The following is a 134,016-nucleotide window of genomic DNA, read 5'->3' on the forward strand; positions in this document are numbered from 1 at the left end:
TGGGGTGGGCTGCGCTGCGCTGGCGGATCACCTCCGTGCGGTGGCTTGGCCGTCGAAGTTCTGCCCGCACCTACCGGAGAAGTACGACGGTACCACTAACCCGTCGGAATTCCTGCAGGTGTACGTTACCGCCATCACAGCGGCTGGTGGTAACGACGCCGTCATGGCGAGCTACTTTCATGTAGCCTTGACTGGGCCAGCCCGGACTTGGCTCATGAACCTCACTCCTGGGACAATTCAGTCCTGGGAGGAGCTCTGTGCAAGGTTCACGGCGAACTTCGCCAGTGCGTACCAGCAGCATGGTGTGGAGGCTCACCTCCACGCCGTGAGGCAGAAACCCGGAGAGATGCTCTGAGCATTCATCTCGCTCTTCACCAAGGTATGGGGTACCATTCCTCGTATCTCTGACGCATCTATTATCACTGCTTTCCGCCAGGGGGTACGTGATGAGAAGATGTTCGAGAAACTGGCGACGCACGAGGTGGAAAGCGTTACCATGCTTTTTTCCCTGGCTGACAAGTGTGCCAGGGCTGCTGAGGGCCGCGCATGGCACTCAGCCCCCCAAGACAAAGACGCCAAGGCTGGTGCCTCCGGGGCTACCGCCCAGGGCGGTGGCAAGGAAAAGAAGAACAAGAACCGGAGTCGCGGGGAGCCACATCCCGGCGGTCCAGTCGCACAGCAGCGGCACCAGCTGCAGCGGCAGCGGCTGGGGGCCAGAATGCGCATGGCAAACGCCCGCGCCAGCAAGGTGGCAGCGGAGGTTCATGCCCAGTGCATCCCACCGCTCGCCACAGTGCCGCTGACTACCGCGACCTCCAGAAACTCGCGAAGCGGGTCAGTGGGCGGCGTGAGCAGGCCTCCAAGTATGGCTCACCCCCTCCTCGCCAGCGGTCTGGCAAGGAGAAAGCCTCCGATAGTGAGACCGCTGCCGGGGAGAAGGAGCTGGGGTACCAATCCCCCGCTAGGGAGCTGAAGGGCGTTTACCGGCACGACAACTCCGACTCCGACAACGAGGAGCGCCGCAAGAAGCTGTATGTAATGTACGGCGGAAGCTGGGAGCTTGTCTCCCGGCAGGGCGTGAAGACCCTTCACCGAGAGGTCCTTTCGGTGAAGCCGGGGGTCCCGAAGGCGGCGCCGCACCACAGGTGGATGAACACCACCATCTCTTTCGGGCCATCTGACTGCTTGGAGAACATGGCCGGGGTTGGTGTACTACCTCTAGTCACCGCCCCTGTCATAGCCAACATCAGGCTCTATCACGTGCTGATAGACGGTGGGACCGGCCTCAACGTCATCAGCTATGCAGCATTCAAGCAGCTGCAGATCCCGGAGTCCAAGCTGACTCCCTCTCGCCATTCTCCGGAATGGGCCTACATCCGGTGTTCCCTCTGGGGAGCATCACTCTGTCAGTCACGTTCGGGACCGAGGAGAACTTCCGCACAGAGAGCGTCCAGTTCGATGTTGCGGAGGTGAACCTCCCGTTCAATGCCATCATTGGCAGGCCGGCTCTCTACCGCTTCATGGCCATTGCCCATTACGGGTATTTGGTCCTGAAGATGCCTTCCCCTGCCGGTGTCCTCACCGTGCGGGGTGACCGCACTGCTGCCGTCGCTGCAGTTGAGAAACTGCATGCTCTGGCGGCAGAGGTGTAGGATCAAAAACACCGACTAGAGGGGGGGTGAATAGGCGGTTTAAAATCTAAAGCCAACAACACTAGAGAAATATAATTAGTAACAAAGAAAAGCCCTATGTCAAGCTATTTCTATCTCTAGATGGGTTTGCAACCTAGGGTGACAAGAAGCAAAACAAGCTCTAGTAAAGTAAATTGCTCAAAGTAAAACAAGAATTAAAGTGAGCAAGAGAAGTAACCAAGCTTGACACAAGAGTTTATCCCGTGGTGTCGATGACTTGCCGGTCACCCCTAATCCACGTTGAGGTGGATTCCAAGAATCAACCACTCCTCTATCAAGAACCTCTTGATCTTGAGCCGGCTTGAATCAAGGAACCACTCCACACCTCGATTCCACTAGAGTTGCTCTTCACCACTCCGGTGAGGTGAGCACAAGACCTCTCACAACCGAAACCGGGGCTCCTCAACAATCTCCTTGGAGGAGCTCCACGAAATCCACTTCTCCAAGCCGTCTAGGGAGCGGCAACTCCCAAGAGTAACTAGTTGATGACACTTGCTTGAAGTATCCCTAATGCCACAAAGCTCAAACTCTTGATGCAATGCACTAGGAAGCTCTCACACTCTCAAGAATGCAATCTCTAAGCAAGTGTGTGTGAGAGGGATGCCTTAGCTCTAAGATGTCAAGAATGCTGTCCAAATGGCCAAGAGACCCACCCAATGGCCGGGCATTGGGTATATATAGACACCCCTTCAAAAATTAGCCGTTACACTCTTTTCTGCGAAATCGCGGATCGTCCGCGGTTCAAAAACCGGACTGTCCGCCGTTATAAACAAGTGAGTCAGAGTGCATTTAATGCGTGTCAGAACTAGCCGTTAAGCCCTGGCGGACCGTCCGCGCCCCAGGGGCGGACCGTCCGCAGTTAAGAGTTCCACACCACCAGAGACTAACATCATCTCTGGAACAACTTTGAGATTAGCCTGCGGACCGTCCGCGCCTCAGGAGCGGACCGTCCGCGCCTCAGGAGCGGACCGTCCGCAGTTCACTTTTCAGCCCAAACCAGAGAAACAACCTCTCTGGTACAAAACTGAGATTAGCTGGCGGACCGTCCGCGCCCCATGGCCGGACTGTCCGCCGTTCAACTTTGGAGCCCAAACCAGAGAAACAACCTCTCTGGTACAAGTTTGAAATATAGTGGCGGACCGTCCGCCCACCTGGGCCGGACTGTCCGCGAGCCCACCAGAGACTTTGCAAGCTCTCTGGAACGATAGCGGACTGTCCGCCCATCGGGTGCGGACTGTCCGCCGTTACTCAGTCAGCTCTCAACCTTAGTCTTTTTCAAATCTTTTCAAAACGCCGTTAGCCCTCATGCATGCAACTAGATATTTTGAGCAAAATGGCATTAAAGTCCCATCAAGCATGAGTATACAACCCCTCTTAATAGTACGGCTATCTATCCAACAAATCCGGTCACTTTTCATCCACTAAATGTCTTGTGACCGGTAAAATGCAAAAGCCCTATTTTATACCTTTGCCTTGAGCCCGAGCTTTGCTCATCATCTCCAAAACTCCATACGTTCACAACCAAATCTCTTTCATCCGTGGATTAACCTATACTCATCATCTTAAATGAAATCATTAATCCACAAACCGTCGTCATTAATTACCAAAACTCGAATTAGGGGCCTAGATGCTTTCAATCTCCCCCTTTTTGGTAATTGATGACAACACTTAATTTTGGAGTGATAAAAGTTTTCAAGTCAACTTTATACCCTAGGCATAAGGTGGACTTGGAATTGAACTTTGGACGAACTTACTCATTTTCATGAAAATTTCAGAATATGGTATGAATAAATTCACCAAGTTCGATGAGTAGAGAGAACTCCCCCTTGATATGTGCATATGAATTTTCATGAATACCAAGAGCACATATATATATTTGAGAATTTTGACAGAGTTTTCCCTACAAGTGGAAATCGAGGCATATAAGATACAATATATATATGATATGAAATTTTGCTTGGTTAGCACAACCTCACAACCACAAGATGAACATAAAAAAATAAGAGTAGCACAAACTAACATAGTTCATCACACATTACAAACCAAATGTTCAAATCCAAACACAAGTCTCAAACCGATCAAACATAAATATGTAAAGCAATAGTTCAACACAAATAAGCATGAGTGGCAAGCGGAAGCCGAAAGCGAATGATCTCCATGAGAAATCCATGAGCTCCCCCTAGATCCAAGCACTCCAAAGCTCCTTCTCCCCCTTTGGCATCAATTGCCAAGAAAGTCAATCCATCGGCGGTGGAGGAGGTGGCAGTGGGTAGAACAGCTGGTGCGGGTAGAACTCTGCAGGCGGCACTGGAGCCGAAAATACCGAGTAGAAGTGGTCTGAGAATCCTGTGAAGGCTGTGCTGAAAGAATCAAATCTCTGCTCTAGCTGCTCCTGCCTCTGCTCAAGCTGCTCAAACTGCTCAGAAGAGGGCAAATCCTCAAAACGTGAGTCAAGAGCTGCTATATCTGAATGTAAACTCTCCTGAAACCCCTGCATCTGAGCCATCATGGGCTGGAGCATCTGCTGCTGCATGTTCTAAAAGTTGAGGTTCATCTGATTCTGCATCTGATTAGCCAACCCCGAAATCTGAGAGGACATGCTCTCCTGCATGGATGCAAAGTATGGGTCAAAATAGCCAGCTGGAGGAGCCCACAGCTGCTGTGCTGGAGGGTGCGGTGGTGGCATGGCATGCTGAGCTGCAGCTGCTCCCATGTGAGCATCATCATCACTATCATCATTCCCCTGTGCATCAGCATCCATATCATCTCCAGGGAAAGGAGTCAGAGGCCTCAAAAGAAAAGCATTGTCATTCTTAAATGGCCTGAAAGGTGTGTGCTTGCATTCACATAACCCTCTGAAGCTAGTCTTAACCTTGATGATGGACATAATGTATGGAGCAAAATATAGGTTCATCTCCATGTTAAGCCTCAAATCTGCAAGCTGATCCATGATAAGAGCAATGATATTTATTCTATTTCCGTTCATGATATGAGATATCACATTCCAATAGTGCCCTCTAATCTTGTCCTTGTTGCCACTCTTAGGCATGAATGTGACTCTGACAATCTTATTGATTACTGCAGGATGATGCCTCAGACCCTGAGTGCCCCCAAAGGTTCTAGCAATTCCAAGATGTGCAGGCTCATAAAACATGGGGTAGTCATTCTCATCTAGAGGGTTTTCTAACACAATATTCATACTTTGCTCACTAGTGATGAAATTATAATCCAATTGATTTGCCTCAGCAAACTGTGCAAATGTAGCACCATAGGTTCTTTTGCCAGTTGTCCACCTAAATGTTTACTCAACCATGTTGATCTCTAGAGTGGCATAGAACTGGCGTATCACAGTTTCATTCCAATCACACCTATGCTGCAAAAAGTTTGCTAATCCCATTTGCTGAAATCTATCTACTAGATCAGTCATGACTTGTTGTTGTCTCATATAACCTAGGTCAATGGTCTAATGTTGGAATACATTTTTCTTAACTGGATGACCAAAGTAAACAACTTTTTGTACCTCGGTTTTGAAGAAGAGAATATTGGTGTCACGAGGCAAGCTGAACTGATCCACTGCTCTTGCATTTGCATAGCTTTCTGCAGTCCACTGTCGGCTAGGTAGATCTAGCCCCATCAAATCTGTAACATCATTATCAACCCCCTCAGTATCTTCCTCTGAAGACTCATCACCTGCATCTCCTACTGAAGAAGCTGCAGCCATCGCACTGACATTTGGAGCATAGTCCACATCATCGGAGTCATCACTGTCTCTTTGTCTTTTGGAAGTCAGTGCCTTCTTGATTTTAGAAGCAGTGACCTTGATGATCTTTCGGGGTGGCCTGAGATCAAGATTTAACCATAAGAACAATTACTAGAGCAATAGGATCAAACCATAATGATTTAATTCAATTCAGCATTTATCTGAAAAACTGACACTGGCGGACCGTCCGCTCTTCTGAACGCGGACTGTCCGCGGGTTCCTGAACTACCACTGCGGACCGTCCGCGTCCAGCAGGCGGACTGTCCGCGACCCATCTGTTCTGCGCAGGAACACAAAATCGCCCTCATCTTTGATTCACCCATATTTTGTGTTTCAATTCAAATCCACCAACCAAATTTTAACCATAGCATCTCCTCATCACTAGGAACAAGATCCCCCAAGTATTTTCAAGAATCCATGGTCCAAAAACAGATCGGAGCATCTAACCCTAACTCTTTCCAATAAAGAAATCCAAGAACAAGAGTTAGGGATTCGTCAAAATACCGAGAGGACATGATGCACAATCTTGAGAAGAGTCTGGGGATGTGCTCGGACCGTCCGGGAACCACGCCAAAAAGCCTTGACCTTGTCGTCTCCCCCACGTTCTTGAGAGAGAAAGAGAGAGAGGCTTTTGGTGATGTGTGCGGTTTGGTGGGGATTGTGATAGGGACATCCAATATAAGTCAAGTCTGGCCGACCCCACCTTTCTGTCCAGTCGCGGACTGTCCGCGGTATCCTGGCGGACCGTCCGCCAGTGAATCTTTACACTGACACCCGACTGAAAACTGCCTGTGGCGAATTCTGCCCAACACAGGCAGACCGTCCGCGGTAAAAATTTGCGGTTAAGAACTTCTCTGCAAAGTCTCTGGTGAACAAGTCACAAGAACGGCGGACTGTCCGCCTATTGCCCGCGGACCGTCCGCGCTACCAAAAATCTGACAACTCTGAATTCTGCCAATTTTCTCAATTCCAACTCCAATTTGGGATCATTGCTCATATAAAAATCCAAAAATCTCAAATCTTGCATGAAAACCTTCAAAAGACTCATAAGAGCAAGTTTCAACAAGAATTCAAAAATAAATCGAGTAGAATCATGAAAATTCATAAATGGCTCAAAAATACCTCAAAAATTCAGAAAATTGAAATAAAGAGTGCATGAAAGAACCATATGCCACATGTGTTAGTTTTCAAGCCACATTTGAGATGTCAATGATGTTTAACTCATTTCTTAGCTTGCAAAACCGAGATTCATCCAAAGGCTTGGTAAAAATATCGGCTAATTGATCATCCGTGCCAATACCATCAATCTTGATATCACCCTTGTTCACATGATCTCTAAGAAAATGATGGCGGATATCAATATGCTTGGTTCTTGAATGTTGAACCGGATTAGAGGCAATCTTCACGGCACTTTCATTATCACACAACAAGAGAATTTCATCAAATTTCACACCATAGTCAAGAAGAGTTTGCTTCATCCATAACAATTGTGCACAACAACTTCCGGCTGAGATATATTCCGCTTTGGCGGTTGAAAGAGCTACGGAATTTTGCTTCTTTGATGACCAAGAAACAAGAGATCTTCCAAGAAATTGGCAACCACCGGAGGTGCTTTTCCTATCAACCTTGCACCCCGCATAATCCGAGTCCGAGAATCCAACCAAATCAAAATGAGCACCCTTGGGATACCATAAGCCAATATTAGGAGAATATTTCAAGTATCTCAAGATCCTTTTGACGGTGGTCAAATGACATTCTCTAGGTGCGGCTTGAAATCGTGCACACATGCAAACACTAAACATGATGTCGGGCCTAGATGCGGTCAAATAAAGCAAACTACCAATCATAGAACGATAAAGCTTTTGGTCAACCGGGTTACCTCCCTCATCTAGGTCGAGATGCCCATTGGTGGCCATAGGAGTCTTGATTGGTTTTGCATCTTCCATACCAATTTCTTCAAGATATCCTTCACATATTTTGATTGACACACAAAGGTACCTTCCTTGAGTTGCTTGATTTGAAGTCCAAGAAAGAAACTCAATTCACCAATCATGGACATCTCAAATTCCCTAGACATCATTTCACCAAATTCCTCACAAAAACTTGGGTTAGTTGAACCAAAAATAATATCATCAACATAAATTTGACAAACAAACAAATCTTGACCAATATCTTTAGTGAACAAAGTAGTATCAACCTTACCAATTTTGAAGCCCTTAGAGATAAGAAAGTCCCTCAATCTTTCATACCAAGCTCGTGGAGCTTGCTTAAGACCATAAAGAGCTTTAGAGAGCTTGTATACATGATTTGGCTTCTTTGGATCTTCAAAACCGGGAGGTTGCTCAACAAAAACAAGTTCACTAATCTTGCCATTCAAGAAAGCACTTTTCACATCCATTTGAAAAAGTTTTATATTATGAGAGCAAGCATAAGCTAACAAAATTCTAATAGCTTCTAATCTAGCAACGGGAGCGAAAGTTTCACCGAAATCCAAACCTTCGACTTGAGTGAAGCCTTGAGCTACCAATCTTGCCTTGTTTCTCACAACCATTCCATCTTCATTTTGCTTGTTTCTAAAGACCCATTTAGTGCCAATAACATTATAATTCTTGGGCCTCTCAACTAGATCCCAAACTTGATTCCGGGTGAAATTATTTAATTCTTCATGCATAGCATTCACCCAATCCGGATCTCTCAATGCTTCATCTACACGGTTAGGTTCAAGAAAAGATACAAAAGAATAATGTTCACAAAATAAAGCAATGCGAGATCGAGTTTGGACACCCTTACTAATATCACCCATGATTTGATCCACCGGATGATCCTTTGCAAGAACATGATGAATCCTTTGAGGAATAATGGGTTCTTGAGTTGATGAAGAAGGCGCACTAGATGAACCAACTTGATCTTGTACTTGAGAATCATTATTACTTGAATCTTGTACAATTTGTTGTGCTTGATCATTTGAGATAGAAGTTGAAGGATTAACTCTAATAGAGATAGAAGGACCATCTTCATCTTCATCTTCTTCTCTTGGTCTAACATCACCAATTGACATATTTTTCATTGCATTTCTCAAACCATCACTTCTCACATCATCAAGATTTTCTTGTTCATTATGAGACCCATTGGTTTCATCAAACTCAACATCATATGCTTCTTCAACAATGCCATGTGTTTTGTTGTAGACCCGATAAGCCTTGCTACAAGATGAATATCCAAGAAGAAAACCCTCATCATATTTTCTTTGAAACTTTGATAACCGAGTTCCCTTCTTGAGAATATAGCATTTGCAACCAAATACTCTAAAATATGATATATTTGGCTTCCTTCCAATGAGCAACTCATATGGGGTCTTGTTGTGAAATCTATTGCAATACAATCTATTAGAGGCATGACAAGCCGTGTTGATTGCTTCGGCCCAAAAGCTATCCGAAACATTGTACTCGGAGAGCATTGATCTTGCCATATCAATCAAGGTTCTATTTTTCCTCTCAACAAGACCATTTTGTTCTGGAGTGTACTTGGTCGAGAATTCATTCTTGATTCCTTTCTCATAACACCATTCCTCAACTCTTGTGTTTCTAAACACACTTTCATTGTCACTCCTCACTTTCTTCACCTTGAGCTCAAATTCATTTTCGGCCCTTGTCAAGAATTTCTTGAATGTGTCATATGTATTGGCCTTGTCATGAAGAAAGAAAACCCATGTATATCTTGAGTAATCATCCACTACCACAAGACAATAGCAATTTCCACCAATACTTCTATATGTTGTAGGACCAAATAAATCCATATGCAATAATTCCAATGGTCTCTCGGTTGACATGACACTCTTAGTGGGATGAGTATTTGCATCTTGCTTTCCGGCTTGACATGCACTACATAACTTATCTTTTTCAAACTTCACATTCTTCAAGCCAACTACTAAATCATGCTTCAAAAGTCGGTTGAGTTGCTTCATGCCAACATGACCAAGCCTTCTATGCCATAACCAAACCAAAGATGATTGAGTGAACAAGCAAGTAGACAAGTTTGCCTCTTTAGTAGCAAAACCACAAGATATACATCCTCATGTCTAAATCCCGTAAAGATGTGATCTTTTCCATTCAAGCTAGTCACTACCACATCATCTTTAATGAAACTACACTTATATCCAAAATCACAAAGTTGAGTGACCGCTAAGAGATTAAACTTGAGAGAATCAACCAACAATACTTTTGAAAGAGAATGATCACTTGAGATAGGAATTGTACCAACTCCTTTGACTTTGCCCCTGCTATTGTCACCAAAGATGATGTCACTATAGTCACCCACATTCTCATCTAGAGAGGAAAACATCATTGGATCTCCGGTCATGTGTTGAGTGCATCCACTATCAAGCACCCAATGTCTTCCTCCGGACTTGTAATTCACCTACAAAAAGGAAGTAACTCTCTTAGGTACCCAAACTTTCTAGGGTCCTTGAACGTTAGTGACCACGTTAGTGACCAAGACTTTTGGCACCCAAATGGCATTCTTTTTAGCACCATTTATAGGTATCCCAACAAATTTTGCACTAACATTGCCATTTGAATTTTTCATAAGAATGTAACTTGAATCAAAGGATATGACTTTCTTGTTGGTGCAATTCTTCTCAACATGACCAACCTTCTTGCATTTTTCACAATATGTCTTACCACTACTCTTCACAAAAGTAGTATTGGTTTGCACAAAAGCCTTCTTCCCTTTCTTAGGAATGTATCCAAACCCTTGCTTGTTCAAGGTGAACTTTTGGCTTGCACAACAATGATTAAACTTGGCTCTACTATCATAGCACTTTCTCAAATCATTAGTCAAACAAGTAATCTCTTTTTTTAACAAATCATTTTCCATAATGAGAGATTCATTGCAAGATGGGTTATCAATTTTGGTGCAAAAAAAACTAGTAGAGCTAGAGCCACAAGATTTATCATCAATTAAATCACAACTAACACCAATGCTCAATGTTGCTTTTCTTTCATGATTAAGCAAGGTGTTGTGAGCTTCCTCAAGCTTCTCATGAGTTTCCTTGAGATTCTCATGAGAAGTCTTTAGCTCCTCATAGGAATCTTGAAGAGAAGTAAACTTCAACTTCAAGTCCTTTAACTTAGCATTTTCCTTTGTCATGAATTCATCGGCATCATTGAGCATTTCAACAAGATCATCATATGAAAGTTTATCAAGTTCACCATCTTGTTGTACCTTTGCACCACCCTTTGCCATAAGACAATGTGGTGTAGAGAAGAGTGATGGAGCCTCCTTGATGGCGATCCCGGCAACTCCCTTGGATGGCTTGTTATCATCATCATCATCATCATCATCATCATCGGAGCTTGCATCGGAATCTCATTCAACAAAATAAGCTTGGCCATTCTTCTTCTTCTTGATGAACTTCTTCTTCTTCTTTTCATCATTTTTCTTGTCCTTTTTCTTGTTTGGACAATTGACAATGATATGACCTACTTCACCACAATTGAAGCAAGTCTTGTCCACAAAAGGATTCTTTCTTGATGATTGACCTCTCTTGCCAAAGTTCTTCTTGCTCATCATTCTATTGAATCTTTTGACAAAGAGGGCCATCTCCTCATCCGATTCTTCTTCTTGGCATCCACTTTCTTCTTCATTTTTGCTATCTTGAACTTTGAATGCCACACTTTTCTTTTTCATATCAATTTCTCCACCATGAGCTTCATCTTGAGATTTCTTGAACATGTCATGGGTGAGAATTTCTCCCAATATTTGTGTGGGAGTTGCGGTCTTCACATTTGACCTTACAAGTAAGGTCACAATTGTGTCATATCTTTCCGGAAGATATCTAAGAAACTTGTGGTTGAAATCCCCATCCGGTACCTCAAATCCAAGTCCCTTGAGGTCATTCACAATGTCATTTAGCCGGTTGAACATCTCGGCTATAGTCTCATCCTTCTTCATGGTGAATTCACTAAAATTCCCTTTAAGCAAATATAACTTGGCCTCCTTCACAGTTGATGTGCCCTCATGAATTTCCATGAGCTTCTTCCATATGTCATTTGCATTTGTGAGGCTCTTGACTCTATTAAATTCATTCACATCAAGAGCACTAAAGAGCACACTAACCCCTTGATCATTTAGTGTCTCATTTTCCTCATCTAGGGGTGTCAAACTCTTTGGGTCCAAAATGACATATCCATCATTTACTACTCTCCATAGCTTTCTACTCATGGCATTGAGATGAGCCGACATCCTAGTCTTCCAATAATCATAATTGTTTCCATCAAAGAACGGTGGCTTCCCAACATGAATTCCATGATCACTAGTCATTGTTCTACTCCAAGATGGTTAAATCCGCAATTAATGGAGTACTTAGCTCTGGTACCAATTGTAGGATCAAGAACACCGACTAGAGGGGGGGTGAATAGGCGGTTTAAAATCTAAAGCCAACAACACTAGAGAAATATAATTAGTAACAAAGGAAAGCCCTATGTCAAGCTATTTCTATCTCTAGATGGGCTTGCAACCTAGGGTGACAAGAAGCAAAACAAGCTCTAGTAAAGTAAATTGCTCAAAGTAAAACAAGAATTAAAGTGAGCAAGAGAAGTAACCAAGCTTGACACAAGAGTTTATCCCGTGGTGTCGATGACTTGCCGGTCACCCCTAATCCACGTTGAGCTGGATTCCAAGAATCAACCACTCCTCTATCAAGAACCTCTTGATCTTGAGCCGGCTTGAATCAAGGAACCACTCCACACCTCGATTCCACTAGAGTTGCTCTTCACCACTCCGGTGAGGTGAGCACAAGACCTCTCACAACCGAAATCGGGGCTCCTCAACAATCTCCTTGGAGGAGCTCCACGAAATCCACTTCTCCAAGCCGTCTAGGGAGCGGCAACTCCCAAGAGTAACAAGTTGATGACGCTTGCTTGAAGTATCCCTAATGCCACAAAGCTCAAACTCTTGATGCAATGCACTAGGAAGCTCTCACACTCTCAAGAATGCAATCTCTAAGTAAGTGTGTGTGAGAGAGGGATGCCTTAGCTCTAAGATGTCAAGAATGCTGTCCAAATGGCCAAGAGACCCACCCAATGGCCGGGCATTGGGTATATATAGACACCCCTTCAAAAACTAGCCGTTACACTCTTTTCTGCGAAATCGCGGACCGTCTGCGGTTCAAAAACCGGACTGTCCGCCGTTATAAACAAGTGAGTCAGAGTGCATTTAATGCGTGTCAGAACTAGCCGTTAAGCCCTGGCGGACCGTCCGTGCCCCAGGGGCGGACCATCCGCAGTTAAGAGTTACACACCACCAGAGACTAACATCGTCTATGGAACAACTTTGAGATTAGCCTGCGGACCGTCCGCGCCTCAGGAGCGGACCGTCCGCAGTTCACTTTTCAGCCCAAACCAGAGAAACAACCTCTCTGGTACAAAACTGAGATTAGCCGGCGGACTGTCCGCGCCCCATGGCCGGACTGTCCGCCGTTCAACTTTGAAGCCCAAACCAGAGAAACAACCTCTCTGGTACAAGTTTGAAATATAGTGGCGGACCATCCGCCCACCTGGGCCGGACTGTCCGCGAGCCCACCAGAGACTTTGCAAGCTCTCTGGAACGATAGCGGACTGTCCGCCCATCGGGTGCGGACTGTCCGCTGTTACTCAGTCAGCTCTCAACCTTAGTCTTTTTCAAATCTTTTCAAAACGCCGTTAGCCCTCATGCATGCAACTAGATATTTTGAGCAAAATGGCATTAAAGTCCCGTCAAGCATGAGTATACAACCCCTCTTAATAGTACGGCTATCTATCCAACAAATCCGGTCACTTTTCATCCACTAAACGCCTTGTGACCGGTAAAATGCAAAAGCCCTATTTTATACCTTTGCCTTGAGCCCGAGCTTTTCTCACCATCTCCAAAACTCCATACGTTCACAACCAAATCTCTTTCATCCGTGGATTAACCTATACTCATCATCTTAAATGAAATCGTTAATCCACAAACCGTTGTCATTAATTACCAAAACTCGAATTAGGGGCCTAGATGCTTTCAAGAGGCTGCACGTTCCGAGGAGGACCCATCCACCTCACGAGCCAGGGCGCCTGCAAAGGTACCTAAGGTTCAGCCATCTGATCCGGACGATGTTCCCGTGAAGACGGTTCAGATCGGAGCGGACTCCTCCAGGACCACCCGCATCCCGGGAAACCTGGAAGAGAAATAGGAAGATGCGCTCATCACTTTCCTCCGGGCAAATGTGGATGTGTTCGCCTGGGAACCGTCACAGATGCCCGGGATCTCCAGGGAAGTGATCGAGCACCATCTGAGGATCTACCCCGAAGCCACACCGGTGCGCTAGAAGCCTCGGAAGCAGTCCGTGGAGCGGCAGAACTTCATCCGTGAAGAAGTCCACAAGCTGCTACACGCTGGTTTTATCGAGGAGGTCTACCACCCCGAGTGGTTAGCCAACTCGCGGCATACCTTATCCACGTGAGGAAGCTCGAGAAGGACTTCGATGCCTTGGAACTGCAATGTGTTCCCCGCGAACTCAACTCAGCAGCAGATGATCTCTCCGCGAGAGCATATACCTGGGCATCCGTGCCCGAGGGCGTATTCGAAAGAAGGCTGCTGAGACCTACTGCCCAGCCTACCGAACTGGGAGAAGGGGATCAAGCTAGCACCTCGAAGCTAGCGGTCCCGGCGGCATTCCACCTGTGGTTCCCGCCCTGGGTTGTGTGCTTTGTTGAGGATCCTGGAGACCTCGTAGAGCCACTCCCACCTGTCCAGGGAGCTCCCGATGCATGGATCTCCGAGGTCCGGCACTATCTGAAAGACAATATCCTTCCTGATGACGATGCGTCCGCTGAGCGCATAGTACGATTGGCTAAACGCTACGCGGCGGTAGAGGGGGATCTCTACCGCCGTGGCGCCAATGGTATCCTCATGTGGTGCATTTCCCAGGGAGAGGGCCCCGAGTTGCTCACGGAGATCCATGGAGGCGAGTGTGGAAGTCATTCCTCATCTCGCACGCTTGTTGGTAAGGCCTTTCGACATGGCTTCTACTGGCCGACAGCACTCCAGGATGCAGCTGAGCTGGTAAAGTCCTGCAAAGCATGCCAGTTCCATGCAAAGCAAATACACACACACACCGGCTTAAACTCTGCAAATGATCCCGCCCTCATGACCCTTCGCCGTATGGGGCGTGGATATCCTGGGGCCGTTCCCCCGGGCCGTCGGCGGGTACCGGTTCCTCTACGTCGCCATTGACAAATTCACAAAATGGCCGGAGGTTACCCCTGTGGTGAACATCACCAAAAAATTAGCAGTCGCATTCCTCAAGTCCATTGTGTGCAGATTTGGCGTCCCAAACCACATCATCGCGGACAACGGGACCCAATTCAAAAGCAGACTCTTCCAAGAGTACTGCGAGGACATCGGCATCCAGCTATGCTTCGCGTCCGTGGCACATCCCCGCAGTAATGGATAGGTCAAGAGCCACACCTACAACTGCTTGAAGAAGCATGGTGCCAAATGGGTTGATGAGCTTCCGTGCGTACTATGGGGCAACCGGACCACACCCAGCCGAGCCACCGGGGAGCCCCCGTTCTTCCTGGTCTACGGGGCTGAAGCATGCCTTCCCCCCGGTAATTCACCTGGGCTCCCCACGGGTCCAGGCTTTTGATGAATCCATGTAGGAATAATTGCGCGTGGCGATGTGGACTTCGTTGACGAACGAAGGTGGCAAGCAGCAATCTGAAATGCACGCTACAACCAGGCGCTCAGGCGCTATCATCAACGGTCCGTGCATAGTTGGGTGCTCCGGGCTGGCGACCTCGTCCTGAGGCGGATCCTGAGCCGAGCAGGGCTCCACAAACTCTCCCCCAGCTGGGAGGGGCCCTTCAAGGTTACAGAAGTATGCCGGCCCGGATGCATTCGCCTTGCCACAGAAGAAGGGGTGCCGCTTCCCAACCCATGAAATATAGAACATCTGCGTAAGTTTTACACTTAGACAGAGCAGGAAAATGAATTTTTCCTTTGTAATAAGATAGAATTAGCGTGTGGCCCAGAGCGGTGGGGGTCCGTCCTCGTAAACCCGGCCTCTGGCATCCATCGTACCATCAGCTAGCATTAACGCGTGGCCCAGAGCGGTAGAGGTCCGCCCTCAATAAACCCGGCCTCTGGCATCCATCGCGCAAGCCATGTACATCAAGTTGCAAAGGAAAGATTTGCCCCCGGTTCTGTCTTTGTGTCAAAATTTTATTTCGTATTTTGATTCTTGAGTTTTTACCTTTCTAACCCCCATGCGGACTTCCACTCTGGTCGCTACAGCTAAGATTTGTATTGAGTTGCTGCGCTGCCGTACAGGTCCGGACCCCCTTGCTGCTGGAGAGGGGTCCGGACCCCTAGGGACCTGCTCTAGAGAGGGGGTGCTTGTTTCCTGGGGTGGTCCGGAGTCCTGTGTAGCCACTTAGCCGGTTCCGTACCCAAAGCCTACACACTCCACCACCCTGTAACGAGTGCTCTAGTACTCGGAGCTGGGTAATTAGGGGCCCGGACCTCGTTCTCGCTCAAGGATTGGCTTCCTAAGTCCTACACGGCAGGTCCAGCTCCATATCTCAAAGGATCGAGTACGACAGAATGACCTCACCCACTGCTAGGAGGGGTCTGGAACGTCGAAGCCAGGTCCGGTAAAGTCGTGTTTGTTTCCTGGAGTGGTCCGGTGCCCTGTGTGGCGCCTTAGCCTGGTTCCGCACCCTAAGCCTACACACTCCACCACTCTGTAACAAGCATTGAACTGCCTGGACCTGCGTATCCGGAGCTCCGGACCTCGTACTAGCCTAGGCGCTGGTCCAGAATAAGTCCCGCGGACCTGCTACTAAGCTTTGACTTTGAGTGGTATGCAGGTTAGGCCTTAACTAGTGGTAACTAGCCTCAAATCATTAAGCCTACCTACCAGGGGGTCCTGGCATCCGCTTTAAGGCTTCATGCAGATCGAGGCCCAGTCTGTGTGGTAGACAGACTCAAAACAACTGAGCCTGTCTCCCAGATATCACGGATCGATTCTGCATGCGTCAAACAGCTAAGTTGCAGTATCATTACTACTATACAAGCGAGTTTGATTTTCCGCTCTGTAGTTTTTTCTACTATACAGGGAATAAGTCGCTCGTTCGACTTGCAATCTATGCTACACCTATGCCCAAGGATGCTTGCTCAACCTCATACGGGGGTCCAGAGTGTCTTCTTCGGCTCTGATGGCAGATAGGTCCTAACAACTGAACCTATCTACCAGGGGGCCAGGGCGCCGGGGTGCTGCATACCGCAAACCAGAACAACTGATAAATATGTAAGTTGAAATTTTCTTCTATTAAGTTTCAACAAGTACAATGTTTTTTACATAACACAAAAAACAAAAGATCGCCTGCTGTGATGGTCCAGCTCAGGGATCTGCAGGCTCCCGCTTGAAGTAAGCAGCGACGAAGTCGACGACGTCCTGCACGCTTTCTCGAGCAGAGGCCTCCGTCTCCACCACCGGACCATCGACCACGGGGGCTAGCGAGATGGTTGGGTCGTGGCTCTGGAGGCAGATTAGAATGTACTCCGCCACCATCCGGCACAGCTCGCGGCCCTCGGCTTCAAGATGACCGGCAAGGAACGGCTCCAGGCGCCGAGTATATCAGAAGCAGAGTTCAGCACTGGGAGGGCGTCAGCAATCGAAGCTGGCGTCTCCGCCACTTGGATTGGACTCATTCCAAGTGGCACCACCGCTGAGCTCGCTTCGCTCGCCCAGTCGACGATCCGCTGGGCCCCCCTGAGCTGGTCCTCCTGCAGCTTCCGGACCGCCTCCTGGACCGCCTTCTGCACCCGGGCGTCCAGTGCTGCCCGGGCCGCCTCCACCTGGCGGGTCCTCTCCTGGAGCTTGGCCTCCTTCTTCACCGCCGACTCCTTCAGGGACTTGAGGGCCTCGCGCGGGCGCGCAACCTGGAGCTCCATGTTGGTGGCGTGGGATTCCTACTTTGCAAGGGACTTCCTATCCTCCTCGAGCTCCATCTCGGCAACAGCCTGCTTGTTGGCGGTCGCCTGCAGCTCCTGGCGCCATTGGTGCAGGGACTCGGAGAGCTTGTCGAGCTCCAGCTTGCAGACCTTGAGTCCCTGGCTGTGAGACTCGAACTCGGACCACTGAGCCGCGAGGCTGGCCTCCTCCTTGGTAATAGCCTCCTCCCGCAGTGCCATGGCTTTTTCTCGTGTCGCCCACCGCAAACTCCCGGTCGAACACCTTCCGGATCCCCTTCCTGTAGGACTCCAGGTCGGCCTCAAGCTCGAACCGGGCGGCGGCAGCATGGGAGGCTTCGGCCTTCGTGCGCTCCTCCAGGCGGATATGCCAATCGCCGAGGCGCAGACGCTCGCTCTCTAGAGCAGCCCACTCCCGCCGGAAGGCCGCCTCGGCGGTAGAGGTCGCCTCCTCTATCGTCTGCCGGACCCGGACCAGCACCGGGAGAGGGGAACCGCGTCCTCCTCTGGGGACCCTGCAGGAGCCACCTACCAGGGACCACCTCCAACTCTTCCTCTGCTGCAGGTTCGGAGCTGGGGGTGGGGACGTCCGGCACAGACGTCGGGACCTCGGGTACCGAGGTGCTCGCCGAGGCTGTGCCCACGGTCGCTGTGCTCGCTGTCGCCAAGCCCGGTGTCAGCGCGACTGCCACCGTAGCCGGGGCCTCGGGGGCCACCGCGTCGGGTGTGGCTGCGCCTGGCGCTGGCGCATCCGCCGCCGCCGCGTCGGACGTTGCTGCGCCTGGCGCTGGCGCATCCGCCACGGCCACGTCGGGCGTTATTGCGCCTGGTGCTGGCACATCCGCCGCCGCCGCGTTGGGCGCCATCGGGTTAGCGGAAGCCGCCGCACCCTAGCTCCCCGTACCCACCGTTGCTCCCGCCGTTGCTGCCGAGGCCCCAGTCGCCTGGACCCCCGCTGTCGAGCCAGCGACAATGGAAGAGCTGCCTGGGCGAGAGGCCCTGGCAAACAAAGAGAAGAAACCTTCAGCAAAAAGCAAAGCACCGAGAATAAGGGGAGTGAACGGTAAGTTCTTCCCCCGGAGCGCCGGGTCTCCAGCGTCCACGGAGGCTCGGCGACTGCTTCTTCTACTACTGCTCACGAGGTGGCGGCGGAGCCGCACCTTGTGGCTGTTGCTGCTGCTCCCGAGGCGGCGGCGGAGCCGCACCTTGTGGCTACTGCTGTTGCTGCTCCCGTGGCGGCGGCGGAGGTGCAACCCGTGGCTGCTGCTGCTGCTGTTGCTGCCGGGGGGAGGCATTTCCCGGCGGTGGTAGTGGCGGCGCGGTTACTCCGGGGATCCCGCGAGGGCCGGGGGCCCGGGAACTACCCTGGCCCGCGTCCTCGGCGGTCCTCTAACGCTTTGCGGCGGGCTCCATAACTGGGGTCCCGTCGCCGCGGTGCAACCTGCGCCGGCCTGCTTCCCATGACAATGCGCCGGAGCTGCTCCGGGGCTGGCTGGGACCGCTCGTGGTGGCGCTACCAGCCACGGCCTACTTGCACTTGGCAGAAGGGCCGGACCCCGCGGCGCTCGGCACGGCCTGTTCCCCGGACGCACCAGGGATCCGGACCCCACGGTCACCGTCGCCTCCAGTCTGGCGCGCTACCAGCCCACCATCGTCGAGGGTCGGCAGGGTGGCCAGCACCGCAGTCCTCAGGCGTGAGTCCTCGCAGAGGGGGACGGCACCCTGAGGAAGGATCAGGTGCTCCGGGATGAAGATCTCCCCCGTCACCGCCCGCACCAAGACCTCCAGGGCTTCCTGGGTCAGATCGCTATCCTCCCCGTGGTGGGTCCTGGTGCAGTCTTGGGCCCGGTGAAGCTCCAGGCAGGACGCGGCCGCTTCTTCAGAGGGGCGATCCGGCGCTTTAGGAAGTCCCCGAGCACATGCAGCGAGGTGAGGCCGCCCACCGCCAGCGCCCTGATCTTGCTCAGCACGGAGTCGAACTCCGACGGCAGGGACGGCTTGGCCCTCCAGGACTGGCGGTCGGAGGCGGGTCCCCCGGTCGGCATTACGAGGCACTCGTTGGCTTCGGTGGTGGCGATCACCCACTCCTTGCGCCAATCCTCCCACTTCCCGCCGGTGAGCCCGGGGATGTAGGGCGTCCGCAAGTCGCTCCTCGTCTGGAAGTAGTACGCCCCCACTTCGTCTTTGCCCTTCCCGGACTTCACCAGGACGAAGAAGTGGCGGAAGATGATGACGTAGGGCCGCACCCCCACGAACATCTCGCACAAGTGGATGAAGATGGCCGTCAGGAGGATGGAGTGGGGCGTGAGATGTTGGAGCTGGAGGCCGAAATCTTCCAGCAGCAGCAGAAAGAATGAGGAGATCGACAGTCCCAAGCCGGTGGAAATGTGCGAGATGAACAACACAAATTCCCCGACGCGCAGATCGCCGAGGGGAACCGAGCCTGCTCGAATCCCCCAGGCAGTCTCCTGTGGACTCCATCCAAGCAGGCGGCGCACCGTGTTCAGCTCCTCCTCAGTCTGGAAACGGCGGGGACGAACAAGGGACGCCATCTTGCTATGGAGGCAAGGAGCAATTTACGCAGAAGAGCAAGGGGCGAGGAGGCTCGAAGGCAAAGGGGCGCAAAGGTTTGGAAGGAAGAAGGCGAATGCGGAAAAGTAACCGCGGTATGCGGTTCGTCCCTTTATGAAGCCTGACCCGACCGGCACGCCGCGGAACTGTCGCTGGAACCTAAGCGACGCTCACGCCTGGTGTTAACCGCCCAGTCCATGACAAGGGGGCCCAGGCCTGCCTGTCAGGGAGGACGGGTAACAAATAAAGGTGTGAAAAGGCGGGATCTGAACCGTCGCCCGCACGCGAAGTGAAGCAGAAGCTGAGCTGACGTGCGCGCATAAAGCGCTGGCATGACCAGGCTTTTTGGGAACTGCGCTGGTGGTAAATATCCCGTTTACTCTGGCAGCAACAATACCGAGCGTCGCTCGCGTGACTAGGTGTACCACAGTATGTGGGGACCACGAGTCAGTAAGCCGTTGCGATGTGATGAGGCAGCGAAAAACCCGATGGATGGTCAAAGCCGGTCAAGACTCCTGCAGTATGCATAGTCTAACGCTAGAGGCTTCAAGTTATGCAGAGCCAAATCATAGTAGTGGCCCAACCTGCGGGTTCGTCACATCTCCCGAGATGGGCCCGGGGGCCACTGTCGGTACCCTGTAGCAGGGATACCCACTCCTACTGCAGCAAGGCAGGATTCGCGTAGTCATCCGTAACTACGCCATAAGGGGCGGAGCAGCCGGGCCCCACGGGTCAGGCTCTTTCCTCACCAGGCCAGCGGCCCCGGACCCGCTCTCCGCTCTGGGATGGGTCCGATGACGCCACGTGTCCCTGAGGAGGGAAAGCTCAGAGCCAACAGCCGAGGGTTCGGACCCCCCCCCCCCCCGTGGGGGTCCGGGACCTCCCAGCGTCCGTCCGGACCTCCCACGCTCGTAGAACCAGCATACCGCCGGGGGGGGTCCGGGGGCACCACTTGTCCCGCGGGCGCGGGCACGAGTCTTCCGCTGGAAGACTCGCCCACCCACCGCATTCAATGCGGGTGGTTGAGGCGTGCTCTGCTGCCGCGGCACGCGGGACAGTCTTTGTCAGGCCTCGCTGTAGACCGCATATTACCGAGTTACACAGTGCAGCCGCCTGCGCCGCATCCGCGCAGAGCCCGTCTGCTGCATTGAATGGAAACAACGGCACTGCACTTTTCCATCATACCTCCTACGCCGCAAGCTACACGACCCGTTCAGCTACGCTGCAGGCAACGCCGCAAGCTATACCCTGGCGCCGTTTCGACAAGACAGGGCATGGATATGCTGGACGGAGGATTCCCGCGGGCAGAGCAAGGAAATCCAGGAATGAGATCTCTTTCGCCTGCAACGCCATAATGTATGAACAATACGTTATTTTATACTACATCGATTGGGCCCACCTGTCGGGGACCCAACAGCCATGTACGTGCCTCCCTTGAGATATAAAAGGGAGGCGCTCGCTACAGATTCTCAGACTCATGCTGGACTCAGCACTAGATCTCTCAGACTCTCTTGAGGCTAAGTAAACACAAGCAATACAACACACAGTGGACGTAGGGTATTATGCTCCAGCGGCCCGAACCACTCTAAACCTGCTGTGTTCATCGTGTTCTTCCAGCGAGATAGAACTAGTCCTAGCTGACCCGCGAGTACTCACCCTCTGGGCTTAGGCGGGTGCATTACGCCACCCGGCTGTGGGTTCACACACCACGACAAAGAGGCAATTTGTTGGGCACTACCGAAGAGCATTAAGTCTCTTAGAAACAGCCTCCACCATATATACATATACATTTGCCTATGCCGGCGGCACCATGGAGCTCCAACTTCGACCCCATCTCCATCCCGTGGTGCGCGTGTAGCTTCCGCTGTCGAACCCCATGTTGTAGGCGGCGAACGTGACGCAACCATCGGCTAGGAACTGACGGAGGATCTTGGGCACCACGCCACCGGCCTATGCGAGCTGGAAGATGAGGTCCATGTTGCTGGTGGACGCTTTTTTTTCCTTAGTGCAAGATTTACTTTGACTTTGCTAATCTGAGTCCCACAAATTTTCTTATCTTTCCCCTCAAAAAGAAATTTTCTTATCTTTCAGCCCTACCGTAAATTCCTGGGAAGGAACAAAGATCACGCTAATTTGTAGGTGGATTACCATACCAGCATCATATGTGAGTTCATCTTAGAGACGATGATACTCTCGACCAACAGCCTGTAAGATGAACAAAAGGTGTAAAAATTATTCTCTTTTGCCTCTGCGACGCTGAAAATAAAATGGTCCAAAATACAGAATGATATGCGTGAGCGTTTCACCAACTTTCGGAGAGAGGCTTCAAGTCAATAGTGACAAGTTTTTGTTATACGAAATCCACCATTTCATATTTTCCAACAACTGGGGAATCACCTAGTTCTCACTATAGAAGCGGTAGAATCATTTTGCACCTCCGTTAGACTCCGTTAAGTCTCCATCCGTCAAAAGTTGCACACATATTAAAAGAAATTCGCGCGATGTCACAGACGACGTTCCACTCAACTTGTTCCACTCAACTTTTCAGTAGCATACACGGTGCGACAAACTTTCTTAATGACATACATATCAAAGACTCTGACTGATTAGTGCCTTTGCTTCAGGCGAAATCCATCAGACGTCGAACCCTCGGCGTCAGGACATGCATGTCCTGGGCAGCTGGCGCTTTGCCGTGGTCGTGCGGGCGCTCTGCGCACAAGTGTCAGGCCTTTGGCAAAGCAGGTAGAAGCACATCGTCATCGCATCAAGAATTCCAGAGGGTAGATAGCAATGCAGCAGGTAATTCGAAGCTTTCGGTGGTCAGGTACGTACCGGCTGATCACCCCAAAAATGGGCCCAAACGAGGAGGATCAATCCAACGGAGCCCAACCAAACTTTTTTCACAGCCAAGTGGTTGGAGTTGGATTGGATCCAATGCTGAATGGCGAGTGCGTGCTCTGCCCTGCAACCGTATGCAGCCCCACATGCACATGGACAGCAATAGCACACTGCTGCAGGTACAGGGATGCTTTTTTCACCACCGCGTATGCAGCTGGCTGACATGTGGGCCCTACCGAAGCGCCGGCGGGTCACGGCGTGATGATTTTCGTGAAAGAAAGTGCTGAGCAAAAGGGAGGATTAAAAACTTGGCTATTCAGCATGAGATGTGTTTTGTGTTGTGTTGTGCAAGATTCTGGTGATCATGTGCGCCTTTCTCACCCTAGCCAGCTGCAAGGAGTGCTCCGTACTTTGGCTCGGCTGCACACGCCACACCTGTGAATTGTGACATCTTGTGCGAACCTTATCATGCCAGTTTACCACCGGTCGGTTCACCGGTGCGAGCGAATCATCTTGCTCGCCGAAATGCAGACAAGATTGGGATTCACATAAAAAAAGTTGAAGTCTCATGCTAGCTTTGGAGTTTGAACTTAAAACTGCTTGTTTACTCTTCCTCTAGGAGCTCTGCATTATACAAATCAAAAGATGCTAACAAAGAGAAAAAAGGAAAAAGGTTAAGAAACTAGTAGTAACTCCCTAGAATTATTATCTAAGACTCGAAAAGCCGAGAAATGGAGAGAAACAAAAATAAGCAGGGTTCCAGAAATGGCTGGCAGATAATTAAAACTGGAGAAAAAACCCTCCTAAAAAGGATCAGTTCTTGGTTTTGCTGCATTATTCATGGTCTATTGGATCAACTCTAGAGCAAAACAAAGGCGGCGACGTCCCTAGATGAGCTGACGGAAGTCCGGCCCTACGCGGTTGTGGATCAAGAAGTCGTCGCCGATGAGCGGCCCCGCCGGCCCGTCGAACATCAGCGGGCCTGGCGCGTGCATTAGCCCGCCGGAGGCCCCGGCGCCAACGTGCCCCAGCGCCTGCGGCTGCGGCTGGTACTGGTGCTGCGGGTGCAGGTGTGCCTCCTTCTGGCGGCGCAGCTCGAGCACCTTGCGGTGGGAGTTGGAGTGCTTCGACACCACGAAGGTCGGGCTCGCCGCCGGACGGTACTCCGGCACGAGGCGCCCGGACTTGTAACGCACGCCGCACGCGTTGCACAGCGTCTTGGGGCCCAGTGGCCCCGTCCTCCACTGCGGCGTCTTGTCGGTCTCGCAATGCAGACACCTCCTCCCCTCCCCGGCCGACGCCGCGGCCGCGGCCGCGGCGTTCGGCGCCGGGGTCGTCGGCGCTTCCTTCTTCTTGGTGGGCTTCGACGTTTTCTTGGCCGGGAACGCCGGTGCCGCGGTGCCGGACTCGGACGGCGAGATGGCCGCGGACGCTGGGGATGGCGGCGAGGTTGGAGTGGGCGGTAGCACGAGCAGGCGGGAGGCCCAGCTGCATGGCGCGACGCGGGAGCGCTTGCTGCGCGCCTTGCCGGGCACGGACGCCTCCGGAGGCAACACGCCGCCGCCGGGCTGCGCAGCTGCGGCCGCGGGAGCGGGGGCAGGAGCCGATGCCGTGGCGGCGGAGGCGGAGGCCGGCGGGATGCCGGTGATGAGCTGCAGCTTCTTGAGGTCCTCCGTCGGGAAGTTGTCCTCGCCCATGTAGTTGGACAGCCATTCCAACTCCGCCAATTGGTCGTACTGCGCGGAGATTCAGAGCAAGAAACGAGTCAGCAATGGCGCCGCTAAACTCATTGAATCATCGGTGGCAAACTATTTTCGGCGCCTGCAGACTGCAGCAGATAGAGTGTGGGCTGTGGGGGAGCGTTTAGGATGCTGCTATTTTTGGCTGCAGGCTCCATCAGTTACTATTCACGGGACGACGTTTCCTCCATTCAAGGAGAACTTTAATGGGTGCCGGTGATAGTTGGACGGATTATCGGAACCGTTAATTCTTCAAAGAAATCGCCGAGAAATTCGAGTGATTCGCCGGAATTCATGCAAAAATACGCGGCAATCAGGACGAGAGGCGAGGAAATTACCGGCTCGCACAGCCCGCCGGAGAAGTCCCCGTCGGCGAGGCCGGAGAGGGAGTTGCTGCAGCTGTCCAGCGCAGTCACCGTAGACGAATCGTTCGAGGCGTTCCCGGCGCCACCGTCCTCGCCGCCGCCGGCGGCGCCACAATCCTCCGCCTTACTACCCTCGCCCTCCCCCTCCACCACCGCCCCCTGCACCTCCTCCTCCTCGTCGTCGCACGGCAGGTCCAGTAGGTCGTCGACGAGGAAGAGGTCCGCCTCCTTCTTGACCCTCCCGCCGCCTGCGCACTCGGCCGGCACCTCCATTCACCGCAGAGAATTCTGTCTGATTTTGTTTCCTTGTTCCTCTCCCTTCCCCTCCGCTTATTCTGTCTGATTTTTTCTGCGAGAGGCAGGCGGAAATAACGAGAGAGAGAGAGAGAGAGAGAGAGAGAGAGAGAGAGGAGTAGGGTTTAATTGGGACGGGTCGTGGCGTTGGAGAGCGGAGTGGAGGAGGACGACGAGGGAGGTCAGCAGAGATGAACGATTCTTGAGGAGTATATAAAGCCTCAGCCGCCCACAGCCACTCCCTCTCCCCTGGCTGGAAACTACTATGGGCAGCTTTAATGGCCGGTTAAAAATGAGAATCTCTCTTTTTATAGCAGTAAAAAATCTATAAATTAATGGTGGAATCAAACAGGGCACAAGAAAATAAATGAATATTTGGAGGCTTCTCAGTCAGTTGGACGATGACAAATGTAGTGGTACACTGGTACTACTCGAGAGAAGAAAAAACAAGGAGAAATTGATGGCAGATGGAAGCAAAGTGTCTTCTCAATTTCTTGTGTTCACCACATGGCCAATACGGCTACAATTTGGTGACGTACAAATACCATTTTGTACCTCAAAGCTTGCATTCGTTCTCTCACAAATATCACAAATACAAATCTATAAAATCATGGATATATTTTCTATATATATTATGAAACTGATTTTCATGATAAGTCAAACAAAGTAAATCTTGTGCTGTCAATATGTATAGAATGCTAGGTATTGAGTGTCAAAGACAATAAAGTTTGATTTATGACAAACTAGATTGCTACCCTATAGCATAATGTCAGTGTTGTCAATCTGCATACACTCCCTCTATTTTTATTTACGTGTCGTAGTAGATTTGTCCTAAATTAAATTTATTCAACTTTGATCATTTTTATAGAAAAATAATAACATTTACAATACTAAATTTATTTCATTAAATTTACCACAAAAAATGTTAATCATGCATAGGTTGGTTAATATTGTTGTTGCTCTATTTTTCTAAACATTTAGTTAAAGTTAGCCAAGTTTGACTTATGATAAACCTAATACGAAATCTAAATAAAAATGGAGGGAGTACTTTTTTGAAAACAAGAGGGAGTGCTCATATAACTAATTTATGACGTTGTTTGTTATGTTTAAACACACTCTCTTCGTTCCATAAAGAATGCAATTATAAGAAATTTAGTACAAATTAGTAGAGGGGAAAATGATTTAGGTACCCTACTTATCGGCGGTTAATATTTCTGAGCTACGTGCCATAAATGTAGAAAAAAATTAGGGATTTTTATTCTTCTGCAAATGTTTGGAAGTTAGATGCATAATCAACGAGAGGTATGTTTGGTACTATTTCCACTTTATGTTAAATCAGGAATTTGGATTTCCATTGAGATGTGGGGATGGCACACACATTTGAGGATATCAAAGCACTGTGTGTTGTGCACTTGGGAAGGGAGCACCATCATACAAAAGTAACATCACATGATGCGCCATCATATCATTGTACATATTGTCAAATTATCAAGGACTTTATCTACACAAAAATGCAACTACAATGATAATCAAACCTAACATCGTGTGCTACTGTGTATGCTACATTGACCAATCAATCTTTTTTATTGCAAAAGTGAAAAATAACTCTCTCCTAAAATACATCTATGTACTCCACACAATTTACGGTGAATTAGACTAATCTTAATGGAAGTTTCATACAAATGTCATGAGCATTAGCAAATTTGCTGGCATACCATGACACTCTTCTACCTCGATTATCAAATTTTCAATTTTAGTAATTATATGATGACAAAGTGCACGACTGGCATCACGAGCATATCGGCACTTGTGCAGTTGTATAGCTTCACCCCGCAAAAAAATGGTGTTCATGTTCTCACATAGGACCATCATCATCAGAGAGAGGCGGAGCGAGACTAACCGACGTCGGTGATCGCGCCACGTCGAGCACGTCGGGGTCACCGGGAAGGTGAGCGCGTCACTGGCCCCCCTCGTGCTACCACGTAACCACCACGTGGGCGAGCCCACCGCTTTTCGCTCTCGGGCCGTCGGATGACGCATTGTAGGACACGTGTGGAACATCGAGGTCGGGTTTGTGTTTTGGTGATGATAAAATAACGCGGGCTGCGTGACTGCGTCAGATAAGGTCCGGCCCGCAAGGTCTCCGATCCCGAGGTGGATTTTTGGCCTCGAAAGGCGTGACGGTGCTGGGGCCGTTTTCTAGTTTAATTATCTCTGCATCGGGAATCACGAGGCATCACTAGTTGAGCACCCACGCAACTTCAAACTTTAATCTTTTTTTTTTGTGAAATCACGCCACTTCAAACTTCATCTAATGATTCGATAAAACATCTGCAAGTACTGCCACTGCCGGTGACAAATAACCATCATATCGTAAGAACTCTGCTATCTGTTGCGGAGAACAAGGTAGGCTAAGCGCATGGCACTGCTACAAGAAAATTTTACTAGCACTCTAGCAGCCTAGCACTAACATGCAAGCGGCATGGTCTTGCTTGTCTACAGCCACTGCCAGTAAATTGGAGGATTTTATCTAAAAGCTTGGAGGGGGCAAAATCGAACGTGAGATAGCAATATGTTTTTCTTACAGTATCTTTTTGGAAGACATGATATGAAGAACGTCGCCGGATCAGGACTGCACCATATAAATAAGTTTTCCTTGATGATAACATGTCTATACTTCAATAAGTTCTATTATGTCTGCATAACAAGCATTGTTAGTGAATACTATTCAATTCAATGTGATCAAAGGTTTATTGTAGATTAGAAAAGAAAATATAGAATATTCAGTTAAATAGCGATAAAAGGGAGGTTTCCTTACTCATAGCCGTCTTTTCCCTTTCATTCAACCATCAATATTAGGGAAGAGGTTTCTTCTATGTTGGGAAGGTGTCCTCGAGCTTAGAGATGCCTGGAAAGGTTTTTGCATTGATAATATGAGAAAGTGTTGACAGTTGGATTAGCATCACATCCAATGGATGGGATTGGCCTGTTGGTAAATAGAGTATAAAGGTGGACTGTTTCTGGTGGTACAGAGTTATGGAGTGAATCTAGTGACAGGATGCCGATGGCCATCGGAGGAGCATGATGGGGTGACTTAAATGTGATACAAATATCAGTCCCAGGACGCTGATACACATTTATTACATCAGATGGTACATCACCATACAAACCTCCGAGGAGGCGGACACTCGATATAAACGATAATCAGTAATAAAACAGCTACGGTGATACACCAATGCACAACCCACATGGGATCCAGCTCGGGCTCAGAGTAACGCGCTAGCAGAAGCATCTTGCAGAGGGCCAACACCACAAGCAAAGTTGGGGTTCGGACGCAACCTCTACTCGACGTCTTCAACAACGAAGTCCGGATCCTCCTCTGAAGAAAACCACAAATATATATCGGGTGAGTACAAAAGTACTCAACAAGTCCAACCCCATCCACGGAGGGGGTAACACAGATATGCACATGATAAACCAAGGATAAGGCTGAAGTTTATTTGCAGTAAAGCTAGATTTTACACATGCAAGGGTTTATTTTTGAAAAGAGTTTTTCCCAAAGCAATTCTTTAGTAATCGAGTAATCAGTGGGGTTGATCCTACACAAAGGATCCAAATTTTAAATGCTACTGGACTCCTCATCCGCAGTAGCTCACGGCACATCTGCCAGACACCTTCCAAAGACAACTCACACCATGGAACCATCCATCCCAGAAGCTAGTTATGTGACCAAACCGTAACTCGCCCAGTACCATGGGCACGGCTATTCGTATAGGTTTTAACTCTGCAGAGGTGCACAACTTTACCCACAAGTGGGGTACCACAACACGATCATCTTAGTGTCGGTGCAGATCCCAACAAAGTCATTACCCACCTTAGCTAGACCTGACTAGCCAACTCGGACTCCACCAAGGTGCCATTGACCTATGACTAAGGTTTAACCGGGACATAAGTCACTATGACCTTATCCCTTCTCCTTGATGACCCGTTGCTCTCAGCTCTCCTGATGGCTATCAGACTAACTAGTGGGGTTTATACTAAGTCGTTGCCACACACAACGGTCGAGTGGTTTGCACGATAGTTGAGTTAGGCAAGATGACACATCAACTCGGTCCTTAACTGTGACAAAATGGATATCTCCCAACCTTCTTGCTCAACCACATCGGTACGAGCCTCCAACACATGACAATCCACACCGGGAATGCCATTCATCCATTCCATCTTAATATTTTATTCTTTATAACCCAATTTCCCTTTTCTCAATACTCACGCATTTTTCCTTTTATAAAGCATGATGTAACCATTTTTTAGTGTAATAAAATGAGTACCGGGTCCTAAGCGGCGCTTTAGCAGCGATTAACATCCATAAAGAATAAATCATATATAGACGTTAATCTAGGTGGTCAAGGAATGGTTATAACAAATTAAGGGGTGGCTATCCAATCATGTTTCAGCAGTAAAAATGTATGCAATTTTATAAAATAGGCCAATAGGTTGTGTTTATAAAACTGGGTCGAAATATGCAATCAAAGGATGAGATTGAACTTGCCGTTCACAAAGCCTTCCGGGAAGTCCTGATCAAAGTACTGTCCTTCGGGTTCGGGCTCGCGGTGCTGGTCCTTGCACACCTGCTCGCGGTACTGCTCGTCGACGGGTTCTGCCTCGGTCACTCCGTGATCTACGGCGCATACAAACAAACACACAATAAATAAAAAAAATAAACATTTTGTCGTTGAGCTCGAATCAGGAATAACTTAAGAAACGATGGTAGAAAGAATATTTTTGGGAGATTTCTTAATGGCATGGCCAGAATTATGTTAGAACGACGTGGTAAAGTTTTGGGGCAAACAGAGGATTTTTGGCGCATGAAATAATGAGTTGAAGGAGTGGTTAGGGGTTAAACGGGGGTTCAAGGGCTTCTTTGTAATTATTTTTGAGAGTGGAAGGACTTGATTATAATTTTTGAAAGTATTTGTGTTACTCCAGAAAGGGGCAGGGACCTATTTGAAATTATGTTTATATAGTGGAGGGGTTATTTCTTAAATAGGGGAAACATGGCGGGTTTATTTGGAAAAGAACATAAGAGGGGGGTTCTTAAAGGAATAGAAGGGAAGGGAGGGGTTTTTTTTTTTGCAAAAATGCCATCTTCTTCCTCCTCACGCAGGGGAACAGAGGAGGGGGGAGGGGGGCAAGCCCGCCGGCGCCCATGGCACCGGGGTTCCCGGGCACGGCAGCGGGCGTGGGGAGGGGTAAAAGGGAGAGGGGAACGAGGGGGGGCTATTCCCCACCTCGGCTTGGGCTGGGGCACAGCGAGGAGGGGGCTCCACGGCGGCGGGCGGCGGCGGCTATGGCAGCGGCGCTGCGCAGCTCGGGAGGGGGGCGTGCGGTGGTGGGGCGAGCTCGTGGAGGTGGAGAGCTGCGCGGAGGCCTATTTATAGGCCAAGCGAGGCAGGGGGGCGGGGAGCGATGGCCGGCGGCCGGCAGCTCTACACAGCCATTAATGGCGTGGGGGCGGCTTCGGCATCGCGGAGCGGCGCGGACGCGACGGCGAGGTGACGGTGAGGAGATGGGGCGTGCAGGGAAGGACAACAAGTGGGGAGGGGGCAGAAAAAGATTTAGAACGATTTGAACTCAACGATGGAAAAGATTTTTTTAAAAAATATTTTTAGCGAGTAATTTATTTCGGTGAATTTTCTGGGATGTCACAAACCTACCCCACTTAAAATGAATCTCGTCCTCGAGATTCGACTGAGTTCTGAACATATGGGGATATTCTTTCTTTAACGCATCTTCACTTTCCCACGTAGCTTCTCCTACTCCGTGTCTGCTCCATTGCACTCTGCAAATTCGTACTTCTGAGTTCCTTGTTCTTTTTGTGACAGTGTCCAGAATTTTGACAAGCACTTCTTGATACCGAAGATCCTTTTGCAGGTCAATTGTTTCCACTGGTACTACTTCTTCTTCAGGTACCCTCAAGCATTTTCTGAGCTGAGACACATGAAATACCGGATGTATATCTGACATTTCCTCGGGCAGTTGAATACGGTAGGCTACCGCTCCAACTCTTTTAACTACTCGGTAAGGTCCAATATACCGAGGGGCTAATTTTCCTTGGACTTGAAACCTTCGAGTTCCTCGAATCGGAGAGACTTTAAGGTATACAAGATCTCCAACCTCAAAATATAATTTTCTTCTTCGCTTGTCTGCATAACTCTTCTGCCGTGATTGGGCTGCTTTTAGCTTCTCTCTAATCTCAGCCACACATTCTTCTGCCTCTTTTATGAGAGCTGGTCCGGTTAGCGTACGTTCTCCTACTTCCGACCACATCAAAGGGGTTCTACACTTTCTTCCATAAAGGGCCTCAAAAGGTGACATGCCTAAGCTTGCTTGATAACTGTTGTTATATGAGAACTCTGCATAGGGTAAACTTTGTTCCTAATCCTTGCCATAGGTAAGGGCGCAAGCTCTTAACACATCTTCCATAATCTGATTTACTCTTTCCGTCTGACCATCGGTCTGGGGGTGATAAGCCGAACTAAAATCCAGCTTCGTACCCATGGCTTTATGCAAGCTTCTCCAAAACTTAGAGGTAAATTGGGTTCCTCTATCCGAAACAATTTTGCTTGGCACTCCATGTAATTTCACTATGTGGTCTATATAGAGTCAGGCCAATTTTTCTCCACCATAATTGGTCCGTACGGGTAAGCAGTGTGCAACCTTGGTAAGTCGATCCACTATCACCCATATAGAGTCATTTTCTTTTTGGGTCCTGGGTAAACCAACCACAAAATTCATGCCAATCTCATCCCATTTCCAAACCGGAATGGGTAATGGTTGCAATAACCCAGCCGGCTTCTAATGCTCGGCTTTGACACTTTGGCAAATATCACAATGTGCGACAAACTGGGCGATGTCCGCTTTCATTCCATTCCACCAATATTTTTGCCTCAAATCCATATAGATCTTGGTAGCTCCGGGGTGGATGGAATATGCTGAGTTATGGGCTTCGTCCATGATAATATTCTGGAATTTTTATTCCTTAGGCACACAAATCCTATTCTTATACCATAAGGTTCCTTTGTCATCCACTCTAAAGTCTGGGGCCTTATTTTCTCCGGTGTGCTTACAGATTTTCATCAAGTCTTGGTCCGAACTTTGGGCCTTCCTAATTTCTTCTTCTAAGGTAGGCTGAATACTCAACTTGCGGTGAGATCCTTGAGGAACGATGTGCACATTTAATCGTGCAATCTCTTCTTGTAAATGGGCATTCTTGGGCCTAAGTTGCTTGTGAGGTTTCCGGCTTAAGGCATCGGCTACCACATTTGCTTTGCCGGGGTGGTAATGGATTTCTAGGTTATAATCCTTAACCAATTCCACCCACCTTCTCTGCCTTAAATTCAAATCTGGTTGGGTAAAAATGTACTTCAGACTCTTATGGTCAGTGTAGATCTCACACTTATTCCTGATCACATAATGTCTCCAGATTTTGAGGACATGCACTACGGCTGCAAATTCCAAATCATGTGTTGGGTAATTGTGCTCATGAGGCCTGAGTTGGCGGGAAGCATATGCAACTACTTTTCCATCTTGCATAAGGACACACCCTAAACCTTGTCGGGATGCATCACAATAGACGATGAAGTCCCGATGGATATCCGGTAGGGTTAGCACTGGGGCGGTCGTCAACCTTTTCTTCAATTCTTGGAAGCTCCTTTCACAGGACTCTGTCCAAACAAACTTCTTTTCCTTCTTAAGCAGCTCCGTCATGGGCCGGGCGATTTTGGAGAATCCTTCAATAAATCTCCGATAATACACAGCTAAACCAAGGAAGCTTCTGATTTCACTAACATTGGTCGGCTGCTGCCAATTGGAAACTACCTCAACCTTCTCGGGGTCGACTGCTACTCCTTCTACAGTCAGAATATGACCAAGAAAGGCTACTTTCTCCAGCCAAAATTCACACTTGCTGAACTTGGCATATAGCTTATGTGCTCTTAGCTTTTCCAGGACCACTCTAAGGTGTTGCTCATGCTCTTCAGCACTTTTGGAGTAGATGAGTAGGTCGTCAATAAAGACTACGACAAACTTATCCAACTCGTCCATAAATACCTTGTTCATGAGGTTCATGAAATAAGCAGGTGCATTAGTGAGTCCAAATGACATCACAGTAAACTCAAACTGCCCATAACGGGTGACAAAAGCTGTTTTTGAGATGTCACTTTCCTTAATCTTGAGCTGGTGATATCCTAATCTCAGAACAATCTTGGAGAAGTACTTGGCTCCTTTTAGCTGATCGAAGAGATCATCGATTCTGGGGAGGGGGTACTTATTTTTTATGGTAACCTCATTCAGTGTACGGTAGTCCACACACAACCTCATACTCCCATCCTTCTTCTTGACAAATAGGACTGGGGCTCCCCACGGGGATGAACTAGGCCTGATAAAACCACTTCGTTGTAACTCTTCTAGTTGTTTCTTCAGCTCTGCTAGTTCAGAGGCTGCCATCCTATAGGGTCTCTTGGCAATGGGAGAGGTTTCGGGGATCAGTTCTATGACAAACTCTATATCTCTGTCTGGTGGCATTCCGGGGAGTTCTTCTGGAAAAACATCAGGGTACTCGTTCACAACTGGAACTCCTTCTAGAGATTTCACTTCCATACTGAAAACCATTGGGTCTGGTCCACTTCCCCGAGTATGACAGGTTACTTGTATCCCATCTAAGTTTGTTAGGAGTACTACCTTGTCAGCACAACCTATGAGACCATTGTGTAGGCTCAACCAGTCCATTCCAAGGATCACATCTATTCCTTTAGACTTAAGTACTACTAGATCGGCTAGAAATTCTACCCCACTTAAATTGATCCTCACCCGTAAACAACCCAGTTGGCATTTGATGTCACCTCCGGGCGTCCGGGTTAATAGGGGTGTTTTTAGTAGTACTGTAGGTATTTCGTGTTTATCCACAAAGCTTGATGATATAAATGAGTGTGATGCTCCAGAATCAAATAATATTATTGCCAGAGTTGAGCTGACTCAAAACTCACCAAGTACCACTCCTTGTGCACCCTGAGCCTCCTGCGCGTTGATGTGGTTGACGCGGGCTCGTCCATAAGGCTGTTGGCTATTGTTGTCCACCTCGTCCATAAGGCGCGGCCATTAATGGTGTCTGGCGGCGTCGCGACGCGGTGGCGTAATTCGCGGCGGCCAAGGCGATGCGACGGCTCGGGCAGGCACGCGGGCACGTGGGGGGGCGCTCAGCGTGGTGTCGTGTTGCGCAGCTCGAGCGGCGAGACGGCGGCGCGAGCGGCAAGGCGCCGCAGTGACGAGCGGCGCGGCGGGCGGTCCGGCCACGCGGTGCGCGTGGTCGCGAGCGCGTGGGGCGCGTGGGGTGGCCGGGTGCGCGTGCGCTGCTCGGCGTGAGCGCAGCGAGCGGCTCACCCGGCGTGAGCAGAGGGCGCAGCAGCGGAGCGAGTCGTGCGCGTGCGTGCAGCAGTGCTCGCGCAGTGGGCAGAGGAGGCGTGGGCGCGTGGAGATCGGCCGGAGCGGGGGCGCGCACGTGCACGGGCGGGGCGGCGCACTGAGCGGGCTGCGTGGAGCGGCCGAGGGTGTGCGCAGGAGCGAGGGGGGGCGGGCCGAGCGCGTGCGGCAGAGAGGAGAAAGGGGTGAGGAGGAAGGAGAGAGAAAAGAAGAAAAGAGAAAGGGAAAAGGAAAATGGAAAAAGAAAAAGGAAAAAGGAAAAAGAAGAGGAGAGAGAGAGAGAGAGAAAAAGAGAGAGAGGGAGAGATTCGCGCCAGCGCTGATCGCGGCGTCGACCGCGGCTGGTCGGCCGCACGCGCGTTGTCGGGCAACACGCAGCGCGTCGCGCAGAGTGGGAAAAAGAAGATGGGACATCGGGTGTTCAGGAGGATCTTGAGCTCAACGATGAAAAATAATTTTGAAAATAACTTAGTGCGTGATTTATTTTGTGGATTTTTGGGATGTTACACCATTGTTCCTCCATTTCTTGGGTTGCCTTTTCTGCCCTGCGGATTTGGTGCTTCAGTTGTTCCGCCTGTTTGCGGTAGAGCTCATCCAGGCCGGTGAGGTAGATGGATAGGTGGGAGACCGTATCTTCTAGGTCTTCTTCTTCTCCCCCAAGTCCTCTCATCCGGGCAATCCATGAGCGTCCTCTTCCTCCGGTAGGCGGGAAAAATCCCATAGCAGTCCGCTGAAGATGATGCTTGTAGACCACATGCAGGCGTCGCAGGGTTTTTCGGACGGCCTTTCGGTAGGTATCTGGGAAGCGAAAGCCAGTGGTGGAGATGAACCAGGGGTCCACGTCAGGGTAGCGGGTGTTTTTTTCCACGAAGATCATCAGGTCGCACCGAAGAGTGCCCTTGGAGTCGTACTCCCGGTAGATGTACTCCGATGTGTCCACAACTCCAACGCGTTCCAGGCTGAGTAGCAATAACTTAGGGAGGCCAGGCTCTGCGAAGCAGATTCTGTTACTCCATCCGTTGTCAGCCATCTGGAATAGACAAGAGTCAGTGGTGAGTGTTTGTGTGGAAAAAGGCTTAAGCAAGGAAAGTTCTAATGTGGAAAGGCTCAGAAAAAAGGGTTTCGATCCTAGGGTCATGTTCTACGGCCAACATACGGCTCTGATACCACCTGAAGCGTCCCCTCATAAGAGGTGACTTAAATGTGATACAAATATCAGTCCTAGGAGGTTGATACACATTTATTACATCAGATGGTACATCACCGTACAAACCTCCGAGGAGGCGGACACTCGATACAAACGATAATCAGTAATAAAACAGCTACGGTGATACACCAAAGCACAACCCACATGGGATTCAGCTCGGCCTCAGAGTAACGCGCTAGCAGAAGCATCTTGCAGAGGGCCAACACCACAGGCAAAGTTGGTGTTTGGACGCAACTTCTACTCGACGTCTTCAACAACGCAGTCCGGATCTTCCTTTGAAGAAAACCACAAATATATATCGGGTGAGTACAAAAGTACTCAACAAGTCCAACCCCATCCACGGAGGGGGTAACACAGATATGCACAGGATAAACCAAGGATAAGGCTGAGGTTTATTTGCAGTAAAGCTAGATTTTACACATGCAAGGGTTTATTTTTGAAAAGAGCTTTTCCCAAAGCAATTCTTTAGTAACCGAGTAATCAGTGGGGTTGATCCTACACAAAGGATCCAAATTTTAAATGCTACCAGACTCCTCATCCGCAGTAGCTCACGGCACATCTGCCAGACACCTTCCAAAAAACAACTCACACCATGGAACCATCCATCCCAGAAGCTAGTTATGTGACCAAACCGTAACTCGTCCAGTACCGTGGGCACGACTATTCGAATAGGTTTTAACTCTACAGAGGTGTACAACTTTACCAACAAGTGGGGTACCATAGCACGATCACCTTAGTGTCGGTGCAGATCCCAACAAAGCCATTACCCACCTTAGCTAGACCTGACTAGCCAACTCGGACTCCACCAAGGGGCCATTGACCTATTACTGAGGTTTAACCGGGGCATAAGTCACTATGACCTTATCCCTTCACCTTGATCACCCGTTGCTCTCAGCTCTCCTGATGGCTATCAGACTAACTAGTGGGGTTTATGCTAAGCCGTTGCCACACACAACGGTCGAGTGGTTTGCACGATAGTTGAGTTAGGCAAGATGACACATCAACTCGGTCCTTAACTGCGACAAGATGGATATCTCCCAACCTTCTTGCTCAACCACATCGGTACGAGCCTCCAACATATGACAATCCACACCGGGAAGGCCATTCATCCATCCCATCTTAATATTTTATTCTTTATAACCCAATTTCCCTTTTCTCAATACTCACGCATTTCCCCTTTTTATAAAGCATGTTGTAACAATTTTTGAGTGTAATAAAATGAGTACCGGGTCCTAAGCGGTGCTTTAGCAGCGATTAACATCCATAAAGAATAAATCATATATAGACGTTAATCTAGGTGGTCAAGGAATGGTTATAACAAATCAAGGGGTGGCTATCCAACCATGTTTCAGCAGTGAAAATATATGCAATTTTATAAAACAGGCCAATAGGTTGTGTTTATAAAACTGGGTCGAAATATGCAATCAAAGGATGAGATTGAACTGGCCGTTCACAAAGCCTTCCGGGAAGTCCATATCGAAGTACTGTTCTTCGGGTTCGGGCTCGCGGTGCTGGTCCTTGCACACCTGCTCGCGGTACTGCTCGTCGACGTGTTCTGCCTCGGTCACTCCGTGATCTACGGCGCATACAAACAAACACACAATAAATAAAAAGAAATAAATGTTTTGTCGATGAGCTCGAATCAGGAATAACTTAAGAAACAATGGTAGAAAGAATATTTTTGGGAGATTTCTTAATGGCATGGCCAGAATTATGTTAGAATGGCGTGGTAAAGTTTCGGGGCAAACGGAGGATTTTTGGCGCATGAAATAATGAGTTGAAGGAGTGGTTAGGGGTTAAACGGGGGTTCAAGGGCTTCTTTGTAATTATTTTTGAGAGTGGAAGGACTTGATTATAATTTTTGAAAGTATTTGTGTTACTCCAGAAAGGGGCAGGGACCTATTTGAAATTATGTTTATATAGTGGAGGGGTTATTTCTTAAATAGGCGAAACATGGCGGGTTTATTTGGAAAAGAACATAAGAGGTGGGGGTTCTTAAAGGAATAGAAGGGAAGGGAGGGGGTTTTTGGCAAAAATGCCATCTTCTTCCTCCTCACGCAGGGGAACAGAGGAGGGGGGGCAGCTCGCCAGCGCCCTGGCGCCGGGGTTCTCGGGCACGGCGGCGTGCGTGGGGAGGGGGAAAAGGGAGAGGGGAACGAGGGGGACCTATTCCCCACCTCGGCTTGGGCTGGGGCACAGCGAGGAGGGGGCTCCACGGCGGCGGGCGGAGGCGGGCGGCGGTGGCTGTGGCGGCGGCGCTGCGCGGCTCGGGAGGGGGCGTGCGGTGGTGGGGCGAGCTCGTAGAGGTGGAGAGCTGCGCGGAGGCCTATTTATAGGCCAAGTGAGGCAGGGGGCGGGGAGCGGTGGCCGGCAGCCGGCAGCTCTATGCAGCCATTAATGGCGTGGGACGGCTTCGGCATCGCAGAGCGGCGCGGACACGACGGCGAGGCGACGGTGAGGCGATGGGGTGTGCAGGGAAGGACAGCAAGTGGGGAGGGGGCGGCGCAAGTGGAGGGGCTGCGGCCAACGGCGAGGCGCCGCGCGCCAGCGTGCTGCACGAGAGCTCGGCTCCGTGCGAGCTCCGCTGCTGCTGCTTGGGCGTGCGCGCGTCGAGGCGGGCAAGGGGGCACGGCTGCAAGGGAGGGTAGGCAGGAGGGGGCCGCTGGTGGGGGCGACGGCCGGCACCGAGCTGCTCTGCTCGTGCCGTGCGAGGGGGAGAAAGGAGGAGGAGGGAGAAGGAAGAAAGGGAAGGAGGAGAAAAAGGAAAAATGAAAAAAAAGAAGAGAGAGAGAGAGCTGCCGGCGCGATTCGCGGCGGCGGTCGGCCACGCGCGCGCTGCGCGGCTTCGGCGGGAAGCGACGCGCACGTAAAACGGAGAAAGGAAACAGAGAGATGGGATGGGGATTGGTACGGGTGTCGGAACGGCGGATCGCCGGGAAAGATTTCGGGACATCGGGAGTTTGGACAGAAAAAGATTTAGAACGATTTGAACTCAATGATGGAAAAGATTTTTAGAAAAATATTTTTTGCGAGTAATTTATTTCGGTGAATTTTCTGGGATGTCACAGTAGGGAAGCAAAGCCTAGGTGCTGTCTATCACAAGGAAGGAGGAACACAACCATACCGGTTTAGATCTTAATTTTATGATCAATGTCCACCAACCAAGAGGAGTTAACTAATTACATGTAGCATAATCTATATAATATTTAGAGCCTGGGAAATTATAATGGTTGTTTTGCGCAATACAATAAAGACGAAGATATTCACATATACGAACACATACTCATCCTCGTGAACGTATACATAGCTCATATTAGCACGTCCAAAGGACTAGACCAACGTATCTTATGACTGACGTAGTCAGTACAGACATCCCACTATTAGTGTGCATGTCACTTTGAGCACCCGTTGTAAGTTTAGGACTCAGACCTGGTAGATAAGTTCAGCTATTGCTGTATATAATTTGAAACATAAATCCTTCTGTGCTTTGTTTAGAAACACAGTACTTATCCCTGTTGGCAAATTTAATTTTCCTGTAGATTTTGGTTGTCAGGGAAACAAGGGCCCGGGTCTGGTGGTTTGGAATGTCCCTGGCGGAAGTGCACCGATATGGAAATTGAGCAAACCGTCGGGGATTAAAAAACCAACAAGCAAATTGCTATTTCTCTATCATTTTATCCCTATCAGTTAGGGGGGAAATATTTTAAATTTTCATGTAAGTAAATTGTATTACCCTGTCGGTGGGTTCACCTTAGGGAAAATCCATTTTCGAGAAGTGACATGTATGCACAATTCGATTAATAACATACTTACGTGAACAAGTTAAGAAACTAATGACAACGACAACGGTAAAACGTCACAAAATACAAAGTTTGGAGTTTTGCCCCTATCTCAGCCTTGCCCTTTTCTCCGGTAACAGCCGCACGAGCCGCACACTGAAACACTCCAAACCGCAGCTGCGCCTGCAACCCCCTCTCACCACGGCCTGGCTTATAAAAGCGAGGCGACGACGGACGGCGGCTCCCGCCGGGCACCGGCCACGTGAGCGCGAGCTGGCGGCGGTGTCAGGCGTCATGAGCGCGGGGTCGCCCGGACGTGACCCCCGCCTTGCCGCCTCCTCCGCCTTGCCGCCTCCTCCGCGTTGTCACAGCCCACGGGCTGATGGGCGGCGCGGGTACTGTACCAATGCTATTTTAGTGCCGCGGTACAGAACCTTTAATCCCAATCTAGAAATGACGAGCGAGTTGAACCAGGTTAAATAGCTGGTATCTAGAAAGCTAGTAACTCCGGTTCGAATCTTTTACGCGAAGCGAGAACGAAAGCGCAAGAGAGTTATTTAGCAGATGTGTTTTACTCAACGTGTAAAGTAGATCTTAGCCGTTATCCCGGGCCGGGTCGTTACAGGGGCCACATACAGACAGAAGTTGTTCCGTATGAGTAAGCTGGTTCGACGGGGACGTCGAATCCTAACGGGAGGATATTGTCACAGCCCGTGGGCTGATGGGCCGCGCTGGTTAATGTAGCAATGCTACTGTAGCACCACGGCACAGAACTTTTAGTTCCAAACTAGAAACGGTGAGGGAATTGAACCAATTTAAATAGCCAATTTAACAGGTGTGTTTTACTTAACATATAACATATAGAGTAGATCTAAGTCGTTATATCGGACCACGGACCAGGTCCTTACACGCGTCCCCGTCCCGTCCGGCCGGCCGCCCGCGGTGGTGGTGCCGGTGGTGGGCACTGGGTAGGCAGGCAGGCAGGCCGCGCTGCCTGGGCGGTCAATGCGCGAGCTAGCGTGGCGCGCCGCCCGTCCTCGCGCCTGGCTCCACGCCCGCGCCGCGAGCCCATGCCGGGGCGCTCATCGCCGCGCCGCGCCAGCTAAGTGCTACCTGTTCCGCCACGCCGCGCACAGCTAGAGCAGCAGCGTGCGCGAGCGCGATGCCTGCTGGATTATTAATCCTCCGTGCAATGATTGGGAACGAGGACGGACTATGTGCAGGTCGGGTAGCACGTAGCAGCGATGACGAGCGCTCGAGAGGATGGAGAGGGGGAGCAAGCAGGAAAGATGATTAGCTAGGGCAGCCCTGTTAGTTTGTTTCAATTTTCTTTTCGCTTTGTGTTTTGTTTGGCCACGTCGCCTTAACCTCTTGTTAGTACAGAGCGGGTAATGCGCTTGGGTATCTTTCACGGAGGGGATGCTCTGTTTCGCCTAGCCTAGCTCGTCACGTACAGGGCCGTGGAGGGTGACACCGACATGCACAACACACATTTTGGCAGCAAAAGGCGAGAGAGAGAAAAAAAGGGAGGGCTTCGGTTTGGTCACCGGGCACCAAATTTCGCTTGATGATCGAACACATAGCTCTACCTTTTCTTACAACCATCGATCGAATGGCGAGCGCTTTCACGTCCGAAAACGAAGCATAGCACCTCGGAACTGCAATAAAAATAAATTAGGTGAAGATATATAGATGCTGTCCGTGCTACGCGCCGAACTCGCTTTCTGCCAGACTAGATTGCCTGCCCAAATGAAGAAGCGCGGCAACGATGCTGCACGCGTGCGATTACCAAGCATACGTTTGGGAAATCCAGTGTGTCAATGTAGCATGCGTGGGGGCAGCATGCCAGCATAGCACGCATCGCCTCCCCGTTGGCACGAGCCCATGGGAGTATGATCAATGGACCATTCGCCCCCTGAGGTACGTACTCAGGGCCGGAGACAGGGGGCGAGCAGGGCCTGCCCCCCCCCCCCCCTAATACTCCCGTAGCTCCATTAGCCGAAGTTGAAACTCATCCAGTGATGACCTGCGGTAAGACTGTTGGCCTCCCTCAATCACTGGTTGGCCCCTCCAATGATTAAATCCTGGCTCCGCCCCTGTACGTACTCCTTGCAATTGCTAGTAACATCGTAAACATGATCATCTGGACATGGAGCAAGAAATGGAACGAGACGAGTCGACAACTTTAGCATGTTGACTACATCTGCCCATCGTTTGATTTTTTTATTACACCGTACAACTTAGATACTTATAACGCACGCACGCACCTTTCTATAAACATAAATACGCAAACTCTATCCATACGAGCATCTTTGATGCCATCGTGGATGTTTTTTTTTTTTGAGATTACTCCATCGTGGATGATTGATTGTGTAATTGTGTTGTGTCCGTCTTTCCCCGGCGTTCTTGGACGCCATGCTATAGATTTCGGCCTTCGTAAGGATGCCGAGGCCATGCGGCCCAAAATGAGCGATGTCAGCCCGATGATCACATTGCGCACATTTCAGCCACCCGGCCCATGCAGTGTTATCGACAAGCGCATCTTCTCTTCTGTGTCTTCCTCTCCCCGGAACCCGACAGCTCCAACCTCCATGGCTCCTCCGCCGCGGCGAAACTCGCCGCAAAATCCCGACCGGAGGAAGGTACGCCGTACGCGCCACCCGACGGACCCCGTGCTCTCCTCTCCGTCAGTTCCGTTGCCCCAAGTCCTCTCTAACCCTCTCGGCTACTCCCCATCGCAGGGTGAGGAGCCGTGGCTGGCGGCGAGCCTCCGCCCCGCGAACTTCCTCCCGGGCCTCGCCATCGGGTTCCTCCTCGGCCTCCTCCTAGACCTGTCGTCATCGTGGAGGCCCAAATCGAGGCCCGCGCCGGCTCCGGCCGCGGCGCCCGCGCGTGGCTCCAGCTCGAATCGGGCGTCGAAGGGTTCGTTCGGCTCCGGCGGCGAAGAGCTGAAGATGGTAAGTCGAGCCGAGAGCTTACTGCGTAAGCAGACACGCTGAGGTCTCTGTTTCTGCAGCTAGTTCGGGACGCGTTACATACAGCCCACATTCGATTGATTTGACTCTGGTCCTTAGATCTTATCTTTCGACATGCGCCGTACGGTTTTTTACACGATTATATACTGCTGAGGATTTTCGATGTTGATCTTCCGAGTTGTGTTTCAGAGTAATGATGCTTTGTTAGAATCCCATAACTATAAAGTTGAGCTTGTTCTCAGTAATTGCAGTGCTATTTGCAGGTTTTGGTCGTGCGTCAGGACCTCAAGATGGGGGCTGGGAAAATAGCGTCTCAATGTGCTCGTAAGTTCTTCCCCAAGTGGACGCATGCCGTATGTTTTTGGATGCACCTCTGTTTGATCATCCATAGGCTATTGTACATAGCTAAAATAAATTACATAAACTGCATCTATTCTGCAATGACCAAATTTTAGCCAGAGCAGCGCCATTTCTGGGGCCAATAAGGATAGTTGTTGATTTAGTTTTATGTACTAGACCTTTTAAAACAATTTACATATCTTTCATTGCTAATCACTTGCAGATGCAGCAACTGGCTTGTATGCAGAATTGATGTCAAGGTGCTAATGCGGTTTGCAATCTTGCCTCATTAGGTAGTTTTAGTTGAAGGATGTCCCAATCTACGCCTTTCTCTTCAGAGTTCAGAAACATAAATCTTCCTTAGTGTTACACGTCTGTAGGTTGAACTTGCATAGGTACACACATGATTGATACTGACAAGTTTTCACTGAATAAATACTGTTGATCACAACAATGGTTAGTTTATTTCTGCAAAGGTATTGATTAACCTTTCTTTATTGGATATTTGTTTTGAAGGCTCACAAACTAATCTATCCTGTCTAAGTAGCCACTGTGTTTTGTGCACTGAATAGTTGCGCTGTTGTGTTAGCCACATGGCGTTGACTACATCATCCATCTGTGAAGTCTCCATAGATGAGGCCTTAGCTATTGCATAACTCATATGTGGCCTTAATTGTAGTGTAGTCTTTTTTGCTGTTTGCTATGTTGTCGACTAAACACTTCATAGGAAAAGGTAACTTTTCAAAAAATTAGTGATGTGGACATGTGGTAAAAGTAGAGACTGAAAATGATGGCCGGTTCTCTTTTTGTCTACCTTGTTCTCTTCAGTATTTTGTGAAAACTAGAGTTCTTTTCATTATCTGATATATCATTTGCAGCAATCGAGGTCTTTTGAGACAGTGGGAGCAACTTGGACAAGCTAAGATTGTTTTGACATGCAAGAATCAACAGGAAATGTTAGCTATTGCTCTCTTACTACCTACATTCCCATTGAGCATATTTACATGATGGTGAATTGGTGATGTCTACATTTTGATTTTACTTTAACATGCTTTCGCCCCTGTGCTCTATTATCAGGAACAGGCTAAAGGAAACTGCAGAACATCGAGGTATCCCAACGTTTATTGTGGCTGATGCAGGCCGCACACAGGTTCGTTCCTTAAATTTTGTGGTTCTACCTGTTTCGATCTGTAAAAATAGCCATCTTGGCAGCCACCACAAACATCAAGAAAACACCATCCTTTTAGATTTCTGAGATTCAACATATTCAAGTGACTCATAGTCTAAAAATTACTTGATTTATCATGATTTGGTTAATTTACTTACTAAAATGATATACTTCAAGTATTAGTTCCACATAAGGCTTTTCCTTCTGGATGCTTATTTTTTAATCTTGTATGCCATTTATGATTTTTTTTTAACATAACATTTATGATTTTAATGATGTTGTTTCCATCCTACATGCATAAGAAACAGGGTGGCAGCACTATTATCAAATGGGGGTGGTTCCATCTACCCTGACCATCTTATTTTCTTTGTAGGTGTTGGCTGGATCTAAAACAGTTCTTGCAATAGGGCCAGGTTAGATCCTCAATCAGAAGTTTAGAACGCATTGCTTTTTATTTCTCTCTATCTATCTTTCAATTTGCAAGCTTAAACTGTATGTCTAAATTTGAGAATCCTTAGATTTCTTTTGTGCCAATGCAACGCGACTTTTTCATGACTTGGGGATATGTGCTACAATTAACTTTTGCAGGGAGGAAAGCTGACATCGATGCAGTTACTGGGAAATTGCGTTTGCTGTGATCTGCATCCCTGAGATGGTCAGTCCTCTATTCTTGTGATTGTTTTGCATCCTGCCAACATAGTACTACTTTGAGAGTCCTTTTGAAATTATAGTAACAGCAGTTCTTGTTGACGCAAATTGCATCTTCATTCATGCAGCTTCCAGCATACGTTTGACAATCACTTTCTGGGCATAACCAATGCTAAATATGGGCATTATGTTTTGTCTCTCTCCAGAATATTTCCTATCAAGAGCTCACTGTGTTCCTGATTAGCACCAAAACATTTGCCTGTTTGAGATTCAAACCAATTGCTCGTCGAGGTCGTGTAGCAATATTATGGTCCAATCGCTGTTTGAGGCATTACAATTAATAACCAACTGCTGTAATTTTGTATGCAATTGGATGCTACAATATTTCAGGATGATGCCAGCTGTAGCCATTTGTAGGTTAACCTGGAGTGATTCGTAGAGATTAGTTTCAGGGTGGTCGATATGAAATGTTATTGTTCGTAATCTTGTATGCTTCGTCTTGATGCACTTTTGTGACGCTGGAAAGGTATTTGTAGTTTCGGTTTAGGTATCGTACCATAGTTCCTCTCTAAAAAGTAACGATTACTTACTTACACCGTGTGTCAAGAGGAAACATGAAACTTCTGTAATCCTCACGGAGTGGGCGTGGTAGCCTTTCTCGTCAAGCATTCGTAGCATGTCCAGCTGCCTGCACTTCTGTTGGATGTTCTGCGTGCCTTCCTGGTTCCTGCAAAAACGGCAGATCACACGGGATTCCTGAAATATCATGAATTGTTCCTGCCGATTCTTTCCTCGAACATGCAAGTTGCCCGGAACGGCGAACGGCACTTGTAAGCCTTCTAAAGTTTCCATTTTACAACAGTTCAAGCTCAGCCGAGGAAAGAACTACGTCGATCAGACACTACGTCGCGAAAGTTCGCAATTAAGTTTATACGTGCTAAGTATAGTTCAGAATTGGAAAGTGGAATGTGTGCAGTAGTTACAACAGCTAGTTTGAAATTTCTGCCTCTGCCAAGATTTCTATTGTCGTCAATGTGAATTCGGGCTGGCCCATGCCAATTGGGCAATTGCCAGCGTCAAAGGCACGGACCGGCCCAATAAAAGCGTGCAACCAGGCAGAGGAGCTTCCGTTCCGCGCCCCGCCCCCGCCGCAACGAGCACCCACCACCCAGGCAGCAACCAGCTCGGCCCGTCGGCCGCCGCCCCACGCTCCTCCACGGCTCCACCGCAGGTCCCGCTCACTGCAGGAGGGCAAGGGCGGCACCAACTCCGGAGCCCAAACCCTCAACCCCACGCCCCTCCGCTCCGCCCGCCCGAGCCCATGGCTTCCCCCTCCCGCTCCCCCGCCGCCTCGCGCCGCGGCCGCAGCGCGCGGCAGTCCCCCTTCTTCCGCGACCTCGCCTCCCCGATCCCGTCCCACCGCGGCGTCTCCCGCTTCGCTTCGGCCGCGTCCCCCTCCGCCACGCCGCCGCCGCCGCCCATCTTCACCCTCGACGACCGCTACGCCTCCGAGGACTTCTCCCCGGACCCCACAGCCTCCGACCTCCTTCCCCTGGTTTCATCCCCTTCCCCCCGCGCCGCCGCCAGCCGCTCGCCGTCATGGGACCGGCCCCGGGGCGGGGTGTCGCTCCCGGCACCGGGATCCCCCATGGATGGGGTCGTGGAGCCGGCCCGGAAGGAGGTGCTCGCTTTGCCTTCTCCCGAGAGCCCTGGCACCCCACCTCCAGCTATGACAGCGGAGGCGCAGTCGCCGGTGACCCCCGCGCAAGCACCGGTTAGGACGGAGCCGGTGGCTAACGGAGGCGAGGCTGAGCGGGAAGAGTGGGTCACCGTATTCGGGTAATGATGCTTATGCTTTTGTTTTGTGCCGTATACTAGCTTAGAAACGTGTGTTGGCAAGCACATGGTACATTTGGTTCTCGAAATAGCTTTGGTGCCTGTTCGTCACGACTCATGAGTTCATCCTCCTGGCATTTGCTCGCTCCTGTTTTGATTTTCCAGGATAGTAATAATTTGCTAACCCCAAATTTTAGGTACCTTATAATCTTATATTGATATACATTGAGTTCTTTTCGTCTGTACTCTTTTATACAGATTCTCTACTGGAGATACCAACCTTGTTCTTCGGGAATTTGAGAAATGTGGAGTAATATTGAGACATCAGTCTGGTCCAAGATATGGTAACTGGATCCACATATTGTACCAGGTAATGATACATTCGACCACTGGCGTGCTTCCATTTTCTGTTACCATTTGATTTCTTATATCTTTGTTATCCGAAACAGTTATAACTCAGGTTTCTCTGTTGCTTACCAGCGTTTTTCAGTTGCTAGTGAACTGTAACAACTCATAAATCATTTATGCTTCCACACATGATTTTTAAGGCGGTAAGGCAAGGCACGGCAAGCCACCCCCTTCCAGACGCCTAGGCGAATAAGGCGTGTGACGAGGCGGCGCCGTACACATACCCTCACCTAAAATGGAGCAGCACAAACATACACAGATACATAGATTTTTGCTTCCAATACTGGGGCGCATGTACTAGTACTAGTGATCCTCCTCTTTCCTGTTGCCCTTGTTAGCTTGTTCCATGTAGCATGCAGATTAACAGTAGAGAGCCGAAGTACAAGCAGATACACTAGCACTCTAATAAAAGCATAGGCACCTGAGCAGAGCGAAGGAACAGGAGAATAAGAGATACTTGTGTCTGTATGATACAGCTGTTGGAGCGGGTGCTGGCAGGGAGGCAGAGGTGAGCACGTCGGAGGAACCAGGAGCTCCTGGAGGAGTGGAGGGAATCCACCCGGATTGGTCGGAGAAGAGGAAGAAGGTGCAGATTGATTGGAGGAGGAGGGGCCGGAGCCACAGGATTGGGGAGCAGGCATGGCTGGATCAGAGCAGTGCGCGGCTGCCGCGGATTCCAAGTGCCGCCATCCTGTTGCCCTCTCCCTTTCCGTCTCGCGTTCTGAATCCGCGCCCCTCAGATGTGTTGCTCCGGGAGGTGTAGGCGCGCGCTGCTGCTGCCCTTTCCCCCCGCGCGCTCCTCTCCCGCGCAGCTCTCCTACGCTGCCCTTCTGTTTCCTGCGCGCGCCCTCAAAATCGCCTGCGCGGCGTCCACGAAGTGCAAAACCGACACTAAATCCGCCTAGGCGACGCCTCTGGACGCCATACCCCTGAAATTCCTGGCGACCGTGACGCCAGGATTCGATTTCCGCCTGGATGACAAGGCGACGCTTAGGTGGCGACTTAAAAACCATGCTCCCACAGCTCCATAATGTTGAATAAACGGTCGTCATATCACTTTCAGTTAATAGGATGGTGTTTTGAGCTGAGCCACCATGATCATCAAGTTTTTTCTGCGTGTGTGTAAATGCGAATATGGATTGGTTATCCTTTGAACATGAAGCATATTGGCCGGTTATGTTTTTCATAATCACATCCTCAAGTATAGTGCCACAAGGATTTGGAACTATTATGTTTCAAAAATTTCAACTTGTAGCACAACGCCACAACCCATTGTTGTGTATCTACTGATGATGGGTCTGTGGACATCCATGCATTCTGTTAGTAGACGTTGGAAGAACAAAAGGCAAAAGATGTAGCGAGTGAGGCTTGCTAAATAACCTTGGCACAGTTGAGCTAATAGGCTTATTCACATAGCAATTCTCCAAACCCTTTATTTACCATCAAGTAGTTATGTTGTTGGTAGCAATATTTTTTGGCATGTATTTAAATTAAGAACAAGTTACTATCAATTTTACCTTTCTAGATGGACTTTATCTTCATCAAAGTTCAAAAGTTTCAGATGAATTTAAACTGACTGCTTTCACCATTGTATATTTGTTCTTGAAGTGCTCATATGACGCTCGGAAGGCCCTTCAGAAAAATGGTATCCAACTAAGCAGTGGGCTCATAGTTGGAGTGAAATCCATTGATCCAGTGCACCGTCAGCAGCTGGATAAGAGGTTAATTGGAAGCAATCAAGGAGGTTTCATGGTGTCCTTGCCTTCAAAGCCACTTACCCTGAAGAACACAGGTGCATCCAACCAGCTAGGAGCTTTGCCCCGGCCATATGACCCGAAGGCTAACACAAATGTTAACCGAGATGCAGGCCGTCGTGCAACCGGCAGCGTTGCTGCACCAGCAAAATCAATTGTAACCAATGTCATGGATTTGATATTTGGCATTTGATATATGTTAATGATGACCTATGAATCGTCAGCATTCTCTGTTTATTCTGTCCAGTCATTTGAGAATGCCAGTGCGCCAAAGAATCGGCAACAAATTTTGCTGAAAGAGATATTACAGAGAGCAAACTTCTTTCTTTTTGTGTTGTAACATTCATATTGTGCAATTTTCACGTTTAGTTGCACTTCTGTTGTCTTGTGAGCTGCCCAGATGAGGGCAGCTGTTGGATGTTGGTGGCTTATGATATAACTTTTGGAGTGGGAGATTTTGATATTTTTAACTGGCCCTAATCATCTGTTACCTGCTTTAAACTGTGAAATTCTCTGAAAAATGTGTTGCCCTGTAAAATATGGAATTGAGATCGATCAGGTTAAAACAGAAGTTCGAATTGTATATTTGGGTTCTATAAAAGTTCTAACACAAGTCCAGCTGGAGATTTCACTTTTCTGTTTTGCACACCAATAGTATTTCCTGTGGTCCCAAGCTACTGTTGCCTGCTTGCTTTGCTTTGCTTTCTTTCTTTTGCGAGAGAGAGCTTCTGCTTTGCTTTCTGATTGGCTAGTTTCCTGGAAAACATGTCATCGAACCAAATCAACGACATATGGTTCGCTCCCCTCGAATTTTCACATTAGTCCTTGGGTTTTATCAAGTGACACATTCTTCATTATTTCCAATTTATCACTCCAAAACCATCTATTCCATCATTTGGACCAGAGACCATGCTCATTTTCTGCAAGGTAATTTCTCCATCCAAACATGGAATCTATTAACTACTCCGTTATAAAGACTGGAGTAGAAATTAACCTTACTATAACTATAACCAAAAGAAATAAGCAACAGGCTTTATAATGGGTAGAGAGGAATTGAGAACCTTTCGGCGGGGGTACTGCTGAATGAAATAACACTATTTTCATGGGCTTACTAGCAAAAGCGCAATAAATCCCGAGTGCCCCGTCCCCGGAGCTGGACTGGAGCCCCCGGTTCGCGATCGCGAGGTCTTCGTCTCCGCTTGGGTCCAGCACTGGGATTTACGCGCCCTCCACCCACAACCAACGAGCGGCTGCAATGGCGGAGCCCGAGGTCTCCTCCGCGGCGGCCGGCGGCGGCGGACGACTCCGTAACGCCTTCGGCGGCGTGCTCTGTGCCTTCACGCTCCTCCTCATCGGCGTCGTCGCGTTCTCGATCCGCCTCTTCTCTGTGAGATCCGTTTTGCCCTCGAGGCTCCAGATCCAGTTCGGTGCTCGCAAACCGCTCCCGGAATTGTGAGTGCTCATCCCGTTATCGCTGTTGGCGCGCAGGTAATCAAGTACGAGAGCGTGATCCACGAGTTCGACCCCTACTTCAACTTCCGCGTCACTCAGGTGTGATTGCTGGTTCCGTTCATTTCACGTTTTCGTTTCGTTCTGGAGTATGTGGAATTGAGCTCAGGCCATAGGATATTACTGTGTTGTATTGATTTTGAGCTTGGGTGTTGGGAGGGTTCTGGGTTTTGGAAATTGACTGTTGTCTGGTAGATTTAGTTTACTAAGAGATGATTAGCGAAAGGATAAAGCAAGATAAGGTCACATAGGGTCATAAATTGTTGGCTCAACCAGATATATGTCAATATCTTGGTCTAAATTTTCTCTGGTTACAGTTTTTGTCGAAGAATGGAATTTACGAGTTTTGGAACTGGTTTGATGATAGGACATGGTAAGAGAGATACAACCCCGATTGTTCAGTACTGCACGACTACTATGTAAAATGGAATATCCAAACAAATAGTTGCTGATTTTTTCTGTTGTTGCTGTTTTAGGTACCCTCTTGGCCGTGTGATTGGTGGCACTGTGTATCCTGGTTTGACATTGACTGCTGGAACTATTTGGTGGTATGTCATCAAAGGCACACACTCTAGTGTCTTGCATTCGTCTGATTACTACAAAATGTGCCTAAATATTTTTCCTCTAGGTTGGTGAACTCTCTTAACATCCCATTGTCTGTGGAGACAGTTTGTGTGTTCACAGCTCCAATTTTCTCGGCAAATGCTTCTTGGGCTACTTACCTGTTAACAAAGGTTGTTTTTTAAAAGAAGTATGGGCTCTCAGACTATTCTTAACCATCTGCGAATTATGTGCTTACTTTGACTTTTGCTATAGGAAGCAAAGGGCACTGGAGCTGGATTAATGGCAGCAGCCATTTTGGCAATGGTAAATTGCACCAACAACTTACCTAGCACTTTTGACCATGATAAAAGAAAAGGCTAGATTGGTACAAATAAACTTATTTGCTTGATTTGTTGATATCTAGCCATATTACGCCATGGTTGAAATGGGCAATAATTTTTTTATTAAGTTAGAGGTATTGTTAGTGAATAACTTAATTGCATCTTAAACATTCAAGTAGGTATAAAAAGAAGAGTGCTGCTACTTACGATTGCTGATTTATCTACCCTAAATTGATATTTCTAAACTCATTGCGAGTTACTGATTACTGAATGGCTGACTGTATGTGTTATGTTGATACTTGCGTATTTGACAACTGGAATTTCTTGCAATACATTTTTACAAGATTTTGTTTTGTTTGCGCTGCGAAATTGTAACACATTCAGATAGAAGCACAACTTTTAATTTCTATCTACTCCTAGTTCCTAGAATACTGCATTGTCAAAGCATATTTATTCTTCCATACTCTTAACAATACTGTATCGTTAATTGGAGTGTTCTCTTGATATCGTCACAGGTCCCCTCGTACATCTCAAGATCAGTTGCAGGCAGCTATGATAATGAAGCTGTAGCAATATTCGCCTTGATATTTACATTTTATCTGTATGTAAAGGTAATGGTCCTCAAGATGTGTCTTCCATTTTGCTTCTTTTGACATAATTCAATCCTCTGACCTGTATGCAAATGATATACAGACACTGAACACAGGGTCACTCTTTTATGCAACGCTCAATGCCCTCTCGTATTTCTACATGGTAAACTTTTTGAATGTTGATCCATGTTTTCCAAATGTATTTTATAATCATATATTAGCCTCTTCCAGGTGTGCTCTTGGGGAGGCTACACGTTCATTATCAACCTTATCCCGATGCATGTTCTCTTGTGCATTGTAACTGGCCGTTATTCATCGCGGCTCTACATTGCATATGCTCCCCTTGTAAGTGCATAAGCTTCCTCCCGTAGCTGTGCTCTTCTTGCCAGAGTGCTCATCCAGAACTGTGGCTTATCATATCAATGTTCGTTTTGCAGGTTATACTTGGAACACTTCTGGCAGCCTTAGTACCTGTTGTTGGTTTTAATGCAGTAATGACCTCTGAGCACTTCGCATCATTTCTGGTACCTAGATGTCTTCTCTCCTTTCTTGATTTTTCTCCATCCCACGGAGCACTGTCCTTGCCAACTCTTGCAAATGTTTTGCATCTTGAGTTTGGTTTTTAAATTTTAGTATTCCTGATTTCTCAAGTATGAGAGGATGTTGAAGTAAGATAAAATGCATTTCCTAGATGTTGAGACCAGATGCAAGCATGCATTGACATTCTTCATTGTAGTTCATATATATAAAAGAATTCCCATAGCAACAATATTTGTGCAATATATGTACATTAAAGAATTCCCATATTTCACAATATTTGTGCAAGTGCAACTACATTGACAGTGCACACATACTATTAGAATCTGTATATATAAAAGTAACAAGGCCATATCATTGCTAGTTCGGTACCACTACCATATTAAACAAATGCAAAATTGCACTTTTCAATATTGTTGATGACAGTGTACTTATTGCAGGTGTTCATAATCCTTCATGTGGTTGCTCTTGTGTATTACATCAAAGGGCTTTTGTCTCCTAGGCTGTTCAAAGTTGCTATGACTCTTGTCATATCTGTTGGCTTGTAAGTCTCTAACCGACCAATCTTTCATAGTACACAATAAACTATTAACCATCTAGCTATATCTTTGGACCTGAAACCAACAAACACCTCATCCTCAAAATATATAGATATGACTGTTTTTCTAAGTCACTCTACCATCATCTCAACCTCCAAATGCTGATTGCAAGATCATTCCTGCAGAGCCGTTTGTTTTGCTGTAGTAGCTGTGCTTGTTGCGTTGGTGGCATCTAGTCCAACAAAAGGCTGGAGTGGCCGCAGTTTGAGTCTACTTGACCCGTAAGTTCTTCTAAAATGAATACTTAATTATAACCTGACCTGGGAACTGATAGACATGAAATAATACTTATTATAACCTGCTGTTAATGGTTTTATTATTTTAGTGTGGCTGGCAAAATAATGTCATCCTTTGATTCTTAGCCTCTGAGACAAAAAAAAAGTGGTGTAAATCGATATATTGCCACATCTTAGTGTCCTGCTGTGTTTGTTCTGCTTCTCTTGTATTAATTGCCCCTTCATTCTTGCTTTTCTGACAGAACTTATGCAAGCAAGTATATCCCCATCATTGCCAGTGTCAGTGAACACCAACCTCCTACCTGGCCCTCTTATTTTATGGATATCAATGTGTTGGCCTTCCTGATTCCTGCTGGGATTATTGTAAGAAATACACCTTTTAAATTGAAATTGTACTAGCAACAGTCTTGGTTGATTAATCGATATCTACATGATCTACAGTCATGCTTCTTGCCTTTGTCCGATGCAAGCTCCTTCATGGTCTTGTACTTAGTCACTGCTGTTTATTTTTCTGGAGTAATGGTAAGAATCTTTACAATATGAAGAATCTCATAGTATCATATGTTTTCAATTTTATTTGTTAACTTTCTGATGCATCCATGCTTTGCTAGGTGCGGCTTATGCTTGTTCTTGCTCCTGCTGCATGCATTCTATCTGGGATTGCGCTCTCTGAAGTTTTTGGTGTCCTCACACGATCCATTAAATTTCAGCTGTCAAAATTATTTGATGATAGCTCTGCTGCTGTATGCTTGATTCTTCATTATGTTTTTTACTTTCTTTGTAAGAATTGATGTACCCTTTCCATCACTTGTTGACAATCTGTTTCTTCTGGAACTAAAGTCAGGTGACAGTAGCTCAGAGAGTTCTACAAATTCAGCAAAAAGTGAAACTAGGAATGAAAAATCTGAAACAGCTCCAAAGGAAAAACCATCAAAGAAGAACCGAAAGAAGGAAAAAGAAGTGGCAGAGAGTGTTCCTGTAAAGACTAAAAAGGAAAAGAGGCTTTTGGTTCTGCCTTTTGAATTATCCGTTATGGGTATTTTGTTGCTGATTGTGTTAGGTGGTTTCTATGTGGTAAGTCCTCAGTTCTTTGTCTTATCTGAAAGAATGTGTCTTCATAGAAAGAGTGGCATCTTTACCGTTGTTGGTGCCACTTTTGCAGGTCCATTGTGTATGGGCAGCAGCTGAAGCGTACTCTGCGCCTTCAATTGTGCTGACATCTCGCTCACGCGATGGATTGCATGTTTTTGATGATTTCCGTGAAGCTTATGCATGGCTGAGCCATAACACAGATGTTGACGACAAGGTATGCTCACAGCTCATCCCTTGGCTTGCACTCTATGTTGAACTGGCTTTTATCCTTACAGTAAGATGTTTTACTCTAGGTTGCTTCCTGGTGGGACTACGGTTACCAAACAACTGCAATGGCCAACAGAACTGTGATTGTAGACAACAATACCTGGAACAACACTCACATAGCAACAGTTGGTACAGCAATGTCATCCCCGGAAAAAGCAGCTTGGGAAATCTTCAATTCTTTAGATGTCAAATACGTGCTTGTTGTCTTTGGAGGTTTGTGCTTGGTAGCGCATAGGGGGAAAAGATTCAATTTACCTTTGGTCTCAAATCCTGACATTGGATGTTTCCTTTACAGGGCTTGTTGGCTACCCTAGTGATGATATCAATAAGTTCCTTTGGATGGTTCGCATAGGAGGTGGTGTATTTCCTCACATCAAAGAGCCAGATTATCTTGTGAGTTGTAAACTCCTATATTCATTAATATCTCAATACACACCCTTTTGGTAGCATAAGAAAAAAATAGTGAAATATACACGCATTTGCTTCCTTCTTCCTTTATTCTGATTTCTGAGTTAATATTATCAACAGAGGGATGGCCAGTACCGTGTTGATGCTCAAGCCACTCCAACTATGCTGAATTGCCTCATGTACAAGCTTTGCTATTACAGGTTTGGATACACTGATCTAGTAAACATTATTTTTTCGTTGAACACGCAGGAGATGTGCATGTCTTTGCCCTCAGCAAACCAATTTTAGTTGGAAAATACAATAACCACCATCCATGCCCTGTTGACATTTACTTCCTTTGTGCCTTCTAGGTTTGTGGAGACTGATGGAAAAGGCTTTGACAGAGTAAGAGGATATGAAATAGGAAAGAAGCATTTCAAGCTAACACATTTTGAGGAGGTATTATGATGCTACTCTGTTCAAATTTGTAACTGTTTGAAATTACCTATTTTCTAACTTGGCCCTATGCTTGGTATTTACCCATCTTGGTGCTGAATAAAGGTATTCACAACTCACCATTGGATGGTCCGAATTTACAAACTGAAACCCCAAAAGAACAGGGTTCGAGGCAAGTTGAAGAAGTTGAAATCTGTAAGCACGACAACCTACCATCATGACTTGTCCTTTTTTGTGACTTGTGTGCCCATCCTAAACGTGTTTTATGGCTATTTTTGTACCTGCAGAATGCCAAAACTAGTTCCACCCTTGCGGCAGGCCGAAAGAAGAACCCGTGGCAATAGATGAAGTTAACAATACTCGATACTTGCTGTTGATAGGTCAACTGCACTGAGTTTGTGAACCAGAAAACCACAGAACTAGATTAGAGATATCTGCACTGTTGTTGTATTTGACCCTTGTCATGTTCTTGGAACCGGCCAGCAGGGTGCTGATGAAATTTTTGATAGACCTGAGCAAATTTTCGCGACCTTATCTCCGTGTCACGTGCGTTGAAGGTGTCAAGGTTATCATACGGTGAAAGGTGTCGTTTAGAACAATGTCATTTTGGTCGTTGGTATATTCGATTTCATTAGAGATTTGAGGATGAATCACGCACCTTGAAGTTTCGATGCAACTATTTTAATGGCCAAAAATATAATTATGGGTTGCTTTGCTATTTATTTTGTTGGATGTTGCTTGCTATTTTGTGCTGAGCTGACAAGTTCTTCCCACGTCTCATGCAAACAATGATGCTTGCACTATGCAAGAAGTGCATAAGATTGTGTATAGCGTTTAGTTTTACAACTTTCGGATCCCAAGCAAACACGAGTGCTAGGGTCTTGGTGAATAATTCCGATGTGATCTTAGCACGCAATCCAATGCATATGAAACCGATCAAGAGAATATGTAATATGTTCGTCATTTCTAGATTCTCCATAAACCTGAGTACATTGCCATTCATTTCAGTGTGCCAATGCATTTTCAGCCCTGTTTAGTTCCTAAAAAATTTCCTTCTGTACCTGTCACATCGAATTTTCGGATACATGCATAAAGCATTAAATGTAGTTGAAAAAATAACTAATCATATAGTTTAACTGTTTCATAAGAGATGAATCCTTTAACCCTAATTAGTTTATGATTGGACGTTAATTTTCAAATAACAACGAAATGTGCTATAGTACTAAAACCCGAACTTTTCGCGAACTAAACACATACAATGCTCATCACGAACAAGTGGATCAGTGTTATCATATTATTTTACAATGACTTCTCAGATCTGCTATCTGAACAAAGAAATTTCCAGAAACAGAATGAATGGGCAAAAATCCAAGGTAAAGATATGAGTTTGAGATTATGCTAGTATGCTGATGTATTAAAATATGTTGTATCATCAAGCCCAGTTTTCAGGAACTGTAAAATTGGTGATGCTCAACTGCCAAGCATCATAAGCTCAACTATCAATAGTTATCCCGTAAATGGATGAGAAGTGAACACGCTCTACAAAGGGTCATCGACATCGAGGGTATTGAATTGAAAGCTGTAGACTGTAGCTCATCAATTCACTCACTTTAGGTCTGTATAGACAGCATCAACGTCATCAAGCTCTAGCAATTTTGATACAAGCTCCTTGTTTAGTTCCATGGCCTCGTCATCCACCTACAACAGTATGGAAAATGTCAGATACTATGATGCTTGCAACGAAAGAATCCAAATGTGTAACATGGCTATGGCCTACATTATAGAGAATTGGAAAAATTGGTCTTTGTAGATTCAGTTGTCATTTGTTTACATACTTATCTTGGCTGTCTTGTAATACAGATAACAAAACAAATAGCCAAAATATAATTACTAAGAAGGTTTTTGTATGTATTAAACCATTTATTCAAGTATGGTGGCAACCTTCTCTCAGAGAGAAACTATTATAGCATTAATTCCCTAACTTGTAAGTTGTAACTCTGCGGGCTTGACCATAGAAAGGGAAAACAGCATACCTCAATTGGGTTCAGAGGAAGAAGTTCGTAGCCATTATCAGTTTCAAACTTCACTCCTTCCTCTTGTAGCTTTGATAGCACAACTGGATAGTTTTCTGATGTAGTAACTATCTTGTAGAACCTAGGACAGAAAGGGAAAGTTTTCAGATGAAAGGAGAGTTTCAACGAAAGAATTTTGTGGCTAAATGCAGTAATGCACTAAACAAGAAAGTAAAAGACCAGGAATCTCGCATGAAATTTGTATAGTTATGGTCCCGAAATTAAAGCATGCTAAGTGCCTAAGTACAGAAATTATTGAGCTCATTTTGTTCTCTGACTTTGAACAAAGCATTTTTGTATGCCTTTGAAAAAGTGACCACATAACCTAATTTGGTTTCACTGGTACTTAAAAAAAAATGGACAAACAAACAAATGTATTGTAACTTAAATTTTCATTGATGTTCTAGTAAACACTGTCATGTCAAGCAAAAATGCATGCGACTTTATATGAATAAGTACCTTTCTATTTCTTCTTCAGAGTCATCATCATCATCAAAATTTGGTTCAAGGACATCATCAGCACCAGCATCCAACGCAACGGAGAGCAGTTGGTCCTTATCAGCATCAGTAACTTTTATGTTCACCACTCGAGCTTGTTTGAATCTGAAGGTAACAGACCCGGGATCAGCCAATTTTGCTCCGCAGTCTTTTACCACATTTCTAATGTCAGCAACTGATCTTGTAATTTTGTCAGTTAGGACCTCGACGATCATACCTACTCCACCAAAACCATAGACCTGTGAAAATGCTTCATATATTTAAAAACATATGTGAAACACATAAGAAAAGATTATCTGCACTCTCGTGCACCATGGTTGGGATTGGAAACTATACCAATAGTAGCTCGGCATCGGGAATCTATGAGCAACACCCGATGGTAGCCGCACAAGACATTGTGGGGTGAATAACTCCTAGCAGACAAGCCTAATCTATATCTGAACCAACCAATTTTATTTTGCACATGCAAGTATAGTTTATTGCCACTAGACAAGCGATATCTATGTCATAAAATGAGAATCTGTTAACAAAGTACCACATCGACTAGCAGCAGAGAAAGATTACCTCATAAACCTTTTCTGTGTATGTATCTTGGTCCTTTTCTGATGCCCTTTTGATGTTACGCTCCAAAATTTCTCTGGGGATATCAAGTTCCCTAGCTTTCTCCAATATTGCTGCTAAAGCTGTGTTGGACGAAGGGCTTGGGCCACCCTTCTTAATGCTGTGCGATGCCCATAAAAGGAGACAGATTAATTTATATGAATGGCACCTTGCGCTATAATGCTTGGTACATGCCATTTTAACAAGGCATACCTATTGCTAGGATTGAATGACAATCACAATCACTCTACTAAGGCACTAATTAGGTAATGATTAATCATAGAACACAACTCAGGATTCAGATTTTTATGGGCCAACCCAGTGACCTAATACCCAAAAACTAAAATTTAGTTGGATTGGCCCACTCAGATTTGGTGTCAAGTAGTACTAAGCGTTGTGGGTCATTTGGTTAACCCGATCATCACACGAGGTCTCATCCAGAGCTTCCCTCCCCTGCAGCAGCGCCACCCCATTCGTCCCCAGCCTCTGGTGTTGCCGCCCATCCGCACCAGCCCCACGGCACCCAACCAGTTGATTCCCTGCCGCCGGTCAGTGCAGATCTCCAAGCGACGCCGCCAAGCATATGCGGCAGTCGGCTGTTCAACCCGGCCACCATCACCGTGCACTTCCTGCCAGAGGAATTGGCAGAAGAACATGGCATGCACTAGCACACGCATCGACGGCTGCAAGGCGAAGCATGGCAGCCGTGTCAAACATAGTCTTGGATTTAGCGTTTCAAACATAGCTTTGGATTTTTAGTGTTTTGGGTTGAACCATGGGTAAGCGTTGTAATGGGTCAGGCTAACCCAAAAATAATCTTGATCCGATACGACCCACTTGCATCCTGAAACACAACAGCAATGCCCTAAACAGACATATATAAGTAAAAACAGGTAAGCTACTCACAGATAATGTATGGCAGACATGTATTGTATCATATCTGGGTTATTTAAAACAACAAAAAAGAAAATGACATCCAGATTATTCAAAGAGATGGTGGCAATAGATGTCAGCAGGCAACAACGTAATGGATTAAGCTATGCTCAAAACAGTTCAAATTACAAAATCAATTGGAATACCAAGTTGTGATGAAGATAATGCAAGATCACAGGGTCCAGCAGCACTTACACAGCAACAATTTCTTTTCCAATTTTGCTGTTGCGCTTCATCTTTTTCAAATTCTGGGCATCCTGAACCGAAGAAAATTTGATAAAAATACATATTGAGAAGTTAAAGCTAGCTAAACTAAACAAGCAACGGATATTTATTCCTGTTATTTTATCTGTACGCATTTCTCCTTATGCAAAGTAAATTGGTAGTACTTAGCAGCAAAGCTTGCTCAGAGACATGGAAAATACTAAACACATGACATTTGTTGCTGCATCTGCATCCACTTTTATTATTCCAGACAGAGGCTTGCCATCCAAAATATGCATAGCGAGTCGTCATAAATTTCGAACTACTGTAACATTGTGCAGAATATCATGCCAGGAGCCCATCACCTTCCTTCCGGCGATCTTGCAGGAGCGTCGTCCCATGCAGAGCGGCCGGAACGTCGAAATCCTTCGCCTCGCCTCATGCTTCCGGAACAGGCCGGCGTTGCCAATAGCTTCATTCCCTGACGACACCAACCAAACAATCAAAACACCAAACATTTCGACAGCCCAAGAGAACTAGATCCGCGGCGGAGTGGAGAACGAGCGCGCGAGCGGGGACCGGGCGGGTTACCGCGGAGGGCAGAGGCTCTCCGAAGAGCGGACGCGGAGGAGGACAGAGACGAGGCCCTGTGGAGGAGCGCCTCCAGAGCCCGCGCGGCGGACGCCATGGTGCCTGGTGGCCGCGGGAGAGGAAGCGCGCGCGGCAACTGTTCGCCGAATTACGGCGCCCGGGGGCGGCTGGACTGACTGCAGGAGAGAGTAGTCGGCGGGGCGGAACCGGATCTGATGGGGATTAGAGGGGAACGGCTCTGATTTCATGCCTGTCATGCTCACAGGCAAACATGAGCTGTTGGATCCACCGTGAGCTGCCAGTCTGCAGCGTTGACATCTGGACTGGCTGTCCGAGGCCAAATTTTGGATCAAGGAATTTTACATGCATGCTATATTAAATAAAGTCTATTTGTAAAAAAAATTCACAGATGAGCCAAATTTTGGATCAAGTATTTTTTCACTAATCGTGAATTAATATACCATTAATATACCGCGTTAGATTTGTCTCGAAAAATAACCCTAAAATTCTACAATTAATTTTGTAATTAGACTTTATTTAGTACTTTTAAATAACAAGATTCTCTGATCCAAAATTTTGGATCTGCCCATCCAAACTCCAAACAGAGCCCAAGACATGTCCTCACCGTAGATGAAAGTTGTCACGTGCCTAGCACTTGTTTAGATTTATAAAATTTTAAATGTAAAATACTATAGCACTTTCATTTGTATTTGATAATTATTATTTCACCATAGGTTAACTAGGCTCAAAAGATTCGTCTCGTAAATCATAAACAAACTGTGTAATTAATTGTTTTGTTTAGTTATATTTAATATTTTATATATGCATTCAAAAATTTGATGTGATGATAAATCTTGTAAAGTTTTGGAATTTTGAAAACATCTGCCATAGTCTCGAGAAGAAAAATCCTGCCGACCGGCGCGTGAATGACTCGTGGGCCCACGACCGCTGCTGTCCCCACCTGCCAGGGACACTGGAACGGCATCAAAGCCGCCAGCGACCTGCCGCGTCCGAACGCACCCAAGCGTCGCGCATCGGAGCGCTCCCGTCAACGATCCAACGGCCAGCAGGCGCCCGGGCCCGCATGTCATAGAAGCCTCTCGCGCCCTCCAGCTGCTTCGCTCCCTGTCCCGTCCCTTCCTCCCGGGCTTCCACGCTCTTCTGGACTTCCGCCGAACACTCCACTCCGCCTTCTTAATGCTCTCACCGCTCTCCGCCGCCGAGGCACCGTTCAAGCAGACAAGCTAGCTGAAGCAAAGCAATTTCCGCAAGCAGCTGGTGATCGTTATCTCGCTTGGAAACCAGTAGAGGTAGAGAGATTTCATTGCCGCTTGTTGTAGCAGAGTGTGAGGAGTAGCAGAGAGCAGCAACCATGAATCCCGACAACTTCACGCACAAGACCAACGAGGCGCTGGTGGCGGCGCACGAGACGGCGTCGGAGGCCGGCCACGCTCAGATCACGCCGCTGCACCTGGCGGCGGCGCTGGCGGCCGACAAGGGCGGCATCCTGCGCCAGGCCATCACGGGGGCGTCGGGCGGCGACGGGGCCGCCGGGGACTCGTTCGAGCGCGTGCTGGCCAACGCGCTCAAGAAGCTGCCGTCGCAGTCCCCGCCGCCGGACTCGGTCCCGGCGTCCACGGCGCTGATCAAGGCCATCCGCCGCGCGCAGTCCGCGCAGAAGAAGCGCGGGGACTCCCACCTCGCCGTCGACCAGCTGCTGCTCGGCCTGCTTGAGGACTCGCAGATCTCCGACTGCCTCAAGGAGGCCGGCGTGTCCGCGGCGCGGGTGCGCGCCGAGCTCGAGAAGCTCCGCGGCGGGGAGGGCCGCCGCGTCGAGTCCGCGTCCGGCGACACCAACTTCCAGGCGCTCAAGACCTACGGCCGCGACCTCGTCGAGCAGGCCGGGAAGCTAGACCCCGTCATCGGCCGCGACGAGGAGATCCGCCGCGTGGTGCGCATCCTCTCGCGCCGCACCAAGAACAACCCGGTCCTCATCGGCGAGCCCGGCGTGGGAAAGACGGCCGTCGTGGAAGGCCTCGCGCAGCGCATCGTCCGTGGCGACGTGCCCAGCAACCTCCTCGACGTCCGCCTCATCGCGCTCGACATGGGCGCGCTCGTCGCCGGCGCCAAGTACCGTGGCGAATTCGAGGAGCGGCTCAAGGCCGTGCTCAAGGAGGTCGAGGAGGCAGCGGGGAAGGTCATCCTCTTCATCGATGAGATTCACCTCGTCCTCGGCGCGGGCAGGACGGAGGGGTCCATGGACGCGGCCAACCTGTTCAAGCCTATGCTCGCGAGGGGCCAGCTCCGGTGCATCGGCGCCACCACGCTGGAGGAGTACCGCAAGTACGTGGAGAAGGACGCCGCGTTCGAGCGGCGGTTCCAGCAGGTGTTCGTCGCCGAGCCGAGCGTGGTCGACACCGTCAGCATTCTGAGGGGGCTCAAGGAGAAGTACGAGGGGCACCATGGTGTGAGGATCCAGGACCGCGCCCTCGTCGTCGCCGCGCAGCTTTCCGCAAGGTACATCATGGGTCGGCACCTGCCTGACAAAGCCATAGACTTGGTGGACGAGGCCTGCGCCAATGTCAGGGTGCAGCTCGACAGCCAGCCGGAGGAGATTGATAACCTCGAGAGGAAGAGGATTCAGCTTGAAGTTGAGCTCCACGCGCTCGAGAAGGAGAAGGACAAGGCCAGCAAAGCCCGGCTGGTTGAGGTGCGTATCTGAATTACTGAATTTTCTTGTCATCTGAATACTGAATTTTCCAGTAATGTCTCGTGTAAACAAATCCTTTTATGTTCTGTTTGGTACTGATGTTTATTCGTCAGGTCAAGAAGGAATTGGACGATTTGAGGGACAAGCTGCAGCCCCTGACCATGAAGTACAGGAAGGAGAAGGAAAGGATCGACGAGATCAGGAAGCTGAAGCAGCGCCGCGAGGAGCTGATGTTCAGCCTGCAGGAGGCCGAGCGCCGGATGGACTTGGCCCGTGTGGCCGACCTCAAGTACGGCGCCCTCCAGGAGCTCGACGCCGCCATCTCCAAGCTCGAGGGTGAAACAGGGGAGAACCTGATGCTCACTGAAACCGTCGGCCCTGAACAAATTGCAGAGGTACAGTATGATTGCAACTACAGAATTTTCCAGAGAACGAACAATCCTGATTCTCTCGGCGTGCATCTTGCTGAAATGGTGATCTTTCTTGTGAGCAGGTGGTGAGCCGATGGACGGGCATTCCGGTGACCCGGCTCGGGCAGAACGACAAGGAGAGGCTGGTTGGCCTGGCAGACAGGCTGCACCAGAGGGTGGTCGGCCAGACGGAGGCCGTGAACGCAGTTGCAGAGGCGGTGCTGAGGTCGAGGGCCGGTCTCGGCCGGCCGCAGCAGCCCACCGGGTCCTTCCTCTTCCTGGGTCCGACTGGTGTGGGCAAGACTGAGCTCGCCAAGGCCCTCGCCGAGCAGCTGTTCGACGACGAGAACCTGCTTGTCCGCATTGACATGTCCGAGTACATGGAGCAGCACTCGGTTGCTCGACTGATCGGAGCACCACCTGGGTAAGTAGTAAATGCAGTCCTCATTTTTTCAGTGATATTAAGCTTACAAACAACTGGATTTGGGTGCTGACTTGGGATTTCTTTTGTGGTTAAAGCTATGTTGGCCATGAGGAGGGTGGACAGCTGACTGAGCAAGTGAGGAGGAGGCCGTACAGCGTGATCCTCTTCGACGAGGTGGAGAAGGCGCACGTGTCAGTGTTCAACACCCTGCTCCAGGTGCTCGACGACGGAAGGCTGACCGACGGGCAAGGCAGGACGGTGGACTTCAGGAACACCGTGATCATCATGACATCCAACCTCGGCGCCGAGCACCTTCTCGCCGGGATGGTGGGCAAGAACTCCATGAAGGTCGCTCGCGATCTCGTCATGCAGGAGGTATGCACTCGAAGCATCCAGAACCATCTATCCGCATTCAGAATTTCTTCTGTTTATTGCGATGTGATGCTCAATTCGAGTGGTTTTGTGTGTGCAGGTGAGGCGGCACTTCCGCCCTGAGCTGCTGAACCGGCTCGACGAGATCGTGATCTTCGATCCCCTGTCCCACGAGCAGCTGAGGAAGGTCGCTCGCCTTCAGATGAAGGACGTGGCCGTCCGTCTTGCCGAGAGGGGCATCGCGCTGGCCGTCACCGACGCTGCCCTCGACATCATCCTTTCACTGTCTTACGATCCGGTATGTGAAATTGTGAATGATCATAGCATCCATCGGAGTTCAGAAAACTTCTTCGTGCGTTTCAATTGCATTGATGGTTGATGATGCTGACTCGGTTCTGTGATGTCCATCAACAACAGGTCTATGGCGCGCGGCCCATCAGGAGGTGGATCGAGAAGAGGGTGGTGACGCAGCTGTCGAGGATGCTGATCCAGGAGGAGATCGACGAGAACTGTACGGTGTACATCGACGCCGCGCCGGCCAAGGACGAGCTGGCCTACAAGGTGGACCGGAGCGGCGGGCTGGTGAACGCAGAGACGGGCCAGAAGTCGGACATCCTGATCCAGGTCCCGAGCGCCGCCGGCAGGAACGACGCCGCGCAGGCCGTGAAGAAGATGCGGATCATGGAGGAGGACGACGAGGACGGCATGGACGAGGAGTAGAGCCCCCCCCCCCCCCCCCCCCCCCCCTCGGGCGTGCCGAGGAGCGTGCCGACCTGCTCCGGCAGCGCCCTCGGGTGTTCGCCAAATAAGTGTGTAGATACGTCGTGTTGCGAAGGCACAATGTGACGCTTGTGAAGATGATGTTTTTCTGAACTTCTCATGCTTTTGTAGGAGGTTGTGTTTGTCAAAACATCTGCAGCGGAATCGATGGATGAATGAATGAATGAATGGTTGTGTTTGTAAGTTTCAAGTACATTTGACGCCGCGAAAAGAGTCGAGTACATCTGTAGCCGTGTTGGATAAAAATATCCGCAAAAAGAGGAATGAACTCATGGAGTATATTTGGAAAAAAAATTTATGGATTGGTGTAATTTTTCGAGACTGATCTAATAAATTAAGTTCCACCATGATTTGCTATAGTGATGCTACAATAACTATTCTCAAATCATCTTCTAATCATGCGGTCAAAAATTTTATTAGCTATATATCACATGCTACGGTAAGATTATTTCATAATTAAATTTCATATAATACCTCTAATTAGTGGTTAAAAAGGCGAAAAGTTTTCATGACAATTTTCTTATATCCCAACCAAACACCGTGATGGACCAAATTGAACTTTTTGTTACCAAAATTTTTTGGGCAAAATTTTTTGACATTTTTTCTAATACTAATTACGAATATTAAATATAAATTAATTATAAAATTAATTATATGGATGGACGGAAAATTATAAAATTATATTCATTTGTCATTAAACTGTAGCATTATATTGTCTAATCATTATATAATTAGGTTTACTAGATTCATCTTGCGATTTCACCTAAAGTTATGGAATGAGTTTTCGCAGTTATCCATATTTAATATTTCTAATTAATAATCAAACGTTCGAAGTTAGTGTAGCATGTGAAAAAATTTGAAAACTAAACGGGAATGCCCATCGGGGAGTGTTCGGTTAACTTTGCGATTTTTTTCGCGAAAGAATTTTACATGCACGGCATATTAAACCAAGTCTATTTGTAATTTTTTTTTACAAATAGATGCAAGTTTGCGAGCCGAATCTAACGAGGCTAATTAGTCCATGATTAGATACAGTAATGCTACAGTAGTCATGTTCTAATCATCCTCTAATCGTACGGTCAAAGGTTTCATTAGATACACTAACTGCTACAGTACCATGGTTGCGGAGATGGTTTTGTAATTAGATTTTATTTAGTATATTTAATTAGTGGTCAAAACTGCAAAAAAAATTACCAAATTTTTTTCGACCCCAAACCAAACACAATCCGGACTAGTTTTTTTTTGACAGAACCGGGTTTATATTCCATTAAAGGTAGTTTGCACCATACATCTTACAAAGACAACCTTCAAAAAAAGAAAAATTACAGATCAGCCCTTGTAAGAAGCGCCCGGTTGTTCTGCTCACCGGCGGCCGGAGGAGATGCCCTGAAGCCGACCACCAACCCAACGAAGCAGCTTCAAAGTTTTGAAATGGCCCCCGGAGAAGCACGCCGGAGAAACCGACATGCTGTGAAGTCGTTGAAAGTGCAGGCCGAGCAAGATGGCCGACGGCCATCACTTCGCCGGTGTAGAAGGAGTCCGACGCCTCACACAGCACCAACTCCAGCACGCCGATGAAGAGAACACCAAAAGGGAATACAAACCAATAGAGAAGGTGGGATCTAAACACCACCCCAAGAAAGAGAAATCTACACACCGACCCGATCTCCCAAGATGGTAACCAAACCTCCAAAGGCCACCGCCAGAAAAGCAAGCGCCCCGATCTCTCAAGATGGTAGCCAAACCTCCAAAGGCCACCGCCAGAAAAGCAAGCGGCGACATCGACGGAGCCGAGGGAGGGACAGAGGAAGAAGGCACCGGGATCTGAAAAACTCACCAGAGCTCCGAATAAACCGAGCTATCTTTTATTCTCCACAGAGCTTCGCCGGAAAAAGGAGCAACAGATTCGCCCACGACGTGGCCAAACCCACCACCCCAGCCACCTTCGATGGCACTAAGGAGCACAAAAGCAGCGGCAGCCATAACAGGCTCCACCGAAACCCTAACCATACTGTATATGTAGCTATATACACGGGAACTCAAAGCCGCCGCCGATTCAGCCGAACGTCCTCCTCCGACACCAGCGAGGGTGCCAGAGGCAAGGACGCCGGAGAATCGACGGAGGAAGCGTGAATCGCCCTCCGGTCGCCGCTCTTTACTGTGGAGCTCTGGAAAGGTCGAGAGAGGAAGCAACCCGGACTAGTTTGGGAACCCGAATTCCCGCCGGGATTCCGGCCTTTTCCTAGCGGCGGGCTCCCTCGTGGAATCGTGGCCCGGGCCAAATTTCCAGCGCATTTGGAAGCCCACGCCGCGGGGCAGGCACTCCCGGGCAGGCGCTCCACCCCTTGGGGTCCCGGTGCCGCTCCGTCGTGCGGCTTGCGAGCGCCTCCGCCTTCCCATCGAGTCCCCGAGTCGAAGACGCCGTCGTCGCTCCGTCCCGCCGCCTCCCGTCCAAGCTGCAGCGCCGCTCCGCCCTCCCCGTCTAGGTCGCGCCGCCCGTCCTGCCGCCACGTCGTCTGCCTACCCCAGCTGCCGGTCCTCCACCTCCCCGTCCATGATCTGGCACCGCGCTGCCGTCCTCCGTCGCCTCCGCCTCCCGTCCGAGATCTGCAACACCCGCGTAGCTTCTTTTTCGCCGCCGCCAAGAAGGTGTTCCTCTCCTCCTCCTGTACTCGTGCTAGGGTGTGTTCTGGAATCTGGATCCCTACTCCTGTGCTTGATCCGAGGGGAAATATAGGCATAGCCCAAGGAATGCGAGCTATTTTGCTCCTCCTCGTTGCCTAGTTGCCTAGCAGCGTACCTGAACTGTACACATCCTATACGCTGGCTATCAAGCACGAGCAGCAGCCACGCACCTGCACGAATGACATTTGACACGATTTTTTATCTGCTAGACTTCTAGATTTTGAGCTAAAATAGAGAATCTAAGCTACACGTTGTTGGAGCGGTACCTGAGTTCAAGCTAAGCATGTATCATAATATTTCTTCCCTTTTGATTACAGACATTGTTTCGTATCCGGTGGTGCCTAGATTCAGCTTAAGAGATTGAAACGGTTACATTAGTCTTACACAATCAGACCAGATTATGAGAATAATTTTTATAAAAAAGAAAAGGACTGTGTGATTAAAACTGTGAGAAAATCGCCCATGATCTTTGTGATGTGAACTTGTCAATTCGTAGGGAACAAAATTGCAGTAACAGACAATGCTTGTGTTTAACTTCATCAGATGTAAGTTCAGTTGTTATGCTTTTACAATGTTTGAATTTGAGGAATAACAATAGGTGAAGCACCTATTAGAGCTTTGGAACTGAAACTGAAAGGCAATAGTGTTTAGAGATCTTTGGCAATAGTGTTTAGAGACCTTTGGTACTGAAGCTTCTGTTCTAGCCCAAAGAAATTGCTTTCTTTTGCTGTCAATGCCTGAATTCTTTTGTTTTCTTTTTCTTTCTTTTACAATTTACAAAGGAGCTTGCATATTCTTGTCATTGAACTATAGATGTCGAATGTCTGTGAAGCGTGCCTACAATTTTAACAGCTACTTTTGTTCTGCTCTTGTTCCCAGTAATTTTTCCTACCTGAAGAAAATTTTGTGCTTGTCCATCCGTAGCTCATCCTGAGGAACTAAAACTGCAAGGAATCCATAGAAAATTTGCAATAGTGAAATGTTACAGAATTACCAATGCATTAGTAGAAATGACAGATACAAATTTCATTGTTTCATGTTAGAATGAGATTTGCTAGTGTATGAACCAAATTTAATAGTTCCCTGATTAGATTTTTCTCAAGATGTCTTTCTCGCTGACCTACATTATTTTACTGGCTGATACACGTGATCTATGATAGCATGATCGAGACAAGGTTGTTTAGTACTTATTTGTTTCTCTTAAGTTAAAGACTTGTACCCATGTTCTTGTACATCCTTGTCTACTATTCGTACATTACTACTTGCTGCTTATCACTCTTTGTTGTGCATTATTGGTTGCTAAGCAAAGTTAGAAAATATATGATCTGCTGCTACTTATAATGAGCTATTCCAATCTGAAATGAATAGACAAATCTTTGTGGGCACAAAAACCCAAAGGTCAGGCTTATTTGGTTGAAGAAAAAAATTCTCAGGTATATCTAACATGCTGATCACTAGCTCTGCTTATTTGGAAAATGTATTCTTGTTTACTTTGACTAAAATAAAATTGCAGAATTATTGTTTTTGTTTGTTCAGGGTAGCAGACCTAGCTTTGGCCATGGTGGCGGCAATGCTTTTGGTGCTGGAGCATCTTCCATGGAGTAATAATTCAGTTTAGCGAGCACATTGATTTGATGGTATGGTGCCCTTGTTGAGCAATTATCCTATATCCAATTTTCATTATTTAAAGTCCGGTGTGCTAGTGTATATGCAAAGAGAAATCTATAGTGCTAGCTTTAGTTTGGAATCCGTAGTTTATATTGGTAGATGTAGTCAGTTTCATTTGCTGCTGACCAGTTTTTACTATTCTATCTAGAAGTGATCATAACAGCATAATCTGAGAGTTAGAGTATTATTGTTGAAATATGGCTTTCCGGACAGGAATCGCAGGGACCATCTAATTAAATCAGAGTAATAGCTTGCAACAGGTACTGGCCCCATTGTTCTCTTATGTATTAATGCCTATTAAGGAATTGCATATTGGAGAGAAAGATTTCTCAGTTTTTCTGAGATCCATTAATGATCTCACATGTATAGTCTCTAGTTGCCATCAACCATGTTATTTAGTCGTCCGACTAATCGCGATTAGTCGCGATTAGTCGGGCTTATCGGTCCGGTGACCCCGATAAGGGACACCGAGTAGGTCTGGGCGACTAGTTTTCTAGTCGTCCGACTAGTCGTCGACTAGTCGCGATTAGTCGCACGATCAGGTTGGAAAACTATCAGACTTAAGATTGTTTTGTGGGCTGTTTGAGTTGTGGGCCTCGGCCGGTGATGGGCTGGCAAGGTGGCCCATTAGGTTTTTGGTATATAGAGGCTGAGAGACAGGAATATGGACTATGGGACAGGAATACAGAGTTTTGGACAGTTCACAAATCATCTCTCACAAATAAGTGAAAAATCGACCATTATTGTTGCCTTCATACTTGCTTTTTATTAAGTAATATGTAGTACATATACCATATCGGTCCTGGGACACATAGGATGACTAGGCAGACGACTAGGACCGACTAAGCTCGACTAATCGGCCTGATCGACGACTAATCACGACTAGTCATCTGATCGGTCCCATGGCGACTAGGTTCGACTAGACGATTTGAAAACATGGGCCATCAATTATGATTGGAAGCTACTGCTAATTACATATTGCTTTGTCACCTAACCAATGGCCAAAACCCAAAAGGATAACACTAACCCTGTTTGCTTTGTCCTTCTGTGAACATCGTTGGAGATATTTCAGGATTCAACATACTTGACCCACACAAATTAGATAGCTTGTGGCTATAAGATAGGGGGATTTTTTTTAACACCGAAACAACTATATGATCTACTGGTTTTAGAAGATGAAATCTGTCTTATATGGCTTGCGGTGGATACAGATCGACATTCAATGTGTTGTTTATCTCCGGATTGACGTGGTGCTCCTGGAAGGCTATCCTATTTTTGTGATGGAATTATATATATTTATCTCATAATTATAGACTGTAATATGAATATTTGGGTAAAGGTCATGAAATTATTTCTCGTGTATTTCTTGCGGTTGATGGTGTGAATTGCTGGTTTAAATATTCAGAACACATGATGGAATTTGGTAAGTACCAAATAAGTACTAGAATTCACAGCTGTCAATATACTCATGTACAACATGTAAAAATTAGCAGCAGCCAATTTACTAGGAGTGCAACGGATAGCAGCTGTCAATTTATTTGCCGCTGGGTCTACCCCTTGGTGGAGCGCTGCCTAGGGAATCGCTAGCCAGTGAAATTTCTAGAATGGGGGTCACTTTTACAATCTCATGGTTCCCCCTTGCCTATAAATAGAGCTCCCCTCTCTTGTCATGCCATTCATCCAAGAGAGTATGGTAGATGAGATGGGTGAGTGGTAGGATAGTCACAAAGGGAATCGCATAGCCAGTGAAATTTCTATAATGGGGGACATTTGTCACAATCTCATGGTTCCCCCTTGTCTATAAATAGAGCCCCCCTCTCTTGCCATGCCATTCATCCAAGAGTATGGTAAATGAGAAGAGTGAGTGTTAGGATAGTCAGTCACAAAGAGAGGGTGTGCTGTGTACTCTTGTGTAATATCATTGTGTAATAGTAAAGCAAGTGTTTTGTAAGTGTTAGTCTCCCAATTTCTAAGTACTTTAGTGTATAATTTGTGATCTATTGTAGGCGGCTCTGCTGTCGAAAGAACCTTATACACTAAGTAGCTAGAAATTAAAAAGCCTAACCGACTCTAGAGTGAGTTGGTGTGTCTTAGTGTAGGTCCTCAGTAGGTATTAGTCCCATCTCGTTTCCCAATATTGTCTTTCCCCAATCAGCTGCTTCTCCTGCGGAACAAACCAAAACAGTGGCTTATGTCCAACAAACCCCAGGGGGTGGGTGTAGGTAGCAGCAGTCGCGGAAGACATTATAGCCTTGGGTATGGACTATATCAGAAAGGAGACAATGGTAGATTCAGTCACCTTGAGCAAGTACTTGCATTAGTTCAGCAAAGAGAAGGGGAAATATCACATTATCGTGTTGTGTTTGAACTCACATTAGGGCAGCAACCAATGGATGGGTAGAGTATAAACGGAAGGTAGGCCGTGATGGCATGGGTGAACGGCATGCCGGCCGCCCGGGCGATGAGGAGTCCTGGCCGCATGCGGCGGCGACCTCAGGCCGCATCGTGTAAGTGGCGGATAGGTATCGTGCTGAACTTGGGGAGCGGGAGACACAACGGAGGAGGATCATGGTGTGGTGATCGAGGAGACCGACCGTGACGGCGTCGGCGTCGAAGCACGGTCGGGGTCGCTGTCCCTCGCTGGAGCGAAGTCGAAGTGGAGGTGGTGGTGCGGTGCAGGGGCGGGAGCTCGGGATGATCTATCGAGATCGGATCTGGTAGAGCGGTTGGTGCGCAGGAGGGCGCAAGCCAAGAAAGAGGAATTGTTAGTGATGTGAGCGATGTGCGACACGACGCCGCGGCCCGTTTGGCCCAACACATGCTCCCCGGTTCGAGCTTCTGAAATCGTGGGCCAAGCTCTTGGTCCTAGTAGCACATCTAACATTTTCTTCCTCCTCTTAAAAAAATTGGCCTAATTTTTTTTAGTGAAAACTGGGCCCAAAAGCCACACAACTGAGAGTGCTTCAAAAACTCTTGATTCTCGCTCCGTTTCTAGAGGCGCAGGCTCTTCTTTTTCCTTTTTTTTTGTCACTAATCTCGTTTGGGAGAGTACAATCTACAATGCAAGCATTCGATTAGCACCGTTGTCTCCCCTGTCCTTTTGATAAATCCATATACGTATGTCAGGCATTAGCACATTGTGTGTTGACTGTCGGCTGAAAGTGATTCCAGAGAAGTTTCAAAGACGTTGCCATCGGCCTACCACTAATAACATAGCCAGGTAGCTCGCAAGTGATCATCACTTTTCATCGCCTTCTCCCCGACTAGGTAGCTCGCAAGTGATCATCATTTTTCATTGCCTTCTCCCCGACTAGATTCCAAACCAAACCAAATAAACCACTGCACAGCTGGCTTAGATGGAAGCATCTCGTCTCACTCTACCGCACTGCACGGCAAGGGGCAAGGGCAAGACACCAGTGGCGGAGGACAGATTGGAATTTAGGTATGGCACGATTAGACTAATGAAGTCAATTACTACAGTATAGCATTTATGTTAATGCTAAAATAATTGACACCAACATTGAAGACGTATTGTCAGCAAAATTTGAGGTACGGCGGCCGCCATACCCTGCCCTACCGAGCGCTCCGTACCACCACGGCGCCAGTTTATTTGCAGAACAAACACGCGCGCAGCGAGAAGAGAAGTAACGAATATACAACCAGGCGTTGGCACGTTGCACGTTCTCCCGCCCGTCGTTTCTTGTAGCTCGAGCTCCTGGCCGTCCTGCATGCATGCATGATTGATCTGCTCTAGTATCCAGTGGACAGTATCTGGGCGAGCATGTGCCCAAACTTTGGCCACACACGCCGGCGTTAAACAATTAATTGGTGACAACTGAAAAAGGTTACACTGCTGCATCATCATCAAGACGATGGTCGGTGGTGGTACCTGGTACGGTGATGGTTCTATTCGAGATCTCTTCTAGCAGCAAGTTAAAATAAAGCAGAAAGGATCCACCGGCACCTAGCAGCAAGTGGAGCGTAAAAGAGCATTCGCATTGAGCTACCACCTGTCCTGGAACAAATTAAGATGGTTCCACCTGGAACAAAAGATCAAAATAAAAGTTGTAGATCTTAAGAAGTTATACAACTATGTAGTTGAACAACTTTTAATTTGAATTAGTTTTTCCAACAAAAAGTATGTTTGAATTTCTCAAATTTGAAATTTGAATTTTTCAAACGACCTCAGATGGAGAAATGGCTGAAATTAGAGTTGTAGATCACAATAAGTTATGGAATTTTGTAGTCGACAACTTTTTTATTTGAAATCATCTTGTCAATAAAATATAATTTTGAATTTGCAAAAAAAATGAAATTTATTTTTTTTAAAGTACCTCGGACGGGAAACAACAAAAATTGTAGTTCTTGAAAAGTTATGAAATTTTATAGTTGACAACTTTTTAATTTGAAATCATCTTGTCAACGAAAACTACGTTTGAATTTCTCCAATTTGAAATTCAATATTTGTAAACAATCTCGGATGGAGAAAGTACCAAAATGAAAGTTGTAGATCTCAAAAAGTTATGAAATTTTGTAGCTGACACTTTTTTATTCGAATTTATTTAGAGTCTCAAACAAGCAATTTATGTTTGGTTTAGTATAATATGTGTGGAACCAAAATGGAATCTAAACACAAACACTAGTGTGGCGTAGTGGTAGAGGGGGGTACGTATCAAGCTGCAGGTCACGGGTTTGGTTCCTGCCGGGCGCGTAGTGCGCGAAAAATGGCCGCCGGTTGGTGGGACCCTCCCTCGATTAATTTTTTTTCTATTTATAAAAATTGATTTTCAGATTTTTTGAGTTTGCCGAGTTCTTTGCCAAGTGCCATTTGAGACAAAAGGCACTCAGCAAAGTTCTTTGCCAAGTGCCATTTGAGACAAAAAGCACTCAGCAAAGCCGGCTTTGACAACACTTTGGATGTCGAGTGCTCTTTACCGTCGGCGGCACTCAGCTAAGGCTTTGCCGAATGCATTTCGGCCTTTGCCGAGTCCCTCAGGCACACGACAAAGGGGCGGGTTCCGGTAGTGGTGATCGTCTCGTCGTTGTCGTTGTCGTCCACGCCGTTCGACAGATCGTCCACCACCGGCTCCTGGCACCTCCGGCAGCAGATCATCTCCAGCAGCACGACTCGGAAGCTGTACACGTCCGCCTATACACACAATCACTTGACGTAGGCCTGTGAGGCATCAGGCCCTGTTTTAGATGTTGCACATGATCTAACTAGTACGATGCATCAAGCCACTACTTGCACTGCTGGCACGATAGGCGTTGCGGTCTGCAAGATCCTAACTCGCTTAGCGCAAGGGTTCTCAAAGCAGTGTACTTCCCGAGCAACTTATTTCTGGAGGCAGACCTGGGACCCTCTCCATCTAGAGTTTGGCGGGCTATTGTCGATGGCAAAGAAGTGCTCAAACAAGGCTTAATTCGTAGGATTGGAACCGGGGAAGATACGGAGGTGTGGCACTCAAATTGGCTCCCGAGGGATGGGCAGCTACGGCCAATATGCTGCATCAGTGACACACCGCCGGGAAAGGTCAGTGAACTGATTAACCCGCTGACGTTTACATGGGACTTACAAGCGGTGGACACACACTTCCTGCCGATGGATGGCGAGCTAATCAGAAGCATTCCGCTGTCTGGGCGGAGGCAGGAGAATTTCTGGGCCTGTCATTACAAGAAGTCCGGAGTTTTCTCTGTTAGATCGGCTTACCGGATGCTGGTCACGACACGGGAACGACGGTCGAACTGGATTGAACACAACCCGGAGAGATCAGATGTCGAGGTGGACCAGAAAGACTGGACGGATCTGTGGTCAGTCAAGGTCCCGTCAAAGATCCGGGTGTTCCTATGGAGGCTCGCTAAGCACTCCATTCCGACAGGCGATGTGCGGCATCGCAGAAACATGGCACAGACAAGCAATTGCTCTATCTGTGGCGGTCAGGATTCGTGGAAGCACTCGCTGCTGGAATGCAATATGGCCAGGTGCGTTTGGCCTTTACAATGTGATGAACTTGTTGATTTCATCAGTCAGGCACAAAGATGACAATGCACGCGGGTGGATCCACGAAACAATAGCAGGTCTCGCTCATGATAAGTTGGTGAGACTTGTTGTAACTTTGTGGGCAATATGGCATGCGAGGAGGAAGGCAATTCATGAAAATATTTTTCAGAGCCCGTTGTCCACTCACAGCTTCATAGAGAGGTTTATTGCAGACTTGGAGACGGCTATGTCGACAGTGGAGAGGAAGGGGGACGCGGGGTGCGGGCTGTACACCTGCTGCAGCTCCCAAATGGATTCCGCCCCCACAAGGCCTGATGAAGGTAAATGTCGACGCCACACTTTCGAAGAATTCTGATATTGTGGCGATGGCGTCGGCCCTAGTGATGAAGGGCATATCCGACCCGGAGACGGCGGAAGTGCTGGCGTGCCGTGAAGGCCTAGCCCTTGCAGCGGACCTCATGATCAGGAGGGTGCGGATTGCCACGGACTGCGCCTGTGCTGTCCGAAGCATGGCAGGGCATGGAATGGGTCGATACGGCCATGTAATCAGAGAGATGAAGGCTGGTATGGCGAATTTCGAAAGAGCAGAAGTTGTCCATGAAGGGAGGGCGTCGAACACTGATGCCCATGCTTTAGCTAGAAGTTCGATTTGTGAATCATTAGGAAGACATTTTTGGTTTTTTGATCCTCCTGATGGAGTTTGTACTAGCTACGCTGTTTGAGTAAAGTTGGCACACCCCCTCAAAAAAAAATTCAAGCCACTACTTCCATATTTAATAGAACATCGTCCCTTAAGGATAACAGCAACCACTACCACAAACTGAAAAGGTCCTGACGGTAAACTTGGACGGACAGGAGCCCAACAGGCCGAGCCCGCTCCCGAGCTCCTAGACTAAAACGACCGACAGGAACTACTCCCAGCATCCAAATCCTATCCTTATCGTCTCTCGCATGCACCGCAGGCGAAACGGCGGGTGAGCCTTGCGCCGCCATCCACCTCCACCCCCAGGCCACCTCCAGTGGCCGCCGCCGCTGCCGCCGTCGACGGTCCGATCAGCGGCAGCGGCCTGCTCGACTCAGCTCCCCATCCCTCGCCTTCCCACCTCTCTCTTCCCCCGTCTCCCACCTCCTCCCGGCCACAAATCTCATCGCCCCTTCACCGCCGCCGGCCACCGGGGCCAGATCCGGCCTTCTCCCCGCCAGATCCGAGGTACCCCAGGCCGGATCCAATCAGGGGGGATTGCGTCGCCGCCGCCGCCGGCGTGTGCCCTTGGTGTTCCCGGTGGCCGCGGGTCCATGGCCACCGCCGCCGCGCCACTCACCCCGGGGCGCCGTGCCTCCGGTGGCTCGGATGGCCGGAGGGGCCGTGGTCGCTGCCGCTCGCCCGGAGCGCTATTCTTCGGCTGGCCGGGGGCCGTGGCCGCGCCGCTGCAGCTGCTTACCCCGGGGCGCCGCTGTTTGGGGGCGTCCAGCACCATCGCTATGGCCGTCCTCCACAGGCCCGATGTGGTACGATTCTCACCCTATCTTACAGATTCATGTTTCTTGATTTTTTTCTTCAAATATTTCTTTGTGTGGCTTTTATCTGTACAGATTGATTTCAAAGCCACAGATCTGATGAGGCTTTTCTCTTGTGATTCTGAATAGAAAAAGATCGACCTTTTACTTGCCTATGAGAGGTAACTGAAAATTGCAACACTCTCCCTAGAGCAAAATAAACTATCATGATGTACTGATGTCCAATAGTTTATATTTGTATGGCATGAGAACTAACTTTGTTTTTGTTCTTAAATAAACTATATGCAAATTTTCCTAGGAGGAAATATATTAGTATGGCATGAGAACTGACTTTGTTTCTGCTCTTAGATGATAGATCCTAGAATGTAATTTCAGGACATGCGTGGTCTATTTGATTGATTGGTAGAATTCCTCTCTGGTCATAGGCTATTTCCTTACTCTAATGTACCATGTGCTATCAATAAATTTGTTTTTGTACATATTTTCCTGTATTGGGTTTGGAACAAATTTATATAGCAACATAGTGCTCACATTTAATTGAAATCCTTTCTCTTTGAATAGTCTGGTGTTTTTGGTAAGATCAGCAAGGATGTCAAGTTCCCAGAGCACTTGAATTTTTCTTAATTCATATGCAAAACAGATGATTATAGCCCTGTGTACAGCTTGTATGCTGTGGTTGTCCATCATGATGTTATAAATACAACCATCTCTGGTCATTATGTATGTTATCCGAAGGATCCTCAGTGGAAGTGGCACGAGATGGACGATAGCAAGGTAAATAATATGTCTGAACCTGCCTAGTACAATACCTTAGCAGAGAGCTCCCTCAATACCTGCTGTATTCCATCATTACTAGTTCATTTGATGATTGTGTTTTTGTATTGTTTGTGAACTGAAAATGAATAAATGATGCACAAAGACAAAGTAAGCATGACACTAGTAAGAATTGAGCCTGTTCTATTCGTAATGATATATCCTAGAATTTATTTGGAGGCAACTAGCTCCAGTGTACTTGCATGTTGGCAGAATCAACTGATTGGTTAGTAATTTTATTTTACCAGGAAGTGTGTGGCACTCTTGGTCTTGGGACATGAAAATGATGGTAAAAGACTAGTGTTTAGTGAATTTCAGTTTGTAATATGCATTCTCTTCTGGTTTAGGATGAATTGCTAGTTCTTTTCAGTTTTGACAACTTCAACATGGCTGCCATCTAATTGAGTTAATTTGGTTCTTGGTTAGGTACAAAAATACAGCGACATTGAATTAGCATGAACTGCCATCCTTTATATTACTACAGTTCAACTTCAAGGTGAACTTCAGTTACCTTTTGTTTCACTTAGAGTCATATTGAGCATACCACAAGTTCAAAAAACTAGCTAGGAATCTTGTATACAAGGAGTTATATAGAATTTTATGCCATAACTTGATGGATGACAATGTGGTCTGTATGTACAAATTGTAAACGACATGTATATGAAACTATCCTACAAATTGGATTTGTTGTAATCATGGATGCGGACCTACATGTGTGTGTATATTACTTTTTTATCTCTTTTAGCTGGTTTAATAAATTGTAATAATGGATGATTGGATGCAGATCTGGGTCCGTGTGAATATATATATATATATATATATATATATATATATATATATATTGCTCTGTTACTTGTTTTCCTGACGGTTTGCCGTCAGGAATTGAACTTCATGCCATCCTCAAGAGCCGACAGGAACTACCAACAGGAAAAGATTCCTGTCGGCCAACCGACTGGAAAAACCATCTTTCCTGTCGACATGGTCCTGTCGGCGAAATCCTGACGGTGAGCCGTCGGGAATTGTATTCCTGACGGCATTTAGGCCTTTCCTGACGGTTTTTGGCCGCCAGGAGTGTGTTGTTTTCTGGTAGTGAACCAATGCAACTTAACAAGAGTTGCATTTGCAATGACCGCAACAGGTTGCAAAATCAAGCATGATTGACACCTCCACAACATCATCGTCTTCCAAATATATAGGATTTTTAAACTACTCCCTCTGTCCCAGAATATAAACACTTCTAGGTTTAGTTAAAGTCAAATTTATTCAACTTTGACTATAAATAGTGAATAATTTATAAAGATTTATAGGATAAATATAATATTACTGGATTTGTTATGAAAACAACTATCATAATATGTAAATGTTTACATTTAAAATAACTCATTCATAAGAACATTGACGGTCAAAGTTGAACAAATTTGACTTTGACCAAATCTAAAAATGCTTATATTTTGGGACAGAGGTAGTATTTATTATTATACCCCCTGCCCTTTGTTGACCGTTAGCAACGAAAAGATGGGTCTCGACTTCAATTTCAATTTTTGGCATCATCATCATTTTTATTTGGACACACCGTCAATCACTCCGTTCGGCAGCCAGCTCCAGCTCCAGCCCAACAGTATTTTCCTCTCACACCACTCCAGCCACCAGCTCCAGCTCCAACCAGCCCAACAATATTTTTCTCTCACACTATTCCAGCTTCAGCCTCCAGCTCCAATCTGCCGAATGCAGTGAATCTTTTTCAACATTTATTTGGTCATTAGAAATGTCCTTTTTTATGTTCTTGGAAGTTTTATTAGGAAAAGTGTACCATCTGGAAGTGAGCGTACTACCGCAGGCATGCTTTTGCATTCTAAAGTTTGGCATGTTTGATCGCGTGCACAGCGCAGTAACCCTTGAGGTCCTCATAGAAGATCTCCTTGAACCTAACCAGTTTCTCTGGCTCCATAGCCACCACGACGTGAATACCGCCATCGCTGTCTGGGCACGGAATAAGGTACACGACGCCGCCGAGCATGATGGTCGCCCGGCCGACGAAGGCCGGCCGGCCCCAGCCGAAGTCCACGTCGGAGAAGCCCATCCAGCCTGAGCCAGCTGACGACGTACACGTCGGTGTCGCCACTGCCCAAGCCCCGCCGTCGCCTGCTCGCCCTTCGTCTGCTCCATGTAGTCCACCTGTGACCGTATGTACTCGTCGGTCAACCGAGCAGTGGCCTCCGCGACCCTGGCCGCGGCGGCGCCCAGCGAGCCGGACACGACGTCGGCCACCTTGACCACCGCGGCCGTGCGGGCGAGGCCGTTGCCGAGGTAGACTTCTGGGAGCGGTGGCCGGATGCGGGAGCGGATGTCGACGGTGGTGAACAGCCGGGTGTCCTCCGTCCCCGCGAGGCCGCGCGCCGTGCACGCGCACTGCCACACGTGGGCCGCCACGGCGGCGAACGTGGACGCCCTCTTGCCCTGGGCACCGGCACTCGTGCTGCCCCTGAGCATCTCGACATGGCTTCTGGACACGCCAAGGATGGCGGTGGTGAACGGGGCCTTGAGCTTCAGCTGTGACGACGCACCGGCACCGCGGCGGGCCACGGAGTACTCGGTGTGCTCGAAGCGCACGGCGGGAGGAGAGCGCGCGCGGAGCGGCGTGCGGTCGAGGTCTCGAGGAACGGGCGCGGCGGCATGGCGGCCTTGCCGGCTCCCCTCGCGAAGGCGGCCCAGGTGTTGGGCCATGTGGTGCGTGGCCGTGCCGAGGCACACCGCGCCGCACCGGAAGAACATCACCTGTAAAACGACCAGGGCGCCGGCGTGTCCGCCCGCCGAGGGGACGAGCAGCCGCCTCAGCTCATCCGACGAGCGCGAGGTCGCCCACGTCGCTGAGGGTGCCGGCCGCGCGGGCCGCGACGAAGAGCACCCCGCCGCCGGTGCAGTTGATGTCCATGCGCGCAGTGCCGTCCGGCACGAGCCGGCCAGCGAGGGGGTAGAAGGGGACTAGAGCCCTGGACAGGGCGGCCTTGAGGATGTCAAGCGAGAAGAAGGCAGCCTTGTTCACGGCGAGGTTGGTAGATGAAAAACCAAGGGCGTGTGTATGTCCGGTGAACCTGGTGGTCCAGGGTCATGTTTGGTTAGGGTGAAACAAATCTCTCGGAGAGGGAATTTTGTATGCATGGAGTATGAAATGAAGTCTATTTGTAAAATATTTCCACAGATAACTACAACTTTGCGCGCCGAATCTAATAAGCCTAATTATTCATGATTAGATACAATAATGTTACATTAATTATACTCTAATCATGCGGCTAAATGACTCATTAGCTACAATACTGCTACAGTAACTATGATTGCGGAGGTGGTTTTGTAATTAGACTTCATTTAGTATCTCTAATTAATGGTCAAAGTTGCAAAAAAAATTAGCGAAAACTTTATGGCCCCATCCAAACACGATGCAGGTTGGAGAGCCACAGGACATGCTTGGGCGTCGCCTCGCTGGGCGTTACCATGCACGACTCGAACTTTGTGCTCTTCTACACAAACAAGCAGCCTGTCTATCCGATTATCTTCCCCAATTCAATTAGCATGGGTTAATTATCACTGTACGCACTATGTCTGTGCTTCTATGCGACGTCAATATAAACAAATTCATGGCAGTAACTAAATGATGCGATTGTGGATTGCACGTACGAGCAATTCAGTAAAATTAGTTCTACCGCTTCTTGTCTTAGAATTGCAGGCTTGCAGCTGCCAGCTGCCTTTTATTTGCAGTTGTGACATTTCTCCTCTTTTTTTTACCTGCCATGATTACGGAAAGGTAGAGCTGAAGCCAACTTCTCCCTATATATATATATATATATAGAGAGAGAGAGAGAGAGAGAGAGAGAGAGAGAGAGAGAGAGAGATCTTAAAATGATTTCAATTCATGCCACTGAGTCGTTTTTTTTGGGTAAAAATCCAACAAAAGTTCAGCATGAAAAGAAATGTACAATTTGTGAAACGGCTGCTAACTTGGGCCAAATTGATTCGGTCCAACCAAACAATAAGGCCCACCATAAGCCAGAAACCCAAGTCAATCAAAACTCAAAATCCACTAAAACCCCTCTCGTCGTCGTGGAGCCGGTTCCCCTCCTCCCCCAAAACCCTAGCCGGCCGCCCACCGTCCCGCCTCCCCCTCCTCTGCTCTTCTCCCGCCATGAACTATCGCTTCCAGAACCTCCTCGGCGCGCCGTACCGCGGCGGCGACGCCGTATTTGCCGGCGATTCCCCCGTCCTCCTCTCCGCGGTCGGCAACCGCGTCGCCTCCACCGACCTCGGCGCCTCCTCCTCCCTCACCCTGCCCTTCGAGTCCTCCTCCAACGTCACCCGTCTCGCCGTCTCTCCCTCGGGCGACTTCCTCCTCGCGGCCGATGACAACGGCCGCGCGCTCTACGCCAACCTCCGCCGCCGCGCTGTCCTTCACCGCGTCTCCTTCAAGGGTGCGCCGTCGGCCGTCCGCTTCAGCCCCGACGGACAGCTCATTGCAGTGGCTGTCAGGAAGGTCGTGCAGATCTGGCGGTCGCCGGGGTTCCGCAAGGAGTTCTTCCCCTTCCACCTTCTGCGCACCTTCCCAGGCTTCGCGGCCGGCGTGACAGCATTCGACTGGTCCCCGGACTCCGCTTTCCTCCTCGCGTCCTGCAAAGACCTCACAGCTCGGCTCTTGCCCGTCAAGAATGGACTAAGAGGCAAGCCCTTCCTCTTCCTTGGCCACCGCGCGGCTGTCGTGGGGGTCTTCTTTGCCACGGATAAGAAGACAGGGAGAGTCAAGGGGGTTTATACAGTCTCCAAGGATGGAGCTATCTTCACATGGAATTTAGTGGAAGGAAATGAAGACAATGATACTTCACCTCCACCATCACCAGGGACGCCGGAGCAGGGGTCGGAACAGAATGATGCCATGGAACTGGATGGTGGGAGCAGGAAAAGGAAGAGTTTGGGAGAATCGGGAAAATCGGACACTGCTCCACTGCATTTGGCAAAATGGGAGCTGCAGGAAAAGCACTTCTTTATGCAGTCACCGGCCAAGTTAACAGCATGCGATTACCACCGGGAGCTTGACATGGTGGTTGTAGGATTCTCTAATGGAGTATTTGGCCTGTACCAGATGCCAGACTTCGTGTGCCTCCACTTGCTGTCAATATCAAGGGAAAAGATCACCACTGCTATCTTCAATAGTTTGGGGAATTGGCTTGTTTTTGGATGTGCCAAACTTGGGCAGCTGCTGGTATGGGAGTGGCGATCGGAGAGCTACATTTTGAAGCAGCAGGGGCACTACTTTGATGTGAACTGCATCGCATACTCGCCAGATTCTCAGTTATTGGCCACTGGAGCTGATGATAACAAAGTCAAGGTTTGTGCTAAGCCTAAGCATTTGCAATCTCTATTATGCCCTGCACTTCATTTTTGCTTTGCGTGATCTCAATGTATGTTAGAAATGAGTGTGGAATCTCATTGCACATGATTTTTTTGTTATTTTTTGTGCACTCTTTTTTTGCTGAGTCGTTGAAACTTAAATGTTTCTTATGATTATGATAACCTTTTGCCTGACACCCAACTACTCAAGCAAGTGTTGTATAATATGGCCAGAGAAACCTTGGTCCATATTTTAGCCCAAACTATGAATCTGATTCTTCAACTTCATATGATTAGGACGGAATCCTGTGCTTGCCTCATTGAGCTGCTACTCACACCAAGCTTATTCAATGTATTGCAGGTCTGGACAGTTTCTTCCGGGTTCTGTTTCATAACATTTTCAGAGCATACAAATGCTGTTACTGCAGTTCATTTTATGGCCAATAACCATTCTCTTCTAAGTGCCTCCCTTGATGGGACAATCCGAGCGTGGGATTTGTTTCGCTATCGCAATTTCAGGACATTTACCACCCCTTCGCCTAGGCAGTTTGTTTCTTTAACTGCAGACCAGAGTGGCGAAGTAATATGTGCTGGAACACTTGATTCATTTGAGGTGTGTAAGCCGCAACGCTTTCCCCTCCACGATTTCAGTTCAAGTTTCCTGTTTCCTTGACAACCAAAACATCTTCATGCAGATATTTGTTTGGTCAATGAAAACTGGTCGATTGTTGGATGTACTCAGTGGCCATGAAGGACCAGTGCATGGTCTAATGTTTTCACCAATCAATGTAAGAGATAATGCTTTGCTGTATTTTGTTAAATTTTCTGGTTTTCAGAACTACAATTAGTTAGAAAACAGGCAATACTTTTTTACTCCCATTTTGTTGCATTGCGTCATTTCTGTTCTCTATGCTCTGTAACTTCATTGAAACATAACATGGCTTTGTTTGGTAGGCTATTCTAGCTTCATCATCATGGGATAAAACTGTTCGCCTTTGGGATGTATTTGAGAGCAAGGGTGCCGTGGAAACTTTTCAGCACTCACATGATGTTCTTACTCTTGCTTATCGACCCGATGGAAGGCAGATAGCATGCAGTACTTTAGATGGCCTAATCAATTTCTGGGACCCATCTGATGGTTTGTTGATGTATACAATTGAGGGTCGCAGGGATATCTCTGGGGGTCGCCTCATGACTGACAGGAGGTCTGCAGCTAATACAAGCATAGGGAAGTACTTCACTACATTGTGCTATTCTGCTGATGGAAGTTGTATTTTAGCTGGAGGAAACACCAAATATATTTGCATGTATGATATTGGAGAACAGGTCAGCAAATCTTTCTTGTGATAATTGTAACTTTGAGGCATAATTTATTTAAAACTGTCCCAATTCTTTACTTTGAAGCATTGTGATTATGCATTTTGTATATTCTTTACAAACTTGCTGGACATCATCTATTACTATTTTCTATCCAATGTTCTGTCGTGCAACTTAGTATCAGAAATATTGGTGTCATGAATTGTAAGGCATTGACATTTAGTTAGCAACCCAAATCTTAAGCCATTTTCTGAATTTTCTCCTTATAAATTATTTTTTTGTTGTGCGAGTCTAATTGTTTGTCACACATTACAAGGTTTGAATTTCGAATTGTGCGCGCCTTATATTTTGGGAAGTTAGATAGGGAATCACCCTGGTTTTTATGTTTTTCTTTGAGCAGGTGCTGTTGCGCAGATTCCAGATTACTCGCAATCTCTCATTGGATGGAGTTCTTGATTTTCTGAACTCAAAGAAGATGACAGATGCTGGTGCATTAGATCTCATTGATGATGAAGACAGTGATGTTGAAGAAGGAATTGATCAACATACAAGAGGAAATTTAGGGCTTGGCTTACCTGGATCAATGGCAAATCGTGGAAGACCCGTAGCTCGGACAAAATGTGTCAAGTTCGCTCCAACTGGAAGATCTTTTGCTGCAGCTACCACTGATGGTGTTTTGTTGTACTCAGTTGATGAATCCTTTATTTTTGATCCAACAGACCTTGACATTGATGTTACACCTGAGGTATTTACTTCTTTGTGCCCTTCCTTGCGGTGTGTTGCCTCATAACGTTATACTGATCAATTTGCAAATTTCTGTAATTGACGTTTCTGTAGAAAGTTGAGGAAGCGCTTGCAGAAAACCAACACCAGAGAGCCCTTATACTTAGCCTTCGGTTAAACGAGGACTCCTTAATTAAGAAGTGCATATTTGCTGTGGACCCATCCAATGTAAGAGCAATTTGTTCTGCAATTCCTTACAAGTACATCCAAAGATTGATCGATGCATTTGCTGACCTTTTGGAAAGTTGTCCCCATCTGGAATTTGTCCTCCTCTGGTCTCAGGTACCATCCTCATTTTCTTCTCTCCCCTGTCCCCTCTACTGAAGCTGTAGATTTAGTTTAGCATACCATTTTTTATCTAATTATTCCCCCCTTGTTTAATCACAGGAGCTATGTAAGGTTCATGGTCACTATATTCAACAGAACTCCAGAACCTTGCTTCCTGCTCTGAAATCGTTGCAGAGGTCTATAACAAGGCTGCATCAGGATTTGGCAGACACCTGCTCGTCTAACGAGTACTTGTTGAAGTATCTGTGCTCGGCTGGTACAAAGAATTAGGGTGTGTTGAGAAATACTGAGTCCAGTGAGTACATTTTTGCCTATCGTCATGGCTGCAATTTCCACAGAAGGCTGATGTGTTTGCAATCCCAGAGAAGGATGTGAACGCTGTGAACTTCTGCATCATCTGTGAATCCTGCTGTCTGTGTTGGATGGGCATTCTTGCTTAATGACTTGGGTGGGTCTGTTCTGCAGTTATGCTCAACATAGTGAAGCAACACGATTGATCCTCAGGATGAATTTGTGCCAAGTCCGGCAGGAATTTGGGTGATTTTGTCATAGTGGTTGTGGACCGTGGATAGGTGTCTTTTTATTATGTATTTTCCATCGTTGTATCAGGATGGCATTTGCATCCACAATTGAAAAAGAATCTTGCCCAATTTTTACAAAACGATATACAAATTGCTAAAAGCATGCAAAATGATAAATTATGTGATCTCAATTACCAGTTGCCGGAGTCTTAACAATGGAATTTGATAATTTATTATGTTCAGGGGCCAAAGTGGACTTGACTATATGTTATATTCACTGCTGTTATCGTTTCTGCTGTGCCTGTGATGGACATCTGAAATGTTATGCGTTGGCATGGTTTGTGTGCAACGTGGATTTTACAGAGCCTGGCAAAGAAGGGGGCTCCTATATAATTTTTGGAAGATATATAAGCTATCTATCTCCATTAGGTCCAAATTAGCTTCAACATTTTGAAAAAATAGTTCAACATTTGAGAATAGTATATTCAACATTTTTTACAGACTATTTCAACATCTCAAAAAAATAAATTCAACAAATTAAAATCTAGATCAATATTTTTTTCAATCCATCTTCTCCGGCCGGTGGGGAGCGGGAGCAGCGGCGCAGCAGCCGCAGCGAAGCAGTAGCATGGCAGAGCAGCCGCAGCTGCAGCGCGCAGCTGCGCACCGTGCAGGCGCGCAGCGCTGCTACGACGGAGCGGCGGCACATGGTGAGAAAGGGGCATGAGGAGGAAGAAGATAGGGTTGAGAAGATTCAACGGATGAGATAATTTGTACTAATCTCAAACAAGGGGAAGAAAAAATCTTTCGAAAAATATATAGGATTTCCGGGCAAAGAAGGCATGTAAAATGTAAAGAGCCCATTTGGCCCATGAGCCCAATGGAATATATCTAATGAGGCCCAAAGGCCCTTCCTTCGGACCGAAGCGAGAGCACACACGCCAGCGGGCTCAGAAGACAACCGGAGTACCTTCCTCTTCGCGAGCAGCGCGACATCACGCGCCTGCACGATCTCCTCCCGTGAGCGAGATCTCACCACCGCAGCCATGGCGGGGAGGTACAACCAGGGCTACGGCGGCGGCGGCGGCGCGTCCATGGAGGTGGTCAGCACGCCGAACCAGGAGCTCGCCCTCACCAACTGCGCCTACGTCTCCCCAGGCGACCTCCGCCGCTTCCCCAACGCGCTCGCCCTCGTCGCCGACGTCTGGGTCTTCACCCTAAGATATCCTTTTCTAGATGAGTCTCGTAATCGATCCATGCTATTCTGAGATCTCTCTCGCATGAGCCTGCCTGGCGCCTTGATCTGGTCTGGTAACTTCAGTTCGAATCCCGGGCGTAGAGAATTCCGCGTTGATGTTTTGATTTCGGTTGCACATTTAAACTTCTGGCCATCTCGTGGTGATGAGTCGGCAATTCGATTGCATTCAAATTTATCTCAGCATCGAATATCGATGCCCCGTTTGGCTTAAGTCTAGACTTGTAGTGGACTCCACTATTCTAACTATGGCCCTTTAGATAAGGGAATTGGTAACTGTTACTAAAACTTTTGATCCGGTCCATGCCATTTGTTTGCACTGGAGAAGCCTTGAATGTGAACCAAGTTCGGAATATACTATCATTTGTAAGTGTGTGGTTGACTATTGATCTGTTTTCTTAGCATATTAGCATGTTAGTGTTGTACTGTTATTTATCATTCTAATGTTGTGCTCAAGTTTTGTAGTCGGTTCACCAATGTGACTTTGGTGTTGTGGCCCCAAAATCTAGTTATTTCAAAAATAACATAACCTTGCTTCAATTTTAAGAAGATTTAGCAGAATCCTGTGTGAATTTGATAATATTGTGTCTTGTCCTTCCTAAGGATTTTTACCTTTTGCTTCTCATGTTTGATTCTTAACAAATGTCCACGGCCCATGATGCTGTCACAAGTGGACGCATTGCTTTGAATGCTATTCAGCGTCGGCAGGCGAAGGTTTCAACTGGGGATTCTGTTACCGTTAGCAGGTAGGACATTTTGACTGTCCACTAAAACAAATATCTTTATGGTGCTGTGTTGCTTTACTGTTTAACTTGATAATGTTTTGTCCAGTTTTGCCCCTCCTGATGATTTCAAGTTGGCATTGCTCACTTTAGAACTAGAGTATGCCAAGGCAAGAGCCAACCGAAATGACGAGGTAAGCTATAACTGTTCATGATGCAGATCTTACTTGTGCTTGATCAATGTGGTCTCATGCATTATCTTGGATTCTCAGCTGGATGCTGTTGTGCTTGCCCAACAACTTCGGAAGAGGTTTCTGGATCAGGTATGGCACAATCAGTTACCATAATTTCTTCAAGCATTGTTCATTTTCATTGGGTTAACTTTAATGTGAATGCTATTCATGATATGTCATTTGTGTGTTATTGGATTATGGATTGCTGTAGTTTATTACTGTCTACTTATTATATGCCCTAAATGTTGATCTGCTGGTTTTGTTTACAGGTCATGACCTCAGGGCAAAGGGTGCCATTTGAATTTTATGGAACAAACTATGTATTCACTGTCAATCAAGCTTTGCTAGAGGGTCAAGAGAGTTCCATACCGTTGGACAGAGGATTCCTATCAAGTGATACATACATCATATTTGAGGCTGCTCCTAATTCAGGAATTAAGGTTATCCCAAACATCCGCTATGATTGTTAGTATTCATTTTAGTGGCGGATGTGGCACAAGCATGATCCATGCCCTGATTTATTATATTATAGGTGATCAACCAAAAGGAAGCTGCTAGCAGCAAGCTTTTCAAGCATAAAGAGTTTAACCTAGAAAAATTGGGGATAGGTGGGCTAAGCGCTGAATTCACTGACATATTTCGTAGGGCATTTGCTTCAAGAGTATTTCCTCCTCACGTTGTTAGTAAGTAAGTATGGTATATACTTCACTACTTTTGCTATTTTTTGTAACTGGATGTCCTTTTGCTAACTATCAAATTCTGTAGATTGGGCATCAAACATGTAAAGGGTATATTACTATATGGACCTCCTGGTACTGGCAAGACTCTTATGGCCCGGCAAATTGGAAAGTTGTTGAATGGAAAAGACCCCAAGGTATGGATTACAAGTCTGCCATTTACCTAACTATTTGTGCGATGTACCATCCACTTTCTATAGGTATTTGAAGGACATTTTTACTATATCTGAACCTTAGATTCAAAACTTGGATTGAGGAAGTTTGTTATCCACAATTTTTAATGGATCAGAACTGAAAATAACTTTTCAGGTGCTCTCATTTTTGTAATTGTAAATACCAATTCAACGAAAAAGCTATAATCCTAGTCCATGTTGTGTCCATAAATTGCCTTGTACTATTAATAGTATACTTCAATGCAGGTCAGGTAGCCAGTGGCCAGTGGGTCTTTACTTGTTTGATTTGTCAAAACTAACACCATAATCCCAGAGGCAAAGCTAGTAAATTTAGCCTGCAGGCTCAAGTATATGTTAGTCATATTGTCCATATGTAAGAGGGTTTGTAAAAACCTGTGGACTTTCAAAAAAAAAAAAAACTATGCAGTCATTTGACTACACAGATTTTACCTTTCTTCTCTACTGCATAATGCTAGATGTCTGTCCATTAAGTCTCTTACATATCTAATATCTTTTTTTTCCAAGCTCAGATTGTGAATGGACCTGAAGTTCTGAGCAAGTTCGTTGGAGAAACAGAGAAGAACGTGAGAGATTTGTTTGCTGATGCTGAAAATGAGCAGAAGACACGAGGTATGTTACCTCGTTAGGAAAATCCTTCCCATATTTATTTGTGTAATGGACCATTTTCAAAACATCATTCTTTTGACACAGGTGATCAGAGTGACCTCCATGTTATCATATTTGATGAAATTGATGCCATCTGCAAGGTGAAGTTCTGTTACCTTTACTTACGTCACCATCTGTATTCTACTATTTTCATTTGCCTGCAGCTTCCACGTAATTCCATATTTCTCAAATACAACATGGTGCCAGATAAAAACTTGGATTTCTACTATCATATCACTAGCCCACTAGATAAGCACAGGGTGTTCTTATCAGTTTAGATCTCAGTGGAGTCTGCAAGGGTACTAGTGCTTTTCTCCCTTGTACTTGTGTTTGAGAAACAAATTCGTTTAATTTGTTACATGAGTTATCCTTTAACTCCCACAATGAGCTCTTTCGTCTCTATAGATCTTCTGTAGTTTGCAATTTTTGTCTATTGGAGGCACCACTGCACTGCATAATTCGATCACTACAGCATCATTCATTTTCATTTAACACAATAGCCAAGTTTGCCTAAATGAAATCTAATTGTGCAGTCTAGAGGATCAACTCGTGATGGTACAGGTGTACATGATAGCATTGTAAACCAGCTCCTGACAAAGGTGCGCTCTCTAGAATCTGTAGTTTACATTTCTTTTTCTTTTTCTTTTATGTTCTATATACATTTATATAGTACTGAGTTATAATAAAAATTTGTACCTTTTAGATAGATGGTGTTGAGGCGTTGAATAATGTGTTGCTTATTGGGATGACAAATCGTAAGGATTTACTTGATGAAGCTTTATTGAGGTAAGCTCTGTTTCTGTTTACTTCATTTTCTAGTTATTTCGTGCGCTTTATTGAGGTCAGTTATGTTTCTGTTTGCTTCATTTTTCTAGTTATTTCGTGAAGTCATCAGTTTAGTAGTTTAGGGCCTGTTTGGATGTGTTCTATAAAACTGTGGTATGAAGAAACTGCAAGTTTACAAACAAGAGGGATGCACAACCACTGTTCAGAAAGAAAAGATGTCCTGGTTGGAGTTTCTAAAGCTACAAATAATACTATACAGTTTCAGCAAATCCTGTGATTTTTTAAAACTACAAGATTTGTTGCACTCAAACACCATACAGCTTTCCAAAACCAGTAGCCCCAAATGTGTCATACTGAAACTGTGGAGTTGCTTGATGAGACAAATATGTATATTAAAGATGTCTATCAATGAATTCAAACTAGATCCTGAAAAACATACTAGATCATTGAATTGAATCCATGCAGTGCTAGTTTGTCATTTGTTTCGCACCTTCATTCCTTCTCTGGTGTTGATTGCTTTATGAATTCTGCACCTTAACAACAGTTACTTTACTTCTGCTTTTCTATATGCATAAGTTCATTGCCCTGTGTTGCAGACCTGGACGATTGGAAGTTCACATCGAGATAAACTTACCTGACGAAAATGGTCGTTTGCAAATCCTTCAAATTCATACAAATAAGATGAAAGAGAATTCTTTCCTATCTCCGGATATTAATCTTCATGAGCTAGGTCTGTCTTTTTTTGGCGAATTAATATACTTTCAGGCATTGCATTCACAATAGCAGAGGTTTCCAATATTTTCCATAGCATGTACTACTTAGTTGGCTGAATCGTGCTAGTGCTATTGTTGAACTTGTCATATTTGAAATTTTCTTTTCAAAATATGTATTGCAACATTACTTTGGTACATTAGCAATCAGTTTATCATTGCAAATTATTTATTTTTGAATGGATTAATGACCATTAAAACTATATCCAAATGACACCTGATCTTCTGAATGAAGCTGCACGGACAAAGAACTACAGTGGAGCAGAGTTGGAAGGTGTTGTCAAAAGTGCTGTCTCATTTGCTTTGAACCGGCAGATAACCATGGATGATCTCACAAAACCTTTGGATGAGGAAAGCATTAAGGTCACTATGGATGATTTTGTGAATGCACTTCATGAAATTACTCCTGCATTTGGTGCTTCTACTGATGACCTTGAAAGATGCAGGTGTGTGCTGTAATATCTTTGAAAATTCATTTAGCAATATGATATTTGTACATATGTCAAATGCAAAACAACTGGCTTCTTGTAAGGGTAATGCTGGGATCCACTCTCGTTGCATACCACATATCTCCTTTCAATGAGTCCATGGGTCTTTTTTTCTGTGTAGATTTAGGTCTCCTTCTGTCCATGTTCTATAGAGCTCTACACACTTCTGTTGAATATCTGAAACTTTATGGATTTTTTTTCTATCTTTTAACTAGCTTAGTAGGATGTTCTCTCTTTTTTTTGGGTAAATATTTTTTGTGTTGTGTCATGGACAATTTAATCTGACACTAACTGATTTCATGTTGTAGCATTTTCAGCAGCTCGGCATATGGGAGTTATTTGCTTAGTTTCCTGTCATCCTATGTGTCTTATTTATAACTACTGTTTGCCTCCATGTTTAGTAGAACAAAATTATTGTTTGGTTTTATCAACGGCTTCATCTTTATTTGAAAATATGCAGATTGCGTGGTATTGTAGACTGTGGCAAGGCACATAAGCACATTTACCAAAGAGCTATGCTTCTTGTGGAGCAAGTTAAAGTAAGCAAAGGTAGCCCACTTGTGACTTGCCTCTTGGAAGGTCCTGCTGGAAGGTACAGTATTTAAGGGTTAAAGCATGTCCTTATTGTCTTTAAAAACCTTGGTGGAAACTTATGTCACGTTTATTGCTTCAGTGGTAAATCAGCTATGGCAGCCAGTGTTGGCATTGACAGTGATTTTGCATATGTCAAAATTGTAAGTTTCCCAGTGTTCCTACATACTCAATATTAAGTTATATGACTAAATTTCTGAATTGTGCTTTTCATTATAGATATCAGCAGAAACAATGATTGGTTTCAGTGAAAGCAGCAAATGTGCACAGATTTGCAAGGTCAGTGATATTTTGCATAACACATTTGGTAGCTTATTCCAGTTAGTTAATGCAAGTATATTCTATATTGAAGAATCTATTTGAAACTTTATCCCATTTACTGTTCCAGTGTTCTTTTGCACTATTTTTCTTGTTTATTTTCTCTTGCCTGGTTTGTTTTTTGTGCGCTTTCACACAATATATTAAGTTTGTGTATCTTGTTGTAAATACAGGTTTTTGAGGATGCATACAAATCTCAATTCAGCATCATAATTCTTGATGATATTGAAAGGTACTTGAGCTCTTGATTCTAAAAGAGTACTGCCATGCAACCTATGTACTTCCCATTTTGCTTCAACCGTGTCATGAATATTCTGATATGATATTGTAGGTTACTGGAGTATGTGGCCATTGGACCACGCTTCTCAAACTTGATCTCACAAACTCTTCTGGTTCTCCTCAAGAGGGTCCCTCCTAAGGTTCGCATATTTAGTATTATCCTTGAGAGCTGCTAACATGTTGGAAATTGATGCTACCTGCTCTTCTTTTTCCTTTTCTGAAAATAGGGTCAAATCCCCCTTTCCTAATCTTATTTCACCTGCATACCTCTTTGTATTTTGCAGGGAAAAAACTTGCTTGTTATTGGAACAACAAGCGAGGTAGGCTTCCTAGAATCTGTTGGAATGTGTGATGTGTTCTCTGTGACCTACCATGTTCCCAAACTGAAAAAGGAAGATGCCAAAAAGGTAAGAAAAATACCATAACGGGTTTGTTCTCTCTTGAGTAGTTGGAATGCTACATACTGCATTTGTAAGATTGTGGCAACATGGACATGGGCACGTGGCAGCGATACTATGTGAAAGAGAGAGGATAGGAGAAAATAATGGCTTGTATTCCTCCAAACCCTAGAAGGGTGGGTATATATAGTTCCTATACATGGGCCTCTAGATGGGCCTCTATACATGGGCTCACATATACACCAACCCCCCCCTCCCCCCCCGCAGTCTGAACTACCGGCACAGCGGTGTTCAAGACTGGACAACAAGAAAGCCAACACTATGGAATAGAATATACTGCTTTATTGCTGTTCTCTGCATATTTGATGGCCCCAGCATAGTTAACATTTTTGCCTAGGATTTGTCAGGTGAACATTTTCTGTTCTCTGCAGGTGCTGCAGCATCTTAATGTGTTCGATGAAGGAGATCTTGATGCAGCAGCAGAAGCACTGGATGATGTAACCTTCTTTCTAGAATTCTTAATAGCTGTTCAATCAGAACCCCGAATGATCAAACACTGATAATGCTTCCTTGCTACAGATGCCAATCAAGAAGTTGTACACACTTGTTGAGATGGCTGCACAGGGGCCAACAGGGGGAAGCGCAGAAGCAATTTATGCCGGAGAGGAGAAGATAGATATCAACCATTTCTTTAGCATCTTGAGTGATATTATCCGTTACTAAGCATGCTTGGAACAGAAATGGACTGTTAGGTGTCCATCTAGGAATTTGTTTACACCTTTACTTCATCACTCCTATCATCCTCACAGCGTGTAGAGTGGTTTGGTGAGTTGTGTTTCTTTGATGCGCCTATTCGATCTGTTGCTCTTGTGCTGAATGGATCATAGGTTAATTACACGATGTAGCATTTTTGTATTTTTTTCCCGAAAGATGCACTCCATTTTTGTATTGTATGCTGATGTGTATACAGTTGATGTGGATCCAGCTATACACCGCAGAATACAACTGAAATTTGATGTGGATCCAGCTATATCGTTCCAGCTCTCACCTTTGTTTTTTTTTTTGAGATACGAACAATCTGTCATCTTAAAAGATCCGTGAACCGGCTGGAAGTAGAAGCCATCTATGAATGCTAATACTTGCTGGAAGTACAAGCATTGTGCTGAATATTGAGCCGCGGGCACCTTACAAACTTTGATTATGCTAAATTTAATTAAAGACTCACCAAGAAAAAAAAACTCAACACATCTTGTACATGTATTTTTATTTTCTTCTAATTTGATAGTCTATCCATTGCTTTGGCTTGGTCCGGATCTTCTTTTAGAAAATAAAAATGTACTATATTGTTTATTTGGTTAATGGTCATACTTCCTCCTAAAAAGTGCTCCTTAATTATACACTTGGATATTGAAACATGTCTATTTTACAAATGTGTCACTAGCATGACCAAGACTACCCAAACAAAGCTAATTGAACCAAGCCAGCTGCTTCTTCCCGGTGACACGGAGGGAGAGGGGTCCTGTTGCTCGTGCCTGAACCGTGGGTTGGACCCGTACAGCAGCTGAACGCCCTCGATGTCGTCTATGCTGAGCTCCACCTTCCTTTCCCCGAAGTTGATGTACGGGTACATGACCGCCTCCGGCGACGACGAGTGCCCGAGCCCGAGGGTGTGCCCGATCTCATGTGTCGCCACGGATTCCAGGTCTATGGCCTCCGTTTCGCTGTCCACGTCCAGTGTCCAACGCTCCGCCGCATCGAAGTGGACCTGCCCGTCCTTCGGGCCGTAGGCGTGGGCGACGACGCCTTCCTCCCCGTCGAACGGCGACCCGTCCCCGTGGTCGCCCTCGTAGAAGCTCACCCTGATGTCGGCCTTGTGGTAGGAGTAGTCCTCGTCGATCTCGACGAACTCCACGGGGATGACCTTCGCCCACCGCGCGAACGCGCTCCGGAACGCGGCGCGCACGGCCTCGGGCGGCAGGTAGCCGACCGTGGCTGCCGACGACGAGACGGAGTACGTCAGCACCAGAGGGCCCGAACCAGCCCACCGCGGCTCGCCGTCCAAGAACGTGAACCGGCTGGCCGCTGAGTCCGACATGACCACGGACACGCGGCCGTCGGAGACGCCGCAGCGCGGCGAGGTGATCAGGCCGAGCGTGGCGGGGTCGAGCCGGCCGGTGACCGGCAGGCCGAACCTGGACTGGTACCGCTTCACGGCAGCCTCCATGCGGTCGTCGAACGCGTCGTCGTGCTCCGCCCCGGGGCGCAGGTACCCGAACCACGCCAGGTGCTTTTTCAGCTCGGCGAGGCCCGCGACGCGGCTGCCCCGCCCCGCACCCTGCAGGTGCTTCAGCGAGCGCAACGGCGCCGCGCCGCCCGGGTGCCGGTGCAGCACCGCGGCGGCCGCCGGCGCGGGGCGTGCGGCGTTGGCGACGTGGCGGCACGAGAGGATGCCAACCAGCAGCGCCACCAGCAGGAGGCACGCCGCCGCCCGGCGCCACGGGAGCATCGGAGCCAAGTGCTGAGGTGGCGTGGCGGTCGGTTTGTTCTCGTTAGCTCGACTCGCCGTGGTCAACGCGCAGTCAACTAACTGTTTTGCTTCTATTGCGCCGTCAAAAGTACGCGGCTCATTTATTACCATACAGAAGACACGGCTTTGTTGAGGTATTGTCGGATTCGGATTCCTATCGCCAGCTAGCCGGCCCTCTCTTCCGACTCCGACGCCGACTCGACGGCGACCTCCGTTCCGAACTCGAAGAGGGAGCAGGTCACCTATAAAACGTCGCGATCCTTCTCAGAATGGCCGCCCCAATCCATTGAAGCCCAAACCTATGGCGTGCCCCACCTCCCTCCTCCCCGCGGCGGCGCCGTTCTTACCAGTCCCCAGCCACTGTTAGAAGCGACGGCGAACAAATGACGAAGAATAGAAAGATCAAATCGCAGGAAGACACGAGATTTAACATGGAAAACCCCTCCAATGCGAAGGGTAAAAACCACAGGCGCCAACCAATAAGAACTTCACTATATCGGGTGTGTGTTTACAACGCCTAGCGGCAGCTTACAAGAGGAATAATGAATTGTGGAGCAAAACTCTAATCTAGGGTATATGTACCGTACGGCCGGGGGTGCTTATGTTATATTGTGATCCAAATTCTGTAAAAAAATAGGCCAACTTCCGACGGAGCGGAGCGGAGGCCCGTCGCCGGGAGACTTGGGCCGGAATTTGGATCACAATATAACATAAGCCCCCCTCCCGCGGTACGGTACATATACCCTAGATTAGGATTTTGCTCCACAGTTCATTATTCCTCTTGTAAGCCGCCGCTAGGCGTTGTAAACACACACCCGATATAGTGAAGTTCTTGCTGACTGGCGCTTGTGGTTTTTACCATTCGCATTGGAGGGGTTTTCCACGTTAAATCTCGTGTCTTCCTGCGGTTTAATTTCTATTCTTCGTCGTTTGTTCGCCGTCACTTCTAATAAGTGGTACCAGAGTCGTGGTTTCAAGTTAGAGTTTCGTGATGGCGTCGATGAAGTATGATCTACCGATGTTAGACTACAAGACGAGGTTCTCGTTGTGGCAAGTCAAGATGAGAGTTATTCTAGCGCAAACCAATGATCTTGATGAGGCACTGGAAAAATTCGGGAAGAAGAAGGATGACTGGACTGATGAGGAGAAGCGCAAGGACCGTAAGGCTCTTACTCTAATTCCGCTTCATCTATCTAATGATATTCTGCAAGAAGTGCTGCAGGAAAAGACTGCTGCAGAATTGTGGCTGAAACTGGAATCGATCTGCATGTCGAAGGATCTTACCAGTAAATTACATATGAAGTTGAAGCTGTACACGCTTAAAATGCAGGAGGGTGATTCGGTGTTGTGTCACCTATCTGTCTTCAAGGAGATCGTTACTGATTTAGGGTCGATGGAGGTTAAGTATGAAGATGAGTACTTAGGTCTTCTCTTATTATGCTCTTTGCCAAGTTCTTATTCAAGTTTTCGTGACACCATACTATTAAATCGTGATGAACTAACCCTTGCGGAAGTTTGTGAGGCACTCCAGTCTAAGAAGAAGATGAAAGGCATAGTGCAGACTGATGAGTCGTCCTCAAGGGGCGACGCCTTGCATGTTAGAGGCAGATCAGAGTAAAGATCATCCAGTGACAACAACGATCGTAACAAGAGCAGTGACGGTAGAGGCCGCTCCCAGTATAAAGGTCCCAAGAAGAAATTCTGTAAGTATTGCAAGAAGAAATCTCATATGATTGAAGATTGCTGAAAATTATAGAATAAAGAGAAGAGGAAAAATAAATCTAATGGTAAGGCTAGTGTTGCTTCCGCTGGTGAAAACTCTGAGTCAGATTGTTTGGTTGTCTTTGCTGGTTGTGTTGCTGGTCATGATGAGTGGATACTTGATTCTGCATGTTCCTTTCATATCTGAACTAATAGAGATTGATTCAGTTTCTATGAGTCTTTGCAGAACGGTGATTTTGTGCGCATGGGAGATGATAACCCGTGTGAGATTGTTGGCATCGGCTCTGTTCAGATCAAGACCCATGATGGCATGATTCGCACACTGAAGAATGTGAGGCACATACCAGGGATGAAAAGAAATCTGATCTCGTTGAGCACACTTGATAAAGAAGGACTCAAATACACCGGTTCAGGTAGAGTTGTGAAGCGTCCCCTCATAAGAGAAGACTTAAATGTGATACAAAGCACCAGTCCCAGGAGGCTGATGCCACATTTATTACATCAGATGGTTCAAAACCGTACAAACCTTGGAGGACACTCGATACAGATGATAATAATAATTAACCAAGCTACGACGTAACACCAGACCGCAAACCACATAGGGTCTACCACGGGCTCAGAGTACTGCGACAGCGGAGGCATCTCGACAGGGCCGGTTCCACAGGCAAGGTTGGGTGTAGAACGATAACCCTACTCAGCGTCGTCTGGCACGAAGTCTGGGTCTTCTTCTGTAAAAAGTAAGAATGGGGTGAGTATAAACGTACTCAGCAAGTCCAACCACACCCACGGAGGGGGTTATAACAGAATAATATGCATAGGTAAATCAAGGATAAGGTTACGGTTTAATTTGCAGAAAAACGACATTTTATGCAGGGGTTTATTTTACGAAAAACCTTTTAGGAATCAGTTTTTGCAGTAACATAGAGTTCAGGTTTTAAAACTGCTACCGGACTCCCCGTCCGTCGTAGCACACGGCACAACTGCCGGAACCAATTCCAAAACAACTCACACTAGCCCATCCCAAAGAAACACTAGTTATGTGACCACACCATAACTCGCCCAATACCGTGGGCACGGCTATTCGAATAATTTCTTGACTCTGCAGAGGTGTGCAACTTTACCCACAAGTAGGATACCACAACTCGAACACCGTCGTGTCGGTGTAGATCCCAACATAGCCATTACCCACCATAGCTAAGCCTGACTAGCCATCACGGGATGCACCAAGGGGTCATTGACCATTCACTTAGGTATAACCGGGCATAAGTCACTCGGGGCTTATCCCTTTTCCTTAGTCACCCGTTGCTCTCAGCTCTCCTGATGGCTATCATACCAACTAGTGGGATTTATGCTACGCCGTTGCCCATTCAACGGTCGAGTGGCTTGCACGATAGTGGAGTTAGGTGAGATGACACACCAACTCGGTCCTTGGACGCGACAAGATGGATATCTCCCTTCTTTGCCTTGCCACACAGGCACAAGCACACCAATCGGCAAATCACACAGAAATGCCGTCCATCTCGTCCATACTCATCTTTCGAAAATCCACATTTTATCCCTTCCCACACACACACATTTTCTTTGTAAATCAAATGGTATTATGGGTAGAGCCCTAAGCGTTCTAATATCGATTAACGTCCAAGCAAAATTAGACATTAATCTAGGTAGTCAAGGAATGGTCATCACAAATCAAGGGGTGGCTATCCAACCGTGTTTTCATGCAAGTAAAACATATGCAATTTTGTAAAACAGGCCATTGGGTTGTGTTTATAAAAACTAGGACAGAAACATGCATCAAAGGATGGGATTGAACTTGCCGTCTTCAAAGCCTTCGAGGAAGTCTTGTCCTACGGGCTCGGGGTCGTGGAATTGGTCCTCGTTCTCCTGCTCACAGCACGGCTCATTGACGGGTTCTCCTTCGTTCACTCCGTGGTCTACAGCGCACACAAACAAGCACACAATCAAAACAAAGATTTGTCGTCGAGCTCGAAACGGAAACACATGAAATATAGAGCATAGAGTATTATTTTTGAATGGTTTCTGAATGGTAGGGCCAAAACTGAGTTAAGAGAGGCGGGGTAAAATTTTAGGTTAAGCCGGGGTCGTTAGGCACATAAAATGATAGGTAAGGGGAGCGTTTAGGCCCTAAACAGTTGTCCAGGGACCTAATTGTAATTAAGATTAAGTAGGCAGGGGCTTGGTTTATATTTTAGAAGTTTCTTGGGTTAATCTAAAAGAGTCAGGGGCTTATTTATAACTAAGTTTATATGGTGAGGGTTTGTTTTGAGAATATAGCAGAAGAGGGGGTTCTAATTGCAAAAATATCAAGAGGTGGAAGGGTTCTTAAGGAAATAGGAGAAAGGGAGGGGGTTCTGGGCGAAATCGCCCTTCTTCTTCCCCCTTCTCGCGTCCCGAACAGGGGAGGGTGGAGGCGGCGCTTGGCGCCGGCGATTCGGCGGCTCTGAGCCTCGCCGGCGGCCCGGGGTAGAGGGGAAAGGAGGTGGGGGCCCTGCGGGGTCGATCCCCGGCCTCACCTTGTGCCGGGGTGGGGCGTGGCGGTCCGGCCACGGAGGCCAGCAGCGGCGGGGGTGAGTGAGCGGCGGCGGCGGTGCAGGGTTGCGGAAGGGGGGCGTGGGGTGGCGGCGCGGTTCGAGGTGGCGGTGTGGTGCTCGGGGGCTCGGCGGCCTCTTTTATAGGCGGCCAAGGCGGTGGCGGGGGCTGGGCGGCGTTAATGGCGTGGGGGCGGCGACGCGACGCGACGGCACGGCGTGGGAGCACTGGTGGGGCGTCAATGGCGTGCGAAAACCGAGCGGCGAGGCGACGTGACACCACGGGCAGGCGGCGACCGCCGTAGGCGGCGCTGTGCCACGGTCGACGCCGCTGTGCAGCGTCAACGGCGGTCGGCCGTGGCGTGACGCGCGCGGGCTGGGGTGAAGCACGGTGCGCAGGCGAGCGGGGCTGGGCAGGGTGGTGCTGCGCGCGACGGGCTGCGCACGGGCCGGACGGCGGGGCGCTGCGCGCGCAGGTGCGGCCAGGCGGCCGTGGCGCGGCGGCGCGGCGCTCAGGCTGAGGCGCCGAGCAGCTGCTGTGGCCGAGCGCGTGTGCGCGCGCGAGGGGGGGGAGGTAGCAGCAGCGCGCACGCGGGGAGGAGGACCGGGCCGGCCAGGCGCGCTGCGTGACCGGAATGGGGTCCAAGGGCGGCTCGTCCGGGGGAGACGTGCTCGATTGGGCACGGTCGGGCGGAGCAGAGGGCGAGGGGAAGGGCGCGGGCCAGGCGCGCGCGGCAGAGAAGAAAGGAAGGAGAGAGAGGGAGAGGGAAGGAGAGAGAAAAGAAAAGAAAAGAGAAAGAAAATGGGAAAAAGAAAAAGAAAAAGAAAAGCAGGGGAGAGAGAAGGGAAAAAAGGGAAGAGGGAGGGGAGGATCCGCGCCGGGATCACGGCGCTGATCGCGGAGCCGGTCGGCCACGCTCGGCGTCCGGGCGCGCGAGAGCGCGACGCGCAGGTCGAGGGGAAACAGGGTGCTGGATACGGGTGTCGGGTCTTTGGGGAATCGGGAGATCCGGCGGAACAGGGAGGATTCCGGACAACTGGGGTTAGGGTTTCAAGGAGGGATCTCGAGCTCAACGACGAAGCAAAATTTTAGCGCACGATTTATTTTAGGTAATTTTCGGGATGTTACAAACCTACCCCACTTAAAATGAATCTCGTCCTCGAGATTCGACTGGTTCCTAAACAGGTGGGGAAATTCCTTCTTCAGAGCATCTTCGCGCTCCCATGTAGCTTCTTTTACTCCGTGTCTGCTCCACTGAACTCTGCAAATTCGTACTTCGGAGTTTCTGGTTCTCCTGGCGACGGTGTCTAGAATCTTGACCGGTATTTCCTGATATCGCAGGTCTGGCTGCAGATCTATCATTTCTACTGGCACATGCTCTGCCTCGGGTACCCTCAAACACCTTCTTAATTGCGAGACATGGAATACTGGGTGTATATCCGACATTTCTTCTGGTAGTTCCAAACAGTATGCCACTGCTCCAATTTTCTTCAGAACTCGGTATGGTCCAATATACCGAGGGGCCAATTTTCCTTGTACCTGAAATCTTCGGGTCCCTCGAATGGGTGATACCTTGAGATACGCGAAATCTCCTGGGTTGAAACTTATTTCCCGTCTTTTCTTGTCGGCGTAGCTCTTCTGTCGGGACTGGGCCGCTTTTATCTTTTCTCGAATCTCGGCGACTCTTTCTTCGGCTTCTTTTATGAGTGCGGGGCCGACTAGGGCACGTTCTCCAACTTCTGACCACATCAGAGGGGTTCTGCATTTTCTTCCGTAGAGAGCTTCAAACGGTGACATGCCCAAACTTGCTTGGTATCCATTGTTGTATGAGAACTCGACATAAGGTAAGCTTTGTTCCCAGTCTTTGCCATAAGTGAGGACACACGCTCTTAGCATATCTTCCATAATCTAATTCACCCTTTCCGTCTGACCATCCGTCTGCGGGTGATAAGCGGAACTAAAGTCTAGCTTGGTGCCCATGGCTTTATGCAAGCTCTTCCAAAATCTAGAGGTGAACTGGGTCCCTCTATCTAAAACGATTCGGCTGGGCACACCATGCAATTTCACTATGTTCTCTATATAGAGCTTAGCTAGCTTCTCCCCGTCATAGTTGGTCCGTACGGGTATGAAGTGAGCTGATTTAGTAAGGCGATCCACTATTACCCATATGGAATCGTGTCCTTTCTGGGTTCTGGGCAAACCCACTACAAAATCCATTCCTACTTCATCCCATTTCCAAACCGGAATGGGTAGGGGTTGCAATAATCCTGCCGGCTTCTGGTGTTCAGCTTTGATTCTCTGGCAAGTATCGCAATGGGCGACGAATCGTGCAATATCTGCCTTCATCCCATTCCACCAATATTTCTGTCTTAAGTCCATGTACATTTTGGTGGATCCTGGGTGAATGGAGTAGGCTGAGTTGTGGGCTTCATCCATGATTATCTGCCTGAAATCTTCTTTCTGGGGCACACAAATTCTGTCTTTATACCACAACGTTCCCTTATTATCAACTCGAAAGTCTGGGGCCTTATTCTCTCCGGTTTGCCTCCGGATTTCCATCAGTCCCTTGTCCGATTTTTGGGCTTTCCTGATTCTTTCTTCTAGAGTGGATTGAACGTTCAGCACTTGGCTGGAACCTCGAGGGACAATGTGCACATTTAATCGTGCCATTTCCTCTCGTAAATGGTCATTCTTGGGCCCGTAGGATTTCCGACTTAGGGCATCGGCTACTACATTGGCTTTACCTGGGTGATAATGAATTTCCAAATTATAATCTTTGACTAATTCCAGCCATCTTCTCTGCCTCAGGTTTAGGTCTGGTTGGGTGAAGATATACTTCAGACTTTTATGATCGGTAAAGATTTCGCACTTATTTCCAATCAAATAGTGCCTCCAGATCTTAAGTGCGTGCACTACGGCTGCAAGCTCCAAATCATGAGTCGGGTAATTTTGCTCATGAGTCCTGAGCTGACGGGAAGCATATGCAACGACTTTCCCATCTTGCATCAGCACACAACCCAATCCTTGTCGGGACGCATCACAATAGATGACAAAATCCCGATGAATATCCGGCAGGGTTAGCACTGGGGCTGTCGTCAATCTTCGCTTCAACTCCTGGAAACTTCTTTCACACGACTCCGTCCAGGTGAATTTCTTCTCTTTTTTGAGCAGCTCTGTCATGGGCCGGGCTATCTTAGAAAATCCCTCAATAAATCTCCGATAGTACCCAGCTAATCCGAGGAAACTCCTGATCTCACTGACATTGGTTGGTTGCTGCCAATTGGATACTGCTTCGACCTTCTCGGGGTCTACTACCACTCCTTCTGTGGTCAAAATATGACCAAGGAAGGCTACTTTCTCCAGCCAGAACTCGCACTTCCTGAATTTGGCGTATAACCTATGCATTCTCAGCTTCTCTAGAACTACCCTCAGGTGTTGCTCGTGCTCCTGAATACTCTTTGAGTAAATAAGTATGTCGTCAATGAAGACTACGACAAACTTATCTAGCTCGTCCATAAACACTTTGTTCATGAGGTTCATGAAATAGGCCGGTGCATTTGTCAGTCCGAAAGACATCACTGTGAACTCAAACTGTCCGTATCGGGTGACAAAGGCTGTCTTCGGGATGTCGCTTTCCCTAATCTTGAGCTGAAAATATCCGGACCTTAGGTCAATCTTGGAAAGGTACTTGGCTCCTTTTAACTGATCAAAGAGATCATCGATCCTGGGAAGGGGGGTACTTATTTTTGATAGTGACTTCGTTTAGTGCCCGGTAGTCTACACACAACCTCATACTTCCGTCCTTCTTCTTGACGAATAGAACCGGGGCTCCCCAAGGTGACGAACTTGGCCTGATAAAGCCAATCCGTTGTAGTTCTTCTAGTTGTTTCTTTAATTCTGCCAACTCGGAGGCTGCCATCCTATACGGTCTCTTGGCTATGGGGGCGGTTCCAGGAACAAGATCAATGACAAATTCTACGTCCCTATCTGGTGGCATACCGGGAAGCTCTTCGGGAATGAACTCATTCACTACTGGGACTTCCTCCAAGGACTTGGCTTCCATGCTAAACACCATCGGGTTTGCTCCACTTTCCCGGGTATGACAGGTCACTCGGACTCCCTCTGAGTTTGTTAGATGTACTACCTTATCCGTACAACCTATGAGGCCATTGTGTTTGCTCAGCCAATCCATTCCAAGGATCACATCTATCCCTTCTGACTTAAGTACTACTAGGTCTGCTAGAAACTCTACCCCACTTAAATTGATCCTTACCCGTAGACAACCCAGTTGACACCTGATGTCTCCTCCGGGCGTCCGGGTTATTAGGGGTGTTTTTAGTAGTACTGTAGGTATTTTATGTTTCTCCACAAAACTCGAGGATATGAATGAGTGTGATGCTCCAGAATCAAACAGTACTGTTGCAAGAGTTGAGCTGACTAGGTACTCACCGAGTACTACGCCCTGGGCTCCTTGAGCTTCCTGTGCGTCAATGTGGTTGACACGGGCTCGTCCAAAAGACTGCTGGGATTGCCTCTGCTGGTTGTTGTTGTTGTTGCTGTTGCCACGGAGGGGCACTCGGTTGGCACCGGTCAGAACTGGCTTGGGTCCGTTCACTGTGTTGGAGAAAGCCGAAGTAGCAGGCTTGTTCTTGGCATAGGGGCAGTCGGCGATGAAGTGACCCGTCTCACGGCAGTTGAAGCAGGCTCTCACGTTGCTGTTGTTGTTGGTGACCTGGCTCGCATTATTCTGTGAGGCCCTCACGGTGTTCTGGCTTCTGGGCTGTGTGTTAGGGGCCCGTGGTCCTGTCACTTGAGACTGAGTTTTGTACTGCATTGGGGCTTGGGACCTTGGTGCGTTGTAGCTGAGACTTCTGGTCTTCTGAAAACGATCCTGCTGGCGAGACTTACTCTCCAGAAACTTGCGCTTGTTCTCTTTCCTTTCATCAATCTTAGCCTTCTCTGTGAGGATTGCCTTGTTCATCAAGGTGTTGAAATCAGGATAGATCTGAGGAGTGAGCAGGGTCCTGAGTTCTGGGTTTAGTCCCTTCTTGAACATGTCCTGCTTCTTCTCGTCGTCGTTCACTTCATCTGGCGCATATCGAGACAGCTCCATAAACTGGTGAGTATATTCTTCCACCGACATACTCCCCTGCTGAAGTGCGCGGAACTCATCTGCCTTGCGCTTCATGGTGGCCGAGGGGATGTGATAACGGCGGAACTCCCTCACGAATTCATTCCAGGTGATGGTGGAGGCATCTCTGGCAGCAGCGCAGTAATTCTCCCACCAGGCTAAAGCAGTCCCGGTGAGTTGATGTGCAGCCAGAAGAACTTTATCTCGATCCTGGCACCCAAATGGCTCGAGCTTCCTCTGGATCACGCGGAGCCAGTCATCTGCATCCAAGGGGTTGCTGGATCCGGCGAAAGTGGGTGGCTTGGCCCTCAGAAAAGCTGTCAGCTTGTCATTAAAGGTCTGCTCTCGTGGCTGCCTGTTCACTAGAGCATTGGCCAGTGTCTCCAGTATGAGAGTCTGGTAATGGATTACTTGTGCCAGGTCCACGAAAGGTGGTGGTGGTGGTGGTGGCAGCTGTGCACCATGATTTTCTCCTCTGCCCTGACTCACTTCTTGTTCCTCCTGAGGATGGTTTTGCCCGTCAGGGTGTATTCCTGCATCAGCGGCTGCAGGGTCCCTGACGCGGGAGGCCCTTGTGATGCTCCGGGAAACCATCTGCAGAACGAGTGGATTGGGACTAAGATTAGGTGATGTTTAAGTTGTTTAAGTCGTATTTTTGAAAAGGCAGTATCTATTTACTGCCGGCAAGCACACAATCAACAAGCAATCATCACACACAACAAGCACAAGCAACTTTATTACAGCAAGGGTGGTACAACAAGGGGCAAGGCCAAACGCGTACTACACGACCGGGTACACAACTACAAAAGAAAAGGGGCACAGATCTTCGTCGGACCACACGGCTTCATCCCTTGACGGTCGCTAGCACTTTAGGCTGACTCATCGGCTTGAGTGGGTTCCTCCCTCGAAAAGGAACTCACGACCTCCGGGGAAATGAGTGGTCCCGGTTCGCCATCCTCTAGACCTCCGTTTTCCCGGGGTTGCGTTGCGGCTTCTCTTGCGGCGGCGGCCGTAGACCTTCCAGGATTCTCGGGTGGGGCTAGTGGGTTTCCAACGAGTGGTCCCCAACCTATGACGGGCATTCCGAGCAGAACATGGTCTTCTCCTATTGCCAGGACTGGGGTTCCACTTCTAGTCCACTCTTGCATACGTTGGTCCCGGGCTTGCCTGAGGCTCTCCTGAGCAACTGCTTCACTGCTGACCGCTGCTGCGGCTCTTGCCTCGGCTTGGACTGCTCGGATCTGCTGCAGTCTTAGTGCGAGCTCTGCTTGCTCGGCTCGATGGGTCTGTTCCCTCAGCAAGTTGGCTTGCTCGTCAAAGAGCTGATCCAAGGAGGCTAGGTAGGTAGCTACTTGGTACAGGAGGACCTCTTCATGACGGCGCCGTTCCAGACTTCTCATTCGAGCTTCCCAAACTGGTGTCCTGATGGCTGGTGGGAAGAACCTCATTGGTGTGGGGGTGAGGTGTCCTTCGAAAATCCGGCACAAGTAGCGAAGTGCTTTCCTGACGGCTAGGGGATAGGTGTCCTGGTGCCTAAACCCTGTAGCAGTCACTCGCCATGACAGGATGTCGGGGTGGCGGTCACTTCTTGCGACAACTAGGATCACCCTGCAGCGGAGAGTGCCATGATGCTCGTACTCTCTGCTGTAGTACCTTGGGCGTTCCGTGACTCCAAGGCTTTCCAGGGCGTTGATCAAGAGGCTGGGGAAGCCAGGCGCAGCTTGGCAGACGCCCTGGGTCCATCCTTCCTCAGCCATCTGAAAACAAAGATAGGGTGAAAACTTGCACAAATATTTGGGGTACACAAAGGGGTTGATGATTTTTATTTATGGCAACATGGTGGGGTACAACTTCATGGGTACATGATTATTATTAGAGCAAAGGTTCTAGTTTGGAGACAACTCCTAACATGAGGACTCTTCCTCGATCCTAAGAGAGCGCTTCTTCAGTGGGAGATACTGATCCGTGGTGTCATCGGTCTGAGTACCCTTATCCCAATGGGTTTCTTCAGGTTCTTCTTCTTCAGTTTGAGTACCTACGTCCCAATGAGTTTCCATGGGTTCTTCTTCTTCATCTTCCTCTATCCATCCGCCTATTCCCCAGCGAGCCTCGTACCTCCGCATACGAGCTTGGAGAGCGGCTAGCGAGTCCTCGGCGCGTGTGGCTCTTGCCCGCTGTTCTTCCAGTTCTTCCTCTTTTTCATCCATTTGGACTTGGAGGGCGGCTAGGGAATACTCGGCATGTACGGTCCTCGTCCGATGTTCTTCCAGCTCCTGGGTTGCCTTTTCTGCTCTGCGGACTTGTTGCTTTAGTTGTGCTGCTTGCTCGCGGTAGAGCTCATCTAGGCCGGTGAGATAGATAGATAAGTGAGAGACTGTGTCTTCTAGATCTTCTTCTTCTCTTCCAAGTCCTCTCATCCTGGCAATCCATGTGCGTCCTCTTCCTTCAGTCGGCGGGAAAAATCCCATAGGAGTACGCTGGAGGTGATGTCTGTAGATCACACGCAGACGTCGTAGGGCTTTGCGGGCGGCTTTCCGATAGGTATCCGGGAAACGGAATCCAGTGGTGGAGATGAACCAAGGGTCCACATCAGGATAGCGGGTGCTTCTTGCTATGAAGATCATCAGGTCACACCGAAGAGTGCCCTTGGAGTCGTATTCCCGGTAAAGAAACTCTGGCGGATCCACAACTCCAATGCGTTCCAGGCTGAGTATCAACAACTTAGGAAGGCCGGGCTCTGCGAAACAGATTCCGCCGATCCATCCATTGTCAGCCATCTGGAACAGGGCAAGAACCAAGGGTAAGTGTTTGTGTGAGGAAAGGATTAAGGATAGAAAAGTCCTAAGGTGAAAGGTCCTGAAAACGGTTTCCGCTCCTAGGGTCACGTCCTACGGCCAACCTACGGCTCTGATACCACCTGAAGCGTCCCCTCATAAGAGAAGACTTAAATGTGATACAAAGCACCAGTCCTAGGAGGCTGATGCCACATTTATTACATCAGATGGTTCAAAACCGTACAAACCTTGGAGGACACTCGATACAGATGATAATAATAATTAACCAAGCTACGACGTAACACCAGACCGCAAACCACATAGGGTCTACCACGGGCTCAGAGTACTGCGACAGCGGAGGCATCTCGACAGGGCCGGTTCCACAGGCAAGGTTGGGTGTAGAACGATAACCCTACTCAGCGTCGTCTGGCACGAAGTCTGGGTCTTCTTCTGTAAAAAGTAAGAATGGGGTGAGTACAAACGTACTCAGCAAGTCCAACCACACCCACGGAGGGGGTTATAATAGAATAATATGCATAGGTAAATCAAGGATAAGGTTACGGTTTAATTTGCAGAAAAACAACATTTTATGCAGGGGTTTATTTTACGAAAAACCTTTTAGGAATCAGTTTTTGCAGTAACACAGAGTTCAGGTTTTAAAACTGCTACCGGACTCCCCGTCCGTCGTAGCACACGGCACAACTGCCGGAACCAATTCCAAAACAACTCACACTAGCCCATCCCAAAGAAACACTAGTTATGTGACCACACCATAACTCGCCCAATACCGTGGGCACGGCTATTCGAATAGATTCTTGACTCTGCAGAGGTGTGCAACTTTACCCACAAGTAGGATACCACAACTCGAACACCGTCGTGTCGGTGTAGATCCCAACATAGCCATTACCCACCATAGCTAAGCCTGACTAGCCATCACGGGATGCACCAAGGGGTCATTGACCATTCACTTAGGTATAACCGGGCATAAGTCACTCGGGGCTTATCCCTTTTCCTTAGTCACCCGTTGCTCTCAGCTCTCCTGATGGCTATCATACCAACTAGTGGGATTTATGCTACGCCGTTGCCCATTCAACGGTCGAGTGGCTTGCACGATAATGGAGTTAGGTGAGATGACACACCAACTCGGTCCTTAGACGCGACAAGATGGATATCTCCCTTCTTTGCCTTGCCACACAGGCACAAGCACACTAATCGGCAAATCACACAGAAATGCCGTCCATCTCGTCCATACTCATCTTTCGAAAATCCACATTTTATCCCTTCCCACACACACACATTTTCTTTGTAAATCAAATGGTATTATGGGTAGAGCCCTAAGCGTTCTAATATCGATTAACGTCCAAGCAAAATTAGACATTAATCTAGGTAGTCAAGGAATGGTCATCACAAATCAAGGGGTGGCTATCCAACCGTGTTTTCATGCAAGTAAAACATATGCAATTTTGTAAAACAGACCATTGGGTTGTGTTTATAAAAACTAGGACAGAAACATGCATCAAAGGATGGGATTGAACTTGCCGTCTTCAAAGCCTTCGGGGAAGTCTTGTCCTTCGGGCTCGGGGTCGTGGAATTGGTCCTCGTTCTCCTGCTCACAGCACGGCTCGTTGACGGGTTCTCCTTCGTTCACTCCGTGGTCTACAGCGCACACAAACAAGCACACAATCAAAACAAAGATTTGTCGTCGAGATCGAAACGGAAACACATGAAATATAGAGCATAGAGTATTATTTTTGAATGGTTTCTGAATGGTAGGGCCAAAACTGAGTTAAGAGAGGCGGGGTAAAATTTTAGGTTAAGCCGGGGTCGTTAGGCACATAAAATGATAGGTCAGGGGAGCGTTTAGGCCCTAAACAGTTGTCCAGGGACCTAATTGTAATTAAGATTAAGTAGGCAGGGGCTTGGTTTATATTTTAGAAGTTTCTTGGGTTAATCTAAAAGAGTCAGGGGCTTATTTATAACTAAGTTTATATGGTGAGGGTTTGTTTTGAGAATATAGCAGAAGAGGGGGTTCTAATTGCAAAAATATCAAGAGGTGGAAGGGTTCTTAAGGAAATAGGAGAAAGGGAGGGGGTTCTGGGCGAAATTGCCCTTCTTCTTCCCCCTTCTCGCGTCCCGAACAGGGGAGGGTGGAGGCGGCGCTTGGCGCCGGCGATTCGGCGGCTCTGAGCCTCGCCGGCGGCCCGGGGTAGAGGGGAAAGGAGGTGGGGGCCCTGCGGGGTCGATCCCCGGCCTCACCTTGTGCCGGGGTGGGGCGTGGCGGTCCGGCCACGGAGGCCAGCAGCGGCGGGGGTGAGTGAGCGGCGGCGGCGGTGCAGGGTTGCGGAGAGGGGGCGTGGGGTGGCGGCGCGGTTCGAGGTGGCGGTGTGGTGCTCGGGGGCTCGGCGGCCTCTTTTATAGGCGGCCAAGGCGGTGGCAGGGGCTGGGCGGCGTTAATGGCGTGGGGGCGGCGAGGCGATGCGACGGCACGGCGCGGGAGCACTGGTGGGGCGTCAATGGCGTGCGAAAACCGAGCGGCGAGGCGACGTGACACCACGGGCAGGCGGCGACCGCCGCAGGCGGCGCTGTGCCACGGTCGACGCCGCTGTGCAGCGTCAACGGCGGTCGGCCGTGGCGTGACGCGCGCGGGCCGGGGTGAAGCACGGTGCGCAGGCGAGCGGGGCTGGGCAGGGTGGTGCTGCGCGCGACGGGCTGCGCACGGGCCGGACGGCGGGGCGCTGCGCGCGCAGGTGCGGCCAGGCGGCCGTGGCGCGGCGGCGCGGCGCTCAGGCTGAGGCGCCGAGCAGCTGCTGCGGCCGAGCGCGTGTGCGCGCGCGAGGGGGGGAGGCAGCAGCAGCGCGCACGCGGGGAGGAGGACCGGGCCGGCCAGGCGCGCTGCGTGACCGGAATGGGGTCCAAGGGCGGCTCGTCCGGGGGAGACGTGCTCGATTGGGCACGGTCGGGCGGAGCAGAGGGCGAGGGGAAGGGCGCGGGCCAGGCGTGCGCGGCAGAGAAGAAAGGAAGGAGAGAGAGGGAGAGGGAAGGAGAGAGAAAAGAAAAGAAAAGAGAAAGAAAATGGGAAAAATAAAAAGAAAAAGAAAAGCAGGGGAGAGAGAAGGGAAAAAAGGGAAGAGGGAGGGGAGGATCCGCGCCGGGATCACGGCGCTGATCGCGGAGCCGGTCGGCCACGCTCGGCGTCCGGGCGCGCGAGAGCGTGACGCGCAGGTCGAGGGGAAACAGGGTGCTGGATACGGGTGTCGGGTCTTTGGGGAATCGGGAGATCCGGCGGAACAGGGAGGATTCCGGACAACTGGGGTTAGGGTTTCAAGGAGGGATCTCGAGCTCAACGACGAAGCAAAATTTTAGCGCACGATTTATTTTAGGTAATTTTCGGGATGTTACAAGTTGTGAAGGTATCTAAAGGTTCTCTTGTATGTTTGCTGGGTGATCTCAATCCTTCAAATTTGTATGTTCTCAGAGGTTGTACTTTGCATGGTTCTGTTTCTGCTGCTAATGTTGCTAATGCTGAACCTAGTAAGACTAATCTTTGGCATATGCGTCTTGGACACATGAGTAAACTCGGTATGGCAGAATTGATGAAGAGAAACCTGCTGGATGGCTGCATTCTGAGTGGCAAGAAGTTATGTGAGCATTGTTTATTTGGTAAGCACAAAAGGGTCAAATTCAATACCTCTGTTCATACCACAAAAGGTACATTTGATTATGTCCATGATGATTTATGGGATCCTTCTCATAAGCCTTCATATGGTGGTGCTCGTTACATACTTACCATTATTGATGATTACTCTAGAAGAGTCTGGCCTTATTTTGTAAAAAACAAAGATGATACTTTTGCAGCTTTTACAGAGTGAAAAGTTATGATAGAAAGGCAAACTGAGAAGAAGGTCAAATTGCTTCGGACTGATAATGGTGGAGAGTTCTGTTCGGATGCTTTTGATGATTATTGCAGAAAAGAAGGCATTGTTAGGCATCACACCATCCCATACACTCCGCAGCAGAATGGTGTGGCTGAGCGCATGAACAGGACTATCATCTCGAAGGCTCGTCGCATGCTGTCCAATGCCCGTATCAAACAGGTCATCAATCCGAGGTAGATGGTACTTGTTCTTGATGGTGACTGCATTCAGATCACGGTAGTCCACCCAAAGTCTCATGCTTCCATCTTTCTTCTTCACAAAGAGCACTGGGGCTCCCCACGGAGAAGCCGCAGGTCTAATAAATCCCTTTTGTTGAAGCTCCTCAAGCTGCTTCTTCAACTCGGCAAGCTCTGGGGCTGCTAACCGATAGGCATTCTTTGCTATAGGCTTGGTTCCATGGACTAAGTCAATAGTGAACTCTACATCTCTTTTTGGAGGCATACCGGGTAATTCATCTGGAAACACATCTGCGAACTCCCGAACTACTGGCACATCTTCTAGGGATTCTGCCTGGATGTGGTTCACCATAGAGTCTGACAAGCTAGGCTGGATTAGGCATGTGATTGTAATCCCTTGGTGGTTGGTGACTGTCACTACTCTCTCAGCACATGCTATGTTTCCGCAGTGCTTGGTGAGCCAGTCCATACCGAGTATGACATCTATCCCTTTGGAAGTAAGGACTACTAGGTTGGCAAGGAATACTACCCCACTTAGGTTTATAGGGATATCTAAGACACCTAAGTGGTAGGGTATATGACCTCCAGGGGAACGGGTCATTAGTGGCCTCTTAAGGGCTATAGTAGGTATATCATGCTTTTCCATAAAGTGGGAGGATATAAAGGAATGCGATGCTCCAGAATAAAAAAGCATCGAGGCTAGAGCGGATTGGACCAGAAACTCACCGAAAATCACTCCGAGTGCATCCTCTGCTTCTTCAGCATTCACATGGTTCACTTTTTCCTTGCTGAAGGATTGTTGCTGGCTCTTAACTGGTGTTGCACGGTTGGCTCTAGTCGGCTGCTTTGGTCCTTGAACAGAGTTGGAGAAAACAGAAGGGGCGGGCTGATTGAGGTACGGACAGTTGGCCTTGTAGTGTCCGGCTTCGCGATAGTGGAAACAGGTCTTCATAACAGGAGCTGATTGGGCTGGCTTCTGGAAAGAACCGGGGTGCGCTTTGAATGAAAAGGCACCCTGGCTCCTCGGGCCTGAGTGAGCCGGATACTGAGTCCTCTGAAACTTCTCAAACTGCTGGGGTTTCTTGCTTTCAAACCGACATTTGCGCTCACTGAGTTCCGCCTTCCTGTTTCTCTCAGTGGTGATAGCCCTGTTGACCATAGCATTAAAATCACTTTGAGTGGTGACTTCAACCAAGGTCCTGATTTCAGGGTTAAGCCCACCAAGAAAAGCTTCTTGCTTCTTCTCGTCATCATTGATATCTTATGGTGCATAACGAGACAGCTCTGTGAACTTATGAAGATACTCTGTCACAGTCATACCACCTTGACGAAGCTTTCTGAACTCATCCCTCTTGAGCTTCATAACACTGCTGGGAATGTGATGTTCTCTGAAGATCTTGACAAAGTCAGCCCATACCATCTCGTTGGCGTTTTCATTTATTTCCCGGTAACTCTGCCACCAAGCAAGGGCTGGTCCCCTTACCTATTGTACTGCAAGCAAAACTTTGTCTCTGTCATCTGCATGGACCACTTCGAGCTTCATTTCAATCTCTCGCAGCCAATCATCTGCCTCAATAGGGTTATCAGATCCTCCAAACTTAGGTGGCTGCAAGCGGTTGAAATCTGCAATTATGCTGCCATTGCCATTATGATGCATTGCAGGTCTATTGTTACCAAGATTGCCTTGAGCTTGAGCTATGAGAGTGGTCACAAGAACTTGAAGGAGTTGGTTCTGCTGCTGCAGTATGGCTGCCAGATCAATGGGTGCTGGGGCACGGGGAGGTGGCGGCGGCAGGTGTCCATTTTCTGGTGCTTCTGGGGCTACATTCAGAGAGGCTTGGTTTTTCGGGTTGACCTCGTCACCGTCTTCCTTATCATGGAGTCCTTGGACTCGGCTCGAACGATGAGACATCTACGGTCAAGGAGGGCAAGATTAGGTTACTCCCCTAGTATATTGCTGGGGTAGATTTGTATGTATATAAAATATTCTGTACTGCACGATGCCCACAAGCAAATCATTCAAGCCTCACACAAGCATTCATTCAAAAAAGCAGGGATACATGACACGACGGATTACAATAATGCAGCTCGACTTTTAAGGGTCGGCCGGGACGACTCGACTACTGAACCCTACAACACGATCTTCGGGGTCACTGTTTCCGGGATCTCGGGGAGACGCGGGAGGTGTGGGTGGCACTGATTCACCAATCCTCCTGCGTGGTTGGGACAAGGGATACAACACAATTCCCTCTAAGATTGGCGGCTCCGCGACAGTCCTGGGATGGCATTCCTTGCGCTTGGCACGGTCCACTAAGTAGACACCCCTAAGGAGCTGACTGTGGCGATCTGCCTGCTCCCTAAGGTTCTCTTCGGCCACGGCAAGGCGGCTTTCAGCTTCGGCTGCTCGGGCTTCTGCCTGGGCTACGGCCAGTTTAGCCCTATGCCAACGGGACTCCGCTCCCTCAGCACGCTGGATTAAATCTCTCACACGCTGATGCAGTTGGTCGCACAAATCGTCGAGGCTAAGCAAATAGCTAGACATAGCGACAACTATGGGGTTCTTCTCTATCCCTGCGGGGCTCTCCAGGTTGTGGATCCTCGCCGCCCAAGCAGGATGGTTACGATCCAGCGGGGGAAAGTACTTCATGGGGGTGGAACCCAAGTGCTATTCAAACATCTGGCACAGGTACCGCAGTGCCTTGCGAGCTGCAAGTTGAATGGTTTCAGGCATACGGGCTCCAGTGGTGGTGACGCTCCAGGGTTGCATCTCCAAGTATTTATCACTAGCGCCAATATGGATGGTGACCTCACAGCTTTCGGTGCCATACTCCATGAACTCGCGACCCACGTACTCCGGCCGTTTCGGAATACCAAGTCGTACCGTGGCAGCATAAAGCACCCTGGGGAATCCATCTTCGTTGATGCAGTAGGTGGTGGTCAAGTCATCCGCCATCTGACTTACAAAGGTAGGGTTAGCATAATACGGATAAAGTTTTTAAGGAGTGATAGGGTTTCAAGGATTGACCATCCTAGGGCTCCTACGGTCATCATTACTACCGGTGCGTGTCCTACAGCCAAGCATGGCTCTGATACCACCTGAAGCGCCCCGACCCAAAGATCAAGGCTAAACTATGTATTAATTACCGAATAAGGTCTCCGGCATAATACATGTTACATCAAGTGGAGTCCAGAGTCATACAGAGCTTTATTCAACATGTACACGAGGGGTAAAGCGACAACACAGAGCTACACAGAACAACCATCGGATAACGACTAGCATGACGACATGGAGGACTAGCTCTTCATCCATCACGGCTCCACTCGATCAGCTTGGGTGCGGACACGATCTACTCGTAGTCTTCTGGCACAAAGTCAGGATCCTCTGGAGAAAAATCAACAAGGGTTGAGTACAAAAGTACTCAGCAAGTTCCACCTCACCCTACGGGAGGGGAATGACATGCACGACACACATTAAGCACAATGCAATAGCAATGCAACTAATGGTATGCAACCCTTCCCGACACAACCCACAGTAGGTAGCTCACTAGTTGTCAGGACCACACCGTAGCCTGTCCATACCTTGGACACGGACCATTCGAATGGATTATACACTCTGTAGAGGTCGTACAGTGTACCCACATGCTCGACTGCCCGAACGGACAACCGACATAGCCGACACCCAGCCGGGGTCTCGCCCCAGCCCGGCCGCACAAACCCTCGGGCCCTGACCCCAATGGTCTATACCCGTAAACCATCCCTGCGACTGTTAGGCTAACCAGTGGGATTAGGTTAAGTCCGGCCCATACTAGAACATGTGGTCGTACTAAAGTAAGCTAGGTGAGATCTCAAAACAACTCGGTCCTTATGGTTCACCAGGGCAGCAACCATCCCTCAACATGTCAACTCGAGCCTACCACCACGGTAGCACTCACCTGCCAGTCTACCACCACGGTAGCGCCGGCTCCAGCATACCCAGCTGCCCTAGCCTCAGCCAAATCCCTTCATATCCTAGTCTCAACTCTGGATATGCATAACTACTCATGCATGTATGAGCACACTCAATCACTCAAGTACCGGTATATGTAATTGATCCTAAACCAGGGCTACAACTAGACATCCTCACATGGATGCAACCGCTCACGTAGGGGTCGATGAAACTTGCCTTTGCTTTCGTACGCGTCGGCGGCGGCGGCTTCCTACTCGCGGTATGGGTCTTCTGGCTCCTTGGCAGGCTCCTCCTCGGTCACTCCGTGATCTACAAGTGAAAGCAGCACAACCGGCAAACAAACACAAGCAAGCAATAAGCTCAAATGGAGATGAAAATAGGAGGAATAGATAGTATATGATTTGAGGAGAGTTTAGGAAAAGAGTTACGTGTAAAGGAGTAGATATGAAGGAGATATTAAGTTTACAGTATTGGTCGGTATTTAATTCCGATAATAGAATAATTTGGATTAAGTGTTCACGGCCTGGTGGGTGTTTTGGGCCTTTATTAGTGTTGTGGAGTTAATGGTCGGGGAGCTGCCTGCCATCTCACCTTGGCGCGGAACAGCTCGAGGAAGAGGGTCAACTGTTGGAGCTTCGTCTCGTGAGTGAGCTGGGTTCGTGAGGAGTGGTTCAGCTAGCGGAGCGAAGCGGCTCGGTGTGCTTGGGCTGGTGACGGGGCTCGTCACAGCCTCACTCCTTTTATAGGCGAGGAGAGCAGCAGCGGCGTCGCGCAGGGACGGGCGATGGCGTGGGCTGTGGCAGCTCGTCGTCAACGCGAACAGTGGCAGCATTGAAGGCGCGAGCGTCGAGGTGGCAAAGCCGGCGAGGACGCTGCAGCGGCGTGGGCGAGGTGGGGACGCGGAGGTGGGCGGCACGGCGTGGTGCCGGCGGCAGTGCGCGGTCCCGTCGTGGGGCCGGCGTGTCGCGCGTGTGTGAGCGAGAGCGATCGCGGGTGGGGACGGCAGGGAGGGGCGTCGGCTTCGTTTATAGACAAGGTGAGGCGGTTCGCGCGGCGGAGAAAAAAATCTCGGCCGGCACTGTGCGCGACGACCCCGATTTATGGCGAGGTGGGTGCCGCCATATTTGCATGACGGTTTATTTAATATTGTGAGCACTCTTGCCGGCTTCCAGGAAATGGAGTGAGTGCTGCCATGACGGGTCATTTCAAGGTCAATGGTGTGGGTACTCTGTGGCTTCCAGGGGATGATGAAGTTATGGAGAAGGAGGAAGGCGCTGTCATGATTGTCTGGGAATTATGGCGTGGTACGGTGACTCGAGAGCCTTCTATGGAAAGAGACGAAATGATTTTTGTAGGTGCAAGCATGCGTATGCTGGTTACTGAAGGGAACGAATGTACTAACGCAAGACAAGAGTACAAAATAGTTTGCCTAGTAATTATGTAATACCTCATATGACATTAGTATTATTTTATGTTACTAGTTTAATTGCAACATAAGTTTTATTTTAGTGATTGTTGGAAATTGAGGTGGCCCTACTAAGTTGAGGATCTACACCAACTCACTTCAGAGTCGGTCAGCTTCTAGTTACTTAGTGTACTGGGTCCTTTTTGACGGCAGAGCCGCCTTTTGCTTCCGGGAGGCAGAGCCTACCAACAGATGAAGCTGGTGTTGGCGCAGAACTAGGGCCAACACACAAAAACACTTGAACGCGCAGCGAGCGATGGCACAATGCAGCGCTGATGCTCAGACCGGTCAGACCGGTCGGGTATACCGGTCAGACCGGTCGTCGCCGAGCAGGCCGGCGGTGAGACTAACGAACGTCGCCCGGGAAGGACCCGTCGGGGCAGGCGCACGTAGGGTTGTTCTAGGATCGGCAGGCCACCTAGAACGCCCTCAATCGACGTAGAGAGGATGGAGGAACAGCAAATAGTAGATTGGAAAAAGCTAGGGCAAGAGAAAAGTAAAAAGATAAAAGTTGTATTGATTTGATCGATTGGATCCCTAATCGGCCGTGACCCTTTATATTTATAGGGTGGGGTGGACTTATCCCGCAAGAAATCCTATTACAAGATCTAAATCTATTAAAATCCCTAGTTGTACTCGGATTCCACTTGGACCGGTCAGACCGGTCGACCCTACCGGTCAGACCGGTCGACTGCTGCCGAACGGACTACAGCGTTTGACCGGTCAGACCGCTAGGGCGTACCGGTCAGACCGGTCGGTATTGTCGAATGCCAATTTTGGTTGTCAACATATGCCCCCCTGTTCTTTGGCAAAGCTTGCGTGCCAAAAAACACTCTTCTGAACCAAAATTGTCTAAGGGCGATAACGATTTATCGGCCGTATCTTGCTTCTTCCTCAAGTTGATGATGAAACAACTTGCTTGGGCTTCCATACCTGCTTCATGGTCGCTGAACTTGTCGGTATAACCTCTGCTTGCTGTTCCATGGACTCTTTCTTGCGCATCCTTTGCAGCCTCCTCTTTTGGGTGTGAGACAAACATGAAGGACACCACTTCGGTTGTAGATATTTTGAATCTTGTTTTATGTTCTTCTCACACTCCTTGCTGCAATCAATGTTCTTTTTGACTAGATTATCGCTAATCGGTCTTTGTGAACCAAAGCTTGGATATATAGGAGGATAATGAATATAATATGACTGCATGTGCATCCTACTATAATCCAAAGGCATATAACAAGGATACCAGCAATACCATAGAGAAATCGGTCCATTAAATGAATTACCTTGGCTCAAACTCGATTGCTCTTGAGACGATGACGGATTTGTATCCTTGACTTTGTCCGGCCGTTCCCTCTGCCTTTGGACGACTCCTTTCTTCTCATATTTGGCCAAGAGTTCTTTAAAACTCGGCCTTTCTTTTTCTTTCTTGTTTCTGGAATTATTTCCAGAAATTCCAGATCGACCGGTCAGACCGGTCTCCAGACCGGTCAGACCGGTCTGAGTAGACCTGGCGCCCTTCTTCTATTCTTGCCCCCCGAGCGTTGAATTCTTCAATGAATCTTCAGGAACCTTCTTTGCTGGAGCTTCCTGATGAGATTTCGAAGGCTCAGACCTTTCTTCACCAATGATTATATTTTTTTCTTTTGTTGATTTGGCCGAATTAACACTTTAGGATTACTCAATTCAAGCACATGTGTGTGCAGGGAAAGGATTCTGATCCACCTTCATTTGTGGAACAATTATTCGGCCTTCATTAACAGCCGATTGAATCTGTCTCCGAAGCACATTACAATCATTAGTCGCATGAGAGAAAGTATTATGAAATTTGCAATAAGCTCGCCGCTTTAATTCTTCAAGCGGCGGTATGACATGCGACATCTTGATGTAACCATTCTTATTTAATTCATCAAATATCCTCTCACATTTGGATACATCAAAAGTAAATCTTTCTTGCCGATCTTTAGGAATCGGTTTAAGAGAACCGCAAGCGCAAGGTTTATCATTAGAGGACCAAACAAATTCAGCGGTATAAACATCTTTACCTTCATCGTCCGAACAATTGGAATCACACCCGAGCACATAAACAAGACGATTAGGTTTTTCATTGGACTTTTGAGAATCTCTAGCTTCTTTAGCTCGGCTTTCATTAGCCAGAGCCTTTTGTAAGACTTGACTAACATCTAGAAATTCTTGCCCCTCTAGCTTTGCTTTATGAAAATCAAGTAAACCAGCAAAAGCTAGATCAGCTAAATCTCTATCAGAAATTGTCAAACTATAACATCGGTTTCTAGTATCTCTAAATCTTCTAATATACTCAGAAACACCTTCATGTATCTTTTGCTTAACCGATGTGAGATGTGACAATTTCAATTCAGTTTCACCACTAAAGAAATAATCATGAAACTTCTGTTCTAAATCAGCAAAAGTGAAAACTGAATTGGGTGGCAATGAAATAAATCATGTAAATGCAGCACCCGATAGAGATAAAGGAAATAACCTCAATTTGTAAATATCATTAGTGCTAGCTTCACCACATTGTATAATAAATTGACCTATATGTTCCAATGTAGTTCTACTATCATCACCAGTGAATTTAACAAATTCAGGAATTTTAAACCCTTGAGGATATGCAACATAATCATAATTCTCAGGGTATGGCCTTTGATAAGATCGGCATTTGGCTTTAGGCTCTATACCAAAAGTTTGCCGAAATATCTTAATCACCTCCTCTTTGATACTACCTGATCCAACATCATCGGCGTTAAGCCGATTTGTGATCGGTGTACTACCAAGTTGAGCAAAGTTCGGCAGTGTGGAATGTCGCAACGAACTTGCTGCCCCATATGGCACATTGGCATGAGGTGATGCATTATAATTAATTCGGCTTTGCTGATTAGCCGAATTAGTCACAATAGCATTATTAGTTGGAATTGCCGAACCACGAATTGCCTTATCGATATTAGATGTAGATGCATTATTACCGACTGACTTCATACCAAGATGTATTTCAATTCGGCTAAAGAGATCATCAAACATATCATGCATATTTTGACCAATAAATTCCAACTTATTATTCACATGAGAAGAAACAACATCATCTATAGCATTAACTATTTCAGAATTAAGAACGGGCTATTCGCTCTCATCGAATTTTACCTCAAACTGTGAAGCATCGAAACCGGCATCCGTCGTGACCTTCCCTTGTCGGTCGATGGAGAAGTGTGAGATGTACTGCTTCATGGCTTCTTCCTCCAGCTTCTGGATCTCCTTCTCCTTCTCCTCTCTGATCTTCTTCTGGATGTCATCAAGAGCCTTCTGTTGTTCGGCCGAAAGTTGCTGAACAGTCGGCCTTTGGATGTTGGCGGCATCAACATCACCAGGTTTAGGAATTTTACCGGCCATGGCAGCCAATTAATTCTTTTCCCCAGCGGAGTCGCCAAAAATATGTTGGCGCAGAACTAGGGCCAACACACGAAAACACTTGAACGCGCAGCGAGCGACGGCACAATGCAGCGCCGATGCTCAGACCAGTCGGGTATACCGGTCAGACCGGTCGTCGCCGAGCAGGCCGGCGGTGAGACCAACGAACGTCGCCCGGGAAGGACCCATCGGGGCAGGCGCACGTAGGGTTGTTCTAGGATCGGCAGGCCACCTAGAACGCCCTCAATCGACGTAGAGATGATGGAGGAATAGCAAATAGTAGATTGAAAAAAGCTAGGGCAAGAGAAAAGTAAAAAGATAAAAGTTGTATTGATTTGATCGATTGGATCCCTAATCGGCCGTGACCCTTTATATTTATAGGGTGGGGTGGACTTATCCCGCAAGAAATCCTATTACAAGATCTAAATCTATTAAAATCCCTAGTTGTACTTGGATTCCACTTGGACCGGTCAGACCGGTCGACCCTACCGTTCAGACCGGTCGGCTGCTGCCGAACGGACTACAGCGTCTGACCGGTCAGACCGCTAGGGTGTACCGGTCAGACCGGTCGGTATTGTTGAATGCCAATTTTGGTTGTCAACAGCTGGCTTTCGGGTGGCAGAGCCAACCTTCGATGAAGCCCAGACCCTTTTGTGATCCCGGGTGACAGAGCCAACCTTCGATGGATCACAACTTATACACTAAGTACTAAGCTTAACCGGGAGACTAACACTTATAAAGACACTTACCTTATTGGAGCAACAAAGTTATAAAGGAACACACACCTTGTGGTGGCTAACCTAGCACACTCTACCTATGCTCACTTCTACCATGCCCTTGGATGTGTGTGGGATGGAGTGGAGTAGTATGGCATGGCAAGGGGTGGCACCCTCCTTATATAGGCACCCATACCCTCTTGGATGAGTGACACATGTCACACTCTAGGAGGTTCCCTACAAATATCTATTTCTAGAAAATTCTAAATTTTACAATGACAAGAAAATATCCAAGCTTCATGTCTTCTTATGATTCTTTGTGGAGCATTCTAGAACCTTGTCATGGTGAACAAAATTATGCCATGGTTTATCCTTATTTTTATAGAACCTTCTAGAAGTTTGCATTGTATATTTCAACACTCCCCCTTAATAGTGATGAAAACTGGGATGTTACACGCCGCTACGTCGGCGGGCGAGCCGAAGTGGTCGTCAATGACGGGGGTTGCCGCCGCTACGCCGGCGGCCAAACTGAGATGCTGTCGATGATAAGGGGTGGCGCCGCTCTGCTGGCAGCCGAGCTGAGGCGGTTGTCGATGCAGAGGGGTGGCGCCGCTCAGCCGGCAGTCGAGCTGAGGTGGTTGTCGATGCAGAGTGGTGGCGCCGGACCGAGTCGACGTTGTAGCAGTGGATGGTAGATGAAGTGGACGATCCGTGGAGGCAAGACAACACCCTGTAGCTTCCTAGCTTCTCGCCAACAGCAAAGTGCCCTTGCACTTATGGCAGCCTGGGCTTGCATGGAGGCACGAAGCTCGTACTCACGTGCCAAGTTGCAGATCGGCTCCTTGGCTCTGTGCATGCAACCCCTCGGCCATCGGCGTGACGGCGTCTTGCGGCAGCTTGGTGCCGGCATCCACTCGCCGACACGGCGTCGCTCATCATCCGGGCGTCTGCGCGGCGGAGACACCGTCATCGTTGGCTTGGCGCCAGACTTGATCTTGTCGTGCCGTGCCTCGACGGCCGCCGTTGCCGGTCCAGTGGCCGAGCTTGTAGGCTTGACAGGAGGACGAGGTCGCCGGCGGCTTGGTGCAAACGATGAGGAAGACGAAGATGATGGTGGGGGCATCGCCGGTGTGGTGCCGATCGACCAGCAAGTCGTGGATGGCAGCCTCGTAGTCGTAGTCCATCTATCACCCCTCTCTCCGTGCATGAAATCTGTGAAGAAAAGAGAGAGAGAGAGAGAGAGTAGAAGATCAACCTACATCTCAGCTTTGCTTTAAGATCGATCTTCCTTTGCTCTCCGGCACCATGCCCGGCGGCCGAGCGGTAGACGGCGTCCTGGTGGCTCTTCCCCCGTGGCTCTTCTTCTCCACTCATCAGGGCGAGCAGGATGTGCCATCGTCTACACCTTGGATGGACGGGGGTGTGCCTCTCCCTTGGATAAGATGGCAAGCTCGATGGGGACGATGGTGGGCGGCGATCTCTCGACTCTGGGGCGGGCGGCGATCTGATGATGGACAACGAGCTCGCCGGCCTCCCTGGCTTCTCCGCTCGTCAAGGCGAGCAGGAGGTGCACGGCGTCGGCATGGCGATCGGCTGGGGCGCGACTCGCCCCCTCGCTTCCTGGCCCGGCTGCTCCCATCTAGGAAAAAGAAGGCCTCCCTGGCTGAGACGCACGGGGTCTTTATATAGGCCGGACCCTGCGTGAGGTGCTTGTAACGAACATGGCACCATTCATTCTATTTCGAGTGATTTTGGTGATCGTATGACAACATAATCAATGGGACTAATGGTTTTGTTGAGTGGACATTTCTAGATCCCATGGATGATGTACAAAGGCCATGCAAAGCAAAACACGAAGAAAGAACTCAAAGAAACGCTGAATTGGACGAGTTCTACTGAAATCAGTAGCACCGGAAGAACCGATGCCTATAGCATCGGTGCATCCGATGGTTGTCGGAACATCCGACGGCCTGGCTTTGGTGCAAGACTGAGTGCCTCTGGAGATCAAGTGAAGAAAGAATGAAGCACCGGTTGAACCGACGGTGTTAAGAGAAGCGTCGGTGCATTAAACGTACTATGTTCCAGAGACGTTGTCAAGCGTGCAGCAGCCAAGCCTTCAGCACCGGTTGAACCGGTGGTGCGTCGGAGCAAGGCGTCGGTGCAATGACATCAGCAAGAGCAACGGCTATCTGTAGATCAAGTGTCACCAGAAGAACCGACGCCTAAGCATCGGATCAACCGATGGTCCCTGAAGTTACTGCAGCAGTGTCAGAGAAGCCAACGGTTACTTCAGAACACAGAGTGACCGGAAGAACCGATGCTCTATCCACCGGAAGTTCCGATGCCTACGCAGAAAACTGGCCAACGGGTAGTAATGGCTCTCTTGACATGGTGGCCTATATATATGTGTTCCCCCGGCCATTTGAAGTTTGCTGGAGTCCCAAGACATCACACACACACACACCCAAGAACACCTCCAAGCCATACAAGAGCATAGAGTTCAAATCCTTAGTCCTTAGCACAAGCTTTGTGAGTGTTAGTGCTAGGTTAGTTCTTGAGTGAGTGATCAAGTAAGGTTTAGATCCTTTGTGCTGTGGTTCTAGAGTGAACCAAACTTGTATCTCGGTGCGCCGGCCTCCTTGGAGCATTAGTGGCTCGCCGGCAAGTCAACGACTCTCTGGCTTGGTGTGGAGTGGCGTCGACAACATTGTGCGGGGGACGGAGACCCCTCTTTCATGGGCAATCTCCCTTAGTGAAGATCGGGATCAAGGTGGCCGTGATTGTGTTCACGGAAGAGACTTGATTGCCGGGAAGCAATACTCTTAGTGAGTGCTTCAACAACGTGGACGTAGGGGCGCCTTTGTGTGGCAGAACCACCTGAATTATCCCGGCTCAAGTGTGCAGGCCATCACCAGAAAGGCAACACCGGCTCAAACGCACTTCAAACAGAACAATTCTTGGTCTGTTGGGTAACGTCCCGATACAACCATCGGTTCTCGGATCGAACAAGCATACCCCGCACGAAGGCGAGTCCAGAGATATTACAACCACAAGTTTACAACATAGGCAAAGTAGTGATTACAAACCAGTTCAACCATTATTACAAAACCAACTTTGGTAAAATAGTTATACAAAACATAAGGGTAAAACTTCAGAGTTTAAACAGCGGAAGATAACACATGACGGCTACAACACGTCGCAAAAGTATACCAAGCTAGCCCAAGCAAGGTATCACTCGTCAAGGTCATTGCCGGTCGAAGACGTATCCCACTCTACGGACCAGCCAGGAGGCAAAGAGCAGGGATAGGTCAAGCTAGCGATTTGCTCCTCAAAACTCATACCTGAAAAGATTTCCAACAGCAAGGCTGAGTATTCTAATACTCAACAAGACTTAACCGTCAACGGGTATACTAAACCCACTTTAGCTAGACTATGCAGGGTTTGTGAGGCTCTGGTTTTCCTTTTGCTGAAAAGCAATAAAGAGTAGATTCTTATTTTCAAATTTTAGCTTTCAAGATTCTAGTAGATTAACCATTCTATGTAAGCAACTACTAATCAACTATGGTAGATCTTTAAGCAAGCATCAAGATTAATCATAGTACTGTTGCTCTTATTACTCTGTGTGGCAAAGAGATCAAGCAGTCCCAAACTGTGGGAAGCAGACGATTCGAATCGAGTTTGTTAACCTGGCCAGGCAGATCTAACACACACGTTTGGAAACACCGTCGGGTCGTTCCCAAACAACCGTTGACCTTTCTTTCCGGCTTGTGGATAGGAACACTCTCCCCGACTATAGGGCTCTCCCTCGTCCCACAGGGCACTTTCTCTCGTCCCATAGGGCACTCTATACCTCGTCCCTCATAGTCGTAGTGTTGCGCAACATAAAATAAAACCTATCCCTAAGAGAGAATGTTAGGTATGTCCACTCCCCGGTCCAATCGGATACTAGGCTTACCGCGTACCATATTTACAGCATGTGGCTAGTACGTTCAAAAACTTAACCAGCACTACCACACACCGCGACCTTAGCAAGTTCATCAACACAGACGGGGTCTCACCAAAGGTCATGATATCGAACACGACCCCGTCCATCGTCCTTATATTGATAACAGAAAGTAAACAGTGACAGGCAATCACTCGACTTTTACCGGTCCTATAAGCTTAGCAAGTAGTCGAACTCCGGTCTAGTGTTCAGTACATAGGTTCCTAGGATCATGCATCTAGGGTTTCAATTCAAATCCTAAGAACTGTAAATGCACAAGTAAAAAAAACAGTAAATGATAATAATTTGAAATATAGGTTATGTCCGGGGCTTGCCTTCTCGGTAGTCACTAACTATTTCAGCTCTGGGCTCTTCCGAACTTTGGTCCGGGGCTTCAGTTAGTACGGCGGTGTTTGCTTGAGCTTCGAGATCACCTCCTTCGGAATCCGGGATCAGCTCGTACGTCCCGTCCGACAAAGTAGTCGTATCTATATGTAATGCAAGAACAACATTATAAACACACATGGGCAATCGTTTATAGAGTAGTTAAATAACAATTTTAACTACACAAGGCATCATGATCAACAACACAAGAAAGCTATACTAACTTCATAAAGTGAGTGGTGGTTGATTCCTATAGCAAGCAAACTATGGTTTGCTAACAAATTAGTCACTCAGTGCACATTCAGTAATAAAATCAGAAAAAATTACTTTGAACAGAAGGTAAACAGAACAAGCTATCCTGAAAATTTCATGCTAAAACATGTAGGAAATTATTCATAACAAATCAACCATTCAGACCACACCTAGAATAAGAATGAATTACACAGGTTAAACTAAAGCAAAACAGAAGCTCAAAATTTAACAAAAGACCTACACAGGGATGAATTAGCTACTGTGAATTTTTAATGATTTTATCTACATAGAATTAATTCTGAGAAAATAAAAGAAACATACATCAGATTAGAAAGATTCATTTTTAGCTCCTGTTCTAGTCAGGAACTGGGGCTCAAACTTCATGTACAACCTAAAAAATTCAAAAAGATCACTCAGAAATATTTTCATGATTTAACACCAGAATAAAATATTTATCATAATTAAAGTTTACTAAACAAACATTAAATCAAATAAATAGCTACACATGATAACTGACCACGAAATGTTTATGGAAATACTAGTGTTACAAGAACAAACCACCATAAAAATTTCACTGCAAGACATGTCTTCAATCAATAGTTAAGAAAAAGATAAAACAACTAGTATTTATTTACCTAGTGACACAAAACCATTTATACAGCAAAAACTTTCAACAAACAACCATAATATTTTGATTCTACTGCAAAGATCTTTGTACAAGGATTCCAAAACATCAAGATTTGCCTTTTTCTGAATTTCCTATGAATTTCTATAGAATTTCAAAGTTCTCAGCAAAAATTACAAAGGAGCCCTTGCTGCTACTATTCATATGTGTCACGGCCTATTCAAATAACCCCCTGGGTTTTCTTTTCTTTCAACCCGAGGTCCCTGGGTCAAGGGGAAGAAGAACAGGGAAGGGGGCCGGCCGAAATCCGGCGATGTGGGTCGCCGGCGGCGAGGGGAAGGAGGCCAGGGAGCTAGAGGGGACCACGGCGCACCTGTAGAGGGCCTTGTGTGGGGCTGAGGTGGACTGAGGCGACGGCTCAACGGATCCCGGTGGCCGGCGGCGAGCTGTGTTGACGGAGGCGGCGCTCCGGCAGTGGGAGGGTGTCGAGGAGTGGGGGAAAGCCTCACGGGAGTAAGGTGAAGCTGTTAGGGTGGTTGGGAGGGGCGGAGCAATACTAGAATGATGGGTCTACGGCGAGCTCGAAGCTCTGGTAACAATGGCGGGTGACGGTAGTGTTCTGGGCGAGCGGGGAGCGAGGAATCGGCAATGAGCGAAGGGAAAAGAAGGAGGGGGTCCTCCTGGTTTTAAAGCGCGCGAAAGGAGAGGGTGGTGGCCTCTAACCCGTGCTATCCACGGCGGCGTCGCGGTGGCAGCCGCAGAGTCTCGTCGGGGTGGCGTGGCGAGGGAAGGAGAGGTCCAGCGCGTGGGGAGGTGGGTCCAGGAGCATGTGGAGGTGCCACGTGAAGAGGAGGCGAAGCTGGAGTTGGCCTGCGGCCGGCCCAGAGCGGCAGCGGGCGGTGCTCTGCGCTGACGGCGGGAAACAGAGGAGCAGGCAGGAGGAAGGAGAAAGGGACATGTTTGCAATTTCCGAAAATTCCAAGGACCTGAATGTAAACCAGCGATAACTTTTAAACTAAAGCTCAAATGAAAAAGTGTCCAACATGAAAGTTGTTCAACTTTTCAAGATCTACAACTTTGATGTTGTGCAAAAATTTATTTGATCAAAGATTCAAGATCTAATTTTAAAAACATTTCAGGGATTTTGAATTCCAGGAATTTTGTCTTTTTCAATGCAATTTCACTTCAAATTTAGACTTAAAAGCAAAATTTGCTGCCATGTAATAAATGTACTGAATTTTGCAAATAAACCCTCCACAAAAGCAACATATACACATTCCATTCAAATAAAACTCTAAGAATGACCCTACATTAATTCAAAATTACACAAAGGCCCTTATAAATTTAAATTAAGCCCTTGTTCAAACAATTCACACATGAAGCATAGCAAACAAATGCAGTTTTTATTGTACAAACACCTAGGGTGTCACACTTTGTGGCAAACCGAACCACGTAGGGGCACCTTGATTGTCGAGAGTTCGCTTTCTCTCATCCCTCCCTTTAAGCTTCCGCATTTCATATTGCAACTTGTGTGCCTTTACTTTCTTAGTGTAGTATCTTGCTATGATTGGATATAGGTTGCAAAACTCTTTTGGGATAAGGTTTTCACACTAATGTGAGCCGTAGTTGCACATCTAGATAGCTTGTTTTAGTTTAAGTTTTGTGCAAACTAGTTGGAGTCATAGATTAAGAATTTTAGAGTGCCTAATTCACCCCCTCCTCCTTTTAGGCTAGAGCACCCGATCGCTTTCGGTGCTCGCTAGGTTTTCCATCCAGTGCCGCTTCTGTTTGTTGAGAGATATCCGCAGACCTTATCTGCTCGGCAAGATAAGCATCCCGGCCATCGGACTCGCTGCATCGTGGGCCTTGAACAAGAAAACCTCTAGCACACGTGCGTGGCATTTTTTTTTAATTTTGTATTTTTCAAAAAAAATTACAGAAATATATTTTTGGTTTCAGGTATTACAGTTCTATACCCCTGCCGCCCCACCAGTTGGCGGCAGGGGGCCTGCCGCCCGGCAGGGGGGCGGCAGGCTCCCTCCTCAAATATAAAACTCCGCCCCTTCCCTCTGCGCCCTCATTTTCTGCCCACGAGAACCAGAGAGGGGAGAGGGAGAGAGGAGGGGTGAGGGAGGTAAAAAAACCGGCGAAGCCCTGCTGGATTTTGGATCCGAACCGCAGGTAACCAATATTTCTCAACTTTGTCATTTCAGATTTTTTTTGTATGTTTAATTTTATGATTAGTATTTTTTATTATTGTAAGCACTTAGGGTTCGGATTAGTGGTTATAATTGAAGGCATAGTATATTCGTAGATATTAGATTAATTAAAATGAAGTCTTTGCATGGCCAGATATGTCGAGCAAAGTGGCATTTCAAGTTCATTACGGTGACTTCTATAGAATTACTCATGATTCCTATGGAGTAAATCTATCAGCATTGGAAAGAAGACAGTGCAGTCTAGATAAACCCCTAGAGAGGAGTTTTGAGTCCATACGGAAATGTCTTCACAAGATGTTCAATGTGAATCCAAAGACCCATTTGCTTACGGTTCATACCTTGACTTCCTGGGAAGCTAATGGGGATTTCTGGGAGTTGACGCATGTAAGTAGTACAGAAGAGTGGCAACATTACATGCACACAGCTCTTGAAAGTGGGTGGCCTCTCGCAATGGTAATTCAGATTCACCAGAAGACCGCTGATTTAGGTGAAGGGTCAACACACACAACATCTAACTGCAATGAAGAGATGGAAGAGGATAAAGAAGAAGAGAACATGCAAGCTCCAGAACCAGAACCAGAACCAGAACCAGAACCAGAACCACAAGGTTTAGCAGATGAAGGCGAGCGGATACCTGGAATTGTGGAGGACATGGAGAAAGAAGACTAGGATGCACAAATAATAGAGCAATGTGGGGACTCATCGGACGATGAGGACGATGAGCGCTTCCCAGTGTTAGGTGAATGGCGTAAAGAGGGTTTTGGTAATCCAGTGGTACAAGATATTAGATGTCCGGAGTTTGAATACAGAGTGAATGAGGTCATACAAGGGGCAAAGTATCGTACCATTGAGGATGTGAAGGATGCTGTGAAGCTCTGGGCTGTATCTCTGAGGAAGGAATTCAGAGTACTGAAGTCTAGCAGCAAAGAATACGAGGTGAGGTGTGCAGATAGAGACTATACATGGCGAGTGCATGCATACAAGGGAAAGTTCAAGACACACTGTGAATGTTCAATTGTTACACCACATACTTGTAGATTGACAGGTGTTGTGGGACATCATCGTAATATCACATCAACTTTCGTGGCTAAGAAGATGTATGGGGTGATTCTTGACAAAATGGATTATGAGCCTGCATTGATAATTAGGGACATTGAACAGAATTTCCAGTATGTGATCAGCTATGCAAAGGCTTGGCGGGCTAAACAAAAAGTATTTGAGATGAGGTTTGTCACTTATGAAGCATCATATGACAACCTACCTCGTATGCTTGAAGCTATTGTGCACAGAAATCCTGGAAGTGTTTTTGATACATACAGTGTACCGAGCTTGTCAAGGGGGGCCAAGCATTCTGCTACGAGCTTTCTTCTGCATTGGAGTATGTGTGAGGGCATTCATTTACTGCCTTCCTGTTCTGTGTATTGACGGCACTTTCCTGACAGGGAAATATAAGGGAACAATATTGACGGCAATCGGAATTGATTGCAACAAGCAGATAGTTCCCATCGCCTTTGCCTTTGTTGAGAATGAGAACACAGAAAGCTGGTACTGGTTTCTTGAACGTCTGAAGATTCACGTTGTTGCTGGAACGCCTAATGTTTGCCATATCAGTGATAGGCATGCAGGTCTACTTGCAGCTATAAGGCAGCTCCAAGAAGGTAGTCAATCTTCACCTCCTATATGGCCAGATGTTGTCAATAGGTGGTGTGTGAGGCATATGGCTGCTAACTTTTATGAGCGGTTCAAGAATAAGGATCTGATGAATTTGTTCAAGCGATTGTGCACTCAGAATCAGCAGAGGAAGTTTGATGCTTTGTGGGGTATAATTGATGACATGAGCGCTGAATTGCTTAAGAGCCAGGCCTCATCATCCAGCAGGAGACGTTCTACAGATTCATTAGTTGGACATGCTAAGCCATTTTCACAGTGAATTGATGGTGCGCCTAAAGAGAAGTGGTCACTTCTGTATGACACAGATGGGAGACGTTATGGGATCGAGACGACCAACCATGCCGAATGTTACAATATGGTAATGCGTCGTGTTCGTGGATTTCCTCTTGTTGGCATTGTTGAGTTCATCATGTATGGATGTATAAGGTATTTTCGGGAGCGATACGCATCAGCCGCTCCCTTACTTAATGATCCAGGAGTGCATTTTTGCAGAAGGGTCAATGAGTACATGGAGAGAAAAATTGAAAAGGCTCGATTTCACTCAGTCATATCGATGGGCACAAAGGAGCAAAGATTTGAGGTATCATGCAGGGACAGGACCGGACAGGGTGTCCGCAGACAAAGGGTAATTCAAGAAGTTTTGATAACCATTGACGGGAGGGTATTCTACCGATGTCAGAAGCCAAAGGTGCATCACTTACCATGCTCCCATGTCATCGCGGCTTGTTCTGTATCTGGGTTAGATGCTGCGTCCTATGTTTCTCAATATTTCATAAAAGAAGCCGCAGCACAGACTTGGTGTCATGAGATATACAGCATCGGTATTCTAGGCCCATTCACTCAAAAAAAATCCCCATCCAATGCTCATCCCTGATGCAGCTACGAAGCGGGGCATAGGCCGACGGCAGACACGTCGAATCCGGAGCGGAATGGACGAGTCCGAGGCTGGAAAGAAGAAAAAACATTGCAACTTGTGTGGAGCGGACGGTCACACTTACAAGAAGTGCCCACAGCTTTCAGTACCCACTGCTGCTGCCGAGGCTGGACCTTCCGGGAATCCGATGGATGGATCGGCTCCACCTACAAGAATTCGCCGCATCTAGTTGTGCATGTAACAGCTTACAATGTATTTGTGTGTACGAAACTAAGTATATTATGTATTTGTCTCGAATTTGGTTGTAACGAATGAAACCTTCAATGTAATATGTTATGTGGTTTAATGAAGGACAAGTTGTAACGAGATCCTGCCGACGATGATGATGACTACACGCTCGAATAGCTCAAAATAGAAACCATAGTGTATCTAGCTGCGAGTATGAGATCACAGGTTGCCACTGCTCAGCACGGCGATCACGGGTTTCCCAAATGTCGCAGTCTTTGCCCAAACATACGTGACAAAAGACGACAACCCAATAGCAGTGCCCTTCCACCATTTCAAAAAGATGTGACAACACGGCAACCACACCAGCTCACCTTCAAAGCAGTCTCTCTGGCGAGGACAACGGACATGTCATTCTACAGCGAAGGTCTGTGGCGTGTAGTGGGGAAGGCGGCATCTAGGCGCGATCGACCGAGCGGCAGCAATGCAGTGCTGTGAGTCAGCATGCACAGAGATGCATCGAGTAGTCATTTCGAGAATCGAATCTAGCCTTTTCTGTAACGGCCCGGGTTTTTAAATAGCCAATTTAGGGTAATTAGAACCAAATCATGCATCATATGCTTGAATTGCTTGAAAAAGGATCTTTTTGTAAACATAAAAGGTTATTTGTGTAATTATGATTTTATGCAAGGTCCTTTATATAGTTAAATTGAATAGGGTGTGCATTTATTGCTTTTGTGGAGGGTGTTTTTGCAAAATTCAGTGCATTTATTGCATGGCAGCAAATTTTGCTTTTAAGTCTAAGTTTAAAGTGAAATTGCTTTGAAAAAGACAAAGTTCCTGGAATTCAAAATCCCTCTTATGTTTTAAAAATTAGCTCTTGAATCATGCTAATCTGATGTCTATTTTGTTTATTTTCTCATAATTAATTCTATGTAGATAAAATCATGAAAAATTCACAGTTTCTATTTCATTTCTGTTTCAACTTCCTGTTAAATTTTGAGCTTCTTCTTTGCTCTAGTTTGATCTGTATAATTCAAGTTTGTTCTAGGTATTGTCTGAATGAATGAATTGTTGTGAGTAAATGGCTACATGTCTTGGCATGATTTTTACAGGATAGCTTACTTTGTTCATGTTCTGTTTAGTGTAATTTTTTTAGAATTTATTACTGATTTTATTCTGAGTGGTGGATTTATTAGCAAACCATGACTTGTTTGTTGTAGGAAACCACCCCCACTTGTTTATGAAGTTAGTCAACTTCATTTGTGCTGTTGATCATGATGCCTTGTGTAGTTAGATTTGTTAGTTAGCTACTCTATAAACGATTGCCCATGTGTGTTTATAATTCTGTTCTTACATTGCATATAGATACGACTGCCTTATCGGACGGGACGTACGAGTTGATCCCGGAGTCTGACAGAGGTGATCCAGAAGTCCAGGTAAACGCCGCTGAATTAACTGAAGCCCCGAACCAAAGTTCGGAAGAGCCTAGAGCTGAAATAGTTAGCAACTACCGAGAAGGCAAGCCCCGGACATAACCTATATTTCAAATTATTATCATTTACTGTTATTATTTACTTGTGCATTTACAGTTCTTAGGATTTGAATTGAAACCCTAGATGCATGATCCTAGAAACCTATGTACTGAATACTAGACTTGAGTTCGACTACTTGCTAAGCTTATAGGACCGGTAAAAATCGAGTGATTGCCTGTCACTCGCGAGTTTTATAGGAATTGATTGTTTACCTTTCTGTTATCAATATAAGGACGACAGACGGGGTTGTGATCGATATCATGACCTTATGTGAGACCCCGTCTGTGTTGATGAACTTGCTAAGGTCGCGGTGTGTGGTAGCGGTGTTTAAGTTTTTGAAAGTACTAGCCACATGCCGTAAATATGGTACGCGGTAAGCCTAGTAGCCGATTGGACCGGGGAGTGGATATACCTTTCACTCTCTCTTTAGAGATAGGTTTTTAAATGTTATTGTTGATCAACACTACGACTTCAAGGGACAAGGGTGGACCGGGCACGGGTGGACCTATCCAC

The 134,016-nt window shown here is 47.7% G+C and overlaps 8 protein-coding genes, 1 long non-coding RNA gene and 1 pseudogene across 10 annotated transcripts; 6 read left to right on the forward strand and 4 right to left on the reverse strand.

Moving 5' to 3' along the window:
- Positions 1–23,412: 23,412 nt before the first annotated feature.
- LOC120664890 (GATA transcription factor 12-like) lies at positions 23,413–25,473 on the reverse strand. The gene is made up of 2 exons (XM_039944272.1): positions 24,932–25,473; positions 23,413–24,590 (listed from the first exon to the last, which is right to left on the reverse strand). The coding sequence occupies exons 1-2, from the start codon at positions 25,229–25,231 to the stop codon at positions 23,742–23,744; spliced, it is 1,149 nt and encodes a 382-aa protein (XP_039800206.1). The 5' UTR covers positions 25,232–25,473; the 3' UTR covers positions 23,413–23,741.
- A 16,719-nt stretch (positions 25,474–42,192) lies between these two features.
- On the forward strand, positions 42,193–49,306 carry LOC120664892 (nuclear pore complex protein NUP35-like). 2 transcript variants are annotated; one of them, XM_039944276.1, is made up of 10 exons: positions 42,193–42,357; positions 42,457–42,672; positions 42,954–43,014; positions 43,253–43,289; positions 43,908–43,985; positions 44,107–44,179; positions 44,571–44,610; positions 44,786–44,831; positions 46,940–47,051; positions 48,698–49,306. In XM_039944276.1, the coding sequence occupies exons 1-10, from the start codon at positions 42,199–42,201 to the stop codon at positions 49,034–49,036; spliced, it is 1,161 nt and encodes a 386-aa protein (XP_039800210.1). In that variant the 5' UTR covers positions 42,193–42,198; the 3' UTR covers positions 49,037–49,306. The 2 variants fall into 2 exon arrangements, with proteins under 2 accessions (XP_039800210.1, XP_039800209.1); XM_039944275.1 differs by lacking the exons at positions 42,193–42,357; positions 42,457–42,672; positions 42,954–43,014; ... (3 more) ...; positions 44,571–44,610; positions 44,786–44,831 and adding an exon at positions 45,995–46,684.
- Positions 49,307–49,973: 667 nt separating this feature from the next.
- On the forward strand, positions 49,974–56,118 carry LOC120664891 (dolichyl-diphosphooligosaccharide--protein glycosyltransferase subunit STT3A). The gene is made up of 23 exons (XM_039944274.1): positions 49,974–50,230; positions 50,332–50,394; positions 50,670–50,725; positions 50,829–50,900; positions 50,981–51,086; positions 51,169–51,219; positions 51,752–51,847; positions 51,930–51,989; positions 52,058–52,171; positions 52,264–52,350; positions 52,804–52,907; positions 53,088–53,183; positions 53,441–53,561; positions 53,640–53,720; positions 53,810–53,941; positions 54,039–54,272; positions 54,361–54,504; positions 54,584–54,770; positions 54,853–54,950; positions 55,086–55,165; positions 55,316–55,403; positions 55,506–55,595; positions 55,688–56,118. The coding sequence occupies exons 1-23, from the start codon at positions 50,099–50,101 to the stop codon at positions 55,742–55,744; spliced, it is 2,349 nt and encodes a 782-aa protein (XP_039800208.1). The 5' UTR covers positions 49,974–50,098; the 3' UTR covers positions 55,745–56,118.
- A 541-nt stretch (positions 56,119–56,659) lies between these two features.
- On the reverse strand, positions 56,660–60,510 carry LOC120664893 (probable transcriptional regulatory protein At2g25830). Its single transcript, XM_039944277.1, has 7 exons — positions 60,299–60,510; positions 60,073–60,188; positions 59,699–59,760; positions 58,535–58,691; positions 57,932–58,209; positions 57,434–57,554; positions 56,660–57,098 (listed from the first exon to the last, which is right to left on the reverse strand). The coding sequence occupies exons 1-7, from the start codon at positions 60,393–60,395 to the stop codon at positions 57,006–57,008; spliced, it is 924 nt and encodes a 307-aa protein (XP_039800211.1). The 5' UTR covers positions 60,396–60,510; the 3' UTR covers positions 56,660–57,005.
- A 947-nt stretch (positions 60,511–61,457) lies between these two features.
- LOC120664894 (chaperone protein ClpB1-like) lies at positions 61,458–65,187 on the forward strand. The gene is made up of 6 exons (XM_039944278.1): positions 61,458–63,008; positions 63,122–63,403; positions 63,502–63,842; positions 63,938–64,217; positions 64,315–64,512; positions 64,632–65,187. Exons 1-6 carry the CDS (start codon positions 61,671–61,673, stop codon positions 64,932–64,934), a joined length of 2,742 nt encoding a protein of 913 aa, XP_039800212.1. The 5' UTR covers positions 61,458–61,670; the 3' UTR covers positions 64,935–65,187.
- An 11,713-nt stretch (positions 65,188–76,900) lies between these two features.
- Positions 76,901–78,402, forward strand: LOC120667410. The gene is made up of 2 exons (XR_005672176.1): positions 76,901–77,027; positions 77,428–78,402. It is a non-coding gene; the product is annotated as an uncharacterized LOC120667410 (long non-coding RNA).
- Positions 78,403–79,527: 1,125 nt separating this feature from the next.
- Positions 79,528–81,313, reverse strand: LOC120667636 (annotated as a pseudogene).
- Positions 81,314–81,773: 460 nt separating this feature from the next.
- LOC120664895 (periodic tryptophan protein 2-like) lies at positions 81,774–86,174 on the forward strand. Its single transcript, XM_039944279.1, has 7 exons — positions 81,774–83,050; positions 83,414–83,665; positions 83,748–83,840; positions 84,007–84,378; positions 84,770–85,114; positions 85,207–85,434; positions 85,540–86,174. The coding sequence occupies exons 1-7, from the start codon at positions 81,857–81,859 to the stop codon at positions 85,708–85,710; spliced, it is 2,655 nt and encodes an 884-aa protein (XP_039800213.1). The 5' UTR covers positions 81,774–81,856; the 3' UTR covers positions 85,711–86,174.
- Positions 86,175–86,908: 734 nt separating this feature from the next.
- On the forward strand, positions 86,909–94,407 carry LOC120664896 (vesicle-fusing ATPase). The gene is made up of 21 exons (XM_039944280.1): positions 86,909–87,183; positions 87,867–87,962; positions 88,048–88,132; positions 88,211–88,261; positions 88,441–88,611; positions 88,704–88,858; positions 88,937–89,045; positions 89,612–89,711; positions 89,793–89,848; positions 90,281–90,346; positions 90,451–90,533; positions 91,130–91,263; positions 91,539–91,749; positions 92,252–92,383; positions 92,465–92,525; positions 92,602–92,661; positions 92,874–92,932; positions 93,032–93,119; positions 93,264–93,386; positions 93,809–93,874; positions 93,957–94,407. Exons 1-21 carry the CDS (start codon positions 87,008–87,010, stop codon positions 94,098–94,100), a joined length of 2,226 nt encoding a protein of 741 aa, XP_039800214.1. The 5' UTR covers positions 86,909–87,007; the 3' UTR covers positions 94,101–94,407.
- Positions 94,408–94,800: 393 nt separating this feature from the next.
- Positions 94,801–95,883, reverse strand: LOC120667637 (metalloendoproteinase 1-MMP-like). Its single transcript, XM_039947674.1, has one exon. The coding sequence runs from the start codon at positions 95,881–95,883 to the stop codon at positions 94,801–94,803; it is 1,083 nt and encodes a 360-aa protein (XP_039803608.1).
- Between the last annotated feature and the right edge of the window lie 38,133 nt (positions 95,884–134,016).

Source organism: Panicum virgatum, chromosome 3N (genome assembly GCF_016808335.1).
Source record: "Panicum virgatum strain AP13 chromosome 3N, P.virgatum_v5, whole genome shotgun sequence".
Taxonomy (NCBI): domain Eukaryota; kingdom Viridiplantae; phylum Streptophyta; class Magnoliopsida; order Poales; family Poaceae; genus Panicum; species Panicum virgatum.

Coding starts and splice junctions, on each gene's coding strand:
- LOC120664890 (XM_039944272.1), bottom strand. CDS start 25,231: ATGGAGGTGCCGGCCGAGTGCGCAGGCGGCGGGAGGGTCAAGAAGGAG. Junction 24,591..24,931: donor CCGGCGGGCTGTGCGAGCCG/GTAATTTCCTCG, acceptor ATCTCCGCGCAG/TACGACCAATTGGCGGAGTT.
- LOC120664892 (XM_039944276.1), top strand. CDS start 42,199: ATGATCACATTGCGCACATTTCAGCCACCCGGCCCATGCAGTGTTATC. Junction 43,986..44,106: donor TGCAAGAATCAACAGGAAAT/GTTAGCTATTGC, acceptor CTCTATTATCAG/GAACAGGCTAAAGGAAACTG. Junction 44,611..44,785: donor AGTTCTTGCAATAGGGCCAG/GTTAGATCCTCA, acceptor TAACTTTTGCAG/GGAGGAAAGCTGACATCGAT.
- LOC120664891 (XM_039944274.1), top strand. CDS start 50,099: ATGGCGGAGCCCGAGGTCTCCTCCGCGGCGGCCGGCGGCGGCGGACGA. Junction 55,404..55,505: donor AGCTAACACATTTTGAGGAG/GTATTATGATGC, acceptor TGCTGAATAAAG/GTATTCACAACTCACCATTG. Junction 55,596..55,687: donor AGTTGAAGAAGTTGAAATCT/GTAAGCACGACA, acceptor TTGTACCTGCAG/AATGCCAAAACTAGTTCCAC.
- LOC120664893 (XM_039944277.1), bottom strand. CDS start 60,395: ATGGCGTCCGCCGCGCGGGCTCTGGAGGCGCTCCTCCACAGGGCCTCG. Junction 58,692..59,698: donor GGAAAAGAAATTGTTGCTGT/GTAAGTGCTGCT, acceptor GGCATCGCACAG/CATTAAGAAGGGTGGCCCAA. Junction 58,210..58,534: donor ACACAGAAAAGGTTTATGAG/GTAATCTTTCTC, acceptor GCATTTTCACAG/GTCTATGGTTTTGGTGGAGT.
- LOC120664894 (XM_039944278.1), top strand. CDS start 61,671: ATGAATCCCGACAACTTCACGCACAAGACCAACGAGGCGCTGGTGGCG. Junction 63,843..63,937: donor CTGATCGGAGCACCACCTGG/GTAAGTAGTAAA, acceptor TTGTGGTTAAAG/CTATGTTGGCCATGAGGAGG. Junction 64,218..64,314: donor GCGATCTCGTCATGCAGGAG/GTATGCACTCGA, acceptor TTGTGTGTGCAG/GTGAGGCGGCACTTCCGCCC.
- LOC120664895 (XM_039944279.1), top strand. CDS start 81,857: ATGAACTATCGCTTCCAGAACCTCCTCGGCGCGCCGTACCGCGGCGGC. Junction 84,379..84,769: donor TGTATGATATTGGAGAACAG/GTCAGCAAATCT, acceptor TTCTTTGAGCAG/GTGCTGTTGCGCAGATTCCA. Junction 85,115..85,206: donor ACATTGATGTTACACCTGAG/GTATTTACTTCT, acceptor ACGTTTCTGTAG/AAAGTTGAGGAAGCGCTTGC.
- LOC120664896 (XM_039944280.1), top strand. CDS start 87,008: ATGGCGGGGAGGTACAACCAGGGCTACGGCGGCGGCGGCGGCGCGTCC. Junction 89,046..89,611: donor TGAATGGAAAAGACCCCAAG/GTATGGATTACA, acceptor TTCCAAGCTCAG/ATTGTGAATGGACCTGAAGT. Junction 90,534..91,129: donor CTTGATGAAGCTTTATTGAG/GTAAGCTCTGTT, acceptor CCTGTGTTGCAG/ACCTGGACGATTGGAAGTTC.
- LOC120667637 (XM_039947674.1), bottom strand. CDS start 95,883: ATGCTCCCGTGGCGCCGGGCGGCGGCGTGCCTCCTGCTGGTGGCGCTG.